Source organism: Pleurodeles waltl, chromosome 5 (assembly GCF_031143425.1).
Source record: "Pleurodeles waltl isolate 20211129_DDA chromosome 5, aPleWal1.hap1.20221129, whole genome shotgun sequence".
Lineage (NCBI taxonomy): Eukaryota > Metazoa > Chordata > Amphibia > Caudata > Salamandridae > Pleurodeles > Pleurodeles waltl.
The window spans coordinates 1,504,068,358-1,504,212,536 of NC_090444.1; positions in this window are offsets into that span (position 1 = coordinate 1,504,068,358).

Genomic DNA, 144,179 nt, shown 5'->3' on the forward strand with positions numbered 1-144,179 from the left:
TCCTAAGTTTTCAGCTAACTTATTATCCACAAAATTTCCTGTCGCGCCTGAGTCCAGTAGGACAGGGAGAGAATGCCTCACTTGGGTAGTAACAATTAAAACGACCTGAATTATGAAATGTCTAGGTATGTGCGGTACCATGAAGGCTGCAGCATTAGAGGTCTGATTAAAATGTTTTCTCGAACAAGTAATCTCTCCCCTTGTCGAGCTTAATCGTTTCCCGATTCAGTTGAGGAGGTGGAGGAAACAGCACCCTTTTGTGGAGTTTTAGGCTTTACTGGACATTCTCTGGCAAAGTGACCTGCAAATATAAACATAATTGAAGTTTTCTCCTTCTTTCTTTTTCCTCTGATGTGAGTGGACCTCTGAGTGTCCCTATTTGCATAGGCTCAGGTTCAGGGAGTTTATTATCTGTGTCTTTCTTCTCGTGTTTAATAAAAGTTAACCGTGATTCCAGTTTGTATTTATCTCCCTTTCTTTCTCCTAGTCTATGTTCTAATTTCACAACTAAATCTACAAAGTCCGAATAGTCTTCTGGCCAATCAACGATATGAGCCAGCGCGTCTTTTAACTCGTCTCTCAAACCTTTATAAAAAAGGGAGACACGCTTTCCTTCTGGCCACTGTGTCTCGGTGAGTAAACGATTAAAACTAGTGAGATAGGTCAATAAATCCTTGTTACCTTGTTTAAGATTTAAAAGCTCATTATCACTTGCCTGCATGAAAGTGTGTTTTGCAAAAAGGCTGGTCATGGTACGTTTAAATTGATTCCAATTATGGAGGATGGGATCATCTCTATCCACGAAAGGAATTGACCAATTGGCTGCTGTGCCACCCAAATAAGACAAGACGAATGCCACTTTCGTAGCATCAGTAGGGAACTGTTGTGGCTTACAAACGAAGTGTAATTGACATTGATGGATAAAAACATGGAATTTGTTACTATCTCCATGAAAACGTTCAGGTGCTGCTAAGGGCACAGCATTAGGAACATTAACAGTAACCTCAACTGGGGGAGGCAAAGTTGTATGTTTTGATGGCGCCCCTGTCTCTGAGGTGGTTTTAAACAAAGGCGTAAAAGCTGTGTTCCACTGAGATCCCCTAAATTTATACCTGCTTAAATCCTGTTTTAAAGAGGTATTCTCCATCTTTAATCTCTCTATTTCCTCTTGCATATGTTGTAAGATGCCAGACACTGATTCATTATGAGCCAAGTCCTCATTTAGGGCCTGCGCCATATCCGTGACGTCAATGCCCTCTATTTCTTCCCCGGTATTCATCGTCCACCAGAACTGAAATTTTTTAAGGCTTGTGCTTCTGTCAAGCCCAGCTCACCTGAGTTCTTGTTCAGTTCTGATGGAGGTTGAAGACAATCCGACCCCACCCTGAAACTGCTTGTTCCAGCACACTAGTTTTTAACACAGTGCACTAAGAACAGAAGCTCAAGGGTAGGGGGGAAGTGGATAAAATAAAAAAGAGAGACAACACCGTTCTTGCGTTTCCACTGTTGAAGTGCTGCACAAATCTGCGGCCCTTTCTGACTTCTGTAGAAACTGGTGCCTAATGAAACATAAACAAAGAACAGATAAGTGCAACCTATTCCTAAATGGGTTCCTGACTATCCCTTTATTTATTAGAAATTCTCTTCTAAAAGTACCTCTTGGATCCTGGTCTCGAGTTTCCAGGTTTGGAATGTGTTACTGCTCTGGGATGTGCTTTCTATTACTGTAAAGCTTCTAAAACATTAAACAAATACCGTTATCAGAATTACCAATATCAAACATTCATCTTAATATAACTAAAGCCTAAATTCCCAATAGCAGACTCACTTTTCCCATATCTCCAGAATCTTTTGGAAAACAAATACTGTACTTTTACATCAAAATACAGCATGTAATTTGTGCAAGTCCTTGATTTACTGTTTGCCTTGCTGTTAATGGTTTCCACTGTTCGATTCTTAAAAGTTCCATAAAAAAAAAACAATGTTTGTTTCACAAAGCTCCGCAAGGTATTCTTGCAACAAAGAGCCTGAATCACAATGTTCGTGGAAGGTATCTTGCTTCAAACCGTCCACACACGAATCCAGAAATTGTTGTCAAAGTTCCTTCAGGTAATAAAAAGTTTTGCACTTACTTGTTGCTGGCAAGAGATACTGATCAGTCTAACCTTGTCTTCTTTCTCTTTTGCAGGTTGTTTGTAGGAGAGAGGCTGAGGCAAGGAGGAACCGGAAACCAGAAGAAGGAAGAGCCAGCAGCTGCGCCCATTGAAGCCAATGAAAGTCTGTAGAGAGCAGGAGTGCCAGCGCCGAGGGATCTGTTCTCAGGTAAGCGGGAGGTAGACGAGCACAAGCACTGGGTGAGGCTCGGGGGCTGCCTTTTATAGACAGGGCTGGGTGTGGTTCGAAGAGCTGGGTGTGGTTTGAAGGGCTGGGTGTGGTCCTCACATGCTGCACATGTTCTTGAAAGGTGTGCAGAGTTTCAGTTATTATGCAAATGAGTTGAATTAGCACATGGCCTAGGGAGGAGTGTTTTAAAGAAGCCTTGGTAAAAGCAAGGCCCAATGTGTAAACAAAACAGCACATTAAACAACATACACAGAAGCCTAAGGGGGGGGGGAAGGTGAGATAACAAGAAAGGGTTTGAATAGTAAGTTTAAAAGGGAGCTATTACAGAACCCACTAGTGCAGTGAGAGGGGACATGCTCTTTGCTGTGCACAAACCCTAACAGTGTGTCTCCGGTGAGTGTTTCCTTTTATTTTGTTCCTTTCCACCACTTTCCCGCCCCGGAACTGCTGGTGGTCTTGTGCTTCATTATTTGGTGAGCGGGTAGGTCCTTTCCGCCGGCATGTGAGGGGCCTCCTCCGTCGGGACTACAAAGATGGCGGTTTGTGGATGGACCACTAATTGTTTCTCATGTGCTTCATTATTTGGCGGGCCAGAACACCAGCCTGTTTGCGGTAGTTACCGCAGACGAGGCGGCGTTTACGCCCATGTTCGTATTGACCACCTATGTGTGTAATGTGTGTAAGGCTCACTTTCTCAGGAGGATAACAATGGAGACACTGACTGGAGTAGAAGCTGCAACAATATTGTTAACTGACGAGCCGGCTGATGAGAACATTGCAGGAGAAACCAATCAGAGACATGTGAAAGAGTAGTGGTAGAATTCATAGATTTGGAGTCTTAGTTTTATTGGACAAAGTGTGAACATGCGATCCCTTGACCAATAGGGATATGGGAAGTAGTTTTAGTGAATTTAACTTAACAAGACTGCACTGAGACAAGACACCCCATGGCCCATTTTCTTGCTGGTGGAAAGGTCAATATTTTTTTGTGCATCTTGACAAGAGACTTTTAGTGCTTAAAGACTTTGCATTTTCTAAACTTTGATGCTGAATCCTGATGCCTTGCTGATTCAACTGATGTCCTGATGATGAAGACTATCTTAACTTGCCGATCCAATTGAGGAGAGGTATGATTGTACCCATGTGCATGTTATGCATATTTGCTTTTTCTTTCTAGGTACCAGCCCCACTGTTTGATAGAGCCATAGTTAGAAGTTTTCCAAATTTGTATTTGCTAAATTGTATTTCATAAAGCCCACATGCTGATGCTAATCTGATGTTAGTGAAGGACTCTCACTAATGAAAGCTGTCAATAGGAAATAACGTTTGATGTCTTTTCTCTGTTGAATCTAAATGTATGTGATCTTGTTTGCGCAATTGTTCTTGTTATTAATTTGCATCGTAACCTTAGAATGTAAAATAGTTCAAGATTTGATTAGATTACGTTTCTTCCGTCGCTTTGGACAGCCAGTGTTGTTTCTGTATGCGTATGATTTGATTTTGAGATTAATTTACATGACATTAGCATTGTTAATATAGGGAAATAAGTAGCCTAACTTTTACTAAAAGGTGTGTTTATTCATGACTGAAAGGTCGTGGTGAGTGACTGACTCTATTGATTATAAATGTTTTTAGCCCACAACCTCACACCCCTTAGACGCCTCCCAAGACAGACCAACACCAGGAAACCTCTTTGGTTCACAGACACCCTCGAGGAATCCGCGCCACCAAAAGAACTTCCTTCACAGACAGACTGGACAAGAACACTCACAACAGCAAAGAACTCTTCAACATTGTCAAAGAGCTCTCCAATCCTAACGACAATGCCAACCCCATCACGCCCTCACAAGACCTCTGCAACTCCCTCGCCACCTTCTTCCATCGTAAGATCACCGACCTACATGACAGCTTCGGACACCAGACCCAGCCAACCACCACAGAACCTACAACCCCAGCCATCACCCTCAACACCTGGACTCACATCAGCACGGAAGAGACCAAAGATACCATGAACTCCATCCACTCCGGTGCCCCCTCGGACCCCTGCCCACATTTCATCTTCAACAAAGCCGACGACATCATCGCCCCGCATATCCAGACCATCATCAACAGCTCGTTTGCTTCTGCCACCTTCCCCGAAAGCTGGAAACACGCAGAAGTCAACGTCCTACTGAAGAAACCTACGGCAGACCCCAGCGACCTGAAGAACTTCTGCCCCATCTCGCTCCTCCCCTTCCCTGCCAAAGTCATAGAGAAGACCGTCAGCAAGCTACTTACCAACTTCCTTGAAGACAACAACCTACTCGACCCCTCTCAGTCCGGATTCCGAGCCAATCACAGCACAGAAACCGCCCTCATCTCAGTCACAGACGACATCAGAACTCTGATGGACAATGGAGAAACAGTTGCCCTCATCCTCCTCGACCTCTCGGCTGCCTTCGACGCCGTCTGCCACTCAACCCTAATATCCCGCCTCCGCTCCACCGGTATCCAAGGACAGGCCCTGGACTGGATCACCTCTTTCCTCTCCAACCGCCTCAAAGAGTCTACCTCCCACTGTTCCGCTCAGACCCCACCGAGATCATCTGCGGCGTCCCACAAGGCTCCTTGCTCAGCCCGACTCTCTTCAATGTCTACATGAGCCCCCTCGCCGACATCGTACGCAAACACAACATCAACATCACCTCCTACGCCGACGACACTCAGCTGATAATCTCCCTCACCAAGGACCCCACCAGCGCCAAGACCAACCTGCAAGATGGAATGAAAGACGTCGCAGACTGGATGAAACTCAGCCGTCTGAAACTGAACTCAGACAAAACGGAAGTCCTCATCCTCGGAAACACCCCATCCGCCTGGGACGACTCTTGGTGGCCCACGGCCCTTGGCACTGCACCAAGCCCCTCAGACCACGCATGCAACCTCGGTTTCATCCTGGACCCACTTCTCACCATGACCAAACAAGTCAACGCCGTATCATCTTCCTGCTTCCTCACCCTCCGCATGCTCCGAAAGATCTTCCGTTGGATCCCCATCAGCACCAGAAAGACTGTGACCCACGCCCTCGTCACGAGCCGCCTGGACTACGGAAACACCCTATACGCAGGAACCACCGCTAAACTCCAGAAACGTCTGCAGCGAATACAAAAGGCCTCCGCCCACCTCGTCCTAGACATACCCCGCAACAGCCACATCTCCGCCCACCTGAGACACCTGCACTGGCTTCCCGTCAAGAAAAGGATCACCTTCTGGCTCCCCACCCATGCACGCAAAGCCCTCCACAACAAGTGACCCGAATACCTCAACCGTCGCCTCAGTTTCTACACGCCCACCCGTCAACTTCGCTCCGCCAACCTCGCACTCGCCGCCGTCCCTCGCATCCGCCGCACCACAGCAGGTGGGAAATCCTTCTCCTACCTGGCAGCCAAGACATGGAATTCCCTCCACACCAATCTCAGGACCACCCAGGACCACCTCGCATTCTGGAGGCAACTCAAGACCTGGCTCTTCGAGCAGCAGTAACCCACTCCCCCCCCAGCGGCTTGAGACCCTCACAGGTGAGTAGCGTGCTTTATAAATGTTTTTGATTTGATTTGATGATCTGAAATCAGAGTCGGTGAGGATATTGTGCAGCACCAGACAAGGATGTCTGCTCTCACCACTACTCTTTGCTCTTATAATAGAACCTCCGGCCTATCTTTTTTTGGAGCAACATTTACATTGTGGCATATCTATTAGTGGTAAACCCTTGATTATATCGCTTTTTGAAGTCAATATTGTTCATACAGAAATTGGCTTTAAACTTACATCCCATTTTAAGACAGATGGTAAACTTTGGGTGACTACTCAGTGTAGGAAAGTACCATCTTGCCTGGCATGTTACCCCCATTTTTACTTGTGTGTCAGTTTGTTTTTGCCTGTCTCACTGGGATCCTGCTAGCCAGGACCCCAGTGCTCATACTTTGTGGCATATAAGTGATCCCTGTGTGGTGCCTAACTGTGTCACTGAGGCTCTGCTAACCAGAACATCAGTGCTTATACTCTCTCTGCTTTTAAAATTGTCACTGCAGGCTAGTGACCATTTTCACCAATTCTGATTGGCACACTGGAACACCCTTATAATTCCCTAGTCTATGGTACCTAGGTACCCAGGGTATTGGGGTTCCAGAAGATCACTTGGGTGGCAGCGTTTCTTTTGCCACCCATAGGGAGCTCAGACAATTCTTACACAGGACTGCCACTGCAGCCTGAGTGAAATAACATCCACGTTATTTCACAGCCATTTTACACTGCACTTAAGTAACTTATAAGTCACATAATTATCTAACCCTCACTTGGTGAAGGTTAGGTGCAAAGTTACTAAGTGTGAGGGCACCCTGGCACTAGCCAAGGTGCCCCCACATTGTTCAGGGCAATTTCCCTGGATTTTGTGAGTGTGGGGACACCATCACACGCGTGCACTACATATAGGTCAATACCTATGTGTAGCTTCACAATGGTAACTCCGAATATGGCAATGTCACATGTCTAAGACCATGGAATTGTCCCCCCATGCCAAATCTGCTATTGGGGTGCCAATCTCATGCATCACCGGGGCTCCAGCGTGCACCCTGGGTACTGCCAAACTAGCTCTCTGGGGTTTTCACTGCAGCTACCGCAGCTGCCAACCCACAGACAGGTTTCTGCCCTCCTGGGGTCTGGACAGCCCAGTCCCAGGAAGGCAGAACAAAGGATTTCCTCTGAGAGAGGATGTTACACCGTCTCCCTTTGGAATTAGGTGTTAAGGGCCTGAGAGGAGTAGCCTCTCCTGGCTCTGGGAATGCTTTGAAGGGCACAGATGGTGCAGTCTACACCGGTTCAGGGATCCCCATGCCCCTGCTCTGGCGCTCTGGCGCGAAACTGGACAAAGGAAAGGGGAGTGACCACTCCCCTGTCCATCACCACCCCAGGGGTGGTGCCCAGAGCTCCTCCAGTATGCCCCAGACCTCTGCCATCTTGAATGCAGAGGTGTGAGGGCACAATGGAGGCCTCTGAGTGGCCAGCAGGTGACATCAGAGACCCCTCCCGATAGGTGCTTACCTGGTTAGGTGGCCATTCCTACTCTGAGGGCTATTTAGGGTCTCTCCTGTGGGTTTCTCTTCAGATAACGAATGCAAGAGCTCACTAGAGTTCCTCTGCATCTCCCTCTTCAACTTCTGCCAACGATCGACCGCTAACTGCTCCAGGACGCCTGCAAAACCACAACAAAGTAGCAAGACGACTACCAGCAACATTCTAGTGCCTAATCCTGCTGGTTTTCTCTAATGTTTCCTGGTGGTACATGCTCTGAGGGCTGTCTGCCTTCACCCTGCACTGGAAGCCAAGAAGAAATCTCCCGTGGCTCGGGCCTTTAACATGGGAGAGGGCCTTTAATAGCCGGTAGAGCCCGCTACGGCAGGTTCTAAGGCTCCGTGAGGCTTTGTTCACAGCTTTTGCTGTGAACAAAGAAGATTGCAATGTTGGCGCTCCAGGCTTTTACCGGTCAGTAAAAGCCCGGAGCACTCCATTGTTTTCAATGGAGCTGCCAACATTCCAATGTTCTAATACATGCTTTTTCATGTCTCCTAGTTCAGCCTAAGCTGCTCTGCTATAGCTACCTCTATCAGCCTAAGCTGCTAGAACACTACTAATCTACTAATAAGGGATAACTGGACCTGGCACAAGGTGTAAGAACCATCAGGTACCCACTATAAGCCAGTCCAGCCTCCTACACTCAGGATTATAGATTGCCTGGACCAAGTCCAAGTAGTTTCCACTGTCTAATACATATGAACGGACATACTTCGATCAATCATTAGTCTGGTGGCCAGATTTGATTAGGTATTTAGGAGTGTACATTTCTATAGTTAAGGATGAGCAAATTAAATTATAAGAAGTTGGTATGTATGCTTACTGGACAAGCAGATGCATTGATAAACCTCCCCTTGTCTATGACAGGCAGGGTTTCAAAAATCAAAATTGTAGTATTTATTACTTCACCAATATTCCTATAATGTTGACTTATCGTTCTTTACAAACACTCAAAGGGTATTGCGTATGTTGATATGGACAGGGCACTAAGGCAGGATAGACTGAGAAACCCTAGCCAACCCCATGATAAAAGGGGGCCTTGAGAATCCAGAATTTTGAGACCTATTACTGAGCGACACAGGCACAATATGCGGTGTGTTGGCTTAATCCAGATGACCAGAACAAGTTCCATTATCAGATAATCCAGATGTTCCTCTAAAGCTAGAGATAACTACCAAAAATATATTCAACAATCTTAATATGTCTCATTTGAGGGACATGCTCTCTAACGAACACTTCTTAACCTCAGAATAATTCAAACAAAAAAGCAGCTATGACTACCCTATCAGCCAAAGAAGTATGGGAGTCATTCCCTCAAACAGCTGTAGAGTGCACAGTGTTAACTATGATCACAGAAATAATTATAGGAAATGACTTACTTCTTTCATGTGCACAGAAGCTATCAATACTATGCTACCGGTGCTAACAAAAGTACTGACGCAGGTATCTTAACTAGAAATAATCAATTAATGTTTGTGTTTTGAATAATGAATTTTGTAAAAAACAAATAGAGAAAATAATGCACGCGTTTGAGAATGTGACCTCGAAGAATGGCCACCAATGTTCACGAAATGTACTAATTAATGATCAATACTTATGAAATATTGAAAATGTATTAGAATAATGTAGTAATATGTCATATTTAGGGTTATGAGTTATGCTATAGGTTTATTAATTGTAGGCCTTAAAATTAGCGAGTGTCTTGTCCTAGTTTTGCCAGGCCTCATGTAGAAGCTGTATTTCCTAACGTTTAATAAAATGCTGACAGAGTGAACTTAACTGTGAAAAGTCCATTGTCTTGTTAAAAGTGCATAGCAGAAGCTTTCTGTGAGAACCAACGGACAGTAGACGATATTCCTAGTAATGTAACATAATCTATGTAATGTGAGTGAGATGTACTTTCCTATACGCGAACAATAAAGACACTGACTGGCGATGAAGATGCAACAAATTTGTTACCTGACGAGCAGGATGATGAGGACATTGTGAAGTGAACCAATCAACTTCATGTGAAAAGCGAAATATTAGATTTCATAGATTTGGTATAGAAATATTATTGGGTATTGTATAAACATACGATTGACTGACCAATAGGGAATTAGGGGATAGTTTAGGTGACTTTGATATAACAACGCGACAGAGGAGAATTATTCAGATTTTAGGGAATTACTGCGATATTGAGAGAAGAGACTTTAGAAGAGATTCGAGATTCTGTCATGGGCTAATACTCTTTGACTGAGAGCCTGATACTTTGCTGATCGATTGATGACCTGAGGGCGAAGACTGATTCTGCTTGCTGGCCCATACCATGGATAGGTAGATATGACAATGTGATTGAATTGCATTTTTATGCCTTTTCTTTCTAGGTACCAGCTGTGTTGTCTTGATAGTTTCCCTAGCTAGAGGTTTTTCTAAATTTGTGTTCTAAATTGTTTTGCATGAAGCCCAACATGTTGATGCTAATCTGGGTTAGATGTGTGTATTCACATGATCACTGACGAATTACAAGGACTAATGTTTGACGAGTTATCTTGCTGAATTCTATGTATCACATATCTAAATTGCAGCTGACTCTGCTTTTGATTTGCACCATTGTCTAAGAATGTGTTGTGATTCAAGCTTTGATTAGATTGCTTTTCTTCTGTTGCTTTAATCAACCAGTATTGTTCTTATATGTGTTTCATTTGATTTTGAGATTAATCTACATGACTTTAGCATTGTTAATATAAGGGAAATAAAAGCACTAACCTTATGCTAAAGGTGTGGTTGTTGATGGCTGAAAGGTCATGGTGCGTGATATTTACTGACTCTATTGATTATTGATTTTGACTAATGATTATTCATTATTGCGTATTGATTATTGATTATTGTTAATGTTTGGGAGCTATGGCAAGAACATCTTAAACAAGTCAAAAGGTTCACTGACCTATTCGCGTCCCCTTGTAAGTTTATGTTGTGCTGGATGAACTGGAACACAACCAGTAAGTAATAGTATAACTTTATTCAGTATCAGTGCACAGGAGCCACCCTCCAACACGTCCAGTCACTTCAACAACCGCCGCACACCTCCCGTTGCCTAGACACCAAACCCTAGAACATCGCTATAACATACTATCTCTTCCGATTTTTTGTGAAATATCATAAAGATCCTTAATAAACTATAAAGAACACTGTAAATACTAAGCCAAAATATAAAACAACGAAAAAAAAAAAAGAATGTAAACAAAGAAACACATACAATTTTGGACTCAAACATCTAGCTTCAGCTTCCCAGATAAAAATATTTCCTGGTCACACATAAATTTTCAGCTTCCAAGGCAAAAATCTTACCCGGGTAGATCTGCGTACACACACCTTCCCCGATTCCATACGTAACCTGTGGATATTTGAACAACCCAAATCCTTATTCTGGAGGTGTACAGTTGGACCGCCACTATAACCACCCTCATATTCAACAACTGGTGGAATCTCATCAGATATCTTTACAATCTTGGACAAATTCCACCAATGACCCCCCTCAACCATTACCGCTTTGCCACATATTCTTTTTTTTACCCTGACAGGATCACTGAAACAGGCATCACCTTTTTTTTACAAACATACTTTTGTTTATATGTACTAAATCCCCAGGGCAAATCATACATTGTTTGGTGGCCTTGATAGAGTTGTATCTCTTCTTCATTAGTTCCTGTCCCAAACCAACATTCTCCAACTTGTTTACACACATCCCGTCTCTTGGACCGTTATCTTTTACCGAACTTGCTAGCCAAGACGTAAACAAAATGGAAGTTGGTTTGCAACCTTTTAATGCTTCAAATGAGACACTTTGGTCAAAGAATGAGGTGTAAAATTATAAAACCACAACATGGTCTTGACCGCTTCTTGAGTGTCAAAATTGTTATTCCAAGCCCATTTTATGCAATGCCAACCATTGGTTTGAGGATGGTAATTGGAACTTTTTAAGTGCTTAATACCAGACTGTTTCAAAAAATTCTCCATTTCAAAATTAATAGCTTCTGGAAGACCTTCCCACATGCAGATATCTTTCAGGAAACTCACTGCATTAGATGCGGATGGTGTGGCACAAAAACGAACTTCCAGGTATCTACTGTGATAATCCATGAGAACAAATGCATATTGCCAATTGTGAGGAAGAAAACTAAATGGGACGATCATGTCTGTACCTAGCTTCACCCAAGGTCTCTCTGGAAGGCTAATAGGATGTAAAGGTGGAACACAAACCCTTAACCTTTACTCAACACTTTTGCAAACCACACACTCTTTAACCACAGCATCCACATCCTTATCCATAGAAGGCCACCAATAGTGCTCTCTTAACCTTCGTTTAGTCATAGTTGCCCCAAAGTGATCCTCATGGGCAGAATTTATCAACCCAGAGCGAACACCATACAGTGGAATACACTTCTCACATCTCAAAAGTATCCCATCTTCAATAGAAATTTCCTCTGCAATTTTGCAAAACGGTTGCAATGACAAGAACACATTTCTCTCTTTCGGCCATCCGTTAGTCACAAATTCTCTCACCGTGGCTAAAATTTCATCTTCACTCTCCTCTTTCTTCCAGTCTGCTTCACTAAAGGCTTTACATGCAGGTAGACCCACACTAGCAGCAAAACAATCTTCTCTATCTTCTTCTGCATCCATTTCTTCCAACTCATCGATTGGTAATCTTGAAAGAAAATCAGCCCTTACATTAACTTTACCTGGTAAGTGTTTAACTTCTATATCATATTATAGAGGTTTCGTGGTCAACCGTGCAATGCGTGTAGTAGTGTAATTAATCTTGTCACCTCTCAAAATATACAGTAGCGGTTTGTTATCAGTTACAATTACAAATCTTCTACCCCAAACATAACTTCTAAATTTCTCACTTGCTCAGACACATTTAAGAAGCTCCTTTTCAATTATTGAATAGTTCAACTCTGCTTCTCTCAAAACCCTAGAAGCATAACTAATGGTTACTTCTCGCTGTGAAGATTCCTGGGTCAAAACTGAACCCAAACCATATTAGCTGGCATTCACCATGATAGTACACATCAATTGGGGATCATAAGAATGTAGCGCCTTAGCATTTGTCATTTCAGATTTCACCAATTCAAAGGTGTCCTGACAATCCTTGTCCCACTCAAATGCTACACTATTTTTCAGCATATTAGAAAAACTTCTCATCTTAGAAGCATAGTCAGTAATAAACCTAGCATAGAATTCGCACAAGCCTACAAAAGAGCGTAACTCATTATTCCTGGGAGGAGGTCAATCTCTAACCGTTTTGACTAAACCTGGTCTACGCTTGACGCCATCAGAGGAAATGGCATGTCCTAAAAACTCAATCTCCCTCTTCCAAAATTCACACCTTTCATTTTTAACAACCACAACATATCTCTAAAAAATCTGTAAAACCGAACTGAGGATTGTGTCATGTTCCACCTACTGTTTTGCAAAAATGTGTACATCATCTTGGAAAACCAGAACTCCATGGAGCTCTTACAACAGCTGAGACATAATCTGCTGGAAAACCGAAGCCGTCGAGGCAAGCCCAAAAGGCATCCTACAAAATTGGAAACTACCAAATGGCATGTGTAATGTCTAGGACTATCCTCAAGTACCACCTGGTGATACACTGATGCCAAATCAGTTTTTGAAAACCACTCTGCACCATTAAGTTCTTATAAAAGATCATTAATTCTGGGAAGGTGAAAGAAATCTATCCAGATCTCCTTATTTAAACTCAGAAATACTGTTAACTTTCAAATTTTTGCTCACATTACTCTGACACACTTTGGCAAAATGGCCCGGATGTCCACACCTGCGACATGCAACAGCCCTTGCCGGGTAACTCTTAGAGTCCCTTCCATGTGGAAGATTGTCACACCTAAAACAAACATTAGTACTTTTAAAGAACTGATTGTTCACACTTTTGTTTTCTGTACTTGTAGAGACATTACTGATGGTCCTGACTTTCTCTTCTTCTTTATACTGCGTAGCCAGTTCCTTGAGGGCCGCTTTTGCAAGTTCAACACTCTTAGCCATCTTAATGACTTCTTCCAGCGATGGGTCCCCCATTGTGAGCAACTTCTGCTGAATGCGCTTGTCAAAACAATGTCCAATTAACTGATCCCTGACCAGTTGATCATGAAACGCTCCAAAGGGCACTGTTAACACAACTTCCTATGTGCGCTAATAAAATCATCAACAGATTTGCAATGCATTTGGGACCTTTTGAAGAATTTGTGATGTAAAACCACAAGACTAGGTTGTTTGTCAAACCTCAGAGCAAGCTTCTTTACAGTTTCCTGGTATTCATCCAGCTCCTCACCCTCAGCAAAACCTACATCCGGGAGATGTTTCAAAATTTCTCGGCCTTCAAAGCCTAGTGAGTGCAGCAAAATATTTTATTGCTTTCAGGTCTGTAGAGTGAAGCACCTATAGCCCCCAAATACGTTACGAAGGCATCTAACCATTGTCTCCAAAAAACTGGAGGCTCTCCAAGAGATTCCAAAAAAGGGTGGTGGAGCAGACACAGATTGCATGGTGCAGACACAAAGATTACAAACATAATAACTAAGCACAGTATATATTTTTTTTTTAACTTGGATTTGTGTCTTTGAAATAATGCACAGTTAAAGCAAGTTGGTACAAACAGGCAAAGCTGTGCGCATCAGCGAAGAAACATGGAATGCGCTAACACCAGCAAAATTACACTAACACCCGCAAAATTGTATAAATATTTTCGAGAAAGCTGTGCGCATCAGCGAAAGCGAAGAAAACTGGACTGAATGTGCCTCAGTGGGCAAAGCTGTGCCCGTGAGTGAGTCAGCAAAACTACTTGCATTGCTTAGCAACTGTTCCAAACAATGACGTCAATGCGTGTAGAAGCTCCGTCTAACATGCGCGCGCATCCAGCTCACGCTGCCAATGTCCGAAGCAGCTCGCACGTCCCCCAAAATTAGTTCAAATGGGGCAACATGGACGCCAAAAGAAACTGAAAGTCTTCCGGGCACTCACCGGCCAAACTTCAGAAGCTGAGATGGATAAACTTCAGGAGCAGTGACTGACGAAATGCGTGGATGATTAGAACGAAGGTGCGGGTTCCTCAGGTGGCTCCAACTGCTCGTCGCCAAATCTATGTTGTGCTGGATGAACTGGAACACAACCAGTAAGTAATAGTACACCTTTATTCAGTATCAATGTACATGAGCCACCCTTGACATGTCCCGTCACTTTGCCAATCGCCGCACACCTCCTGTTGCCTAGACACCAAACCCCTGAGCATCTCTCTGTCCCACATTCCAAATGGAACATCGCTATAACAGTTTACTTATTAAGGTCAGACGCGCTAACAAAAGTGAGGCTGAAATGGGAACCATGCTTGACTTGACACTGGAGGACAAGCATGAGGTCTGTTGCTTTGCTCAGATGTGCCTCCACAATGGACATAGACAAATATATTTTAAATACATACCTCAGTATTAACACTCCTTCTAAAGTGACTAAATTTCATACTGAATCATTCTCAAAATGCGTCAAATGCCAGGAACCCAATGCAGACTTTATCCACTTGTCTTGTAGCTGCACAAAGCTACAGCGTTACTGAGCAGCAACACTGAACACTACTAGATGTATGAGGCTTATTTTTTGCAGTTTTGGATAGGATCTCACACTCCACTCTTCTTCATGGAGTGGAAGACCCTGGAATTAGAGGCAGTGCATTAAAATGGCTATTTTCGTTCTTAATGCACCTAAGTTTCCAAGTCAACGAAGGATCTTTCCACTCAAGAATTCATCAGCTAAAATGTAGAATGCCACAGGGCTCCTACCTTAGCCCCACTCTTTTATAATATTTATACTCAACCCTTATGTGATATGATATTCTCACTATTATTTACAATGTTATCATGTGCAGACAATACCCAGATTATTGTCTCCTGCTCTCCTAAAGTCAGTGCCACCTGTCAAAAGCTAAATATCTGCTTAAAGAAAGTTCAGAAATCGATCGCTGAAAGCTGCTTAAAGCTAAACAGCGACAAAACAGAGGTGCTGGTAGTTGGTAATCCTTCCCTTTGGAACCAACTCTCCTGGCCTCTGTCCCCAGGTGAATGTCCATTCCCCAAGATGGAAGTGAAAAGTTTGGGTGTGACTTTGGACAGTCAACTTACCGTGGCTTCACAACCAAAAAGGTTTGCAGGTAGATGTTTCCGCCTTCTTCGAACCCTGTGGAAAACTATTAAATAGTTCCCCAGGGATGTTTGAGTTGACTTCTCTGCACTGGCTACCAATTAATAAAAGAATTCAATTTAAGGCCCTTTGTATTGCCCATCGTGCTAAACATAAAGCATGTCCACAAATTCTTCAGAATCTGATCAACCCATAACAGGCAACTAGAGATTTAAGGTCAGTCAAATTAGATCTTCTTACTGACCCTAGAATCAAGAGAACCTGAGGGGTGGCCGATTGTGTTCCTATCTTGTCCCTAAAATGTGGAATTCTTTACCTGTTAGCCTTAGTCTTCATGATAATCTGTCCAGCTTCAGGAAACATCTGAAAACCTATCTTTATGCCTAAACCTATTTATATGATTATTTGGGCTAGCTCAGGAATCAGCTAAAACGTTTCTGTAGGCCTAAATGGTCTCTCTCAATTTTGACTGCTAGAGCTAGGAAGCCCGAATTGATTAGCCATGCCCTCAAGAAAAGCGTGATAATAATAATAATAATGATAATAATACACATACCAATTACCTCAGTGGTCACACTGATAGTATGCATTCCAGACATATTAAAATCAGATAGGAAATATGTGACCATTGCCCTGATGCTTGTGAAATGGAGGGTTGCAACAGCATGTATGAATTCCCAGGCTCCATTATGTACACACTGAAGTACAGGCATAATATATATTGTAATGAACGGATAGATGAGTACTCATTGACACTGACACCTCTGTACTGACCAAACGACGTCTAGACCCATTAAGGGATTATTTGATGCACCAAAATGCTGATAATGTCAACACAATCCGAAGGACCTCTTTCACAATCATGAGGTGATTTGTACCAACCTGTGTTCCTACTAACATTCACTAACTGTGCCTGAGGTAGTAAGTTTTGAAGGGAGACTGCGACTGCAGGTGGCAAATATGAAACTTAGCATGAAACTACCAATGCTGAGAATCTGGTTAATTTATCTCAAATAATGTACTATGAAGATAGGATGTAAAGAAACTAGGGGTTTGACTTAGACTTTGGCATCGGGGTTACTCTGTCACTAACATAAAAGAAATGCTGTCTTCCTTATTGCAAGTGGAATAAATACTACGGTGATTGTAATACATCAGCAGAATATCTGTCACATTTGTGACAGAGTAACATGCTGTCAAACTTTAAATCAGGCCACCTCCTGCTGGCACATTAGTAGCAAGAATATCCACATTTTTAAAAAGAAAAACAGCAAATGGCCTAAAAACAAACAAATGGCTGATCTCTATGTTGCGTGACAGGGAGGACTTTATGCTTTCAGCCAGGTTAAAAATGCATTTCCATCTGGGTAGCTAACTGCTTCATTTAGTAGGAAGATGCCAAAATTACTGTTGATGATTTGAAAACAGTTACTTCTATAATCTCTAGTTACTGAGATTTCAGATATGAAGAATCTAAACAAGTGTGTGCATCACATGACCAACATTACCATTTCAGCTGCGATATGCAGGATTTGTTTTTGAGAAACAAACTAGAAAAGGACACAACATTGAAGATTTGCCCTAATAAGCTGTATTGCCACTTACCTAATTAAGTAACAGGTGTTTAATTCTGAAAGTTCATGACTTTGGGCTTGATTTAGATGTTGGCGGATCGATTACTCCATCACAAACGTGGCGGATATCCCGTCCACCATATTACGACCTCCATAGGCTATCATGAGATCATAATAGGGGGAATGGGATTTCCGTCATGTTTGTGTGGAGTAAACCCATCCGCCAAACTCTAAATCAGGACCTTTGTTTTCCTGTGATGTCCAATACAAGCTTGCATATATTGAGTAAGCACTTATAATAAACCTTCACAATAATGATACAGCAAAAACACATTGCTCTTATAAGGCAAGTATGAGCATTCTTTAAAACAGAGTCATTTCGTTAAGTTATAGATGTCATGTTATGTTATGAAAATTTATACAGCGCATAGTTACCCAAAGGTCTCCCAGTGCTATACAGAAAAACCTTTGAATATATACGGCTTTGGGACACAAACTAAAATAACCAAGTTTTTAATAGCCGCCGGAACGACAGATTACGTCTTTTTTAGTTTTTAAATAGCTGTACCTGTTTTTGACAGGCGATATGTCATCTCCTGCTGAACAACGCAGCCTGGCAGGCGGCCAAGAGAAGGACACAGCTTGATAAGGGTTCTTTGGACTTTGTCCTATACTTGCATATAACATCATACGCAATTTAAATAAGAGTCTTTGTTAATTCTGGGTCCTAAATTAATTACTCTGTTCCTGAAATTAGCAAAATATCAGTAAAATTTAATATTTAAGTTCTTAGCATGTAATGGTTAAACTGAGGGAAATTAACAAAAATGTACAAGGAAGCAGTGAAAAATCATAAATATTTTACTTCACTATTTTTTCTGCAGCACCAGCCATTTGTTTCGCTTTGCTTTCTCTAACTCAGGAAGTGAAATGAGGTTTCTGAGGTGAAATAAATCTTAGTGTAAAATTGTCTAATTTACTCTGAGGCAGTGCTTTAAGTACTATGATATAGATGGGAGGTCTCAAAAGAGGCCTGGCCTAATAGAGGGGACTAACATTCTGCAAAGCACAAGTTATTAAACAACCAATTCTTTCACAAAACCATTAGCTGAAAATCACAAGCAACAGTACATTTAAGTTTATACAGAAATATTTTTCTGTGCATCAGAAAAAGTAAGTCACTAACTCAGTAACCTCATTAGAACAATTGCTGTGATGCCATAAAAAACCTCTTTGTATCCAATAAACACGTAGCCTGTAGGTGCTGTAGAGAATGGTGCTTTCACACTCTCCCAAACTGGGGTACTCAATGTCAGGTTTATCAGTTGTCCCATTACTGACTCCTTATTTCTGAAAGGGGGGTACTTCCTCTGCATTGCAATAGTAGATTTTGCAGGCGATGGTAAGCTAGTTATTTGCAAGGGTTTAATGCATTATTCAATGGCAATGTCCTGCATATGCATTGATGAATGAGACCCTTGCATGCACTATGTTTGAGGCACAGCTTGAATGCACTATTATTGAGGCAACTTCTTGCATGTGCTATGATTGAAGCATAAGTCTTGCATGCGCTATAAGTGAAGCAAAAGTCTTGCATGCATTACAACCCTTAAAAACATAAAGCATGCACTTTAATGAGTGAAGGTATTTTACATGCACTGTACTCAGTAATGCGTTCCTATGCGCAGCATCTGCGGGTAAAAAGATGTAAGCAGTATGAAGGTCAAGGAAAATCACCTGCACTGGCATCTCTTGGGAGCTCCCTATTGTAGTCTCAGCTTTGCTATTCATGAGGAATTAGGCATTGTCAGGGGTGGCTCCCCGCTAAGGCAAAAGTGCTACCCCGCTGGATTTTCAAAAAAGGACAAATAAAATCATAATAACGTATGCTACTTTCTTATCATTTTATTTTTCCTTCTACTAAGGGGGCATGACGAGGTTGGGCTGAAAGGAGGGGGCAGGCGGAGGACTATGCACCACAATGTGCGCATGTCTGTTTCGCCGGCAGTGTTGGGCCGGCCAAACAGACATGCACTATGAATGTTCTCTACCTGGCTGTGTTGAACAGCTGAGTGGAGAACATGTCCAGGCTCCGACTCCCAATATGACTGCAGCATCGTGATTGGCTGGGAGCCTGTGTTCACCCAGGAAGAGGACAGAGGGGAGACAAACATAAGTGTTTTTTTTTCATTTGTTTTTTTAAACACACCCCTGTCCTGTTGCGCCCCATCCCTCCCCGCCACCCGCATTCAGTGGCAGCCTTCACTGTGCACTGGCTATGTTGAAGTTAAAATAAGCCTAGCCCCTTTGTTATTATGGTGGCCTGATTGGGGTAATCAACATGCCAATTTGAACAAAGATATCATTCTTCCATGGTCTAGTGTGTGACCATGTTCAGGGGATTCATTGCCCTCTGTACATCAAGAACAACTTAGTTAGCCTTGTTAATGTACACCTATTTATATGTCCTATGACTATACAGAGCAAGGATATTCTGTGACTTAAACCACACATTCTGTGACTTAAACAGGCTTATACTGGAGAGAAGGCGAGGAAGAAACCTGCTGGCTACCTAAAAAAAATAATCTCTCATCATTTATGTGGAAATAACAATCTTTGTATGCCTGGAAACTTACTTAGACTGCCATTCAATTCCTTGGAGCGCTCTTTCCTTACTCGATTTAGTCTTGGAATTATTAGATCTGCCTTGAGCTTTCCTCAGTAACAATTTGCCCCAAATTGATCTGTCTGTGGCCTCTCTTGCACTTTATGTTTTTTTCGCAAATCTTATCTAGCTTGTTCTAAACCTTTTTTAATTTCAATTTCAAAGTCTGCCAGTATAAGAACAAACTTATATTGATATTTGTGCTGAAGCATGCATCCTTGGAGGTCTGTATAATGTATGCTCTTTTCAAAAATCATATATTCATCTTGATAATTCTTTGACGTTTTAACCAATTTCTAATAGTATCAATTTTTAAATCATGTATCAGTCTCTGTTTGGTCAATCGTTTTTTACTGTCAATGCTTTTATGTAGAATGGATCTCTAGTGTATTTTGTTCTGTGTGTTTTCTTTTTATAATTATTATTGACTAATCGAATAATGAAGATTTATTGATTTGTCTGCAGCTACCTGCTAGTAGCAGAAAATGTGGCTTCTGACTCCTTAAAGTAACCCTACATGTCAGTGGTGTAATGAAATTGGTGCCCCCCCTGCAAAGAACACAGAGGGCCCCTCCGCCTCACTCAGGCCAGGTGCTGTGCTAAATGGGCCCCCTGTACCAACCAGTAGCATTTTTTCAGCTACTTTGGACCCAGTCGCAGCATCTTTACCAGGTTGTCTGCGTGCAGTAGCAGCAGTTGATCAAAGACTCACACAGTGTGAAGGCATAGTGATGGGACATCCTTTAACAGTTATGGTCCCACACTCAGTCGAGATTTTGTTAACCCATACCAAAACGCAGCACATGACAAAAGCAAGACTGACGAAATATGAAACAATCATATTGGGGTCACTAAATGAAACTTTAAAAAGATGTACAGTGCTGAACCCGGCAACTTTGCTTCCCAATGAAAATACAGAAGTTGAGGATGCTGATGATGTAGAACATGATTGTCTTGAGGTAACAGAAACGTGCACCAAATCTAGACCTGATATTAAAGATACACAATTGGAAGAAAATGACCACATTATCTTTGTTGATGGCTCATGTTTGAGAGACTCAGTAGGAGTGCTGAGAGCCGGATACGCTGTGTGTACAATCACTGGTATCTTGGAAGCTTCCTGGCTTGAAAGAGTGTATTCTGCTCAAGTGGCAGAGTTGGTTGCTCTCACTAGAGCTTGCCATGCTGCTGCCCAATTGAAAGTGACTATCTATACTGAGAGCAGATACAGATTTGGAATTGTTCATGATTTCAGTCAGCTGTGGTCACAGAGGGGTTTCCTGACCTCTTCTGGCTCTCCAGTGAAGAATGGTGAAAGAATTAAGGAGTTGTTGCACGCGATTCAGTCCATGAAATTGCCATGGTGAAATGCAGCGCTCATGTGAAATCACAAGACTTTGTTTCAATGGGAAATGGATATGCAGATCTAGTCGCAAGGTTTTGCCCATTGAACTGTATATCGTTCAAGGATCAGTGAGAATTGTTACCTGGAACAGAAAATGAGACATGCACAGGTTACCCATTAAGGGGTGGTTGAGGAATTGAAATTGTTGCAGGGATGTGCCAGCAGAGATGAGAAACGCACTTTGGTTAAAATGTATACAAAGACCAGATGATTTGTGGGTTTCAGATGAGGGGAAAATGGTTTTGCCGAACAGCCTTCTGTCACAGTTTTCAAGGTTTTACCATGGGCAAGCACATATTGGGAGAGATGCCATGATTAGGCTGTTCAAGACTGATTGGTTTAACCCGAAGTTCAGACAAGCTGCAGAAGTGATTTGCCACAGGTGCATCATCTGTCAGCAGATGAATGCGGGGAAAGGGACAGTGGTGAATTTGAGCTACATTGGGAGAGCAGGAGGTCCATTTAGCAGAATGCAATTGGATTTTATTGAGATGCCTGTGTGTGGAAGTCTGAGATACGTGTTGATGATTGTGTGTATCTTTAGTCATTGGATTGAAGCTTACCCTACACGCAGAAATGACAGTCTCACATTAGCAAAGCTGCTGCTTACGGAATTGATTCCACGTTTCGGGTTTCCGATCTCTTCAGAATCAGATAGGGAAGTCACTTCAACAATGAGGTGGTTGGTGTGTGCAGCATTGAACATTGAACAGAAGTTGCAATATAGGTACCGCCCTGAAGCCTCAGGATTAGTGGAGCAGATGAATTGTACCCTGAAGTCAAGAATGGCAAAGATGTGTGCAGCCACGAATTTGAAATGGCCTGAAATGTTGCCCTTAGTGCTAATGTCAATGAGAAATACACCAACAAGAAAACAGGACTGTCTCCTCATGAAATTCTCATGGGCCGAGCTATGAGACTGACCAGAGTGCCTGCAAATGCTCTTGTGAATATCATGGATGATATGGTGCTGGACTACTGCAAGGGTCTGGCTGACGTGGTCCGCTCTTTCTCTCACTAGGTGGAAGCTACCACATTGCCACCGATAAATTATCCAGGTCAAAACCTGAAAGCTGGTGACTGGGTTGTCATCAAGAAACACGTGAGGAAGTCGTGTTTGGAGCCACGTTGGAAGGGGCCATATCAAGTAATACTGACAACTACTACTGCTGTGAAGTGTGTAGGAATTCCAAACTGGCTCCATGCCAGTCACACGAAAAAGGTGACGTGCCCAACTGATGAGGGATTTGAATTGTCGAAAGTAACAGCTGCTTAAAAGGAAGTCTCAGGCCCGGAGAGTAATCAAGGGGGAACTGAGACAGAAGGAGAGCCCGTTGAGGAAGGCTTGGTCACCTCAGTAAGAGACGAGACCCAGAGGGGTGACAGTGAGCCTATCTAAACTGAGGCGCCAGGAGGACTGACCTAGAGAGAGGTTCTCCCAGAAGCAGATGGATGCGGTATTGAGGTAGAGCCCCTGACAGACCCAGAATGCGAAGGAGCTGAGGCGGAAGAGAGTCCGAGTGTTCAAACTCCTCCTGAGCAAATTGCAGGTCCGTCAAGAGAAAACACCATAGAGTCAGAGGAGGGCAACGAGCTGCCACAAGGAAGATCAAAGACCAGAGAGACGCTGAAAGGAGATAAGTGGCCAGAATCGCAAGCGACAAAAGGAAAGGTAGTTGTCGATGATACAATAGAGGAAGAAGTTGATACCACAAAAAAGGAAGATCTGAGTGAAGGAAAATTGCAGGGCGATCGCAAGTTGAAAAGAAAGAGAGTAGCAAACAGAAGGTATGCAGGTCCTGAATGGGCATATGCAACGTCAGCCGAGTGGCAGAAAGAGTTCTTGGCGTTCTGTTTTGATCGAGAAGTTCCAGGTCAATACTATGGTACCTGAGTCTGGCTAAAAAGGGCAACTGTGTTGATGTGAAAAAAATGAGTAAAGAAAACTGAGAAAAGAGACTGATAAATTACCGGATGTGACCCTGTTAACCAGGATTGACTTTTGAGAACTGATTTTGACAAGCTGCTAATCGGAATTGACAAGGATCCTGGGAGTGAATGTGGCAGCTGTAAATAATTGCTGCAGAAAGACTTTCGCTTGCTTTAACTTGCTGAAAAAGGGGGAAAAAAAAAAGAGAAAAAAAGTCGTTAACCATCCTCAGTTGGTTGTTGTGTGCACTTATAGCACTTTTGCTTTCTGATTCTTGACAGATCATGCCTAGCACTAGAGACGACAATAGGGGAAGTAGGCATTGTAAATGTTTGGGTGTTTCTTTGGGTGTTGTTTGTGTGGTATTCAGTATAGTTCTGATTTTTGGGATGCCTTTAGTGGATAAAAGTGAAACTAACAATGCCACAATTTCTGAGACTGCTACACTAACACCTTGGGAGAGGTTCGAGCAGGATACAAAATATTTGCATGAGGTAACTAACGTAAAAGGGGAACTATCTACTAATGTTTTCTACCGCTTGCTGAGTGAGTATGTTGACACTATGGATGCGAAAACTTGTTATGTGTGTACACAAATTCCTGTTTCAGTACAAGAGGGAGTTACCTATCATAGTTTGCGTCTAACTTATGGGATAAGCTGTAGTTTGTTACTAACTCGATTCAACAACCAGGAAGAGATTCAGTACTTTTACTCCAATCATGATCTTGTGTTTTCTTATGTGCCTATCATAGAGGATCTGAATAGTGTAGCGAAATATTATAGCACAAAATTAGTTAGAGGGTTCTTTGAGGCGACATTAGCAATTAGTACATCTGATGCACACTGCAATAATCTAACATGTTTGCTTACACCTGTAGAGAAAAGCTTTCTAGATCACACGGAAGATAGAAGAAGGGCATTGAAGGGGAAACTGGAGAAAGGCTTGCAGCAGCGATCTTTAATTAGTAGTGAGGGCTATAGTGCAGTTAGAGAACAGGGGAAATTAGCCTTAGATTCACTACACGTAGGAAAGCTTTGCATAACGTGACCTAAGTCATATTATGATAATGTGTTTGTGGGAACGAGTGAATGTAAGCATGTGTTTTTGTTTCAGAGTAAGTGGACGTTCATGTTAAATGGACAGGATCCAGCAATCCCTGGGATCTATTATATATGTGGACTTAATGCTTATTACCGTCTTCCAAAGGGATGGAATGGGACATGTTATTTGGGGATAGTTTTCCCAAAGATATATCAGTTAGAGGATTTGAAAAGGTTTCCGAAATTGTCTGAATTACATCGTACTAGACAAAGGAGAGAGACTGCTGCTGGTGTAGTAGGAGACATATTTGGAGCAATAATTCCTTCAGTGGGAGTTGTCTTGAACTCCATAAAGATTCAAAAGTTGTCTACTATTGTGGATAACAAGCTGACAAATTTTACAGGAGCTATATTCCTGATGGATAATGAACTTGCTGCGGAGAGGGCTATGACTCTTCAAAACAGGCTTGCTTTAAACATTCTTTTAGCGAAAAATGGCAGAGTTTGTAAGATGCTTACTGAGCGACATTGTTGTGTATATATACACCGGACAATAGTAATGAGATTAGAAGTATGCTTACTAACCTAACAAAAGATAGTGCAGATTTGAAGGAACTGAAAGAACCAGGTGTTTGGGAAAAGGTTGGAAAGAGACTTGCTAAAGTGGGAAGCTGGTTTAGTAACATTTGGCATGGGATATTGGCAAAGATAATACAGGGAACATTAATTGTTTTGGCTTGCTTATTTGGATTATGGTTGTCATGCAAAATTAGTAAATGAATTACATTGAAAAGGGTGAAAAAGAACCAGAGGAGGGAAGAAAAGAAAAGGGAGAAATTGTTCCGAGAAAAATTAGACGTGACGAAAATGGGGGAAGAAATTGAAATGAAGGAATTCAGGAGATGAATAAATTGCAAAGGAAAGATTTGTGTGATGACAAGAGTCATCAGAGGAGGGATTGTTGGAGTGTGACTTTGATAATCAATATTAACGTGAAAAGCTTGCAAAATAATGTATAACGAAGCTGCATAGAAAACGTGATAGAATAGTATTAATGCACGCGTTTTAAATGTGCCCACGGGTGTGGCCACCAAAATATACAATGACTAATGAAACTGACTAATAATTAATTAATAATGTACTCATGTATGGTTTTGTATTAGCATTAAGAGTTATGTATTAAGGTTTTGCTAAATTACTCACTAAGCCTTAGTTAACAAGGGTCTAGGCCTAGCTGCCTGTTCTCATATTAACTGTGTTTTCTAACGTGCAATGTGCTGCTTTCCTGAAGGACACAACGCTGTACTTTTCCAGAAGCTAGAGATGTGTGTGTAGCCGTAGTAAATTCTTTCTCATGGGACCCGACTTGCTCAAGGAGACATTCTTGCCGAATGCAACAGTGTAATTAGCAACAGGTGCAAGGTCGTCTAAACTGGTAAAGACAATGGAACTACTGACTAGAGCGATAAGTGTAACTTTTCTTACCTTTCATTCTACCCGTTGAAGACATCAATCACAGGAGCTTATAAACTGCATGAGAACCGTCTTAGGTGAAAATTCTAGTAAGGTGTGTGATGGATTATTGGACAGAGATAACAATGCACCAAATATTGCCCAATGGGAAATTAGAGACTTGTTCAACAATTTTGATATAATGGCGTGACACAAGGAGAAATCAGCCATTACAGAGCCATTCTTACTCTGCCATTACTGAGTCATTTACTCTGCCGTTCTTAGCCATTCTTTGCCTTTCTGAGAGACTTTGTCTTATACTTTAAACCATCTTCACACTACCCCCTGCTTGATTGCACTTCTCCTCCTTCTGAGGGAAGATCCTTTTTGCTATGCCCTGCTGAGACTTACCAGTTCTATCCTGGCTGATGGAGAATCGACTGATGTCCTGAGGATGAAGAATGATCCTGCAGGCTGACACATTTGGATGGGTAACTATCTGCTGATGAATTGTAATTGTTTGTTTGCCTTTTCTTTCTAGGTACCATCTGCTCTTTTGATAGAGACCATAGTTAGATGTTTTCTAAATTCATGTTGCTAAATTGGTGTGCATGAAGCCCCACATGCTAATGCTAATTAGAGGATAGTTAAGGAATTCACTAAATCTTGTGCAAATAGACAAATGACTGAATCTTTGCTTTGTTGAATAATGTACTAATGATACTCTGCTAAAGTTGATTCATGTTGACGTAGTGCTTTGTCCTAATCTTTATGATATTTGCTTTGATAAAGTCTTATTCGAGTTGACATATTGTAGTTTTGTTGATGTGCTTATTGATATTGAGACTAATGAATATGCTAGTAAGTAAATTATCAAAGTTGGGACGTGTTAGCAGTTATCAGCATTACAAATTACCTAGACCACGTCCAAGTTGTTTCCACTGAATGATGCATATGATCAATGAGACTGTGATTAACCATTAGTCTGGTGGCCTGATTTGATTAGATATTTAGGACTATACATTAGTATAGATAAGGATGGCATTAGCCAACTAAATTGTAAGAAGGTGCTGCGTACGCCTTCTGGACAAGTAGATGCATGGATAAACCTCCCCTTGGCTATGATCAGCAGGTTTGCAATAACCAAAATGAAAGTGCTGTCTACATTTCTTTATTACTTCATCAATATTCCTAAAATGTAGAGCTGATCGTTCTTCACAAACACTCAATGGATATTGCTTATATTGACATGGACAGGGCACCAAGACAGGATCGGCTGTGAAACCGTTGTCAGCTCCATGATAAAAAGGGGCCTTGGAACTCTGGACTGTGAGGCCTATTACTTAGCTACCCATACACAATATGCTGCATGTTGCCTCCATCCAGGTGACTGGTACAACTCCAGTTATTAGATAATCCAGCTGTTCCTCTAAAGCTAGAGATAACTGCCAAGAATATATTGTACAATCTTGATACTTCTCCTTTGGGTGACCTGTTCTCAAACGAAATACTTCTTAACTTCAGAGCATTGCAAACAAAAAAGCAGCTATCACACCCCTATCGGCCAGAAAAGTATGGGGGGCAGTCCTTCAAGCAGCAGTAAAGGGCACAGTGTTAATATGACGTCTGAAAAATTGTAGGAAATGACTTACTTCTTTCATGTACATAGAAGTTATCAATAGTATTCTACCGGTGCTAACAAAAGCAAGGCAGAAATAGGAACAAAGCTTGACTTGGCACTGGAGGACAAGCACGAGGTCTTTTGCTTTGCTCAGATATGCATGGCCTGTTCAACAGTGGACATGGACTTATATATTTCATATTCATACCTCAGCATTAACACTCCTTCTAAAGTGACTACATTTCATACTGAAGCAATCTCAAAATGCGTCAAGTGTCAGGAACCCAATGCAGACTTTATCCTCTTGTCTTGGTGCTGCACAAAGCTACAGCATTACTGAGCTGCAGTACTGAATGCTGCCAGCTGTATGGCGCTAATACACATATCAGTTACCCCACTGGGCACCCTGATAGTATACATGGCAGACATACTAAAGTCATATAGGAACGATTTGACTATTGTCCTGATCCTTGTGAAATGGTGGGTTGCGATAACATGGATGAGTCCCAGGGCTCCGTTAATTACACAATTAAGTTAATGCATGACATATTGTGATGAACAGATAGATGAGTACTCGTTAACACTAACACCTCCGAACCGAACAGACGACTTATAGACCCATTGAGAGATTATTTGGTGCACCAAAATGCTGATAATAGCAACTCAACTGAAGGACCTCCTTCACAATCATGAGGTGATTTTTGCCAAGCTGTATTACTACTAATACACACTAACTGTGCCTGCAGTAGCAAGTTTTGAAAGGAGACTGAAACTGCTGGTGGCAAAAATGAAACACCATGAAACTACTAATGTTGAAAACATGGTTATTTTATTTCAAATAATGTACTACAAAGTATGATGCAAATAAACTAGGGGCTTGATTTAGACTTTGGCAGCCAGATGTTCCACCACAAAGGTAAAGGAAATGCTGTCTCTCTTATTGCAAGTGCAATACATCCTGTGTACTTGTAGGACATCGGGAGGGGTATTTCTCACATTTGGGACGGCTGCCTAACTTTAAATCGGGCCAGGTCTTGCTGGAACATTAGTGGCAAGTGTATATAAATGTAATGCTAAACTAAGATACAATTTAAACAACATTTACAAACAACAGCAAGTGTTTAAAAACAAAGAAAGGCTGATCTGTATCCTACGTGATAAAGAGGACTGTTTGCTTTCAGCCAGGTTAAAAAATGAAGAATCTCAACAAGGATTTTGTTTGAGAAACAAATTATAACGGAATGACCCAATATTGAAGATTTTCCCTAATGAGCTGTAATGCTCATCAGGGCCAGCTCTTCTGAGCCATTTTAGAGCTCAGGGGAAACCAATGTATTGTGAACTTTCTCTGTACTTTCCCCCTTTTCGACCTCAGCATGATTCTTCAGGTTGTTTTACAGAGGTTTCTGCTCCAAGTTAAGCTTTCTGTATGTACAAACTGCGGGGATCGTGAGTCATAATGACACTAATCTAATAGAAATAGTTGCTTAATCCTGAAAGTGCATGACTCTGTTTTCCTGTGAGATCCAATACAAGCTTACCTATATTGAGTAAGCACTTATAACAAGCTTACACAATGATGATAAAGCAAAAACATATTTCTCTTGCATAGCCTGTACAGTATGAGCATTCTTTAAAAACAGAGTCATGTTGCTAAGATATGCATTATTGTTTGTTTAGTTTTGAAACAGCCGTGCCTGTTTTGAATTGACAGGCGCTATGTCACCTCCTGCTGAGCAATACAGCCTGGCAGGTGGCCAAGAGAATGACACAGTGTTAAAGGTTCTTTGGACTTTGTCCTGCACTTGCATAAAACATTGCACACACTTTTAAATAAGAGTCTTTGTTAATTCATGGTTTTAAATTAATTAGTTCGTTTCTGAAGTTAGCGAAATATAAATAAAATCGAATTTTAAAGTTCTTAAACTGTAGTGATTAAACTGAGAGAAGTTAATAAAAATGCTTTAGAAGATGGCAGTAAGAAACCAGATATGTGTTACTATGTTTAATTTTTGCTGGACCAGCCTTTTGTTTTGCTTTGCTTTCTCTAACTCAGTAAATGAAAAAAGATTTCTGAGATTAAATTAGTTTTAGTGTAAAATTGTCTAACTTACATTCAGGCAGTGCTATAAGTGGTATGGAATAGGTGGGAGGTATCAAAAGAGGCGTGGCCTATGTAGCACAGGGTTTGGTCTAATAGAGGGGACTACAATACTGCACTACACAAGTTAATAAACAACCTTTTTTTTCACAGAACTATAAACTCAAAATCAGAAGTAACAGTACATTTAAGTTTACACAGAAGTATTTTTCTGTGCCTTTAGAAATAGTAAGTCACTAACTCAGTAACTCTTATACAGGGGCAAGATGGCAACCGTGTGAGGACAGTCGATCCGGCCCTCCTCTCTGCTTGCTCCATCTCAGCAGCATGCCTGCTCAGCGCCCCTCTCTCTTGCAGGAGATGAGCTCCGGATGCTCGGTGGTGTGCTGTTGTAGATTTCCTGGGTTCGGGACTGCCGACATTTTGCTGTCTGTAAAAGTGCTGCTTTGGCGCCACACCTCCTGTGCACCCGGGGTTATAAAGCTAGAAGCCTTTACCTTCGAGCTGCCGGAAGCGCTCCTAAACCGAAGGGACTACAAAGCCCCGGCCTTGAAACCTGGACGCAGGACGAGGAAAGCTTTTCCTGCATCGGAGTGCAAATGGCAAGGCGAACGCCGTGGAAAAGACTGACGTGAAAATCAGCGCAGCCTGCTTGGAGACCGATGGCTATGTGACAGATTTCTTCAAAAAATCTTGCTGGGCACATAAGCCCCAGAGTCTATTGGTAAAACCAGAGAGCCTCTCCTGGTCGATCATCACTTGTGCCCCTCGCCAGACTTGGCCTACATGACAGAGACTGGGTTAGTCCAGAGCACATCCGGAATCCGCAGCAGAGTAGCGACTGCAATTGTGAGTACCATGGTCCAAGATGACATGCTCCCCCTGCCTTATCACTCAAAGATACCTGAAGCTACTGAGTAAATCCACAAGCCAGGAAGCCCCACAGTAAAGTAACAACAAATAGTAGACGCAGCATCTAATTTGGGGGTCGACTCTGGTTCTTCTGTGAGGGAAAGAGACAATGGTCTGGATGTGGGTGCGCATAATGGGCCTATCGAGGAAAGTTTCCCTTGGTCTGTATATGCACATGTTTCAGCAGACAGCACTAATGGATACAAAAAAGGTGCAAAGCAAGGTCAAACGCTCCCTGGTCAATATGGGTGCACAAACTGACATTGTGGAGCACTTTTTTTCACTATCCGATTGGTCTGGGGAAGATCCGAAATCCCTTGAAGGGGGCTCAAAGGATAGCACTTTAAGCCACTTAAGCGATCTGAGCGGGAGAGGGGAAGCACCATCAGACGATCTGGGACAGAAATATCCCTGGCAGACTATCAAAAAATGAAGCCGCCAAAGGGGCAGGGGGTTATAGGCATAGTGCAGTCAGTGTAAATAATGGTCTAAAATATGACTATTCAGTGATGTCTAGGCTGGAATGGAGTCTGTCAAGTGCCCAGTCTCAACCCGACCCTGCAATTCTGGATGATATATAGCAAGTAATCATGTCCCACCGCTAACATACTAGAATGGACAGTTGTAAGAGTTGGATCACCAATAGGAAACTCCAAGACACCACAGGAAGAGTTGCAAAAATCTTACTCTGAGTTCTCGGATAAAATAACTGAGAATGAAAACAGGGTAGCCACCCCGAAGCTTAAATTCTATCGAAAAAAAAGGCGGAAGAAGCACATGAATCGCAATTGATTGAGTCCCAGTGGAATCTCGAGGAATTTCAAAACAGGCTGAGCTGTAACAACATAAGGGTGCTGGGGGCATCCGAAGAGATTGTGGGAGATGACACCAGAAAGTTAATAGTTGGTCTATTTAAGAGCACCTTTCCTGAGCTGGCAAATTGAAATTAGGATCTGGAGATCCATAGAGCACATAGGTTTCTGTTTATACAACATCAGCGTCATGCAAAGGATGGTTGAAACCAAGGGCTATCCAAGTATACTTTGGAAATGTCCTCCTCAGTCTGTACTTGAAAAAGCTCACCCAGACTTGAAGTTGACCGCTGGAGGTTGCACATTTTTTGTAAGGCCGGACTTCTGCCACATTATGGTGGAAAGGCGCTGGCGGCTCAGGCAGCTGAAACAGCCTATTCAGTCCAAGGTAGAACAGATATTTTTATTGAACCCAGCCAGGCTAAAAGTCGCTGTGCAGGGCAAAACCTACTTTTTTACATTAGAGATCAAGACAAAAAAATATCTTGAAAGTATGGGTTGATTCTGGGCTGTCAAGTTAAAAGCAGGCCTAGACATGACCATACACCGGTAGGAAATCATTGGCATTTGGAACAGTCCAATGGCTGGCAAAAGGCCACACGTTGATTGATGTTTAGGATAAATGGAAATCTCTAGAGCCTGGGTATATGTTTTTTTCTTTTCCGCATAACAAGCTGGTATGCCTGGAATATTTTTTGATATCTGCATCCCTTGGTGGACAGGTGGGAATCAAAAAATACCCTAGTGTGTTATCATAACCCATTGAAGCTCAAATTCCCAATTATGTTCCTAGCTACACCGAGGGGTAACTGGACTACTGATTTTAGATGCAGAATATGTTAAACATATGCACAAATGGGTAACTGATTTCTTGGCAATAAACAGAGGCACTCCCACTGACCATATGGTACGGGCCCATTAAAAGTCAGGTTTGTGGTCAAATTCCCAGCTATAGCCTTCACCAGCAGAAGCAGAGGCACAGTCAGCTTCAAGGGAAGTATCAGAACTCTCACTTCTACAGCCAGCACAAACTAAGCTGGAAATTACAGGATTTTACTGTAGTGAACCCAGCAGAAGATCGCGGTTCTCAAATCTAGAATCATCCAGCATTACAGTAAGGAGGTAGCCGCAAAATTTCTAAATCACAAATCAGAATGCTATGAATATGGGGAAAATGCACGGAGATATCTGGCACATTGCATTAGTCAAAACGTTACAGAGGGAAGGATCAATGCTATCATGTATAATCAGGGATTTAAGACCGAGAACCCAGAAGGGATTATAAGGGCATGTGAAGACTTTTGCGATCACCTATACCCAGAGGATATATCCTCACCTCCAGATGACTATGGGACTTTTTTACCACAATAAGTGGATAAGGGGGAACATATTGTACTACAAAGAACAGGCCTATCTGGAATTACGAGTCACTCCCAAAGAGGTAGCTGATGCTGTCAGATCTCTGACTCTGGGGAAAGCCACTGGACCAGACAGGAAACCCCTCTAATTTTATGCAACTTTTTCTGCGCTTGGGAAACATATGACCTCCATTTTCTGGGCACTACAGAGTGAGGATGAGGCCTCTCCCTCTTGGGAATCCATCTATATAGTTGTGTTCAAGAAAAAGAGCAAGCCCCCCTTAAACTCTCGATCTCATAGGCCTATATCATTAACGAATAGCGATGCTTAAGTGCACACCAACATATTCGCTGAACATTTAGGAAAGATAATTGCCAATCTGATTTCCCCATCAGCATGGCTTAATTCTGGGCCGTGGTACGACTGACCATACAAGAAGGTTAATTACCTTGTTTGATGTAGTCAATGGAACAAAGGCACCAAGGGGCTTAATACTGTTGGATGCCAAAAATGCCTTTGACGGAGTCTCTGTGGAAAACCTTAAAATGGAAGGGACACTATCCTGGCTTTAGCAAAGCCATTACGACAATATATCAGGCCATTAATGCCATGCTTCAAATAATGGGGGCAGAAACAGAAATAATTCTGATCACCAGGACATAGGTGTATTTGTTTGCCTTTGCTATTTTCATTATATATAGACCCCTTTATCTCACTATTGGAGAACAACATGGGGATTAAAGCAATCTCTGCAATGCTGACAGTATATAAAGTCTTGGCATACGCTGACAACATTGTGGTGGTTACCCCAGACCCTTTTAAAGCCTTGATGGCAATTGATAGTGAGGCTAAAAATTTCAGGGTAATAGTGGTGTATTGCATTAACAAGGAAAAAATCCAGGCAGTATGCCATGGAAGAATTAATATAAGGGACGATCGGCTTTTTGAAGATGCAATCTACTCGGGGTTAGAATAACACCTACCCTTGATAAGCTAGTGGAATTAAATTTAGCACCCCTGAGCTCCAAGGTAAGGCAGGAGTTAGTCAGAATTAACACCTGCACCTCTCATTGGTAGGGAGGTGCAACATTTTGAAAATGGTTATATTATCAGACGTGCTATATATGTTTAGAACCATTCACTTGGAGGTCAACATATGTTGGCTTTCTAAAATAGAACGCTTATGCTCAGTTTTTTCTGGCAGTTTAAGAAGCCAAGAAGGGCCTCTAAGTACCTGATACTCCATACTAGCTGAGGGGCGTGGGGTGGGCAATACTTAGCTTTATGCTTTATTAGTGGTCCTGCTTGCTGCAGCATATGGGGTTCTTGATCCTGGGTAGGACACACAGTTGAAATGTGGCCGAAGCACCCACCATATATGACCTCACATTGGGATCTGATGCTAATGGCTGCTTCCTGAGGAAAATGGGACCACGTTATTACAAGACAACTAGATTTAAGACTGTTAAAGGATCATATAGGGTTTGGAGACATGTGAAGAGGAGAACCAGCATAACTAGGTTTAATTGCTATACACTTCTGTTGGGCTTTCCTGCTTTACCGTCTATATTTCACAATAACATGGGCAGAAGATCTGAGATAAATGGTTCCTCAAGACTCGATTCTTTTTTTGATAAGGGACAGTTATACTCATTTAGGGGGTTACAAGAAAAGTATAGCTTGCCCAAAGAGAATTTTTTTAATTGTTGCTGATCAGAGATTTTATTAATAAGTTGGAAAAGAATCAGGTCTTGATTAGTAAAGCCCTCAGTATTGAGGCCATCGACGATGGAGTTAGAATTGAACATATCTATAATCTATTAAATCAAGCGCTGCCCGATGACTTAGAATCTCAGGTAGCTAAATGGGAAGAAAGATTAGGGGTGGACAGACCGATACTTCAAGGCTCTTTTAGAGGTTAGCAGTGAGACACTCTTAATGACGGCACTCAAGGGCCAGTATTTTAAAATGGCATTTGATCTTTATTATACCCCCACTGAGATTTTTAGATGGAGAAGGAAACCTGATTCTAAATGCCACTGGTGTAGAACCGGACAGGCAAAAATAATTAATATGTTTGCTCATGCACAGCTATCTCCAAGAAATCGGGACTGTCCTCTGGATGATTCTTAAGAAACAGGTCAAGATGACTCCCCAAGTGATGTTGCTAGGACTGATGGAAGGCTCGGGGCTCTCACATGGGAAATCTTATATGATATTTGTGGCCATGGTAGTAGCCCGTTTGTACATAGCCTCAGTGCGAATAAGCCCTGGGCTTCCAACTTTTTCAGAATACAGGGCACCATTTCTGGCAATGTACAACATGGAAAAGGGCTTATTTGAATGTAAGGGTCTGGAACGCACTGTAGACACATAACCATGATCTACTCCCCATTATCTGACTGGATCAAGAGATTTAATTAGGGAGCCTATTTGTAGGAAAGGGGCTAGAGTAAGCAATTCATGAGGTAAACACCTTTGAGTGCATTGAAGCACTTTATGACAATGTTTTAGGTATGATAAAAGCAATATTTGTGCTTTTTCCTCTATTTTATACTGTTCCACTCCCTCTAGTATTGTACATACTGGAATGTGCATGATATTGTTAAGGATAACCTGCAATATGTTACTCCTTTTTTATTACCAGCAGTGTTGAATACGACCAAAGTATGCAATTTATGACGAGGGCTAACCCCACTGTAGCAAAATTACTTTGTGCTATTTGACTTATTTTATGATCACCCACACTGGACCTGTAGCACTGTAATCTTTATTTCACTTTTGTACTTGATTCTATTAGATTTCTAACGTAAACACCTAGCCATCGCAATTTTGCACTTTAATATATTATGTGATTTTATTTACTCAGCTCTCATGCTTAATGGTAGACCCCACCTCCCAGCCGATTGGTAGAATATGTGGGTTTCACAGGGATGGTCATTTGACTTGAATAATAATTATGACTTTGGCGGTAACAGTCCCGCCACTTCAGTGATGGCAGTCGGACCACGGTGGTCAACCCACTGAAACAACGCCAGTTTGCCGACAGTACGGCCAGTGCAGCCAGACTGCCAATAATGGCGGTTGCCATCCCCAGGCTGGTGATAGTCACTGCACCGCCCACCCTATTACGACACTGCAAACTGCCACAATTTCCAGGACGGGATGCCCTCCACCCAAAGCCTGGCAGAAACAGCAAGTAGAAAAGGACCCACTCACCTCCAGGGACACAGACGAGTCCACAGAAGCCATGGAATGGCAACTTGAAATCTTTCCAGCACTCTTCCTCACCTTCTTCCTCTATGACCGCCAATGCTATCGGTGAGTACACCTGCAGATCACACAAGGGGGGAATGGGAGAATGAGACACCAACACACAACATACACACCATGCACGGGTTCCAACGCACACACATGCTCAAACACACAACACCTGTACCGAGGCACACATACACACACAAAATACAGCCACGCCAAACACACACGTCACATACATACACCCCGGATCACAACTACACAACCACACCAATAGCACCAACAAGCAGAGATACACAAACCAATACAAAGACACAACACTACATACAATGCCCAAATGCAAGAAAGAACAGTGAATCTGAATGAAAAAAATGCCTAGAAATGCACTTTGTACAGCACATGATAGATGGATAGCAACTCACCAGTAAACAAAAAGACTTGACAGGTGTATGGTAAGGAAAACAACAGGAATCCTGTTGTGTAAATATTATTAGAACAAATGCAATGTAAATGTGCTACAAAAAGCACCAGGGCCCATAAGCCATTGCAATGTCCAATTGGCACAACTGTGCCTGTCAAAGGCGCCAGCTTGACTCATAACAGCTTAATTGCCTCCACAAGGTAGGGGCATCAATGGGGCAGGCAGGCACCTCAAGCGTCTTGGGGTGGGGGTTTGGGTTTGGGAGTGGGGTCCTTGCGCTTTGGCTTGGGCGGGGGGCTCCTTTGGCTTTGGACTGGGAGGGGGTGGGTTTTCAGCTTTGCTCTAAATGGAGGGGCAGGGGCTTTGGATCCATGTTTTGGGGCGGGTTGTGTTTTGGGGACAGGAAAGGCTTTTTTTGTGGGTTGAGGTAGAAGGGGGGTCATGGGAGGACTTGGAGGTGGAGGGACTTGGCTTGGGGCGGCAACCCTGAAGGCAAGGGTCAACACGGGGTGGGACAGGCTCAGGGACAGGTCTAAGCAGTCAAGGAAAAGCTTCTTAGGAAAAAGGGGGATGGATTGGGAAACTGGTTTGGGAGTGGAGTTAGAGGGAGTGATAGTAGGACGTGTAGTTGTGCTGGATATGGGTGCAGATGTATGCAGAGTACGTATGTGTGAGGTGGAGGAATGTTGAGTGTCTGAGTGGGAGCATTTATGTGTTTTGGGAGGAGGGGGAAGAGAGGCTGGGAGAGGGCAGACAGCTCGTGTGGATGTATGTTAGGGTAGTATCTGCATGTAAGGTAGGTGTGATGCATGCGTCAGTGATGGTGGTTGTGGTGAGTGCAGATCTGGTGCATGGGGTGCATGTATGAGTGTCTGCTGTTGCAGTGACTGACGGAAAAATGGTGATAGGAACTAGGAGTGAGGGTGCAGTGCTGGCAGGTGTGAGTGGTGATGTGACTGTAAGGGAGGAGGTGCTGAGGAGACAGATGAGGTAGTGGCTGATGTTGTGTCTGCATTTGTGTGCATGCTTGTGATGTGATTTGTGGTGCCTGTGTTTGTCTTTGCATACATTGTCTGTTGATTTGGTTGAGTGCTTCTCTGGATGTGTGGCTTGGCTGGGAGAGGGGCGAGGGTTTTGGAATGGGGTACAGATAGCAGGAGGGAGGACGGAAGTACTAGGGACACTGGCTGCCGTCAATGAAGAAGCCAGAGCCTGAAATTATCTCTGTAGGTCAATCAAGGCACAGTGAATGCCCTCCAGGTAGGCATTAGTTTTCTGAAAATGGGATGCCAGGCCCTGGATGACATTCAGGATGATTGACTGCCCTACAGAGATGGACCTTAGGAGGTCCATAGCCTCAGCATTGAGGGCAGCAAGGCTTACTGGGGCAGGGGCAGAGGTGTCTGCGGTAAAGAAGACGCCCACCCTGGGGTCGGAGCTACTGGGAGGGATGTGCTGGTAAGGGGGGTGGCAGACGAGGATGGTGCTGGGATGGTCCCAGAAGGTGCTGCCACCGCCAGGGAGCTTCCATCAGAGGAGGAATCAGTATCAGTGGTATCTGTTCCAGTCTCTGCTGTGGTGCTCCCCTCGCCCTCCAACCCACTGGTCCCCTTGGCTTTGGTGGTCTCTTCCTTCTGAATCGCGTGGGCTGCAGCCTCCCCACTCGCCGTTGCTCCTACTCCATCTGATCCTAATACACACAAGGATAGAATAGTACAAATAGGAGGGGAGGGAGTGAAAAAGATGGGAGCATAGGAACAATTCCAATCCACATTGCACATTTGTACATTCTAACAACATGACTCATTGAACATTCCTGAATTCATGCTCCACAACGTCAATAGACATTTCCCCACACCCACTGTGCATACACTCTGATGTGCATACACAATCATGGAACCTCTACAATTACTCAGGTACTACTCTATACTATAAGGGCTTTTGTATACAGGATCATTACTGTGAGAAGTCAGTCCATGAGTGACATTTGTACATTGTCATACCTACCCGTGTCCCCCATAATGGACATGACTAGATATGTATTGTACCCAACTTAAGATCATGTATGTCCCTGTCCTATCCTACAATTTGGCACTGTACAAATGCCATGGCAACCTGTTACACAGATGCTCACCTATCACAGCTACTAATGTTCACAGCACAACAGTATCCCACCCACATTAACAGTCATAGCTACAGCAAACATCCTTTTTCTCATGGCTAACACACCCTTTACAGTCTGAAGCAAACTATACAGGAAATGTACTCTGTGACTCACCCCCTTGTGGCTGCTGTGTTGCCCTCAAGTGCCCATCCAACTCTGGGTAGGCCACCGCCAGTATGCGGCCCATCAGGGAGGGGCAGAGTCCAACAGGCACCCCTTCCTCATTGGGAGGCCGTCCCCAACTGGGCCTCTGTTGTCTTCCGGGCCCAGCATCTCAGGTCCTCCCACTGCTTCGTGTTGTGGGTGCGCCATCGAATATGAACCCCCAGAGCCTGCACTTCCTTGGTGATGGCTTTCCACAAGTATTTTTTTCTGATGGGTGCCAACCTGCATGGGAGACACAGAAGGAAAGGCACATTATTTTAGACCCAACAACTACGACATTCATAGGCCTACTAACACTACACATATCAGCATCATACATGACTTCACACTCCCTCAACGTTCCTAGCAGTCAAATCCGTAGGTACAGCCTCCACTGAAACATCCTGCATACACATAATGACACACTTACATACCGATGTAGCAACTAAAAAAATATAATGCAACCTACTTTCTATTCTGGAGCCCCATACAGCTTTGTGTACAGGGGTAGGACCCCATCCACAAGTTTCTCCTGTTCTTCCAATATGAAGGCAGGGGCCCCTGCATTCGTAGTTCTCAAGAACACAACACAGCAGCACACTCAGTGGAGGTCTTGATGGTTGGAGAGTCAGGAGTCAAGTGAGACACACTTTAGAAAATGGTGGTCACTGCCTCAGCAGTCTGCACCGTCACCGCCGGTGGTAATCGTCATTGGCCCCTGTTTGCCATAGACATCAATGTTAACTAATGAGGAGTTGCATGGCAGTTCCGACCGCCGACCACCATGACGGCATACACCAGCGGAATGAGCTCACTGATAACTGTCCCCTACATGCAGGACAGGCAGCAGTCATTTTGCACTGCAACTGTTACGAATACATAACTTTATAGCATCACTACTCATTTTCATCATGGACATGTGATGAGTTACGCTCTGGGACAGTGTAAATTACAATCAGGCAGTGTAAACTTGTAGTGTAAACAGACTCAAAAAATGACAGCATGACAGTCTGGAAATTAAGTTACATATTGATGATGACTGTACACTCGCAGTGACAGGCAAGCATCTTACTGATGTCATCCATTGAAAATCGCTGCTATATGTGCAACTAACGGGTATTTTTACAGCTCGGCACATTGAAATCTGCTTTGCATGCAACAAGTGGTAGCAGATATGATGTTGATTCTTCTGTGACCCTGCAGTAGGATGCATGATCTGTAATTGTTGACACAATTGTGTTGCATGCCATGTGTAGATGCTGAGTACTGTGGAGGGTGAGGCATGCACACGTGTACTGGCCCCTGGTTGACATGGCAACAATGGAGGAACGCCACTTCATCTCTCACTATCGACTGAACCGTGCACAATCAGGGAGCTGTGTACCCAAGTGGAGTCTGATCTGCTGCCAGCCATTCAACAACCTACAGCCATTCCTCCAACTTCGCAGGTGCTATCCGTCCTCCACTTCTTGGCCACTGGCTCATTCCAGGGGATAGTGGGAATGGCAACAGGCATGTCTCAACCTATGTTCAGCAATGTGTTGAAGAATGTCTTGTCCACCGTAGTCAAACATATGGACAGCTACATTCAGTTTTCCAATCCTGTAGATTTGGCCAGTGTGAAGTCTGGTTTCTATGCAATGGGACATATGCCTCATGTGACTGGGGCCATAGATAGCACCCACATTGCATTAATACCACCCAGGGCTGATGAGCAAGTGTACAGGAACCGTAAGAGCTTTCACTCCATTAATGTGCAGATGGTCTGCTCAGCAGACCAGTAAATCTCCCATGTGACTGCAAGGTTTCCAGGGTCTGTCCATGATTCGTACATACTCAGGAACAGCAGTGTCCCACGGTTGATGGCACCTCTACAAAGAGTGAGGGCCTACCTCATCAGTGAGTATGATGAGTGTATATGTAATTACTGTTAACCCAGCTTTCCTACTCAGTCTGTATGTGACATAGTGGAAGGGTAAATGTTAGTTTACCCTATCCACAGGTGATTCAGGTTATCCAAATCTCTCCTGGCTACTGACACTGGTGAGGAATCCAAGGACCAGGACTGAAGAACAGTACAATGAGGCTCATGGAAGGACAAGAAGTGTGATCAAAAGGACATTTGGTCTGTTAAAGGCAAGATTCAGATGTCTGCACATCTCTGGGGGTTACCTGCAGTACTCACCACAGAAGGTGTGCCAAATTGTGGTGGCCTGCTGAATGCTCCACAATCTGGCACTAAGGAGGAATATCCCATTGCTGGAGGAGGTATGAGTAGGGGACAATCTGGTGTCAGAGTGGGGAGGAAATATGAGTGACAAAGATGGGGTTGAGAAAGATGTAGGCTTAAGGACAGATCTCATCCAGCAGTACTTCAGCTAAGCTTCTGGGAGGTACTTCTCTACATTTAACATTGTTGCAGGATTGGCGTGAGAAATTACGCAAGACTCGTCTGTTACACAGGTAAGTGTTCTTTTATTGGTTGAATATAGTGATATGATGTGATGGGTGGCTTTCTTGTCTTGGTCTTGTGCTCTTCTAGGGTATTTCTCCAGGCCGTGTTTCACAGTCTCTTTCTCCTGTCTTTCACTTCTTGCAGGTCTCACGGGAAGCACATGTGGGAGGAAGAGAAACAGTCTTGGTAAGTATTTAGGTTTTCCCCCCTTTGGTTTTCCTATTTCTGGCTCTCCCTTCTCTGCTATTGTCTCTGTCTTTTAGGTTTATCTGCTCTTTTTCTGTGTTTCTGTCTGTCTTTCTCCTCTCCTTTCCCTCTCTGTGTAGGTGATTTTCTTTACGTTGTCTTTCCTGATTCTTCTTTTATCTTTATCTCTTAGTGTTCTTTCCTATGTCTTTTGGGTATACTCTTCTCATACTGCTGATATTTCTCGTTGCCCTTTTCTTTTAAGATCACAACTCTTTTACATGTTAGTACATACCCCTTCCCTGTATGCCACCTCCCTTTCCCTGTGCTTTTTACGTGCTCTCTCCTCCCCTCCGGTATACAATTTCCCTCCCCTTCTCCCCTATCCCTCCCCAGGCCACTTCCACGCACCTGGAGATGCCACCCTTCTCCAGAAGCGTGGCGGGTTGTTGCACTCCGCTTCCTGGAGTCGGCTCCTTCCGTCCCCGACTGGGACCTCCGATGCCCTGGACCCGGTACTTCTCCCTTCCCCCCCTGGGACGTACAGCTCCGGGTCTTCCGTGTTCCTTTCGTCCCCGATTGGGACGCTTTGCTCCGTGGTCGCTCCCAGTCTTCCGCTTGCGTCCTTCTCCGCTCCTCCTTCTGTCTTCACATTCGATTCCTTCCCCAGACAGCTCGATGTCGGGCTATATGAGCGTCCCATTTCCCGCTGTTCTTCCCGAAGGCCGCCCGGATTGGCGCGTTGGTTGACCTCTTCCGGAGCAACAGGGGTAGTGGCAGCACAAGTAGGGAATGTGTGCGGGCCGACCCTGTCCGGCCCGTCACAGACACTCCCCCTAGAGAGCGGCAGTAGATGACGCTCAGAAACCGGATAACGGGACAAGAAATCGGCGTTCGTCATTTGGCTGCCTGGTGAGTGAATGATCTGGAAGAAAAAAGGTTGTAATGAAAGAAACCATCGTAGGATACGGGAATAAGAGTCTTTGTTGCGAGCGAGCCAGTGAGAGGCGCGTTATCCGTGACAAGAGTAAATGTCTGTCCAGTGAGATAATACCTTAGTGATTCCACTGCCCATTTAATGGCTTGACATTCTTTCTCCATTGTGGGATAGTGGACATCTCTCGGAACTAGCTTTCGACTAATGTACAGAACAGGGTGAATGGACCCATCCCCATGGGTCTGGGATAAAACTGCCCCAAGCCCCACATCGGAGGCATCTGTTTGTAATATGAAAGGTCTCTGAAAATCAGGACAGCACAACACAGGATTCGTAGTCAAGGCGGTTTGTAGCTGTTCAAAACTGCGTCGTTCAGGTTCAGAGAGTGAGGTAAGTGTGTTGGGACAGGTCTTCTTGAGTAGATTAGTGAGTGGTTCTGCAACTGTGGAGAACTGAGGGATAAATCGTCTATAGTACCCCACTAAGCCAAGGAAGGCCCTTATATCTTTCTTTGTCCGTGGTGTGGGTATTTTTCTGATGGCATCTATTTTTTCTACCTGTGGATGGACATCTCCTGCACCTAATACATACCCAAGATGTTTGATATTGGTGAATCCCAACTTACATTTTTCAGGGTTTGCTGTTAGACGGGCTTCCCTTAATGCTTGGAAGACCTTCCCCAAATGTTCTAAGTGTTCATTCCAGGTGGTGCTATATATGACAATATCGTCTAGATATGCAGCTGCGTATTGGTGATGGGGCCGTAGTATCCTATCCATAAGCCGTTGGAATGTGGTGGGGCCCTGTGGAGCCCAAAAGGAAGGACCGTGAACTGATAGAGACCAGATGGGGCTGCGAATGCAGTCTTTTCCTTGTCCTCTTTTCTCAATGGGATTTGCCAATACCCTTTGGTGAGGTCTAAGGTTGACAGAAACTGGGCTTGGCCTAATCTCTCTAGGAGCTCGTCAATGCATGGCATTGGATAGGCATCAAAGTATGTTAACTCATTGACTCGTCTATAATCAACACAGAAACGAGTACTCCTGTCTGGTTTTGGAACCAAAACCACTGGAGAACACCAGGGGCTATTGGAGGGTTCAATAATACCAGCCTCAAGCATGGATTGGAGCTCTTGTTCTATAATTGCCTTTTTTACTTCTGGGATATGATATGGACGTTGTCTGGAGATTGCGTCTCTTTTTGTCCGTATCTGGTGGTCTGCTAACTGCGTTTGTCCAGGTTGCTTGGAAAAGACGCCATGATACTTCTCTATCACGCGGGTGAGTTGTCCCTGACATGGTTCTATGAGGGTAGGATTTGTTTGGGGAAAAGACTCTTCATAGGGTGATTTGTGGGAAAGGATAGATAGGGTATTTCATCTGTGGCTACATTGGTAATATAGCGTATCGGTTGTTCACTCGTCGGTTCCTGCCATTTTTTTAGGAGTTTTATGTGGTATATCTGTTCCCAACCTTGTCCCTGGGGAAGGGCCAGTTTGTACGTGGTGGGATTAATTTGCTCAAGAACCTCATATGGCCCTTGCCACCGGGCCAGTAGCTTGTTTTTGCAGCTGTGTAGCAGTATTAAGGCTTTGTCTCCTACTTCTAGAGTGTGAAGTACGCTTTTCGTATCATACCATCGTTTCTGTTTGCTTTGGGATTCTTGTAATGTGTTGTGGGCTTCTTCCCACACAGTATGAAGGGTGTCCCTCAGCTCCTGAGTATACGTCAAGAGGTCTTTTGTCTCATCTTCGGTTTCTTCCCATTGCTCGGCCAGCATTTTGAGAAGAGTCTGAGGGTGTCGTCCGAACAATAATTCGAAGGGACTATGCCCTAGGGATGTCTGAACGTGTGTGCGAATAGCGTAAAGTACTAGAGCCAATTTTCTTCCCCAGTCTTTTCCCCCTTCTGAAATACTTTTTCTGAGAAGGGATTTAATCGTCCTGTTATACCTCTCCACTAGACCGTCTATTTGTGGGTGGTATACCGATGTTCTGATTTGCTTTACCCCGAGCGTTTTGCTTACTTCTGCCATGAGTCTAGACATAAACGGGGTCCCCTGGTCGGTTAGTATTTCCTTGGGGAAACCCACTCTGGAAAATAAATCAATCATTGCTTGGGCAATGACTTTAGTATGCATGCTAGGAAGGGGAATGGCCCCTGGATAACAGGTGGCATAGTCCACTAGTACCAAGACGTATTGACGTCCTCTACTAGAGGGGGTGAGGGGTCCAAATATATCCATGCCCACACGTGAGAAAGGGGTCTCTATGACTGGCAGGGGCTGGAGCGGTGCGGGTCTGTGTGGTGATGGGTTGAATAATTTACATTTTGGACAGTCTGAACAATGTTTACGGATATCCTCAAAAACCTCTGGCCAAATAAACCGCCGGAGTATTGCCTTCTCAGTTTTTTCCCTTCCAAGATGTCCCTCTCCATTATCTCCAAGGGCTAGATGTAAGACCTGCTGTCTGTGACTTCTGGGAACTATCAATTGTTTCTGCCGCCCTTCCTCCGCTTTTGGTATACTGGTGGAGTATTGTGGGTTTGAATGTAGTGTTGCCGCTGGACCCTTTTTTGCTTTTTACTTAGGGTTACCTTTGGTGTACGACTGACTCCCTCGCCCGCCCTGAAGGGTACTTCCTCCCACCACGACTTAAGGGCGTGCTCCTGACCTGCTTTGGTAAGTAAGGTGGAAAAGTCCTTATAGTCAGTTCCGATAATGATATCTTCCTCCAGGTGAGGAAGCACTCCCACTTTTAGAGGCTCGTTCTCTTCTCTCCATTTCAATTGTATGATAGCGACCGGGTAATATTTTTGATCCCCATGTACACATGCAATCAAAACTTGTGCCTGGGGTATCTCTTGTTCATGTCCTACTAACCCCTGTCGTATCACACTCTGGCTACACATAGAATTGATCAAGGCTTTTCTTTCAACACCATTGAGGATGATAGGAAGAGTATATGTAGGTTTGTCTCCACCAGCCCAAAAGACTCTTCCTTTTGCTACTCCTATTTCCATGGGTTCCTCTGGGTCTTTTCTGTGAGGGCAATATCTGGCTATATGACCACACTCAGAACAGTGGTAACACTGAGGACCAGTGGTCGGATAGGGAGGGTTGGAGGGGGTGTTTGATAGGGTTTGTTCATGACCCTGTAATAACTTAGGTCTTTGAGAGGTTCCTCTCCCTACAGCCGGGCGCACAGAGGAAGGGGCAGGGGTGGGATGTCTACTTGAGGTGGTCCTGAAGTCCGGACCCCTGTGACACACACAAGCGAGGTCTATAGCTGTTTCATTAGTCAGGCCCGGGTGTTGTCTAACCCAGTTACGGGTGGTACTAGGTAACGCATCCAAATACTGCTCCAAAACGATAATTTAGAACATTTCTTCTCGTGTTTTCTCGGTCGGATGCAACCATCTCCCCGCCGCATGTTGAACCCTATAGTACAGGGTGCGTGGATTCTCGTGCTGTTGCCACTTGGTTTGGCGAAATATGGAACGATGGCTTTCGCTGTCCAGTCCTACCCTTTCCAATATTGTTTTCTTAATCTCTTCATAGGGAAGAGTACCACTGGGGTTGATAGCCTGATAGGTGGCCTGTAAATGCCCCGTAAATAATGGTGCAATATACTGTCCCCATTTCTCTTCCGGCCAGATCACAGTGCTCGCCACTCTCTCAACGTTGGTAAAAAAAGAGTCCGGGTCTTCGTGTTCCTGGTACTTTTGCAGTACGCTGCTGGGCACGTTGGGATGCACCTTCGTATGAGCAATGATGTCTGTAAGCTTTCCTAGGGCAGTTTCATGTACGAGTTGATTGTTCGCCATTATCGTGGCTTGACTCTTGAGAGCGGTCTGCAGGGCTTCTTGCTCCTCTCTGGCTTCTTTCATTTGCTGTTCCCACATTAGTTGAAGGTGACGCTGACCCTCTGTCAGCTGAGCAATTACGTCAGCCATGGTGGTTTTCTCCTCCATTTCGTTGTGTTTCCAAAATCCCACTTCTTACACCACTTGTTGCAGGATTGGCGCGAGAAATTACGCAAGACTCGTCTGTTACACAGGTAAGTGTTCTTTTATTGGTTGAATATAGTGATATTATGTGATGGATGGCTTTCTTGTCTTGGTCTTGTGCTCTTCTAGGGTATTTCTCTATGCCGTGTTTCACAGTCTCTTTCTCCTGTCTTTCTCTTCTTTCAGTTCTCACAGGAAGCACATGTGAGAAGAAGAGAAACAGTCTTGGTAAGTATTTAGGTTTTCCCCCCTTTGGTTTTCCTATTTTTGGCTCTCCCTTCTCTGCTATTGTCTCTGTCTTGTCTTTTGGGTTTATCTTCTCTTTTTCTGTCTTTCTGTCTGTCTTTCTCCTCTCCTTTCACTCTCTGTGCAGGTGATTTTCTTTACGTTGTTTGTCCTGTTTCTTCTTTTATCTTTATCTCTTAGTGTTCTTTCGTATGTCTTTTGGGTATACTCTTCTCATACTGCGGATATTTCTTGTTGCCCTTTTCTTTTAAGATCACCACTCTTTTACATGTTAGTGCATACCCCTTCCCTGTATGCCCCCTCCCTTTCCCTGTGCTTTTTACTTGCTCTCTCCTCCCCTCCGGTATACGATTTCCCTCCCCTTCTCCCCTATCCCTCCCCAGGCCACGTCCACGCACCTGGAGATGCCATGCTTCTCTAGAAGCGTGGCGGGTTGTTGCATTCCGCTTCCCGGAGTCTGCTCCTTCCGTCCCCAACTGGGACCTCCGATGCCCTGGACCCGGTACTTCTCCCGTCCCTGCCTGGGACGTATGGCTCCGGGTCATCCGTGTTCCTTTCGTCCCCGATTGGGACGCTTTGCTCCGTGGTCGCTCCCGGTCTTTCGCTTGCGTCCTTTTCCGCTCCTCCTTCTGTCTTCACATTCGACTCCTTCGCCAGACAGCTCGATGTTGGGCTATTTGAGCGTCCCATTTCCCGCTGTGCTTCCCGAAGGCCGCCCGGATTGGCGTGTTGGTTGACCTCTTCCGGTGCAACAGGGGTAGCGGCAGCACAAGTAGGAAATGTGTGCGGGCCGACCCAGTACGGCCCATCACAAACATGTTACATGTTGGCATATTGATTGGGTGTACTTCCTTATCCAGTCCTGATATGAGTAGGTGTTGATCCCATTTGGGTATCAGATGAGTGTGTACAAGAATGGTCTGACACGTAGGTCTACTGACCCAGTGTGATGTTATCTAGTTTATCGGTCTGTGTTGCATATACTTCAGACATCAAATTTACTTCTTCACACATTTGTGACTTCTACATTCTGGTATCACACATTTATTGGCATAGTTTGCTGCATCTTGTGACTTTAAGTGATGTAAATACTTGGCATCCAAGGGTGTGAGCTGTGTAGTACAACTACAATGAGTGTCAATTACTCAGGTCATTACTGTTAGATGCAATGATTGTCTTGTCTCATAGTACCTGAACCGGGTTGTGATCAAAAAGTGCATTGTATTGTCTATCAATGTGTAAACCTACAGTGTAAATCATTTAACCATCATGATGTGCAGGTACATACTGTTGCCAACATTGAAATTAGTATGTGATGTGCATTCTGTGCTTTCAATTGCAGATGTACTATGGATGATGTTTCAGTACTCTTTCCAGTCTGCTACCTGAGGACCCAGGGATGTGTGGACCCTGACTTTGCTGCAGGGATCTAGTTGACAGGATGATACATACACACCTTCACTGTGTTTTAAGACTCGATTTCTGTGACATGTCACACATTTGTTGTACTATTACAATGAGTAAACACATAATACCATAACTTGTGTGTAAGTGCATTTAGTGTGCATACCATAGGGGGATAGGGTGCAAAGCAGTGGGACCACGGTGTTCAAATCCATCAGTCTGTAAGACCAAGCAGTTGGTAGCACAGGTCCAGTATCCATGAGGCATTTGGAAATGGGGCTATGGCAGTAGGAAGTCAACAAGGTGTCTCAGTGGCACACAAGGGAGACAGTTCTGGAAAGGCTTATTTCCTGGCAGTGGGGTTGGTCTTAGCTTCGGTCCCTGCAGGATGTCTGGCTCTGCGACCACGTTAGCGTGGGGTTTCCTCAGCAACAGTGGGTAGCTCAGTAGTGGCTTATGAGTCCTCAGTCATGTCCACCATGCCACTAGTTGCAGCAGATGTAGAGGGCTGGTCAGTAGGTTCGCTAGTGGAAAGGGCCTGGTGGTGGGTGGAGGACTCACACAGGACTGTGATGAGCTCCTGCATCAAGCCCTTCATGGAGGCCATGGTGGCATTGAGGGCATGCCACTGCTACAAGGCCTCCTGGTGGTACTCCCTCTGCTGACTCAGGTTTTCCCCCAACAAGTCTAATATCTGACCCATCTTGTCCTGGGATAGGTTGTATGCTCCCAGGACTTGTGCTATTAGCCTCATGACCAGGTATCTTTCTGGGTTGCCCCACCCTGTGGCCCCTAGGTGCCCTCCCATCGGCCCTAGCCCCTGTTCCTGTGTCTCCGGCGCAGTGTACCCACTCCCGCTTACACCAGGTCCTTCATCGTCTTGTGCTGTGGATGCTGAATCAGGTCCCTCTACAGGTGGGCACACTATGGATTGACAGGGCCTGGAGACACTGGTGTGGGGGCGTTAGGTGACAGGTGTTGTGGTGGCAGAGGTAGTGGGGAGCTCCATGGTGTCCTGAGTGAGGCTGGTGGGGGTGGACTGCCCAGAGAGCCCGGAAGGGCCAGGTAGGTCATCACTAGGGTTTTCATCAGCTGGGGGACTGGCTGTACATGGCACTGGTTGTATGCAGACATTCTCAGTGACACCTGTGGATGACAGGGATTGTTATTCACATCTGCCTGATGTACTTTACAGGGACTGTGAGATGAGTGCTATGTGTCATGCCATATGCAAGAGGAATGTGCATTGTGAGGTTGCTGAAGGGTGATGTATTGTGGGAGTCGTTGTGCTTCATGCTGTACATGCATTGGGTGCATTTGGTAGTGTGGACTTTGGGATTGGGGTTAGTGGGGTACGGGGGCATGAAGGGGATGGGGATGCATGCATTACAGGTATACTTCATACAAGGGGATTATAGGTGACTTACCAGTTTCCAGTCCTCCGGGGATTCCACTGAGACTCAGGGTGCAGGATCGCCAAGACCCTCTCCTCCCATGATGTGATCTCCAGGGGAGGAGGTGGGAGCCTACCACCAGTCTTTATGAGGGTCATTTTGTGTCTGGACGCCATGGACTGGGCCTTCCCTCTCAGGTCATTCCACCTCTTCCGTATTTCCTCCTTTGTGCATGGGTGGCTTCCTACGGAGAACCCCTTGTTGATGATCCTTGCCATAACTCCATCTTATTTGACATGGACATTTGCTGGGCTCGTTCCCCAAACAGCTGTGGCTCAACCCTGATGATTTCATCCACCATGGTCCTTAATTCATCATCGGTGAAACAGGGGTGCTTTTGTTGGGACATGGTGAGTGTAATGTGAGTGTAAAATATTTTAAGTGATGCATGAGAGGTGTGCAGGTGTATATGATGTCTGTGTGCAGTGCAATCTTCAGCGTGGTTGTGCAATGTATGTTAGTTGTTTGTCAAAGCAAGGGGTTGTGGGTTGTGTGTGTGTTTTATAGGGAGGGGTTGTGGTGTGTGTATGGTGTGGGGTATTTGAATTGGCCCATGTGGTGCTCTGTTGTAGTGGAGGTTCCATTTCGGCTGCCGTGGTCTCAACCGCCAATGGATTACCACCACGCGATGACCGATGTGCTGATTTGTGGGACATATTGGGGGGGCACTGTCCTTTTCTGCCGTGGCGGTGGCTGTCCTTTTCTGCTGTGGCGGTGTAGGTGGTGGGACCACCTCTCTGCCGCCGTCATTTGGCCTAAGGGTGTCAGATCTGTGGTTGTGTTCTGGAGATATTATTTTTGTGTGTCGTAATGGGGCAGGCGGATTAACGCTGCCACTGCGGTCTTTTGGTGACCGTCAGCACGAAGAAGAAACACTGCCTATGTCATAATGAGGGCTATCATGTTTTTAGGCATTGTTATGACTTACTTGTTGTTAGTGAGACATTTAGTTGAAGTCTACTATATGCACTTAATCTCTAGTCCCAAATTTGATTCTGTTGGATAATTCTGGTTACCTGATTTACATTATGATATTCAGCACTGGCTTCGTAATACTGCACTCCCTATTTCATTTATATACTCGCCAGCTACCAACAAACTATGTAAATATCGACCTAGTGCACTCTTGCACTTTATCATTACATGAAATTTCATCTTGCTATGTTGTACTGTTTTAGTCACCTGCTGTTACTGCTATATGAAATTTGCTTTGTATCTGCACTTTCTGTCAAAAATCTAATAAAAACATTTAAAAAAAGAAATAGTACGTCTGTAAAGGACATTTTTGGGAAAATACTGGTATTTTCAAACAACTGAAACATTTTGGGAATAGTTACTACAGACTGCCCAATACTGAACAATTCCACGGGGGACAAGCAGCAATGACAATGAGTACCCAGGGTTCAGGGCAGCCAGATAAAAAGAGAAGATTGTGAGAGGCTCAAAATCTTTATGGATGTGGGATGACAAAGTATTGTTGCTCTGTGTTTCACTAAAACTGTAGAGCAAAGAGTTTATCACAATGAAAGTGCCATAAACTAGAAAAAAACACTCAACCGAATTTTGCATCAGTTGCAATGAATGCTCTATTCCTGCAACAGCGGAGAAGGGAGAGTGTAAAAAATATACTTTAGTCTATGTTTTAAAACCCCTTCTTTAGTCTGATCACCTAAAAATGTGCCGCTATTTGGTGCAACCTCTCTCTCTCCTCTGTCTGGACAATGTGATGTCAGTTGCATAAGGTGCATCACAGCACGTTGACAAAGGTGCATCAGGATTAGGCCACAGCAAGGAGCACATGGAAACCACGGTTAAAGTTAACTCAGTCACAGTACAGGTGATCTTCTTCTCTGATCTCGCCTGCCTGTCCTGAGACTAATATTTCAGTCCCATGTGACATGGGAGTGCACCACAATAGACTACTGCAGGGGGGTATATTGCCGCACACCCCTTACATAATGAGTGTCCCTCATTCAGTCCTACCAGTTATCTCACGTGTTAGACATTACACTCCTCCCTTTATTTTAACAAAAGCAACCAACCATCAATGACAAATGCAAAACTCCCCTTCCCCTCTGTTTCTTCATTCTTATCACTCTGTCAGATCAACTGGTGCTTCAAACAAAATGTGATCAATCAACAATGTAATGAGCCATATGCAAGTATCTCATCTAACTTACATTGCACAGACCTTTACCTGCAAGTCACATGAATCATACCACGTGGCCCCTCTCCGGGTAGAAAGGACCAGATTACTCCTCAGCCCATATCTATGGCAGGTGCTCAGATTCTCAGTTGGGTCATGTTGGGCAGGTTCATTGTCACACCTCCGGGTTCCCCCAGAGTGTTTTTTGCTAATGTTTCCACTTGCTGGCCTTGCATCATCCCCTGAAACCTTAATTCCTGATGTGTCATCTAAGTAATTGGGATGTTGTTTGTCTCATTCCTCATCACTGTTTTGGGAATCTTGCTAATAAAACTGCTTGAAGTGAGAAATTTTCCTTGAAATCACATCTTCTCCTCATAGTGCAGTCACCCTAGTACCAGATCTGTGAGTCATAGCATCATGGGTGACGCTCGAAGGGGAATCAAAACTTGCTTCTGGGAAAACGGTCCTTATCAAGTACTGTGTCGTCCACTTTTATGTCCGACCCTCTGGCTCTCCAGTTCAGACTGGCCCTGTTGTTAGTAGCATGCCACTTCTCCCACGTTTGTTGACCATCAGGAGGGTCAGAGATCCACTCGGGATGGTGCAGGATGGAGTCCTGAATGATCTGTCCCATAATGAGATGACCTGGTTCATGTTTTGTTGTTCAGTGTGAGGTTTGGCAGTGCTCTCACAGGAATGAGTATATGGCCCTTTTCAAAGGTTCTTGTTTGATGTGTGCAGTTCTGATAACCTTGTCCAGGGTCCTCATGAAACATTACATCTCCCTGTTGGCTTGTTCCCAGCGAGGTGTGACCTTCTTGTGTTGTATGTTTAGGGGTTTCAGATGCACTGCCATTTCTTGTCCTTGAAAAGTTGGGCCAGTGTTGGTTCTCAACTCTTTCAGTAGGTCATATGTGACCAGCATCTTCTCCAACTTGGGGAGCACCTTGTGTGCTCCTTGTTAGTTGAGGATTTCTACTTCTGGGTACTTGGAGTAATGGTCGATGAGGACCAATGCATGCCTTCCATCTGAGAGGCTCGCAAAGGCTAGGCTTGTGGACACCAATGGTTACTTCGGCCACAGCTTGTTTATCACTGGAGCAGGTAGGGGATGCCCTCCTTAGGTTTGGCACCACAGACATGAGTGTTCTATGGTCTGCACCAGCTGAAAACATACTTTGTGTGGAGGCGACTCTTGGTTTTGACCATCCCTTGATGGCCAGCGTATGCAAGTTGTACTACTTGGTTGGTGAAACTGCTTGGGATGACAAGTCAGTGGCCTCATACGATGCAGCCACTTGGATCGGCTGCAGATCATGGTTGGACATGGTGTAGGCTTTCTAGGATTTGTTGTGCTTCAGGCATGCGTTGCACCCCAGGAGTCTTGAGTTGATGCCTCTGGCCAGTCCGGACTGCTTCTAATGCTTTTTGTAGGCACTCATCTTGGGCAGCGGCTTGGACAATGGTGTGGAGGGACATGTGTCTACGGCGGTACCAGTCTTCAACATACCAGATGTATTCTTCAGTCTTGTCAGCTTCATCTTCTTCTTCTTGAGTCGCAGCTTATGAGTGGTGTGAGAAATAACCTGCTGGATTTGTAGTCCCCAGTTGATATTCCACCTCGCAGTTGTACATCTGCAACTGTAGCATCTACTTTTCCATACGTGGTGGTGGTTTAGACCCTGTTCTTTAAAAGAGGATGCTGAGAAGTTGTAGTTAGTGGTACCCACAAAAGGGCGACCATAAACGTACAAGTGGAAATGACAGCATCCCCAGTGTATGGGGATCGCCTCTTTCTTGATCAGTGAGTATCTCTGTTCAGTTGGGGCAAGATATCTACTGCTAAGGGTTCCCACTCTCCGCCCATGGCTCATTGCATTAGTACTGCTACCAATCCATTAGGACCTGCATCCACAGCAATGGTGGTGTCCTGCCTAGGATCAAAGGAGACTAACATGGTGTCTGACAACAGCGCATCTTTGTTGGCTTTAAAAAACTTTTCCTGTTTGTCACCCCAAACCCATGGGACAGAGGACTTAGTTCACAGAGTGGCTGGGTTAGTGAGGTCCGGTCTTTAATGAACCTTCCACAATCCCTTCACCATCCCATAGAAAACTGCAGACTTCAGATTCTGTCAATGGCAGGTAGCCTCTTTGATGTCCTCCACTTTGTCAGGGTCTGGTTTTACTCCCTCTGATGAGAATGTGTATCCCAAAAAGTATATTTTCTGCTTAAGGAACTTTCGCTTGCTCCATTGAAAGGTGAGTCCTGAGTCTTGTATTCTTCAGAGGACCCCTCTGAGCCTTATGTTGTGATCTGACACCGACAGCATACAGTAGGATATTGTTGCTGTCATTGATTACACGTGGTAGGCCTGCCAGCAGTTCTTGAATGGTGTTTTGGAACACTTTGGCAGTGCAAAAAATTCCGAAGTTGAGCCTTTTATACCGACACAGACCTACATGAGTGGGGAAGGTTGCAATATATCTTGATCTAATATGAACTGGTGGTAGCTGGATGGCAAGTCTACTTTCGAGAACCAGCTGCCTCTTCTTAGTTCTCCGATTAGGTCATCAATGGTGGGGGCCAAATGGCGTTCTTTCTCTATCACAATGTTGAGAAGCTGCATATTGACGCATATGCGTACTTCACCCAGGTGTTTTGACTTCTGAGTCACCCCAATGGGGGATACCCAGCAAGTGGGACCCAATACCGTTTCCATGATTATAGCAGCTTCTAGTTTCTCCAATTCCTTCTCTACTGAGGCCGCAGATGAAAAGCGATACGTCGGTGTTGTAGTGCCACAAGTTGAACCAAGCAGTCAATATGTAGTTTCAGTGTCTTCCCTTTCAGGCATTCAATGCCATCAAAAACCTTTGGGAATTCTGCCAATATTTGAGATACTCCTTCTAAGTAAACTCCAAAAGCAAAAGTAACAACTCACAGTATCTCAGCTTTGGGATGACCCAGTAGCATGCCATGGTCATCCTTGGCTAGATAGATGTAGGAGTCCATTGTGATCCATGAGTGATGGGTGCTTTGATTTTTCCCAATACAGACAAAGGGTTGTCTAGTCCATATGCGAACACTCGGAATGCTGCTACTTGCATGGGTGGAGCAGGCAGTATGGTTCTGAATGCTTCCAATGAATGTATCAACAATGGTGATGACTGGGTGTGCTCCTATTTGTATTTGGCATTGCAGTAGGTGACTTTGTGACTTGGCCGCGGTTCCCGCAGTGAATGCAGAATGTAGTGTTTATTCCACCTCATCATCATCCATGTCACTGGACCTCCTTGCGCCTCCAGTATTGTGCTGACGTTCATGCTTGGTGTTCAGCTCTTTCCAGAGTGAAGGACCTTGGTGAAATGATTGAACTTGCCACACCCGGCACACTATTGGCCTTTGATGGGGCATTCTGTAGGGCGATGTGTCGGTCCTTCACAATAACAATAATTTTGTGTAGGTGTCATGGGGTTCTTGGGTCTTTCAGGTCTTTTCGTGGACATAATTGTGTTGACTAGTTCATCTTTCACTGCTCCCTGTAAGGCTGCCTCCATGTGGGAGGTGCGGGATTTTGACAGTTCTTTTGAGTGTTCCATTGCCAGAATGTCTGCTAGCGATTTGCCCAACTCCTGTAGGATTTGCTCTCTTTAATTTCACTGAGACAAACCCCTGAATGATTTGACCTTGTATTTCCTCATTCTCATCCCTTAATCCACATGTACATGCTAGCTCCTTCAGTCAGGTGTTGAAAGAGTCAATGGATTCTTCAGGGAGTTGTCAAGTCTGGCAGAAGATGAAACGCTCATAGTCCTGATTTGCCATTGGCTCAAAGTACTTGTTGATCACAGTTATAAATGTGGCATGAGTTTTTGGGATAGCTTTGGTGAGTGTCTTTGATATTTTGTGTATTCATTTGCCCCCTATATGGAGAAGCATGGCTTGTTGCCTCTCATTAGCCAAGACTGCTTACATAATGAGTGTCCCTCAATCAGTCCTACCAGTTACATCCCTGGTCAGACATTACAGACAGGGATGCTATTTTACCCTTGCCATTTTGAAGATGGCTATACTGCAATTGTATTGAAGTCCTTTAGAAAATAGCCACTATTTCTTTGTTATGGGTATGAAAAAAATCCAGAGGCTTCTAATACTGGGTAGCAGAAGCCCAAGCACCAGCGTTTTCAGCCTTCATTGGCTAATATTGTCTACATGTTACATTTAGAACATCAGCTCTGCACACCATGGCCACCCCTTTTGCTCCCTGTGGATCCCCTGTTGTGCGCTTCCAGATCACTATCAGGTGATCATTTTTTGTAATTTGCTTCTGTTTGTGGTGGTGGCAGCAGATATTGCTGAAAATTCATAGCAGCAGAGCTTCCTAAGTGTGACATCATCTGCACAGGTTTTCTCATAAACTGCTGGCCCTTAAAGAAATTCTGAATTCTGCTAGTCATTGAGTCAGTGACACACTCCGAGGCACTTTCTCTCAACTCATACAAATTGTTTAAGGATTCATTGGAGTCTATGGGACCACTCTCAAGACCCATGCACCAGTTCAAAAGATGCTGAATGCTGAAGGGCCTAATTAAGAGGAGGGCAGTAAGGGAAACTCTGCCAAAAAATCATCAGATCCCATTTACCCATTTAACGTTCCAAATAGGACAAACATCATACATATGGAAACCTTTTTAGTAACCCTATCCGATCATTTAAGGTGTGGAGGTTATTGCATGTAAATGGTGGTGAATTATCACCAATTTAGAATGGCTGTTGTTGCTCCATGTCTTGGAAAGTTACTTTTGTAAAAACTACCATGAACAGGGTGGCAGACAAAATATGATGTGCCCCAGAAATGCTGAAAAACCCCCAGCAAATTATGGAGGTTAGATATGTGGACACTGGCAATGTACCCCATTATGCGAGTAGTTTTTTGGTTCCCAAATTTAATGCTAGAAAAGTTTCATCGTTTTCCATGGGCAATGGAGAATACTGGAGCAGAACTGGTCAAATTTATGTGGATGAGTGAATATTATAGCACATTAATTCCCAGATTTGCTAGTTGCACAAATAATTTAAGGAAGTTGTTAAAAAAGCAAATACAAATTGTGTGGATGTTAGGATGTTCCAGTGAATTCAGAGGTATACAAAACGCAATGTCAGTGGCCCGATCATTACAGTGTTTTGATACATCTAAAAATTCCATTTTAGTAACTATTGCTAGTTCAAAAGGTTTGGGGGCTGTTTTAAAGCAAGGGGGAGGTGACAAAGAAAGAACTACATTGTTTATTTCAAGGCAGCGAATGGGTCCAGAATATAGATATTCTGTAAAAGAAAGAGAGATGCTGTGCATATATTGGGCTAAACAGAAGCTGAAGGCATTTTTGTAAGGTACTAATTTTGTGGGTAAGATGGATCACAAACCTCTCAATGAAGTGTTTTTAAAAAAAGGATAGACTCTGTATCCAGTAGAATTTGCAGATGGGTCAAAGTAAAACAATAATTCATTTTCAATGTTGAGTCTATTCCAGGAACAGAAAACAGAGTTGCAGATTGTCTTTCACGCTTGGTAACCAATTCTCAAAATATAGAGGAAGAAGAGAAAGAGTGGGAGTTAGATGATCAATCAATCAATCAATCAAAAAAATTAAGCACTACTCAACCGGGAGGGTCTCAAGGCGCTGTTGGGGGGGTCGTATTACTGCTCAAAAAGCCATGTTTTTAGGAGCTTTCTGAAGGTCAGGAGGTCCTGGGTCTTGCATAGGTTGGTGGGGAGGGAGTTCCAGGTCTTGGAGGCGAGGTAGGAGAAGGACCTGCCTCCGGAGGTGGTACGTTGGATGGGTGGGACTGTGGCGAGGGCGAGGTCAGCAGAGCGGAGGCGACGAGTGGGTGTGTGGAAGTTCATTAGTTCGTTGAGGTAGGCTGGTCCAGTGTTGTGGAGGGTTTTGTGAGCGTGGATGAGGACTTTGAAGATGATCCTTTTTCTGATGTGCAGCCAGTGAAGGGATCTGAGGTGAGCGGAGATATGTTTGTGGCATGGGAGGGTGAGGATGAGACGTGCAGCTGCGTTCTGTATACGCTGGAGTTTCTGCTGAAGCTTGGCTGTAGTACCAGCGTAGATGGCATTTCCGTAGTCTAATCTGCTGCTGATGAGTGCCTGGGTGACGGTTTTTCTGGTTTCTATGGGAATGTATTTCAAGGTCTTCCGTAGCATGCAAAGGTTGTTGAAACAGGCGGATGATATTGTGTTGATTTGCTGGGCCATGGAGAGGGATGAGTCTAGGATGATGCTGAGGTTGCGTGCGTGGGTGGAGGGTGTTGGGGTTGATCCGAGGACGGTGGGCCACTAGGAGTCATCCCATTCCGTCTTATTGGGGCCGAAGATGATGATCTCTGTTTTGTTGGAGTTGAGTTTGAGGTGGCTTGCTGTCATCCATTTGGCGGCGTCAAGAAGTCCGGCATGGAGGCTTGTCTTGGCGGTGAAAGGGTTACTGGTGAGGGGGATGACGAGCTGGGTGTCGTCTGCGTACAAGATGATGGTGATTCCGTGGGGGAGGAGGATGTTGGCGAGCGGGGCCATGTAAATGTTGAAGAGGGTAGAGCTGAGGGAGGACCCTGCAGATGATCTTGGTTGCTGTGGACTGGAAGGGTGGGAGACGGACTTTCTGGGTTCTTTCGGCGAGGAAGGAGGTGAGCCAGCCTAGGGCCTTGTGCCAGATTCCTGTGTTGGAAAGACGTGTGCGTGGGATTTGGTGGCAAACAGTATCGAAGGCTGCGGAGAGGTCAAGAAGGATGAGAGTGACGGTCTTGCCCTTGTCGGCTCTGGTTCTGATGTTGTTGGTGCAGGCGATGAGGGCGGTTTCAGTGCTGTGGTTCTTGCGAAATCCAGACTGGGAGGCGTTGAGTGCGTTGTTTTCCTCTGGGAAGTGAGACAGTTGGGCGTTCACTATCTTCTTAGCGACCTTGGCAGGAAAGGGGAGAAGAGAGATGAGGCGGTAGTTGGTGAGGTCTTCCGGGTCTGCTTTGGGTTCTTTGAGGAGTGCAGTGACTTCGGCGTGCTTCCAGGTGTCTGGGAAGGTTGCGGCATCGAAGGAACTGTTGATTACAGCGTGGAGCTGGGGAGCGATGATTTGGCTGGCTTTGTTGAATATGTGGTGGGGGCAGGGGTCTGTGGGGGAGCCTGAGTGGATGGAGTTCATGTTTTTTTCGGTTTCTTCGTTGTTGGTAGGGGTCCAGATGAGGAGTAGGGTGGGGGGGTGTTGTGTTGTTGGTCATGTCTGTGGTGGTGATGGTGGGAGCGGATGGTGTGAAATTGTTGCGTATGTCTAAGATTTTGTGGTGGAAGTAGTTGGAGAGGGAGTTGCAGAGGTTTTGTGTGTGGGGGGGGTCGGTGGTGCAGGATTTGGGTTTGGTGAGCTCTTTGATGATGGTAAAGAGTTCCTTGCTGTTATGCGAGTTACTATCTATGCGTTCTTTGTTGTAAGCCCTTTTGGTGGTCCGGATGAGTTGATGGTGTTTGCGTATGGCAGTTTTGAGGGTGGAGAAGTTGTTCGTGGAGGGCTCTTGGTGCCATGCTTTCTCAGTTTTGCAGCATTCACGCTTGGAGGCTTGTAGTTCAGTGGTGAACCAGCAGCCAGTCTTGATGTTGCGGGTGTTGTTGTTACTTTTCAGTGGGGCGAGGGAGTCTGTGTAGTTTGTTAGCCAGTGCGTGAGGTTGTGAGCAGTGATGTTGGGGTCGTTTGTGAAGGGGGGTGGGTTTTGTGTGAGCTTGGCGTTCAGGTGTTCTATGGGGATCTTATCCCACATTCTGTACGGGGTGGTGTGTTGCCAGTAGTGGGTGGGGGATTTCGTGAGGGAAAAGTGGATGCAGTGGTGGTCCGTCCAGTGGAGTTCGGTGGTGTGTGTGACTGTGATGTGGTTGCTGGAGGTGAAGATTGCGTCCAGCGTGTGTCCTGCTGAGTGAGTGGGTGAGAGGACCAGTTGTTTGAGTCCTAGGTTCATGAGGTTGTCTAGCAGAGCTGTGGAGTTGTGGTCGTGGGTGTTTTCCAGGTGAAAGTTGAAGTCACCAAGGAGAATATAGTCTGTGGAGGTGAGGGCGTGGGAGCTGATAGTATCAGTGATGGTGTCGCAGAAGGGGGGCCGGGGGTCTGGTGGTCTGTAAATGAGGGTTCCTCTGAGGGTGGTGTTGGTGATTATGTGACTTAAGAAGTGTAGGTGTTCTGTGTTGTCTAGGGTGTCGAGGGTGTTGGTGGTGATCTTGATGGTGCTCTTGTGTATGATGGCAATGCCTCCTCCTAGTTTGTTTATACGGTCTCTGCAGGAGATTTTGTAGCCTTCTGGGATGGCAGTGGCTATGTCGGGTTCTGATGAGGGGTTTTATCCAAGTTTCAGTGAGAAAGGCGATGTCAGGGGAGTGTGTTGTGATCAAGTCCCAGAGCTCGATGACGTGCTTGTGGACGGAGCGGGTGTAAGGAGTATGCAGTTAAGGTGGTTGCGGGGGCTGTTGTAGTTGTGGTGCGTCTAGGTGTTGTTGGTGTTTGTGGGAGTGCAGGAGAAGCGGCATGCTTGACATGTGAAAGGTCCCTGTGTGTGCTTGGGGTTAGCCTGGGTGCAGGAGGGGTGTTGTCCTGTATTGATGGTGTGGAGTTTGGTGGAGGAGTAATGCTTCCATGGGGGATCGGGCAGCGAAGGCCAGGGGGACCGGCGCTGGGCGCGGTCCAGGCACGGACAGGGGCAGGAGGGCTTGCCTCTGGCGTGCCTCTGGCACGCCAGCGGCCACCATTAAGAAGGGGAGGTGGGAGGGAGGAGCAGCTGGGAGGTGGGAGGGGGTGGCCAATGGGAGCATGAGGGGGGCGGGGCCGCAGGGGACGCATCGGCAGGGATGGGGAGCCGGCAAGAGCCGAAGGGAGAAGAAAGGCAGCAAAAACAGCAGCAGAAACAAAGTGGGGCACAAGAAGGGCACAAATACACATAAAATCACAGGTCAGAACGAAATTTGAAATACAGGAAACGAAATACAGAGCAAGAGCAAACAATTATTACAATGCATGTGAAGTTACAGAACAGTGGAAGGCATGTGTTAAAGATGATAAAGTTTTAAAAGAAGTGATGGAAGGATTGAAATATTGGAATGTTAGGGATGAATTGTCAGTATGGCAAGATCTTTTGTGGAGAGGTGCACAACTCATTCCACCCACATGTATTAGAGATCATCTGGTTCAACTAGCACATCAAGGTAATGGAGGCATATGCAAAACCAAAGAGAGAATTAGGCAACATTTTTGATGTCCTGGCTTAGATATTCAAGTGGAAAGCAAAATCAGAGCATGTCAAGACTGTTTGTCTAGTGATAAAATATGTAATACGAGAGTGCAACCTATGGTGATGAGGGAGTATCCAGAGAAAGCATGGCAAGAAGTTACATTAGATATTTTAGGGCCAGTGCAAAGTGGTAATGGTCAAAACTATGCTCTCGTGCTGATTGATGTATACTCTAAGTGGTCAGAGATATCTACAGGGAGTGCAGAATTATTAGGCAAATGAGTATTTTGACCACATCATCCTCTTTATGCATGTTGTCTTACTCCAAGCTGTATAGGCTCGAAAGCCTACTACCAATTAAGCATATTAGGTGATGTGCATCTCTGTAATGAGAAGGGGTGTGGTCTAATGACATCAACACCCTATATCAGGTGTGCATAATTATTAGGCAACTTCCTTTCCTTTGGCAAAATGGGTCAAAAGAAGGACTTGACAGGCTCAGAAAAGTCAAAAATAGTGAGATATCTTGCAGAGGGATGCAGCACTCTTAAAATTGCAAAGCTTCTGAAGCGTGATCATCGAACAATCAAGCGTTTCATTCAAAATAGTCAACAGGGTCGCAAGAAGCGTGTGGAAAAACCAAGGCGCAAAATAACTGCCCATGAACTGAGAAAAGTCAAGCGTGCAGCTGCCACGATGCCACTTGCCACCAGTTTGGCCATATTTCAGAGCTGCAACATCACTGGAGTGCCCAAAAGCACAAGATGTGCAATACTCAGAGACATGGCCAAGGTAAGAAAGGCTGAAAGACGACCACCACTGAACAAGACACACAAGCTGAAACGTCAAGACTGGGCCAAGAAATATCTCAAGACTGATTTTTCTAAGGTTTTATGGACTGATGAAATGAGAGTGAGTCTTGATGGGCCAGATGGATGGGCCCGTGGCTGGATTGGTAAAGGGCAGAGAGCTCCAGTCCGACTCAGACGCCAGCAAGGTGGAGGTGGAGTACTGGTTTGGGCTGGTATCATCAAAGATGAGCTTGTGGGGCCTTTTCGGGTTGAGGATGGAGTCAAGCTCAACTCCCAGTCCTACTGCCAGTTCCTGGAAGACACCTTCTTCAAGCAGTGGTACAGGAAGAAGTCTGCATCCTTCAAGAAAAACATGATTTTCATGCAGGACAATGCTCCATCACACGCGTCCAAGTACTCCACAGCGTGGCTGGCAAGAAAGGGTATAAAAGAAGGAAATCTAATGACATGGCCTCCTTGTTCACCTGATCTGAACCCCATTGAGAACCTGTGGTCCATCATCAAATGTGAGATTTACAAGGAGGGAAAACAGTACACCTCTCTGAACAGTGTCTGGGAGGCTGTGGTTGCTGCTGCACGCAATGTTGATGGTGAACAGATCAAAACACTGACAGAATCCATGGATGGCAGGCTTTTGAGTGTCCTTGCAAAGAAAGGTGGCTATATTGGTCACTGATTTGTTTTTGTTTTGTTTTTGAATGTCAGAAATGTATATTTGTGAATGTTGAGATGTTATATTGGTTTCACTGGTAATAATTAATAATTGAAATGGGTATATATTTTTTTTTTGTTAAGTTGCCTAATAATTATGCACAGTAATAGTCACCTGCACACACAGATATCCCCCTAACATAGCTAAAACTAAAAACAAACTAAAAACTACTTCCAAAAATATTCAGCTTTGATATTAATGAGTTTTTTGGGTTCATTGAGAACATGGTTGTTGTTCAATAATAAAATTAATCCTCAAAAATACAACTTGCCTAATAATTCTGCACTCCCTGTATATCTCATTGTATAGAAACAAGTAACGTTTTTAAATTTTTAAATGACCTAATAGCCATTGAAGGAATTGTGGAATGCATTCTCACAAACAACGAGGTGCAACTGGTTTCCAAAGAGATGCAGGAATTGTTAACAAAAAGAGGAATACATCATAAAAAAGTTCACTTTATCACCCTGAATCAAATGGTATTGTAGAAAGATTTAACAGGGTGTTAAAGGAACAGTTCAGATGGCTAAACTTCAAGGTAACGATTGGGAAAAAATAACACAAGAAAGAGTGGAGGAGTAGCAGTTGACACCACATTCTGTTGCAGGCAAAATGCCTTTTGAATCATTCAGAGGCAGAAAACTGAATTCTTTGATGTGTACCTCATGGATTAATAATAATGTTGAAAATGATGAGTGGAAAGTGAAACAAAAAGAGAGAGTAAAAAGAAGAAAGGGAATTTTTGACTTAATACACTCAACACAGTCAACTTTAGTAAGTGCAGGAGATCTTGTGAGAGTGAAAAAAACTCAAGCGGGAGGAAAAGTAAAGGTGAACAAACTGTTTAAAAATGCAGTAAAATTGGAAGACAGTCCTATTTGGAATTTAGGTAGAATAGCAGTGTGTAGGAGATGTCAGAAATTCTCGGGATAGAAAGTTGAAAATAGAAAATGAAATAGAAACCAAAAAGGGAAATCTACATAGGAAGAGTTGTAGAGCACCACATAGTGCTAGTTTCTTGAAAGAACGTGTCATACATAAAATCTAGTTTCTTGAAAAAGTATGTGAAATATGTAAATGTGAGTCTCCACTGAACATTTAGTTTGATGTTCATTATTCTTAATTATTTTAGATGTTGGCTTTTTTTGCGGTAATGGGGAGAGATGTGTAGTATAGCTTCAAATATGTTAGAATATTGTAAAATTCTAAACTTTTGTCATAGAGTGCTGTTTGTAGGGATCTAGAATATGCATCCTCCGTGAGGTGCAGTTAGAAGTTACAGAGCTTGGTGGATGGGATATTTCTCTAAGCTACATTCAACTTAAGATAATAACCTAAACCCTAATTAACTAAGGGGCATATTTATAATGTCCTAGAGTCTCCTTGCGCCACATTAAAGTCATTATTTTTTACGTTAATGTGGTTCAATGAGGCTGAAATCCCCGGTCCATATTTACAGAGTGGCACAATGCATGCATTGCGCCACTCTGTAACCCTTTGCGCTACATTATGCCTGCGCCAGGCATAATGTATACTAAGTGGGGCATGCCCCTGTTAGGTGAGCAGGAAAAATGGCGTGAGGAAATCTATGAGATTTCCTTGCACCATTGTTTACAGCACTTTTAATGCCTGCTCAAGAACAGGTGTTAAAAGGGGGCTTCCATTCTTTAGAATGGGGCCCTGTGTACTCTGCAGGAGTAGCGCCAGTGTTTTGGCACTACTCCTCCCGAGAGTTTTTAAATTGACACTATTTGAATATTTGTTTTTGCAATTGTGAAGATGCTGAGCCTTTGAGGCATTTATAGATAGGGCATAGAGTTTTGAACCTGACACCAGGGCTGACAGGGAGCAAGGGGAGACTTCTGCATTGAGAGGAAGTGTTCTGTTTTGGTTCTTAAGTTTAAATGAGATGGTCTGTATCATTGTGCGGTCTTTGTAGGCTGCTTTAGAGTGTGTTTCTGTTGTCAAAGAATGGGTTAAAAATCACCCCAACTGCTGTGGGTGTCTTTTCTTATAGCATAAGTACTGCTGTCTTTTTCAGGAGCTTTTTTGGACAATGTTTGGCTACAACCCACTCCCCCAAGGGGGGGCAGAAACCACTAGGCACCAGGGATCTTTTTTTTGCGCCGTCACGCAAGGGGAGCGACCTTGTAGGCAAGGGTCGATCCCCGGGGGGGGGGTAAATTTATTTTAGGCCATTTCTGCCCCCCCCCGGGGCAGATCGGCCTATTGTTTTTAGGCCGATCTGCCACCAGGGGGGCAGAAACCTCTAGGCGCCAGGGATTTTTTTTTTGTTTGTTTTTTTTAGAGATGGGGAGCGACCCCTTGGGCAAGGGTCGCTCCCCTGGGGGGGCAAATTGTATTTAGACCATTTCTGCCCCCCTTGGGGGCAGATTGGCTGATTTCAGGTCAATCTGCCCCGAAGGGGGCAGAAACCACTAGGCACCAGGGATTTTTGTTTTGGCGCCAATGTCACGCAGGGGGAGCGACCCCGTAGGCAAGGGTCGCTCCCGGGGGGATTGGGGTTTGGGGGGGGTGGAATTCATTTTAGGCCATTTCTGCCCACCCTGGGGGCAGATCGGCCTATTGTTATTAGGCCGATCTGCCCCCAGGGGGGGCAGAAACCTTTGGGCGCCAGGGCAAATTTATTTTTTGTGTTTTTTTGTAGTTTTTTTTTTAGAGATGGGGAGCGACCCATTAGGCAAGGGTCGCTCCCCTGGGGGGCAAATTGTATTTAGACCATTTCTGCCCCCCTTGGGGGCAGATTGGCCGATTTTAGGTCAATCTGCCCCCACGGGGGCAGAAACCACTAGGAACTGGTGATTATTTGTTTGGTGCCAATGTCACGCAGGGGGAGTGACACCGTAGGCAAGGGTCGCTCCCGGGAGGGTCGGGGGAGTGGGGGGGCAAATTTATTTTAGGCCATTTCTGCCCCCGGGGGGCAGAAACCTCTAGGCCCAGGGCAAATTGTTTTTTTGTGTTTTTTGTGTTTGTTTTTTTTTTTAGAGATGGGGAGCGACCCATTAGGCAAGGGTCGCTCCCCTGGGGGGCAAATTGTATTTAGACCATTTCTGCCCCCCCTTGGGGGCAGATTGGCCGATTTTAGGTCAATCTGCCCCCAAGGGGGCAGAAACCACTAGGCACCGGGGATTTCTTTTTTGGTGCCAATGTCAGGCAAGGGTCGCTCCTGGGGCGGGAATTGGGGGTGTGGGGGACAAATTTATTTTAGGCCATTTCTGCCCCCCCTGGGGCCGGCTGAGCTAGAGGCCAAAATCCACAGGTAGGCACTGTTTTCTATGAAAAAGATTTATGTGTTCATGTTGTGTTTTGGGCCATTTCCTGTCGCGGGCGCTAGGCCTACCCACACAAGTGAGGTATCATTTTTATCGGGAGACTTGGAGGAACGCTGGGTGGAAGGAAATTTGTGGCTCCTCTCAGATTCCAGAACTTTCTGTCACCGAAATGTGAGGAAAACGTGTTTTTTTAGCCACATTTTGAGGTTTGCAAAGGATTCTGGGTAACAGAACCTGGTCAGAGCCCCACAAGTCACCCCATCTTGAATTCCCCTGGGTTTCTAGTTTTCAATAATGTGCTGGTTTTCTAGGTTTCCCCAGGTGCCGGCTGAGCTAGAGGCCAAAATCCACAGGTGGGCACTGTTCTCTATGAAAAAATGTGATGTGTCCACGTTGTGTTTTGGGCCATTTCCTGTTGCGGGCGCTAGGCCTACCCACACAAGTGAGGTATAATTTTTATTGGGAGACTTGGAGGAACGCTGGGTGGAAGGAAATTTGTGGCTCCTCTCAGATTCCAGAACTTTCTGTCACCGAAATGTGAGGAAAACGTCTTTTGTTAGCCAGATTTTGAGGTTTGCAAAGGATTCTGGGTAACAGAACCTGGTCAGAGCCCCACAAGTCACCCCATCTTGGATTCCCCTAGGTCTCTAGTTTTATAAAATGCACAGGTTTGGTAGGTTTCCCTAGGTGCCGGCTGAGCTAGAGGCCAAAATCTACAGGTAGGCACTTTGCAAAAAACACCTCTGTTTTCTTTAAAAAAATGTGATGTGTCCACGTTGCGTTTTGGGGCATTTCCTGTCGCGGACGCTAGGCCTACCCACACAAGTGAGGTATCATTTTTATCGGGAGACTTGGGGGAACGCTGGGTGGAAGGAAATTTGTGGCTTCTCTCTGATTCCAGAACTTTCTGTCACCAAAATGTGAGGAAAATTTGTTTTTTTATCCACATTTTGAGGTGTGCAAAGGATTCTGGGTAACAGAACCTGGTCAGAGCACCACAAGTCACCCCATCCTGGATTCACCTAGGTCTCTAGTTTTAAAAAATGCACAGGTTTGGTAGGTTTCCCTAATTGCCGGCTGAGCTAGAGGCCAAAATCTACAGGTAGGCACTTTGCAAAAAGCACCTCTGTTTTCTTTAAAAAAATGTGATGTGTCCACGTTGCGTTTTGGGGCATTTCCTGTCGCGGGTGCTAGGCCTACCCACACAAGTGAGGTATAATTTTTATCAGGAGACTTGGGGGAACGCTGGGTGGAAGGAAATTTGTGGCTCCTCTCTGATTCCAGAACTATCTGTCACCAAAATATGAGGAAAACGTGTTCTTTTAGCCAAATTTTGAGGTTTGCAAAGGATTCTGGGTAACAGAACCTGGTCAGAGCCCCACAAGTCACCCCATCTTGGATTCCCCTAGGCCTCTAGTTTTCAAAAATGCACAGGTTTGGTAGGTTTCCCTAGGTGCAGGCTGAGCTAGAGGCCAAAATCTACAGGTAGGCACTTTGCAAAAAACACCTCTGTTTTCTTTCAAAGAATGTGATGTGTCCACGTTGCGTTTTGGGGCGTTTCCTGTCGCGGGCGCTAGGCCTACCCACACAAGTGAGGTATCATTTTTATCGGGAGACTTGGGGGAACATAGATTAGCAAAACAAGTATTATTGCCCCTTGTCTTTCTCTACATTTTTTCCTTCCAAATATACGAGAGTGTGTAAAAGACAATCTATTTGAGAAATGCCCTGTAATTCACATGCTAGTATGGTCTCCCCGGAATTCAGAGTTGTGCAAATAACTACTGCTCCTCAACACCTTATCTTGTGCCCTTTTTGGAAATACAAAGGTTTTCTTGATAGATATTCTTCACTCTTTATATTTCAGCAAATGAATTGCTGTATACCCGGTAAACGCACTGCAGGGTGCAGCTCATTCATTGGCTCTGGGTACCTAGGGATCTTGATGAACCTACAAGACCTATATATCCCCGCAACCAAAGGAGTCCAGCAGACGTAACGGTATATTGCTTTTGAAAATCTGACATTGCAGGAAAAAGTTACAGAGTAAAACGTAGAGAAAAATTGATATTTTTTCACCTCAATTTCAATATTTTTCTTTTTCAGTTGTTATTTTCTATAGGAAACCCTTGCAGGATCTACACAAATTACCCCTTGCTGAATTCAGAATTTTGTCTACTTTTCAGAAATGTTGAGGTTTCTGGGATCCAGGATTGGTTTCATGCCCATTTCTGTCACTGACTGGAAGGAGGCTGAAAGCACAAAAAATCGTAAAAATGGGGTATGTCCCAGTAAAATGCCTGCCTGTTCCTGAAAGCTGGGAAGCTGGTGATTTTAGCACCGCAAACCCTTTGTTGATGCCATTTTCAGGGAAAAAACCACAAGCCTTCTTCTGCAGCCCCTTTTTCCCATTTTTTTAAAAAAAACTAAATTTTCACTGTATTTTGGCTAATTTCTTGGCCTCCTTCTGGGGAACCCACAAAGTCTGGGTACCTCTAGAATCCCTAGGATGTTGGAAAAAAAGGGTGCAAATTTGGCGTGGGTAGCTTATGTGAACAAGAAGTTATGAGGGCCTAAGCGCGAACTGCCCCAAATAGCCAAAAAAAGGCTCGGCACAGGAGGGGGAAAAGGCCTGGCAGCGAAGGGGTTAAGAAATTTTGCTACAGTCTTAGATAGTTTATATATTGTTTATGATTTTAATATTGGACTAACTAGGGTAAATGTCCATGAGTACAATGATGTTTTGGGGTACTGTTTTAAAAATAATCAACCTTATTATGCCTACCAAGACATCTTCCCAAGGGTTTCTTTTGTAGCCTCCTGAAAACCATTGGCTGTTATGTAAGTTTACATAATTTGTTGCTATTACTATACTCTATACATTCCCAAACTAACCTTTAAGTTTGTAGGTAGGTTTGCACATCAAAAACAAGCTTGTATTCTGCCCTTGGTTTTAAAAATTCTGAGATGACGTTTGTGTGCCCCTTCAATCAAAACCAAACTGAAATATGTAGAAGGTAGTAACAGGTTCAGACAGAAGAGACACTGCTCAGTACTCAAAATATTCCATTCCTGGGCTTTATTTTCAAGTTTCGTTTGTGAAGTTCTGCTCAACGTGTCTAACATATATGTGTGAAATTAATTTAAAATTCCTCACAAGAGTTCCTTCAGTCTTCTTCTGGCATTGGAAGTTCGCTCGCTCTCCGGTTTCCTTTCTTTTCATCTGTTTCTCTTCACTCGCCAGGCAGACCTTCTGTAAAATAAAAGAGGTCCTGAGATACTGACTTTTAATATTATTATGAAATCCTTCACCAGCAGTGCTCCAAAGTATGGGCATGAGTTCCACTTTTCACTGGTTTCTATGCTGTTTTGGTGCTTCCTGGCCAAACAACACCCAAAAACATCACATCAGATGAGCCCAATGAAACACAAATGTCCCCTTGCAATCCCCACTTTTTTAACATGCAAATCAGCACTTGCCTGCTGCTACAGCCCTAGCCTCTGGCAGTAGCCCTAGGGACCTTGGCACCTCTCTCTCTCTGGCTGCTGGATATGAATGTGGTGTCTCTGTCTTTCTACATGGGTCGGCAGCCATAGACACTCTTCTGTTGGTGACCATGCCTTTCTCAACCTCGGTAGGTCGTGTTGGACTGCTGGTCCCGCTCTTGCACTCCTCCACTGTTCCGTTCTTACAATCAGGATGTCTCCTGTCCCTCTGCACTCCTTCTGAAATGGGAGTTCTCCACACACCGCCCGCCTGCTTCCCGGCATCATCATCTTTCGTTTCACCTGCTCAAGCCGGCTCATTGGGCGACGTCATGCTCATGTGATTTTCCTATAGGGGCAATGCTAGAGGTGTAACCTCCCAATAAAATTGTCCCATTATGGTGGCCATATTGGAAAGGTCACAAACCCCTCTTTTCCAACATCTCACAACCAGGGATAGCTAATCAGGCTGTACAGAACACACTGCACTGGACAGGAAGCCCACATTAGTCCATAAGTAAACGGCTCAAGATGTGTTTGCAAAGAAAAAGGCTGAAGAGATAAAAACCATCTCAGAATCTGTGGATTAGAGTCCTTGTTGTGAGGAATCCAAACAAGGGGTGCATGATCAGGCAAGATAACTAAAGAGCGGCCAAGTAAATAATACTGCAGGAACTCCACAGCCCATTTAATCACCAATCATTCTTTTTGGATGGTGGCACAATTAGTTGGCACAATTAAGTTCCTGGCGTAATAGCTTACAACAGATGTAGACAACAGGGTGCAGGACATCTTCAGAGTCAGGTTGGGACAATGCCAAACCGATGCCACAGCCTGAAGCATCGATTTGCAAAACAAATCATTTCTGAAAGTCTGGGCAAACTATGACTGGGTCACTGCATAATAGATCCTTCACTTGGTTGAAATTAAACTGCAGAGTAGGAGTCCACTTCTTGATTTTGGATGGACAATGATTTTTCAACAAGTCATTAAGTGGACTTGAAATTTCTGAAAAGTGAGGTATAAAACGTCAGTAATACCTGACAAGACCCAAAAATGATCGGACCTCCTGTTTGGTCCAGGAAGGGGGTATATTCTTGATAGCTGGTGTTTGTATCTGACCAGACTGTATCTGGTAACCTAGATATTTAATAGAGTCTGTAGCTAGGGTAGATTTGTCAACATTGACAGCCAGACCGGCCTCTTTTAAAGTGATGAAAACAGCTGCCAAATGTTGCAGATGTGTTTCCCAATGTGGACTAAATGTACCAATATCATCAAGATAAGCCAGCAAATTGTCTGTGGGGCCTGAGTATCTTGTCCATTAATCTTTGGAAAGTAGCTTGAGCACCATGCAGAGTGAGGGGTAACACTTTGAAGTGGTATAAACCTAAGGGTGTAACAAAAGCAGTTTTTTCTTTAGTGGATTCAGTGAGGATGATTTGCCAATAACTTTTAGAGAGGTCTAGAGTGGAGAAGTATTTTGCCTTCCCCAGTTGTTCAGTCATCTCATCCACTCTAGGCATGTGATAGGTTTCAAATTTTGATACATTGTTGAGTTGGCGAAAGTCAATGCAGAATAAAGGACTACCATTGGGTTTTGGCAGCAGCACAATGGGGGAATACCAGGCATTGTTGGAGGGGTCTATGATATTATCTTTCAGATAGTCTACATGCTTCTGGGATTCTATAGAGGTGTACAGTAATTTGACTATCTGATTCCCCTCTATCACAATGTCATGTTGTATGAGCCTGGTTCTTCCAGGATTTCAATAAAATACATCCTTGAGTTTGTATAAAAGGGTTTTAACTGTTCACCGGCGGTGGGTGTGAGAACTGGCATCACTGGCGTGGTTTCCCCAACCTTTTTGTCCTCCAAACTATTGTTTTTCGGACTTCATTTTTGCTGGTTTTAGGATGAGGATTCTGGACACATAACCACTGCTGACCAGTGCTAAAGTGCAGTTGCTTTGTACTGTAAAACATGGTGACATTGACTTATCCACAATTCCCATATTTATTTCTTGTATGTACCTAGTAAAGTGCACTATATGTGCCCAGGGCCTGTAAATTAAATGCTACTAGTGGGCCTGCAGTACTGATTGTGCCACCCACTACAGTAGTCTTTCCAACATATTTCAGGGCTGTGACTGCAGAGCCTGTGTGTGCATCTTTAACCCCTTCTCTGCCAGGCCTTTTCCCCCTCCTGTGCAGAGCCTTTTTTTGGCTATTTGGAGCAGTTCGCGCTTAGGCCCTAATAACTTTTTGTTCACATAAGCTACCCACGCCAAATTTGCGTCCTTTTTTTCCAACATCCTAGGGATTCTAGAGGTACCCAGAATTTGTGGTTCTCCAGAAGGAGGCCAAGAAATTAGCCAAAATACATTGAAAATTTCGTTTTTTTCAAAAAAATGGGAAAAGGGGGCTGCAGAAGAAGGCTTGTGGTTTTTTCCCTGAAAAGGGCATCAACAAAAGGTTTGCGGTGCTAAAATCACCAGCTTCCCAGCTTTCAGGAACAGGCAGACTTGAATCAGAAAACCCAATTGTTCAACACAATTTGGGCATTTTACTGGGACATACCCCATTTTTACGATTTTTTTGTGCTTTCAGCCTCCTTCCAGTCAGTGACAGAAATGGGCATGAAACCAACGCTGGATCCCAGAAACCGCAACATTTCTGAAAAGTAGACAAAATTCTGAATTCAGCAAGGGGTAATTTGTGTAGATCCTACAAGGGTTTCCTACAGAAAATAACAACTGAAAAAGAAAAATATTGAAATTGAGGTGAAAATAACATAAATTTTTCTCTACGTTTTACTCTGTAACTTTTTCCTGCAATGTCAGATTTTCGAAATCAATATACCGTTACGTCTGCTGGACTCTTCTGGTTGCGAGGATATATAGGGCTTGTAGGTTGATCAAGAACTCTAGGTACCCAGAGCCAATAAATGACCTGCACCCTGCAGTGGGTTTTCATTCTATGCCGGGTATACAGCAATTCATTTTCTGAAATATAAAGAGTAAAAAATATCTATCAAGAAAACCTTTGTATTTCCAAAATGGGCACAAGATAAGGTGTTGAGAAGCAGTGGTTATTTGCACATCTCTGAATTCCGGGGTGCCCATACTAGCATGTGAATTACAGGGCATTTCTCAAATAGACGTCTTTTTTACACACTGTCTTACATTTGGAAGGGAAAAATGTAGAGAAAGACAAGGAGCAATAACACTTGTTTTGCTATTCTATGTTCCCCCAAGTCTCCCGATAAAAATGATACCTCACTTGTGTGGGTAGGCCTAGCGCCCGCGACAGGATATGCCCCAAAACACAACGTGGACACATCACAGAAAACAGAGCTGTTTTTAGCAAAGTGCCTACCTGTAGATTTTGGCCTCTAGCTCAGCCGCCACCTAGGGAAACCTACCAAACCTGTGCATTTCTGAAAACTAGAGACCTAGGGGAATCCAAGATGGGGTGACTTGTGTGGCTCGGACCAGGTTCTGTTACCCAGAATCCTTTGCAAACCTCAAAATTTGGCTAAAAAAACACATGTTCCTCACATTTCTGTGGCAGAAAGTTCTGGAATCTGAGAGGAGCCACAAATTTCCTTCCACCCAGCGTTCCCCCACGTCTCCCGATAAAAATGATACCTCACTTGTGTGGGTAGGCCTAGCGCCCGCGTCAGGAAACGCCCCAAAGCGCAACGTGGACACATCCAAATTTTTGAAGGAAAACAGAGGTGTTTTTTGCAAAGTGCCTGCCTGTAGATTTTGGCCTCTAGCTCAGCCGGCACTTGGGGAAACCTACCAAACCTGTGCATTTCTGAAAACTAGAGACCTAGGGGAATCCAAGATGGGGTGACTTGTGTGGCTCGGACCAGGTTCTGTTACCCAGAATCCTTTGCAAACCTCAAAATTTGGCTAAAAAAACACATGTTCCTCACATTTCTGTGGCAGAAAGTTCTGGAATCTGAGAGGAGCCACAAATTTCTTTCCACCCAGCGTTCCCCCACGTCTCCCGATAAAAATGATACCTCACTTGTATGGGTAGGCCTATCGCCCGCGACAGGAAACGCCTCAAAGCGCAACGTGGACACATCCAAATTTTTGAAGGAAAACAGAGGTGTTTTTTGCAAAGTGCCTACCTGTAGATTTTAGCCTGTAGCTCAGCCGCCACCTAGGGAAACCTACCAAACCTGTGCATTTCTGAAAACTAGAGACCTAGGGGAATCCAAGATGGGGTGACTTGTGTGCCTTGGACCAGGTTCTGTTACCCAGACTCCTTTGCAAACCTCAAAATTTGGCTAAAAAAACACATGTTCCTCACATTTCTGTGGCAGAAAGTTCTGGAATCTGAGAGGAGCCACAAATTTCCTTCCACCCAGCGTTCCCCCACGTCTCCTGATAAAAATGATACCTCACTTGTGTGGGTAGGCCTAGCGCCCGCGACAGGAAACGCCCCAAAGCGCAACATGGACACATCCAAATTTTTGAAGGAAAACAGAGGTGTTTTTTGCAAAGTGCCTACTTGTAGATTTTGGCCTGTAGCTCAGCCGCCACCTAGGGAAACCTACCAAACCTGTGCATTTCTGAAAACTAGAGACCTAGGGGAATCCAAGATGGGGTGACTTGTGTGGCTCGGACCAGGTTCTGTTACCCAGAATCCTTTACAAACCTCAAAATTTGGCTAAAAAAAAAAAACACATGTTCCTCACACTTCTGTGGCAGAAAGTTCTGGAATCTGAGAGGAGCCACAAATTTCCTTCCACTGAGCGTTCCCCCACGTCTCCCGATAAAAATGATACCTCACTTGTGTGGGTAGGCCTAGCGCCCGCGACAGGAAACGCCCCAAAGCGCAACGTGGACACATCCAAATTTTTGAAGGAAAACAGAGGTGTTTTTTTCAGAGTGCCTACCTGTAGATTTTGGCCTGTAGCTCAGCCGCCACCTAGGGAAACCTACCAAACCTGTGCATTTCTGAAAACTAGAGACCTAGGGGAATCCAAGATGGGGTGACTTGTGTGGCTCGGACCAGGTTCTGTTACCCAGAATCCTTTGCAAACCTCAAAATTTGGCTAAAAAAACACATGTTCCTCATATTTCTGTGGCAGAAAGTTCTGGAATCTGAGAGGAGCCACAAATTTCCTTCCACCCAGCGTTCCCCCACGTATCCCGATAAAAATGATACCTCACTTGTGTGGGCAGGCCTAGCGCCCGCGACAGGAAACGCCCCAAAGCGCAACGTGGAAACATCCACATTTTTGAAGGAAAACAGAGGTGTTTTTTGCAAAGTGCCTACCTGTAGATTTTGGCCTATAGCTCAGCCGCCACCTAGGGAAACCTACCAAACCTGTGCATTTCTGAAAATTAGAGTCCTAGGGGAATCCAAGATGGGGTGACTTGTGTGGCTCGGACCAGGTTCTGTTACCCAGAATCCTTTGCAAACCTCAAAATTTGGCTAAAAAAACACATGTTCCTCACATTTCTGTGGCAGAAAGTTGTGGAATCTGAGAGGAGCCACAAATTTCCTTCCACCCAGCGTTCCCCCACGTCTCCCGATATAAATGATACCTAACTTGTGTGCGTAGGCCTAGCGACTGCGACAGGAAACGCCCCAAAGCACAACGTGGACACATCCAAATTTTTGAAAGAAAACAGAGGTGTTTTTTGCAAAGTGCCTACCTGTAGATTTTGGCCTGTAGCTCAGCCGCCACCTAGGGAAACCTACCAAACCTGTGCATTTCTGAAAACTAGAGGCCTAGGGGAATCCAAGATGGGGTGACTTGTGTGGCTCGGACCAGGTTCTGTTACCCAGAATCCTTTGCAAACCTCAAAATTTGGCTAAAAAAACACATGTTCCTCACATTTCTGTGGCAGAAAGTTCTGGAATCTGAGAGGAGCCACAAATTTCCTTCCACCCAGCGTTCCCCCACGTCTCCCGATAAAAATGATACCTCACTTGTGTGGGTGGGCCAGGTGCCTGCAACAGAATAAGGCCCAAAACTTGTAGAGATAGAGGGGATAGCACAGCAAGTTTATAAGGACATATTCTTTTATACATCTTTAGACTGACTCTGCTTTGGGGACCCACATAAGTGAGGTGTCATTTTACTTGGGAGACTGAGGGGAACACTGGGGAGTAGGAATTTTGTGCTGGAGTGGTGATCCTACAAGGAAAAGTCAGGAAAATATGCTTTTTTAAGCAAATTTTGAGGTTTACAGAGGAGTCTGGGTAAGAAAATGTTGGTGGCTCCACGCAAGCCACACCTCTTTGGACTCCTTGGGGTGTCTAGTTTAAAAAAAATTCTTGGTTTGATAGGTTTCCCTAGATGAAGGCCGCACACAGGACCAAAAACATAGGTGCCCTCTCCCCCCCAAACACAGGTAGTTTTGTAATATATCGTCTTGATGTGCCCACATACGTCCGTGATGTGCCAAACACTAAAATTTTGAAAAGAAACACACTTAGGTTATGTGAAAAAGACCCCTCACCCACCAACCAAGTTGGTGGCATGCTTCATCATCGGGGTCCCACCTGAGGCACCTAGCGTGTCACAGGTGTGCTGCGACGCCTGATAACAGCGGAGCAGGTTTTGTCATTTTTACCACACATACTGGTTGGATTTGGCACGAGGGTGAGTGATGGTTCAGTGGATCAAATTTTACTAACAAGAGCTTTCACAAAAATGAAATGCACTGTTAGTAACTGAAAGGCAAAAAACTGAACCAATGACTCACAGCTCGTGAGCTGTAAAGCCGCGACAAGGCACCAACCGCTTTACAGTCCATTCACACAACTTTCATACATGACACACACAAGGCCATTCACACCGCCAGCCACGGGCCCAGCACATTACAACACTCACATCGACAGACAGCGCCACTCAAGGGCCCATCACTTACATACGCCCACATGCCTGATACAACAATCACACCAGCTGATGGGAGTGTGTGGACTGGTGTTTGGCTGGCAGTGTGTTGCAGGAGCCAACAGCAAGTCAATGTGTACACTCTCAGCCAAGCCCCACTCCACACACAATGGCATCATTTTTTTTTTAAACAGAGGAACCCCTAACTAAGTAGAAAGAATTACAAAACTACGAACACAAAAGCTCTAACTAAGAACATGACAGAAATGCTAACCATGAAACTAAACACATGAAAATACAAAACAGACATGAGTTTACACTCATGGTTGTTCCCAGAAATTCTTCTGGGTGTGGTAATTATTAAAACAAGCACCGACACACAGCCCAGGCTTTGAAGGACAATCTGGGCAGTACATTCGAGTCTCCCTCCGGATACCTCTTCGAAAACACACTCTACATTTCTTAGCTGGAAAGTCTTTTTTGGGTGTGGGAGGAATGTGCTCAGCAAAGTGGCGATCTTTCAATCTAGCCACATCCTCCACCACTGCTTCTCTAGGAACTCTGGCCTGTTCCACCACAATAAGGCTCTCTATCACTGACTCCTGAAATTTCACAAATGACATCTTTGACTCTGGAGACCTATCCCTAAACACAATAAAAGCATTGAAGGTTGCTAAGTGGAAGAGGTGAAGTGCTAACTTCTTATACCAAATGTAAGACTTACGAATAGCAGTATAAGGTTCCAACCTCTGGTCAACTCTATCTACACCTCCCATGTGCTTATTATAATCTAAAATGCACACAGGTTTGCGCACTTCAGCAACCTGGCCCCAAACAGTCACAGGGAAAGTACTCTCATCATGGATGGTACTTAGCATGTAGACATCCCTCTAGTCTGAAAATTTCAAAGCTAGCAGCTCATCATTCCGCAAGGCACAGCACTGTCCCCTCTCAAGTTTTTTACAGACAAGCTCCCTTGGATAGCCTTTCTGGTTAGAACGGATTGTGCCACAAGCAACTGTGTCCACTCTAAACAATTCCTTGAACAACTGCACACCAGTGTAGAAGTTATCTACATACAAATGGTGACCTTTGTTGAACAGTCGTCTACCAAGATCCCACACAATTTTCTCAGTAACTCCAAAAGTGGGAGGACAACCAGGGGGGTCAATATTGGAATCCCTACCAGTGTACACACGGAAACTATACACATATCCTGTCCTACTTTCAGACAGCTTATACAATTTAATTCCATATCGTGCCCTTTTGCTAGGAATGTACTGCCTAAAAACCAAACGACCCTTGAAGAGGACCAAAGACTCGTCCACACTTAACTCTTTGCCTGGAACATAGACCTCCAAAAACCGATCTACAAAATGATCAAGGACAGGCCTAATCTTAAAAAGACGGTCAGAATCTGGGTGATCTCGTGGCAAGGCTAATGCATTGTCAACAAAATGCAGCATCCTAAGAAGAAGTAAATACCGATTACGACTCATGGTCGCTGGAAATATAGCTGTTGCCATCAAGGGACTAGTAGACCAATAAGAAGCCAGTGACGGCTTCCTTATCAACCCCATCAAAAAAGTCAAACCCAAAAACTTTTTTATCTCCTCCAAATTTGTGGGAATCCACTGGGCAGCTCTAGAGTGTGGCCTAAGTCTAGCAGCGTTGTCCCTCAAATGCAGCTCCGCATACAAATTAGTCTGCTCAACAATCTCTTCCAAAAGCATATCATCCATGAATAACTCAAAGAAATTGATAGGCAAAAAGTTCTCTGTATTGGCGTTACACCCAGGGAGACCAGTAAAGGCAGGCAACTCTGGCTGCTCCATGTTTGGGGCAACCCAGACATCAGGTCTTATAACGGGAAACCTTTCAGCCCCAGGTTGCTGCACTATTGGCACATCAATATCCTCCTCTAAAACAGGCCCTTCATCTGCACTGAGTGTGGCTTCATCATCAGAAGATTCCCCTCCAACAGAAACATCACTGCCAGAATCTCTGACTTCCTCCTCTGCCTCAGATGCAGAGTCCGTCTCATAGTCATGATCAGACTGTGACTCAAAAAGCATACCAACCACCTGCTGAGCGGTCATCCTGCGGCTAGCCATGATCTCTCCTGCTAAAATTAACTGGACAAATTCACCACCAACAACCAGCACTGTGTAAGACAAGTAACAAAGTGTAGCTTTGTTAGTAAGAGTTATAAACTCAAAAACTATACCGCTCACTTGCCTGAAAAAGCTTGATTCACCAGCAACTACACAGCAATCACCAATGATATCCCACTAAAAATAAAGAAAGAAAGGCAAATTAGAAATAAGACAAAACAAATATCATTGTGCACAAACCTAAGGACAATTTCACACACAATCCTGCATTTAGTACACCCCCTACAAACATGTCATTCATGCATGGCAACAATACTCCTTTGGAGTAAATTGTTTTTACTTACCTAAAACATGCAACTGTGCAAACTGCAGGTCAACCACCACCAAAACCGCAAGGAGCCACAGCAAATAAAGCAAAAGCTTTGAACTAGAACAAAAAGGAGGAAAACATTTATTACCACAAATGCAAAGACTTCTTCAGTTGACAAACACCCCACCATCAAACATTTAGAAATTGGTGCCTAAGTGGATTCTGCCATAGGGGCAGATGGGCCTACTAAAATAATAGGCCTGTCTGCCCCAAGGAAGCCAGAAAATACCTTTAGTATTGTGTCCCCATGGAGAGCGACCCTTGCCAAAGAGGACAGCCCTCAAACAAAACAAAACCAAAAAAACACACACAACACTATCCCTGGTGCCTAAGTGGCTTCTGCCCCCCTTGGGGGCAGGTGGGCCTAAGAAAATAGGCCCATCTGCCCCCAGGGGGTGCAGAAATGGCCAACAGGTCAATGCCCCCCTTGGGGGGGGTGCCCCGTGACCAAGGGGACCCCCCCCCCACAAAAATAAACAAATAAAAAAAAATGTGGTTTCAGCCTAAAAATAATCGGCTGATCTGTCTCCAAGGGGTGCAGAAATGGCCTGGGTACATGTGCCCCCAAAGTGGGGGGCGACCCTTGCCCAAGGCCCCCCCCATCCACTAACACACACACACACACACACTATCCCTGGTGTCTAAGTGGCTTCTGCCCCCCTTGGGGGCAGGTGGGCCTAAACAAATAGGCCCATCTGCCCCTAGGGGGTGCAGAAATGGCCAACAGGTAAATGCCCCCCTTGGGGGGGCGCCCCGTGACCAAGGGGACGCCCCCCCCACAAAAATAAACAAATAAAAAAAATCCCTGGCGTTCTAGTGGTTTCTGCCCCCCTTGGGGGCAGATCAGCCTAAAAATAATAGGCTGATCTGTCTCCAAGGGGTGCAGAAACGGCCTGGGTACATGTGCCCCCAAAGTGGGGGGCGACCCTTGCCCAAGGCCCCCCCCATCCACTAACACACACACACACTATCCCTGGTGTCTAAGTGGCTTCTGCCCCCCTTGGGGGCAGGTGGGCCTAACAAAAATAGGCCCATCTGCCCCCAGGGGGAGCAGAAATGGCCAACAGGTCAATGCCCCCCTTGGGGGGGTGCCCCGTGACCAAGGGGACGCCCCCCCACAAAAATAAACAAAAAAAATCCCTGGCGTTCTAGTGGTTTCTGCCCCCCTTGGGGGCAGATCAGCCTAAAAATAATAGGCTGATCTGTCTCCAAGGGGTGCAGAAATGGGCTGGGTACATGTGCCCCCAAAGTGGGGGGCGACCCTTGCCCAAGGCCCCCCCCATCCACTAACACACACACACACACACACTATCCCTGGTGTCTAAGTGGCTTCTGCCCCCCTTGGGGGCAGGTGGGCCTAAATAAATAGGCCCATCTGCCCCCGGGGGGGCAGAAATGGCCAACAGGTCAATGCCCCCCTTGGGGGGGCACCCCATGCCCAAGGGGACGCCCCCACACAAAAATAAACACATAAAAAAAATCCCTGGCGTTCTAGTGGTTTCTGCCCCCCTTGGGGCAGATCAGCCTAAAAATAATAGGCTGATCTGCCCTCAAGGGGGGCAGAAATGGCCCTAAAAGACATGCCCCCCAAAGGGGAGCGACCCTTGCCCAAGGGGGCGCCCCCCCATCCACTACACACACAATCCCTGGTGCCTAAGTGGCTTCTGCCCCCCTTGGGGGCAGATGGACCTAAAAAAAATAGGCCGATCCGCCCCCAAGGGGGGCAGAAAAGGCCAACAGTTCTCTGCCCCCTTGGGGGGGGCGCCCCTTGCCCAAGGGGGCACCCCCCCACATAAATACACATAAAAATAAAAAACCCTGGTGATCTAGTGTTTTCTGCCCCCCTTGGGGGCAGATCTGGCTAAAAAGTAGGCCAATCTGCCCCCAAGGGGGGCAGAAATAACCGTAAATGATTGCTCCCTAAAGGGGAGCGACCCTTGCTCAAGGGGCCGCTCCCAGCGTGCCAGAGTACATAAATACAGAAAAATAAAATCCCTGGTGTTTAGTGGGCATTCCTGCTGCCCGATCGCAATGCGATCGGGCAGCAGGAATGCTCAAAGAGACACCGGGGGAAAGGAAAAGCCTTTCCTTTCCCCCGGTGCCTCTTTAGCCCAAACCCCCCACCCACCGGGAAGAGGAACTCACCTCTTCTCTCAACATCGCACAGGAAGCAAATGGCTTCCTGTGCGTTGATATCCCCATAATGAAGTCAGCGCGCGATCGCGCGCTGACGTCATTATGGGGGGGTGGGGGTGTCGGGGGTGGAAGGGGAAGGGCTTCCCCTTCCATCCCTGACTTTGGGGGCTGGGGGGAAGCACACAGAGGGAGCAAGAGCGCTCCCTCTGGACTGTGTGCCGAGGACGTAGTGGTTACGTCCTCGGCACAGCAGCACTGTGCCAAAGGACGTAACCACTACGTCCTCGGCACAGAAGGGGTTAAACTTTAAACTGCAGTTGTTGACCTGGCAAATGCACCCACTTGCCAAGCCCAAACCTTTGTTTTTATTACAAATACGTCACTCCTAAGGTAGGCCCCGGTTAGCCCCAAGGGCAGGGTGCAGTTTGTTTAAGAGGTTGGACATGTACTTTTAGGTTTAACATGCCCAGGTAGTGAAAACTGCTAAATTTGTTTTTCAATATTTCAAATCCTATCTCTCCCATAGGCTAACATTGTAGTTACCTTCAAGTATCCTTTAGGTGTTAATTCCAATTCAGAAAAGATAGATATTTAGAGTTTGGTGTCTCTTGAATCATAATTTAAAATCACAACTTATGGTGAAGTCGATTTTAAATAGTAAGTCTGAAAATGCCACTTTTAGAAAGTTGGCATTGTTTTCCTTTAACCATTCTGTGCCTCTGCCTGTATTTGAATACACATCTGGGGTGAATGACACCTGGCTTTGTGCATTCCCACTAGACAGTCGTACACAAAGGGAGCGTGGGTGTGACATTTGCATTTTGCTATCACCAGTCTGATGAGTCCTCCTGGGCTAGATGCGTGGGAGGAGCTAACACACCTAAACAGGGTTGTGCCTCTTCTCACACAAAATAGCTGCATACTCCCGTGAAGAGTGTCTAGAGCCAGGGAAGGAAGAGCAGGGACCTTGTGATCTTCAAAGGTCTCTTTGAAGTTTCCCCAACTTCAAGGCCCATTTGGGTATAAGTATTAGACCCCAAACCCCACGAAATCAGAACTCTAAGACATTCTGGCAGGAGAAATCTGTTGCGCTGCCAGGAGAGACTGCCACTTTGCTAACTGCATTGCTGTGTTGGCCTGCTATCTGCTGATTGTTGTTTTGTAGGAGAAACTGCTACTTTGCTACTTGCTTTGCTGTGTTGGACTGCTGCTTCTTGTCTGGAAGTGAGCAGGACTGAACCTCCAAGGGCTTTTTGGCTTGCACCCTGTTCATGAAGTATCGGGCCATCAAAGACTTTGGCCAATAAGGGTGTCAAAGGATCAAAATCCCATAAAAAAGCAGCTGTGATCCTGACCACCTGCGATTAATGATTGTTATAAATTATGGCCCTCATTATGATATTGGCGGTAAATCCTACTTACTGCCATGCTGACTGCCGCCAATGTACCGCAGCCGCAGCAGATATCCGTTCACCATATTATGACATACACACACCAATCCGTCACTATACAGCCACACACACAAATCTGCCAGCCTAAAGGTCAGTGATAAACTTGCTGCATCAAAACCCACACCATTACACCAACAGAACTACACATTATGATCCAAGAATCACCACGGCGGATATTCAATGGCGGTAAACCATTGGCGGTGCATACCGCTGCGCTCAAAATACACACACACATACAAAACAACACCACATTGGACAATTCAAACTACACACACCTGACACACATACACGCACTACACCCACACACCTACACCACTATAAAACACACACACATTACCCACAACCCTTTACTAATACCAATAATTGCCAGCAGAGAGAGACAGCAAGAGCACCCACACAACCGGAGCCACATACCACCATCCACCACCCATGGACCTTACATCACATACCCCAACACATCACCCTACATGCCCTCACCCACACCACTCACACTACACCCATAGCACCACAACAACACCCCAGATTCTCTGAGGAGGAGCTAAGGGTCATGGTGGAGGAAATCATCTGGGTAGAGCCCATCTATTTGGAGCACAGGTGCAGCAGATATCCATTGCTAGGAAGATGGAGCTATGGCAGAGAATCGTGGACAGGGTCAACACCGTGGGACAGCATCCCAGAACAAGGGATGACATCAGGAAGAGGTGGACCAACCTACGGGGAAAGGTGCGTTCCATTGCAGCAAGGCATCAACTCACTGTACAGAGGACTGGCGGTGGACCCCCACCTCCTCCCCCACAACTAACAACATGGGAGGAGCAATTCTTGGCAATCATGCATCCTGAGGGCCTGGCAAGAGTAGGAGGAGAACTGGACTCTGGTATTTCAACTCTGTATTACTATCACCCTCCCTACTTGCATGCCATCACATACCCCTACCCTCACCCACACTTCCATCACTCCGCCACCTCCCTCACACCCCACCATCACAACCCACTCATCCCAATGCCAAGCACTGCATGCCATACCAATGCATGGACACCACTCACAGCCCTGCATGGGCACCTATCACTACAGCATGCACACTAGAGAGAATCAGCTAGCCCACCAAATAACAACTCATATAAGACAAAGCTGCCAAGGCAATAACAACCATAGAGGGCAACCCACCCACGCACAATATGTCACACACAGAAACAATAGCACTGCATTTACATCCTCACAGGTATCCCAGCCAATGTCACCGGAGAAGAGGTGCCAGCAACATCCAGTACCCCCCCAGAAGAGGCCCACAGTGATAACAGCAGCTCTGGCTGCCTGGATCTGAATGACCAACCTGGCCCATCAGGGACCTCCGGACAGTCGGTTACCCGTCCACAGTCTCACACCACCACAGAGCCTCCCCCTCAGGAAACATCACAACAGCACCCAACCAGCGGGTCCATACCTCTGTCCCAAGGACACGCCAGTCATCAGTGTGTCCTCCACTACAGGGACCCCAGGGCACACCACAAACCTAGGACAATCAGGGGCCTGGGGTCAGTGGCAGTGGGCACACCATTCAGGGGACAGAGGCACAGGACAACAGGGAAGCTGGGAGGACTGCTGTGCGCCGGGGGGAGGACAGGCCCAGGGAAGCGACTCTCCAGGAGGCACTCACCACATTCCTGGGAGCATACCAACATTCCCAGGATACGCTGGGCCAGATCCTGCACAAGATGAAGGAGAACATGTGGCTGCAGGAGGGACAGTACCTGGGGATCAAGGAGGATTTGAAGTCCATTAACACCACCCTGGCCTCTTTTGCAGGGGTGCTGGCAGACAAGGCCAATAGTATGAGGGAGGCAGTGGCACAACAGCAGGCCCCTTACACTAGCCAGACTGCTGAACAGCCCTCCCCCTCCGCTGCCGCTAGTGGACAGGAGGCCCCACCACATGACCAACAGGCTACCAGCAGCCCTCCGCCCTCCCACTGCACAAGGAGAACCACCTCACAAACATTCCCTGCAATCCAGGCAGAAGCCAGAGACTATTTCCAAAACCCCTGCCAGGAAATAAGATTCTCCTGATTGTCACCCTGTCCACCTTGAGCTGCAATTGCTCCCCTTCCTATGCCCCCTTGGAAAATGCATCCTGTGCTACATATAGATTGGACTCTAACCTGGACTTTCCTCCATCATCACCCCAGCCCATAGCACTTCCCCCTTTTCGTCAGAGCACTGCAATAAACACCCGTTGAAAAAATACAAGTATGGACTATGTCAAATGATTTAAGAGTGTATTCATTGAACAATGTTTAAACATTGCAATTTAAATGTACAGTAATGTTTACATAGGAAAGACCTGTAGTTGGCTGCAGTGAACACACCAGGCGCAATAGTGGTGCACCAACATCTGCAAAACAGAGATGCCAATGGGTACAATAAGTGGGCACAGAAATAGGAATTCACAGCCTGCCAGTGACAATGTCACACATCAAATTGTCAATGAAATGTGAAATAACACTGTCTTACCTGTGTGTCATTGGAAGTATTGATGAATGACTGCACTTCTGTTGTCCTCATCCTCATTCTCTGCCTCCTAATCCTCACTGTCCACAGGGTCCACTGCTGCCACACAGCCACCTCCAGCCTCCTCCTCCTGCAGAAAAGCCACATGGCGCCTCAAGGCAAGGTTGTGCAACATACAGCATGCCACGATGATCTGGCAGACCTTCTTGGGTGAGTAGCACAGGGATCCACCTGTTAGATGGAGGCACCGAAACCTGGCCTTCAGGAGGCCGAAGATATGTTCAATAATCCTTCTTGTTCGACCATGTGCCTCATTGTAACGTTCCTCAGCCCTTGTCCTGGGATTCTTCATGGGGTCATTAGCCATGAGAGGTTGGGGTAACCTGAGTCACCTGCAAATATCGAGGGACAACTGTTAGCCACACACTAACCCTTATGGCCCACACCATACCCATACACCAACATCCACTGAGTGGGAACTATGGTCACAAATTAGCCAAGCCACGTGCCTCTGGAGTTGGGCCATCACATTTGGGATGCTGGTATTCCTCCGGATAAAAGCGTCATGCACCGAGCATGTATACTTAGCATTGACATGGGAGATGTACTGGTCTGCCAAACACACCACCTGCACATTCATTGAGTGATAACTTTTTCGAATTCTGAAGACCTGTTCATTTTGACGGGGGGGGCAAATGCAATATGTGTTCCTTCAATCGCACCAATGATGTTGAGGATATGTTCCATTGCATAGAAGTCAGCCTTCACTGTGGCCAAATCCTCCACCTGGGGGAAAATGATGTAGCTGCACATGTGTTTAATTAGGGCAGACAACACTCTGGTCAGCACTATTGAGAACATTGGCTGTGACATTCCTGCTGCCAAGCCCACTGTCACTTGGAAAGAACCAGTTGCCAAAAAATGGGGCACTAATAGCACTTGCACAAGAATGGGGATCCCAGTGGGGTGACGTATTACAGATATCAGGTCAGTTTCCAATTGGGCACACAGCTCTGTGATTGTGGCCCTGTCAAGTCTGTAGGTGAGGATTATGTGCCTGTCCTACATTGTTGCCAAGTCCACAAGGGGTCTGTACACGGGGGATGTCTCCATAACCTATTCATCTGCAGCGGTTGCAATCTATTGGGCAAAAGAGTGAGCAGCTGATCATTATCTGTAGATTGTAACCACTACAGCTCGATGCATATTATGATTCTTACAATATTTTGGTGGCATATGTCCAGATTGTGAACTTGCGAACTGTGATACAGTTAGGATCCATGGCCCGCCCCCCTCTGAAATGGCATCTACCTGTCCAGTATGGAGGGATAGGTGGAAATGAGGTAATTCCGCTTTCATTGTGCGCCGTTGCGGGAGGCAGTCAGGAACTGCACTGCAACTCCTCATTGGTTATTATTGGGGCCTATGGGGTACAGTGGACAATGGTGATGTACGCTGGCGGTCACGGTATGCACCGCCACGGACGTCACTGCCATTTTGTATCTGTTCACTCACTTGCTACCTGACATTCAACAGGAGAGGATCTACACTGCATGTGCTGTTGTGACCTGTGTCTGGAACCTACCATGGTTCGTATGACTGGGGAAAGAGACTGTGCAATCACCTCGGCGATGTTGGAGAGACTGGTGGATGGGGTCCTACCCCAGTACCGACTGCTGTATGGGCCTCCAGACCAACAGGTGAGTACACTGTGAGCACTATGCCTGGGGCATGAATGCATGGAGTGGTATGTGTGAAGGCCTTGTGTGGGTGGGTTGGTGGAAGTCCTGGGTGGCGTGCAGCTTGTGTGCTTGGGCATGTCTGTGCTAATGGTGATGGGAAGGGGCATGGTGGGCCATGAGTGTAACAGGCAGGACGGTCTGACTAATAACTTTCCCTGTGTCTATTTCCTCTGCAGGTCAGCGCCCATCAAAAGAAGGGTATATGACGTGCCATCGCCAAGGACGTGCGGACCCTGGGGGTCTACGGCAGGCAAGCACCCACTGTCGCAAACGGTAGGATGACCTAAGACAATGGGCACGAAAGACGGCGGAGGCCCAACTGGGGATGGCCTCCCAATGAGGAAGGGGTGCACATCGAACCCTGACCCCCCTGATGGCCTGAATACTGGCCTATCTGGAGGTGGATGGGCGCTTGGGGGCATCACAGCAGCAACAAAGGGGTGAGTACAGTGCCCTTCATTACTATTCGCTCCTGGTGGGGTGGTATCCGGGTGGGGGATGTGGGCCTGTGGGTGCCCCTATGCCAGGCCTGACATTGCAGAGTAGGTCCCATGTTGGGCAGGGTTCTGATGTGAAATTCCTCCAACCAAGCTAGTAGTCATCCACTACTGGGCAGGGCTGTGTGGGTCCCAGGTATGCTGCAATTGGCGGTATCTGTCCCTACCCATGGCCTGGTGACTAGCATTGTAACTGGTAGTGCATTGCCTAGTGTATAGGGCTGTTCCTTGTGTGTAAGGGTGGTGTGTATGCCAACGGTGGTGTTGGTGCTGCCATTGACCAAGTGTATCATTTGTCTCTCCCCCCCTTTTTGTTTTGTCACCCTGTCCTTATGTGCATTAGCATTATCTGGTGGAGGAGCAGAGTCACCGGCGACGGAGGAAGCTACATCCCACAGGACCCAGGAGGCCGACTCCACTGACGGTGCGGGCACAAGTGGGACGGAGGGTGAGGGGAGCACCACAGCAGAGACTGGAGGGGACAGTTCGGACATGGATACCTCCTCCGATGGGAGCTCCCTGGTGGTGGTGGACACCTCTGTGCCCACCCCAGCTACAGCCGCCACCCCCTGTACCAGCACCGCCCTCCCAGCAGCCCCTCAGTGAGCTGCCTGTGCCCGCTCACCCAGGAAGGTGGGCATCTCCTTCGCCCCAGGCACCTCAGGCCCTGCCCCAGTTAGCCCTGCTGCCCTGAGTGAGGAGACTATTGACCTCCTGAGATCCATCTCTGTTGGGCAGTCAGCCCCAATGCAACAGTCCAATGCATTTCTGGAGGGCATTCACACTAGCTTGGCAGCCCAACAGAGATCATTCCAGGCTCTGGCCTCCTCTCTGATGCAGCCATTGTCCCTGTTTCCACCCTTCCCCCTCCAACTTCCTCTTCACAGTCCCATTCCCCTCAACGCCAACCAATCCAAAGCACACAGACAGACGAGCATGCACACAGGACAACACACAAGAGTGCACATGGCAAACACAAGCACCACACTTCATCCCACAAGCACTCACAGAAACACCATCCAGATGCAGACATACCAACATCCACTGCCTCCTCCTCCACCTTCCTCCCAGTGCGTCTCCACTCACACCTACATGCACTACATCCTCATCCACTACCACCATCACCAGCACACCTATCAGAACACACTCCTCACTGGTAGTCACCACACCCACATCCATGCACACGTCCCCTGTGTCCTCTCCCACTGGGTCTGTGCCCCCTTCCTCCACTACCACACCTTCTCCCTCTTCCCGCCCCAATGTCCCTAAGAAGGTTTTCCTCTCCACCCTTGACCTCTTCCCTACCCCACCTCCCCATCCTTCATGTCATGCTGGGGTGGTCAAAACCCAGGCAAGCACCTCAGCCACCCAGTCCACGGGCACAGTAGTGTCCCCAGCAACTCCAGGTGGGAAAGGATAACAGCCACCAGCCAGCCAGACGGAAAGGGTGCCTGTCCCAAGTGCTTCAAGGAATGGAAAGGAGCCACCCTCAGCTGCAGGAAGGAAGGGCAAGGAGCCACCCCCAGCTGCAGGAAGGAGGGGCAAGGAGCCAACCCCCGCTGCAGGAAGGAAGGGCAAGGAGCCACCCCCAGCTGCAGGAAGGAAGGGCAAGGAGCCACCCCCAGCTGCAGGGAGGAAGGGCAAGGGGCCTGCACCAGCAAGCAGTAAAGACCAGGGGCCTGGTGCTGGGATTCTGTCAGAGACCACACCACCAACCATGGTGGTGCAGCTGTCCGAGGCTGCAGGGGATGGGCTGGAGCCTCCCCAATCACTACCAGCAGCTCCGCCAGCAGCACCGCCACAAGCACCACCACCACAAGCACCACCACAAGCACCACCACCAGCAGCAGCACCAGCAGTGGGTAGCCGTCCAAGGCTGCAGGGGATGGGCTGGAGCCTCCCCCCACCATTACCAGCAGCTCCGCCAGCAGCACCACCACAAGCACCACCACCAGCAGCAGCACTAGCAGCGGGCACCCATCCAAGGCTGTAGGGGATGGGCTGGGGCCTCCCCCTACCCCTACCAGCAGCACAACTGCCACCAATGAACAGCTGTCACCGCCAGCGGACATTCTGTAGACCTGCCTCCATGGGCTGTTGGGTGGCCTGCCCCCTGCAAATCCTGTGGGTATGACACCCACCTGAGAGACTGTGACCTTGCACTCCCCAAGATCTGCATCACAGGGCACAATGCCCCCACCAGAACCAGTGGAGATGCCATCCACTCACCCCATCCTCCCCAGGATGAAGATCAAAGGGCACAATGCCCCCTCCAGAACCAGTGGAGGTGGCATCCACTCACCCCATCCTTCCCAGGATGAAGATCACAGGGCACTATGTCCACTCCAGAACCAGTGGAGAAGCCATCCACTTGAGAGAGTGTGGCCCTGCATTCCCCAGGACCAAGCAGTGGGCAAGTCACCCACTTGAGAGGCTGTGTCCTTGCACTCCCCAGGACCAAGCAGTGGGCAAGTCACCCACTTGAGAGACTGTGGCCTTGCACTCCCCAGGACAAAGCACAGGGCATGTTGCCCCTTCCAGGACCAGTGGTATTGTACCATCTGCTGGCTGAGGTGCCCGCCCCCATTCCCCGTACCCCTGAGGTGCCTGCCTATTTTTGACCTGATGCCCCTGCAGTGTTTTCTCCATGTTGTTGCAGGAGTAAAGTGGGGCCTTGAACTTTGTAATGTGGCCCTGTGGCCCACGAACATTGAGGACTGGGCAGTGTCCCTTCATTTGTTAATATGTATATACTTTTTGATTTGGATACACATATTGCTACTATTTTATCTTATTACACTCACTTTTATCTATTGGAGTTGTCCATGCATTATTCCTGATGGGTACGGGGTAAATATGTTATGTTGCGTCATCTGCTTGTGTGTATGGTGTTGGGGGTGGGGGTGTTGCGTGTGTGTGTCACTCTCTTCCCCCCCTCCCCTGTGTGCTAGGCAGCTGTACTCACCGTGGTCGTCTTCGCCTTCGATGGTGTTCGTAGTGGAGCAGGACGTAAATCAACATTGGGAATATGTGCAGCTCGGGCTCCATGGTGTTGTGGTTCTTCCCTGAGTCTCCACAGGTGAGTCCTTTGACTTCTGAGATCTGTTTCCGCCAGGCTTTTGATGTCGTTGGTACCACCCCTGAAAAGGTGGTGGTTTTCTGTGTCTTAATACAATGGGTGGAACATTGACTTCCGCCTGGCTGTAGGCGGTTACCGCCATGGTGACTGTTGATTCCACCCTGGCGGTCAGTGTGTTAAAGTGGCTGTCTGTCTGAGTTTTTTCCGCCATGGTCATAATTTGGTGGTATTTATCGGCAGCTTGTTGATGGTATTATCGACACTTTATCACCAACCACCAGGGTTGTAATAAAGGCCTTTGTTTCCACAACAACTGTGAGACTCTGCAATCCGTGAGTCCTCCTACCTCTCAGAGGTGCCTTATCCAGGTTTGGACCTCTAAACAGGGCCCTGCAGTTAAAGCCTCCACTGATCCGCTCTTTGTGGCTGCGGGTTAATTGAGATTGCTGCATCTGCAGCTGACTGTCTACAAACGCAGGCATCTTTACTGGGTGCCGACTGAACTTGCTGTGCCTGCAGCTGTCTGTCTACAACCGCACAAGTCTCTGCCAGGTGAAAACAGAGTTTGCTGTGTTTGCAGCTTCTTTTCCCCTACACTCTAATCAGCACTGGGCACCCACCTAGAATCACTGCATTTGTATTTCCGATCTGCAGCCCTGCTATGATCAAGAGCAACGTGGCGCATGCACTCACCTCATTCCTGGCCCCAAGCATTGCCTGGGCAACGACGAGCACTGCCTACACCCCGGGGGAGGAGACTGCAGCATCGTGAGCCCCCCGCCCCAAGGCTGTCAACCTTGCAGCGTCTCCCACAAAGAAGGTACTGTGAGTCACAAGGGCTGTGAGGTCTCTGTAGCTGACCCGAGTGTACTTATGAGCAGCGAGAATTGCCTAAATCTACCTCTCTCAAGGGACCTGTTGAGTTCCGTCACTTTGGTGACTGTTGAACATTGTTTTAGTCAAAAACTGTGAAAATACATAACTGCTGATTTCCCTACTGGGACCTTTGTTGGTTTATCCTGGTCTAGTGTGATCACAACTTGCTACTAGAAGCAAGTGCTCTTTGAGCACTATATTTACCTCCATACTTTAAGTATTCATAACTTGAGAACTAATTACTGGATTTTTGTCAATTTGGTCTCATTTTGATCACATAAATATTCTCTATATTCCTAAACTAGCGTTGAGTCTTTTTGTGATGTCTTTCACTGTGTTACTATAAGTAGGTTTCGCACTAATACCTTACACATTGCCTCTTAAGACAGGCCTGACTGCTCTTTGCCACGCTACCAGAGGGTGAGCATGGGTTAATTTAATGTGTGTATCTGACTTACCCTGACTAGAATTGTGGTCCCTACTTGGACAGCTTACATACCACTGCCAACTAGAGACCCAATTTCTAACAATAGAGCTAATTTGTTCCCCTGTTTTTATGTTTTCACTATTGTTTCAGTTAGCCCTGGGGCAAAAACTGATTGTCTAAAAGTTGGGAATTAGTTATAAACATGTTTACACTTTCAGGAAGGTCTGCCTGAAGGGGTTCCTCCCATTTATTTAGAAGATTAACATGGTATATCTGCTCCACCTGCTTTTTATGTGGGATGGCTATCTGGGAGGTGACCGGAGTAACTTTGAAAAGTACTGGATAAAGGCCCTGCCACTTGTCCAGCAGTGTGTTGTCTAGGGATGGTAACAATTGTAGTACCTTTTCCCCTTGACTAAACTCCAGAAAATTTGCAGTCTGCCTTGGCTTACTGTTTGTTTTACTTGTGCTTTTTCTAGGTCGTCCTTATTTTTTTCCCAAATGGTCTGGACATCATCTTGCAGTTGGACTGCATAGACTAAAATGGTTTTCCCTTCATCCTCCTCTTCCTCCCCCGTTCAGCTGTCAAATTAACAAAGATGCAGGGTTGCCTACCAAGCACCAATTGCCCTTCCATGCAGAATTTGTTATTAATTTCTCTGCACAACATTTCATCCTGTGCTCACTCCAAAGCTGCACATAGTACTTTACCGGGTATTGCTTGTCCAGAAAGTACAATGTCTACCTGACACAGAAGAGACACATTATCATGTCATGGCAGTTCTAAGAACAAGAGCATGTTTTTTTTTTATAAAACAGCATGCTGCCCAAACTAAGTCAGAGGGGATATTCCAACGAGCTTGCCATCTTATGCTGCATGTCGTCGTAGTTTCTGCTGAAACTTCGCTCTTCCTTTTTGTCTACTTAGGAGGACTCCTAGCAGACTAACAGACCTCTTCTATACCCGTGAACGCAGGTATGGGCATTGGGCTTTTTTTTCCGATACTATATGGGCGTATTAGGGATAACACTGCTATTTTCTCTCATGTACAAACTTAGTAGTGTAGGTAGGGGTATTAGGTACACTGTTGTTACAATATGGTGGGACTCTTCTTGTGTTTCACTTTCCTGGTCACTGCTGTAATAGTGCTGTGGTTCATTATCCTCTTAATCACAATGCATTCCTTTTTACAAAGATCACAGTTGCTTCAATAAAATCTACTAAACCAAGATCTTGCTTCTGTTTCTCTTTGCATGTATGAGACTTGTATAACTGAGAGAAAGGGGTACGATCTGTGGTACCACAACTTTCCTGAGGAGTTTGAGTGTCATGGAAAAGGCTGCAACAAATCACTTTTACCTCTGATACTAATAAGATGCAGATAGCTAGCCAGGAGGGTTAGGCCGACAGCTGTCACATGGTGTGGGATCAGACTCAGTCCCCCATGCTTGGTGGTGCTGCCGCCCAAAATCCAGCAGAATTGTTACTACAACAATGACACCTGATTGCAAAAAAAAACCATAGGTAACTTCTTGTCCCAATCCTTCCCTGAGTCGCATGCCACCTTCTTAAGGAGGGACTTGATTGTGTGACATTCGACCAAGCCATCCATTTGAGGGTGGTACACAGAGGTTCTTATTTGCTTAATGCCTAAGATTTTGCAAACCCTGGACATAAGTTAAGACATACAGGATGTTCCCTGTTCAGTCAGCAACTGTCAGGGAAACCCTTCACGAGAAAATAATTCTACCATTGCTCGAGCTACCACCATGGTTGTAATGCTGGTAAGAGCGATAGCTTTGGGATATTGTGGGGCATAATTGACTAACACCAATGTTTACTGATATCCTTTTGAGCAATGGATTAGAGGACCTACCAGTTCTACATGCCCTCCGGTGAAAGTTAAGTCAATAATAGGGAGTGACCTTAAAGGTGCTTCGACGTGTGAGGAGGAGTTCACCAGTTGGTACCGTTCACAAGAAGCAAAGTACATACTAATATCCGAATACACTTCTTTCCAATAAAAGCACCTCAATAGAGATTCTTCAGTTTTCTCACAACCACTCCTACCTAGTTATGTGCTAACTGTAGCACTTGTTGTCTAAAGGACAAGGGAGCCAGGAGTTGTACCTTCATCTTATCCCCCTGTTTAACTGAGAGATATAACAACCTGTTCTCAGTAAAAAGAAATATAGTCCTACCTTTTCCTAGCCTTCCACACCAGCGCGAGGGCAGGCTTGACTGAGATTACTATTGTCTCATTGGGCTGCCCTGAAACTAGGTTGCAAATCTCCATAAGGAACTGTGGAAAAAGACAACAGAATTGGGTTTCAATTATGTTATGCAGAAAACAACTGTTTATCAAGGCATTGTTCTGTCCGAGGTTTCCTCTGCTTCATATTACCTTACCCTATGTTTTCAGTCTGATAGGGAGCCTCTTTTAACCATTCTAACTCTGCATTGTCCTCTTCATCCTTAAACAACATCTCTGAGAACTGGGAAAGATAATTTCTAATTGTTACATGTTCTACCATATTGGGAATGACCCCAGCTTTGACGACTTTAGCTTAATTTCTCCATTCCTCTATTCCTCCATCCCCCCTTTCCCCATCTTAGGTCCTGACCTGCTCCCCTCTGCTCTCCAGGCTCTACCACTGGTACGTGGTCAGCCCTCTTGCTGCTGCCTAACCTTGGTCTTGCTGCCCGGTGGCCATTGCTGCCAAAGGCCCTGCTTGTCCTTGTCTGACTTTCCCTGGTCTTGCAGGCCGTCTCCTCCCAGGTGTCTGACCCTGCCTGGCCTGTCCTCCATGCATCAGCCAGGCTCCAGCTAAGCCTCACCCTGCTCCCTCACCATTGTTTTCCTGCCTCCACCCTGCCATCTCCCAGCTTCCCAGCCCTCCCTCCCCACAGCCCACCCACCCCAGGACCTACCCAATGGTGGTTGCTGCCTGACTGCACAGCGGACTCACTCAGCGGGCACAGCACCAGTGTGCTGAACACGAGCCAAAGGCAAGTCCGTCTGTGCCCGTCCGTGTCTGGACTGTGCCCAGCACCAGGACCCCTAGATTTCCAGCCCTCCACCTGTACTCCTCCAACGAGCTCCAAGGCCTCAAAACCAGGAGCAGCAACAACTACTGCTGCACCACATCACTGCATTCCACAGAAAGACCCTTCAGCTGCCCTTTCTTCTGCAACGTAATCATACACCTGACCAGACACCAGTTCCACTGCTCAGTGCTCAGCGTCCGATCCCCCAGCAGGCAAGCCATGGACATATGAGACACCATAACTACCCTCGCCCCCAACTTAATGTTCATCACCGAAACTTGGGTCACCCCCATGCCTGCACCCAACATCACCATCGCAACACCCCCCGGGTACAAGCAGATCCAGTGCGACCGCCTCAACAGACATGGCATAGGCATCAGAATCATGCACGAAGACTCCCTCAACTGCACCACCTGAGATGACGACACATCACCAATCATGGAACACCTAAACTTCCAGATCAAACCCAATGCCAAAGCCACCATCAGAGGAACCCCTCGTCTACAGACCCCCAGGTCCCTGCAACCGCTTCTGCAACTCTATCCTGGACTTCATTGCCCCCTGGCAAATCGACTCCAACCACCTCATCTTCCTGGGGGACCTGAACTTCCACGTAGAATACCATACGGACACCAGCTCCACCATGCTTCTGGAAAACATGAGCATCATGGACCTCTCACAACAAGTCCATCTTCCCCACCAACAATAGAATCAAATTCTTCCACACCACAGAGCTGACCTGGGCAGACCACTGCATCATCCATTTCACAATTGACGGCCAACCAGAAGCCCAGGCAGCACCCCCCAGCCACACCTTTTGGGTCACAGAACCCATCTTGACTGCTGCTCTCAAACAAGCTGTCCCCACCCATGCAAGTATCTTTGAAAATAGCGTACACAACTTTGCCAACTGGATCTCCTCCGCCGCCACCAGTATTGCGCCCTGAAAACACCACCACCAGCAAGCATACCAAGCAGGCTAAGTGTTTCACCCCAAGACGTCAGCCAACCTCGAATCCTACAGGTCCGCCCTCAACAGTTACCACCACCATCTTGGAGAGACCAAGAAAAAAGCCCTTACCTCCTGCATAGAGGCAAGCACCAACCACACTAAGGAACTGTTCAGCATAGTCAGAGAATTGTCCTGCCCTCCACCACAGAGAACACAATCTGCCCCTTCCAAGCCCTCTGTGACACTCTAGCAGACTACTTTCACCACAAGATCTCTGACATCAACTGCAACTTCAATCCCCAACCCACTGACCTCAACCACCTCTTCTTCCAAACCAACAACTCCTACCCCCACCAGATCATGGACTGAAAGCTGCTCTCCACCGAAGACACCATCTCTATCATGAGCTCTATACACTCTGGATCCCCCATGGACTCCTGCCCACACCAATCTACAACCTATAAAAAGAGTTAAGTGGAAGCTCCCTCACAGACATCTTCAACACCTTCATCACCACAGACACCGTCCCCATCGCTTGGAAGCATGCCAAAGTCAAGCCCCTCCTGAATAAAACCTCAGCAAAACCCAATGAATACAAAAACTACCACCCCATCTCACTTCTCCCTTTCTCTGCCAAAGTCTTAGAAAAAGCAATCAACAGCCAGCTCACAACTACTACAAAGGAAATAACCTGCTTGACCCTTCCCAATCTGGATTCAGACAGAATCACAGCACCAAGACCACCCTGATCGCAGCTACAGATGGCATCAGATTCATCCTCAACCTAAGAGGATCAGCTGCCTTGATCCTCCTTAACCTGTCTGCAGCTTTCAACACCGTCTCCCACCACACTCTCATCACCAGACTTGATCATATCGGCATCCAAGGCAACCACTAAACTCGATCACCTCCTTCCTCACGGGACAAACTCAAAGAATCTACCTTCCTCCCTTCACTTCTGCACCCATGGACATCATCTTTCAACATCCCCAGAGCTCCTCCCTCATCCCCACCCTCTTCAACACCTACAAGACTCCACTAGCAGATATTGCTCACCCCTATGTATTCCACATAATTTCCTACCCTGATGACACTCGGCTCATCCTATCTCTCACAGATGATGCCATCACCACCAATGCCAACGTCCAAAGCACAATGACCAACATCACCAGGTGGATGAGAGCCAACTTCCTCAAGCTCACCTCTGACAAAACAGAGGTCCTCATCTTCGGGAACAAACCCTTACCCTGGATCAACAGCTGGTGGCCTCTAGCTCTCTGTCCCTCATGCGCCCTAACCAGCCACACATGCAACCTCTGAATCATCCTGGACACGCAACTAACCATGAAGCAACAGATCAATGCAGTCTCCTCAGACTCCTTCCACACTGCTGAATGCTCCGCAAGATCTTCAGATGGATCTATATCTCAACCAGGAAAACAGTCACCCAGGCCCTCATCTCCAGTCATCTCAACTACGGCAACGCACTCTTCACTGGAACCACAAAACAGCTCCTGAATTGACTCCACTCCACTCCATCCAGAAGTCAGCAGCAAGACTCATCCTCATCCTCCCCAGAAGAACCAGCATCAGCCCTCACCTCAGGGACCTCCACTGGGTCCTCGTCCAGGAAAGATGCCTCTTCAAGCTCGTCATTCACACCTACAAAGCCCTCTACAAAATTCGGACAGCCTACTTGAACAACCGCCTGACATTCCACTAACCAACGAGAGAGCTCAGTTCGTCCACCGGCCCCCTGGTCCACGTCCCCTGCATCTGCTGTGACCGCTGTGGAGGGTGTGCCTTCTCCTACCTTCCTGTCAGATCCTGGAACGACTGCCCCTTCCTCCTGAGCACCTCCTCCTTCCTGAAGGATTTCAGGAAGCAGCTCAAAAACTGGCTCTTCAACTCCTATTACCTGCTGACCAAGGCCCGCAGATCCCCACCAATGCCTGGATACCCCCCAGGGGTGACAAGCACGCTCTACAAGACCCCAGTAATTTAATTAAATTGAATTTAATGTCTAATGGGTAACATTTTGTGTCTCCATTGAGGTTAGTAATAGCCATCTTTTTACCTGACACTTTTTTTCCATGGGGAACCCATTTCATGTTCACCACTGTTTGACAGCAGCCTGAGTATTAGAGCATAAAGTGGATTACCATTTGCCAAGAGTTTTCTTTTACAGGACTTGTTGTTTCCTACCATATATAAAACCTGACAGTGTAGTAAACCCACTCCCATTGGTTCTGGGGTTGGTGTTTTCTGAAGACAAAACCTTGCTATGTGACCCCACCCTGCACAATAAAAACACTGTGGGCCTGACCCTCCTTCCTTCCTGAGCAGCATAACTGGTGCTTTGTGTTCAGCTGGGGTTTTTACTAGAGACTCTGGTGGAACCCTCCAGGAGGGAGCTGAGAGCCACTGTGACGAACCTAAAATCGGGACACCTATAGTAGGCACAAGGTAGTTCTATAGCCCCATTAATAGTTATATTAGGGTGTTGTCATACCTAAGCCCTTGTGGATGCAGCAAGGCATCTTAGAATTGCTCTTAGTATATCTTGTTAATGATTTCTTCAGTAGTTGATGTGATGGGTGTCAACCACCTATTCCCTAAATTCTGTATCCAGTAATACAATGCCTGAGAGTTATCATTGGGACCCCCTTGTTCTTTGTAAAACATGGCTCTATAGTATTCACTGCCATACCCTAATCTTTCCAATATAGTTTTCTGTATTTCTGGAGTTGTTCTGGAATGGTTTGCAGGTTGGTAGGCTGTCTGTAACTCCCCCGATAGTAAGGGAGCTACCTACTGACTCCACGTTCAGGTGGCCTTGAAGCAATTGTTGCAATTCTTTCAAAATTAGTAAAGAAAAAGTCTGTGTCTTCTCCAGTCTGGTATTTTTGTAGTACATAGCTGGGGATGTTGGGCTGAATCTTGGAGTTGGTTAAAGCATTGATCAATTTCAGAAATGCCAAGTCATGATCCTGATGATTACCGGATATTAACATAGTATGTGTTTTCAGAGTGGTATCAACATTTTCCCTGTCTTGTTGCACAGTCTGAGTATGCTGTTCCAAGACCAAATGGCATTGTCCTTCAGCTAGTTGTTGAATCATCTGTTTTATGGTTATTGGTTGTGCATGTCTGCAGCCTGTTAATGGAACCTAAGATTCCACTTCTGACACCACGTGTAACCGGTTCAGACAGAAGAGACACTCCTCAGCACTCAAGATATATAAGTTCATTGTTATTCAAGGACCTTCTTTTCAGGTTTCTTTAGTGAAGTTTTGATAAACGCTTGTAATATATATGAATGAAATGATTTTCATTACAGAGGTATTAACCTGGCTACCCCACTGCTGGTTCCTGGCTCTTTTTTTAAGCGCTTTGAGGATGCCATTGGAAGCTTTCTTTGGGGCTATAGACAGGCCAGGCGGGCCATTCATCTACTGAAACTGCTGTATACTCAGTGTGGGCTTTACTTTTGGCCCGCTTTCGGTGGCCGGCTACAAAATCTGCTCATGGGGCGTGAACCGGATCCATCTCTTTTGGGATCTGAAATGGCGTTAGGGCTGGATGCTAGGTTTCCTCTCTTAAGACTCTCCAATCCTAATGACCATAAACAAGTCCGGTTCAAGGTTATTAATGACATAATTTGTATTTTTAGAGACATTTGCTTCAACTATTCTCTTTCTCGCTTATATAGATAAACATCACTATGGGAAACACAGTGTTCCCTGCTATATTTCAGGACGCAGTTGGTACAGCTTGGGCAAGAGCTGGGATTACTGTGATTGAACTTCTGCATGACAACAATGGGTTCTGCTTCTTTGCTTTTGTACAACCCTCTCATGATCTTCCTCACATTTTAGTTGAATACTTACAACTGAGGGATTACTTTCTTTGCTGGGGTGGTGATTTGAGAGTACACAACGATTCTCATATCCTTACATATAAAGGTCACCCGGCAAGGCATCTGTTAGTACACATTACCAGATATTATGGGGGTCATTCTGAACCCCACCGGCGGCGGAAGCCGCCGGCCTGGCGGGAACCGCCAGAAGACCGTACCGCAGTCAAAAGACCGCCGCGGTCATTCTGACTTTCCCGCTGGGCTGGCGGGTGACCGCCAAAAGGCCGCCCGCCCGCCCAGCGGGAAAGCACCAGCAACGAGGAAGCCGGCTCCGAATGGAGCCGGCGGAGATGCTGGTGTGCGACGGGTGCAGTTGCACCCGTCGCGATTTTCAGTGTCTGCCACGCAGACACTGAAAATCAATGTGGGGCCCTGTTAGGGGGCCCCTGCAGTGCCCATGCCAGTGGCATGGGCACTGCAGGGGCCCCCAGGGGCCCCACGACACCCGTTCCCGCCAGCCAGGTTCTGGCGGTGAGAACCGCCAGAACCAGGCTGGCGGGAAGGGGGTCGGACTCCGTGGAGGATTCCCTGGGGCAGCGGGAAGCCGGCGGGAAACCGCTGGCTTCCCTTTTCTGACCGCGGCTTTACCGCCGCGGTCAGAATGCCCCCGGAAGCACCGCCAGCCTGTTGGCGGTGCTTCCGCGGTCGTTGGCCCTGGCGGTCCATGACCGCGCCACTGGATTCAAGCTAGCCTAGCTGATGAAGGGTGATACCCTGAAACCGGTCTTAGGATGCTTGTTTCCAGTCAAGGGAGGACCTGGCTTGGCTGTTCGGGCTGGACTGTTCCCACGAGGAACAGGGTCAAGACTGATTTGCATATGGCTGGGTCCAACCTGGGGTGGCGTGGTGAGCAAAAAAAAGATGGATTGAACCCAGATCTTTGTGACTGGGGGTGAATGTTTGATTTGCTCTGCATTCCGTCCATCGTCTAGGTCTCAATTTACGACCCATTGGGAATAGCCGGCACTCACAGGGATGGTGGCCTGCTGGGGCCAGCAGACCACCATGTCTGTGACTGCTTTTTAAATAAAGCAGATTTTATTTTTTTAAATGCAGTCTGTTTTCCTTAAAGGACAACAGGATGCATTAAAAAAAAAATCTTTTTTTAGAATGGGCAATAGTCTGTGGAACTACTGCCTGCTCTGAAAAAATGTTGGCTTCCCCATTCACAAAGGGGAAGGGGTCCCTTGGACACCCCTTCCCATGTGCAAATGAGTTACCGCCTCTTTCATGGAGTCCGTAAAGTATGAATGTTTTGCAACCACATTCTCCGCCGCAAAACATTCCCACATACCCGTGAGGCTTGCTTTCAGAAAGCGGTGCCCTTTACACGCCCTTTCCAAATACCGAATTGCAAACCGGTAACAAGTTACCAACTCACATTTTGCCTTTTGTACATTGCAAAACCCATTTTACCAGTCGCAAACGGGCCAATGGACCTTTTGTGACCGGTAAAATGCATCTTACAATTGTCCCCTAGTCTTTTAGACAACCCAAATTATCAGTAAACACTTCAGGATACCCCATGGCCACTTTCTGAGAAAATTCACTCACGCTGTCACCTGTTTTGAAACCATTCAACTTGCCAAACCCTCGATCACATTGATATAACCAGCTTCTTATGCTGTCCATTCCGATTGAAACATAAACCTTCCCTGAAATAAGTGTCCCTTCTTAATCAGTCATACCTGAGAAATAATAACCCAACTATTTCAAGGGCTTACCATCATATGATAAGAGCTTTATTTCTAATTTCAACAGCTTTGGTAAAATTAATGTATTACCATTGATTAAACATCATCAATCGAATAATAGTTGCCATTTTTATCTACTTGTAACATAATCTCTCCACAGTCTGTAGAGTTATTCACATGATGCTGTTACACAGATATTTAATTTATTTTGTGTTTCCCCTTTAGATTGCAGTTCTTTGAATAGTAGTCTCTTCTCCCAGACACTTCACACTCTGCCTTAGGTCAGGGCAATCCTTGTAATTAGCAAGGTGCTCTAGTTTACCACATCTAAAAGAACACCCTTTGACATCAAAATACGTATGTTTTCCCATTTCTTTTTTGTCAGCCTTATTTACACCTTTACTGCCAGTTTCTGCAAATTGTTAACAGAAGACTCTACATTCTCACCTTTCTACAGCCAGTTCCCAAACATACCTTTCTCGTATAATGTTCATCTTGGGAAGCTAGTGTATATCCAATTTCTTTAAACAAATGTTATACTCATTTAACCCATCACCAGGTAGATCAGGAAGGTGATCATGACTCTCTTGATCTTCAGGGTCAAGGCAATTAATCAAAGCAGAGAGCTTCCCCTCTGTGCTTAGAGAAGTTCCACAAACCCAAGCATGGTGTTTGAGAACTTTCTTCAACTTTGCCCATTGTATGATTGGAACACCAGGGATTTCTACAAAAATGGTGGTGCTGTGACATTCAACAATTGAATTAGAGCTCCCGGTTTTATTGTATATATTTTTTTTAGATTTCCATTTGTATTTATCCATATTTAGTTTTGGTTTGGTGACACAATGAGGCTAAAACTGGTTTATTTCAACATTTATTTAACTGATAAAAAGTTTTGATGATATTAACACCTATATATGTTAAATCAATACATTTATATGTAAACAGGCAAACTGTAATATCTACTGCTGTTTAAGCTCCGTTACTAAAATTTCATACTTTTTTAATCTTCTTAACTGTCACTCTACACAGTTATTGGCCTGGCAGTCATGACTGACATCACTCAACATTTAAAGACACACATACAGACAGAAAAATAAATGTGTTTCTGTTTGTATTTATCTGTAAAATTCAGTAAAAACAGAAACAACTGCTCCGTAGTTGTATTATTATATAAATGCTCAAATCCAATCTAATGTCGCAGGTGCAAAACCCCCAGATTAACTAACTGCCCTTTCTTAAAGATTTTCTTTTACATAATTCCAAAATGAACCAATGTTTGTTGACATTGTCATATACCCAGTATTACACACCGCCCTTTCGATAATGGAAAACTACCTGTGTGAACTAATAATAGTGCAACACACTGCCCACAGGAAGTTCATAAAGGAGTTGTACTCAGCCTTGTCACCATGAGGAATATGAGAACTAGCTCAGAGACACAATGACAAACACCATCATGTAGGAGAGCATTACTAGTGGCCTAATATCATGGCCCTAATTTCTCCTATCCATCCTAAAATTACTGTTACCAGGAGCCCAAGAGTTTAGGTAGTGACATGTAGGAACTGGACTTACTGTGCAGGTTCCTAGATGTGTTTTATGAGTATGTAATCTGAAGACGTGATCTGCTAGCTGTAAATTAAATATCACAGAGCTGTTGTGTTCTTGCTAAATGTGTAATACAGAGCTGGTAACACTCCTTGCAGGCCCCATCAGACTTGTCGGATCACTCATACTGAGGAATGCAGTGGTGAAAAATTGTTGTATGACTACACCTTTTCATGTTTAAAATATAAGGAGGAGTAAGAAGTGCATAAGTTCACTCCACTTCCAAACTAACTCATGCTCAGTATCACGAGAGAACTTGTAAATAAGTTAATCATGAGTTATCTCCCTGATCAAGAAGGGGTTCCTCTCCTTTTGTAAAAGCATCTTCACCACCTAGTTGTGCAAGTGGCCTGTTTCATCATTGGGTTCCCACCCAGTATACATAGTGTGTCTAGCTCTAGTGGGTCGAGTTGTTATCAAGGGATCAAGTGTTTTGAAATTGCCTGTAGGTATTCCTTCTTTATTTAAAATGTACTAGTTGGAGCCTTTCATAAGGTTAAAAAGAAAAAATCTTGACGTAGGAGGAAAAAGGACATTCCCGCAACAGATGACAATTTGGGAGACCGAAACAACATAAGCTATTCCGGCTCACATTGCATCTGAGGTCCCCCTGTCCCTCTGGGCATTACACATATGCACCTCTTTCGCTACTCCCCATTCAAGGAGATCCCTCTGCCACAAGGACACTAGAGGAACCCGGGGGCTCATCCAACAAAAGGCCACTTTTCTCTTGGCCAGCATCAATGCCAGTTGGCCAGTTGGGCCATCCTATGATGTAGCTGTCATCCCCGGGTCTAGACACCACTCCCAGAAGGCAGGCCAGCGGGGTCAAGGGTATCACAATGCCAGTTGCTTCTGCTATCTTTGGAATCCCAGTATCCCTGAACCCCCGCAGAGGTCCAGGCCAGATGCAAAAAACTAGCACCTAGCTCCCCACACGTCATACGCTGCGCATCCCTGCCTGAAGTTATTCTATTAAGCCTTCTAGGGGTCACATATGTATGATGCAAGAAATTAAAATGGAGCAATTTAAATCCATAATTACAGGACACTTTCTTCACCAGCATACACGCTTGTGCCCTGTCAGCGTCTGTTACTGGCTCCCCAAACTCCCTTGCCCATGCGTCTCGTGCAACACATTGAGGTAACACCTTATCACCTCTGAGAGCCTTATAGAATAATTAAATGAGGTGCCCACCTTCCCCCCATCAGAATGGCTGCAGGGCAACCAGAAACCCAACCCAAACCTCCCTCGCCACACTTTCCAGTTTGGCATACTGTAGGAACTGGTCTGGCCCCAGCTTGAAGGTTTCCTGAGCCTCTAGTAACTGGATAAACTCCTCCCCGGGGTACAGGTCCCCACTGGTCTGACATCCCCCAGCTCTCCAATGATCCATAGACATGTCTGCATCAATAGCCCTGAATGGGGCGAGGTCCCAAATGCGCAGCTCCCAGTCGAATGGTGCCCTTCATAACACTTTACCCACAAATGCCTCCCAGACTGCAGGGGTCTTCTTCGCCTAATTGGGAATTTTTTCCTTAGATCGCCCTCCCTGCATCAATAGTTACGCTAATGTATCACTACCCAATGTACCTAGGAACAACCTCTTCTCCCAGTTGTCTGACACTGTCAGCCATCGCACAGCATTTTGTAAATTGGCCACATAATAGTAGTGTTGTACATCGGGAAGGGCAATACCACCATCTTCCAAACCGTGTTTAAGAACCGACAAGGACACTCTACTTTGGCGTCCGGCCCAGACCAGGGAGATAAGCAGACTGTCTAACTTACGAAAAAAGGGGGAGCGGAGTAGAAACATGGCATTCTGAACCAGATAAGGGCAACGTGGGAGAAAAAACATCTTTACCAGAGCCGCCCTTCCTATCATAGACAATGGGAGTCTACTCCAAAATGCCTTGGACCCTTCAAGGTTTGTCATAACTCTGTCTTCATTGAAGCATTTATTTGTGTCCTCTGTATGGGCCACCCATGAACCCAGATACCTGAAGCCTTCTGTGTCCTAGCAGAGGCCAAGCATAGGCAATTGATCAATAGGAACCCCACCAGCCTGCCCAACAGAAACAGGAGTGACTTCTCAACTTTGACTCGGAGGCCCGAAACCATGCCAAAGGTCTCTAGGTGTCCCATCAAGACTGGCACTGCCCTAACAGGTGTATGGATGTATACCAATGCATCATCCGCATGCAGAGAGAGAACATGTGTGGAGTCACCAATCCTAATCACCCGCTGATCCATCTCCGTACGCAGGAGGCTTGCCAAGGGCTCAATTGCAAGGGCGATCACCAGCAGCGAATTGTGGCAGCCCTGCCTGGTACCCTTCCCCACTCCTCCGAAAGGTCTCTTTCGATTCGAACATAAACCAAAGGGCTGGTATACAAGAGGCGCACCCGGCCACAAAAGACAGGACCAAATCCTATTCCTCTCAACATAGCCATAAGGTACGGCCACCCAACTGTATCAAACGGCTTTTCGAAGTTGAGTGATACTTAAGCCAATTCAGAGGCATTGGCCATTGTCCATTGTTTCGTGCAGTACATGTGTGAGTCTCCAGGTATTAAGAGTGGTGCTGCATGCCGGCATAAACCCACACTGGTCTTCATGTACTAGTGTGTGGACCACTGTCGACAACCGTGATGCCAATACTTTGCATAGTATTTTAATATTAAGTATTAAGCATTGTCAGAGGCCTGTATGATGACAGGTCGGTAGCATCTCTCCCAGGTTTGGGCAACAGGCAAATAATACCTTCCTTCACCGAGCCTCACAAAGGACTTCTAATAATTTCCCTCCAAGAGTGACAGAACAGGCTTGATAAAGGTCAGCAGGAAAGTCATCTCCGCCCGGAGCTTTAGATCTGCTGAGGGCCTGGATAGCTACTTCCAACTCCTCCATGTCTAACTCACTCTCCAGTTCCTGCATAAGCCCCGGGGGTAGTCAGGACACCCCTTCTCCATCCAGATATTCCTCAATCCACCCTGGTGGGCCCACGGCTCCGGCCCTATATACTCCGAGGAGATGCTCCACGAATGCCCGCAGGACATCTTGACGGTTAATTATAAGATCCCATCAGATGTGCAGACCTACAAAATGGGAGGGAGTTCCTGCTCCCGTCGTAGTTTCCATGCCAGGAGTTTCCCCAATTTGTCGCCCTCTCTATGGTGTCGCTGGTGATACGCTCTTAGCGTGCACCTATCAAGTGAGTCCCATGTCGACTGCACTTCCCTCTGCACCTGAAGCACCTCCTGTCGCACCTCCTGTGATCTCTCCCTGGAGCCCTGCAGAATGGCCAATCTGCGTTCCTTTTCCCCCAAAGTAGCCTCCAGTTGGCACTGCACTCCATATGTTGCACTCATACATGCCTCACGCATGACAGCCTTTAGGGCCTCCCAGCCTAACGCTTTGGTGGTAGCAGAGCTCCAATTAGCCTCTAGATAATTTGTAAGGGTACTCGCCAAAGCATCGCAGCACGCTCGGTCCATTAAAAAATCCAGGGGCATGCGCCAGCTGCAAACACGTTGCATAGGCAGACCCTATTGCAACCCCATTAACACTGGCACATGATCAAAGAGGGACCGCCCCAAATGTGTCACCTCCACCAAGAACTGGAGATCGATGCCACTCACTAATATGCGATCCAAACGACAATAAGTGTTATGTGTCAATGAATGGCAAGTATATTCGTGACCGTCCGGATGCCGATCCCGCCAGCTATCCCTGCCCTCCAGATTACGCATAACTACCATGAGTGAGGATGACATTAGTGGTTTGGTGCCCTGTCGGGGTGGGTGCTGGTCCAACTGCCCATCCATGATGCAATTCTAAGCCTCGGCCCATATTTTCAGTGTCCTGATACAGCGCTCCAATAAAGAATCATTTATCATCCACATTGGGTGCATAGATATTAAGCAGTATAACCTCCCTGCTGTCTAACATCCCCTGGACCAGTACATAGAGTCCGTCTATATCTGTCTCACTGTATATGTGTCTGAAGTGTACTCCAGGTGCGTTCCAGATGGCAACCCCTTATGCATAAGAGGAGTAAGCGGCAAAGAACAATTGTCCCCTCCACTTCTTCCCCAACCACTGAACCTCCTCTCCCACAAGATGGGTCTCCTGCAAGGAACAAATGTACCCTGTAATGTTTGGAGTGGCCCTTTAAACCCTGGACATTCCAGGTTAAGATATTCGTATGTTCAGCCATGACGACCTGCTCCCTTCTCCCAGCCCTAGTAGGCAGTACTGCCCTCTAACCAGCTGCCCTCCTGTACCCTTCAGATATCTTGTACATGTGGTATGAGTTCACGTATGCACTGCATGAATACAACCCCCTTTTAAAACAAGGAGCAATATTGAACAGTTCAAAATCCCCAACACCCCCGCCCTGGACAGGAAGTATAACAATTGAAACAACAACCACTGATCATCCGTAAAGTACCATGCTGCCAGGACCCACAGCCTAACCCCAACCCTCTGAAACATAGCCTACCACTTATAGTGGATAGAGGCATTCCCACCCCCATAGCAGATAACGTCCTAATCTGCGACCAATTATATCTCAAATCAAAGCGCCCATGTCTCTTCGAACCCCTCCCTCCAGTATGATCAGTACCCCACCTTTGCAAAGAAAGAGCAGGCAGAGAGAGAGAGGACAGAGAAGAACATCAGAAATAAGGTGTACTCAGCACATCTAGCAAGAATACAGTCAAGTGGCAGTGTCGTCGGTGTTTGCCTCTTCTGCAACAGCTGTCCCCGTCCCTATTGGACCAAGTGTCACATCTCGATGCATCGTGCCGCCTTCCTGGATTTCGATCCTGGTTGGGCTCGGTCCTCCTCCCGGCAACAATGCCTGCAGTCCGGCTGTCTCTCGAGACCTCCAATTTGAGTCCAGAGTGCCCCAGGTAGTTCCCGCCTCCTTCCTCCGGGATCTCGCTCCTTCCCGAGGTACCTTGTGCCATACCTTCAGCCATTTCCACACATCTTCCAGGATATCGAAAAAATGTGACTTGCCGCCATGGATGACCTTCAACCGGGCGGGATACAGCAGCATGTATTGAATGTTCAGTGAGCGTAATTTAACCTTGACCTCCAAGAATCCCTTCCAAGACCCTTGTACTTTATTGGTGTAATCTGGGTATATTGAGATCCTATGATTGTCCATTTCTCTACTGGCCTGAACAATGCAGTCTCTGTCTTTATAGTTGAGTATACGGACTATGATGGCTCTTGGCAGCGCTCCGGGTCGAGGAGGAAGCCACCAGTGTATGGTGCGCCCTCTCAATCGCAAAAAATGGGGACAGTCCAACGGGCTTCAACACCTCTCAAATCCAACACACCACAAATGCCTCCGTGGCAGACTCCTTGGCACGCTCTGGGAACCCGATGAAACAGACATTGTTGCGACGGGACCTGCCCTCCTCATCCTCCACTCTGGCCTCGAGGGTCCTGGCTTTGGAGGTGGCCTCAGCCATCTGTTTCCGCAGTGTGGTAACCTCCGCCTGGAGCTTGGAGATCGAGCCCTCCGTGATTTGCACCCTTTTGGATACTTTCCGATGGTCCGCCCTGAGGAGATTGACCACAATTGCCACTGACTCGATCTTCCCCTCGAGGGCCTCTCTGGATCAACCCCCGCTAGCCAAATATTGCCAGGTGACCACTTACTGTCTCTGGTCACTCAGTTCCACACCCCTGGCCCCAGTCCAATAGTGGGGACCCCTCGCGTCCAAGGGGGCCCAGCGGATAACCAGAAACCACACACAGCTTCAGATCCCAGCATCACCGCACTGTAGCCAGTCTCAACGTGCCTCCGAAATTCCCTCCAAGACAACTGCGCACACAACGGGCTACCGCACTTGAAAGCGTTGTGCACTCCGGGCCTGCGGGCCAGTGCAACACCGGGTTAGGGCCTCCTATCATTCCTCAGGCTGCGCCGTTGGAGCCCACCTCACTGCGCACATTCCAGGCCCTCAGTAACTCCTCACCGCATTCTCTTCCTCAGGGCCCTGGCAGCTCTGTAAGGCACAGCCCAGCACGCATGCAGCAATATGTCCTCGCGTCAGGCTTCACGTCAACGGGCCGAAGTGCTGGTCACGGCCAACTCACGGCCTGACCGCACCGGCTGCGCCGGGTAGAGGAGGATGTCTTCCTCCAACGGCTGCCTCGCTCGCCTCTGCTCCCTCTCCCCTACTCTGCACTCTCCCATTTTTCTGGCGCCAGCTGCAACCAGCCCGACCAGGCCCGGCATCCGAGGCCCCGGTCGCCACTTCCAATCTATGCTGCAGTCCCCCCAGCTCACTTGTGTCGCTCAGGGGCCGGTACGCGGACTCACTAGACCCCAGGCACCCAGGGGGCCTCAGAAGTCGGTGGGCCCGTCTGTTGATCCCAGTTGGGCAGGTTTATGAAGGATTTTGCCGAGGATGCAAGGAGCCTCTCAGAGGCGCATCCTATGGGCCATCTTGCTTGGCACCACCCCCACCCCCGAAGTCTGTGTTTAATGGTGTTTCCTATTGAATCTCTGAACTCATTCTGGTGCCAGTAATGCAGGTATTCATTAAAGGACTGGAGACAATAATACGAATCACAGACAATCAGTGTCAGCTGTTCAGGATCCATGTGCTCCAGTGCCTTCACCATAGCCTTCAGCTAAACCTAGTTGTGCAGTGCAGTCCCCTAAGGTTTGCAGGTAGGCATTTTCTGGATGGAATTTACTATCCTTCATGTAGCCTCTTACGACTGCGCAAGTGGCAGATTATTGGTGTTTTGTGCCTATTGCTGGTTGGGCTGAACGATCAGTGTACATAATTGTTTGATATTGTTCAATAGGCAATGTGTTTTATGGAACTGGGTATTCTTGTTCGTATTGCAAAAATTCTTTAATTTGTAATTTTGAGTCAAAAACGTACTCTACATCAGTGGCTGTCAGAGACCTTGCCCATTGGATCCAACATGGATGTAATGGTTAAGCGTTAGGAAGGCTAGGTTACAGCCTCAAGGGCCGGGATGGGGGATACGACAATGATACGTTTCCCCTGGACCAGAGGTCTCTCTTTAATGACAGCCATCTGAACAGCAGTGAGGATTTTCTCAGTGGCAGCAAAGTGTTGTTCTGCTGTAGAGAACACATGTGATTTGTATGCTCTTGAGACGGTCTCACCCTCATTGAACGTTACATAGGTGAAACCAGTGGCACCAGCAATTACTCTGATGACCAGGTGTTTTTTGTTGTCCCTTGTATGTAGGTGTTTTGCTGCAGGCATGTCTTGTTGTAATGCTCTGTGAATGCATGTGTGTTCGACTGTCCAGTATTTGCTGGAAAAGTCCGGACGTATCAAGTCACATAAGGGTTTAATGCATTGTACATAGTCTGGAATATAAATTCTGTCAAAATTAAAAAAAACAATAAAGACTAGAGCTTTTCGATGGTGTTTGGAGGTTGTAGTTGTGCGCATTTTTCCAATAATTGGGGCGCAAGGCTCTTGCCTTCATCCGACAAGTTGTATCCCAGAAACAGGACATTAAAGAACGCTATTTTGGTTTTCTTGAAATTAAATCTGAAGCCTGTTTCGGCAAATCCCACAGCAGTGCGGGCTACCCGTCTTACATGTTGCATGAGGTCATCGTCCGTAAGGTAGATATTATCCACGTAGGACAATGCCTTAGGGTCAATGTCGTGTAAAATAGATGTGGCACAAGCTGAAAACAGTCCTGGACTGTTCTTGTACCCTTGTGGGAGTTGGCAGAACATTTTTCTTAGAGCCTAAATCACTGAAACTTCTTCAGACCCTACTTTCAGGTGCTATATTTTGGCAGAAAAAACTGTTGGAAATATCCAAGGTCGTTTTGTATTTTTTCTGCACTATATTGTTCATAAGTGCTGTGCCATGTGTGTTTTGTATGGCAAATGTGCGTGTATGACTGTTTAAATGTCTGTAGTGTAATTCTATTTCGGTTGAAACTGTAGGATTTAGCTACGGGGAACAATGGATTGTTCATTGGTGAAACACAGGGTTCAATTAAGTCCAGGTATTCTAACTGTGTGAGGATTTCCTTCCTGGGTGCTTTTGCTTCATGCTTTATTGGTTATTGGAGTTGAGGTTGAGGTTGGGATTTAATTGGTATTACATGATAGGGGGAATCTTTTTCCCACCCTACGTGGTTGCGATATAACGCAGGTGCATGTGCCACTGCCAAATCAATGCTGTTTGTTTCTACAAGCTTTCTGGGGACAAGGGGTGAGAAGGATTTTTCAATGATCTGGTCTCCATAAGGGAGGTCACGGACAAATTCTGTGGGCCAATCCTTTTCGGCCAGTATAATATCATAACTGGTGACGACGCAGTCCCAAAAGATAGCGTTGTTTGTGAGCTCAATGTCTACTTCCAATTATATAGTTGCTTTATACACCCTGTCGGGTGTGGAGACACGCATGTCTGCAGTCTCAACCTGTAAGAAGTCATCAGTTGCTTTCACCTCCAGATGCTCTTGAAGATCCTGGTGAATAAATGTGACCTCTGCTGCACTGTCTAGCAGTGCCAGTGCCCACTTCCTGTTCTTCAGTAAAACCCTCTTCCTGAGTGGCATGTTGTATTGCAACTGCTGCCACTTTTTTCTTTTTGAACAAGGGTTTTTGTTGGGGACATTTCTCCTCTTTCTTAACAGAAACTTTGGATGAGTGTTGTGAGTCCTTTCTCGGTTTCACGTACTCTGTTCGCTGCTCTGACCACCCACCTCTCTCCCTGCGTTTTTCCAGTGAGTCCTGAAAGGATCAATGTTGGCATATATCAGTATATTGGTATCTGTCAGGCGTTTTTAAATTATCTCTATTACTAAGATTGTATCAGTTTTGAGGGATCTCCGAATGCAGAGATTCTCCCCTTTCTTTGTTAGGTGTTTGCTTTGCAGAGTATTTATTGGATCTACCCTGTAATTGTGGTTTAATAGATCTGACCCCCAGACTATCTGGACCAATACTAGAGTAGGTCTCAGAGATAATCTTTGGCAGTTCACGTTCTTGATCCTGCACAGGAACGTCCCGGAGCTGCGCTTCCTCTTTAAGGTTACTTAATATGATTGAAGACACAGTGGCAAAATTGTCCATTAATTACATCGCCAAGTCTAGGGTCAGGGCATTCCCATATTCTTCTTGAATTTGTTTTTACACCTCCAGAAGATTGGCAAGTGTTGGTGTACCATGTGCAGGAGTATAGAGCATGGAAAATACCGTGCCCCAAGTGTTGCAGTTATCTACTGTGGGTACCAACACAAATGGAAAGCACATAGGGAGTATTCTGTGTTTATCCTGAGGACCCAGATTGGTAAAGACTGCTACCAGTGCATTTATTTTTTTAGCTAATTAAAACTGAATTTCCTCCCGTCTGGCTGGTAGTTTACCCATGATCCAATGTACATTTGCAGGGTTAATGCCTGGCGTAACTGTGTGTGGTTGTGCTGGGGCAGCATGTGCTGGTTTAGTATTTAATGTTTGCATTACAAACTGTACCAACAGTCTGTATATTGCTGTGAGCTCTCCATATAAGCAGCAAACCTCAGCTGCTGCTAAGGTTGCTGCATCAGGGTGCGGTGTATATGTGGCCAATAAAGGCCAGGTCAGTCCTTCATTGCTCAAAGGACCTAACCTAACGTGTAATATTGTATGTGGTAGGGCGCCATCAAGACAATTATTATGGTCTTGATAAGATGAAGGCATTTCTAAATATGCATATGTTCTGTACTGAGAAGGTGTGTTTGCATGTGTGTAGCGATGAACTGTATTTGTGTTCCCATCAACTGCTGGAAAAGTGACCCAAGAATAAAATGTTTCTGTTCTGTAGACCGGCTGAGCCTCAACAACAAATATAACTTGTCGCATGTTTACTGCACTTGCTACCTGTTGCGGGTTCACCATGGTAATGGTAAAGGTGGTTGTTCAGAGATAAGGACACCAGGTGGAGATTGATCTTTTTAAGGTTCAAGCTAGAACAACCTACAGCATTGGATAGGTATTACCTACTTATCTGAGGAGGAAATCCTCAATACCACAGACGTCTTCGTATATAGTATTGAGGTACCTTTAGCCTTTAGTGAGACAGAGATACTTGGGAGGATCCAAGAATGAGTTCCTGACCAAACGTTGGCAGTTCTCATTATCCTAATGAGGCTACTTAATTTGGGCAGTATCATCTGAATTGTGGGGTACTGAGTACAATTTCACACCATGTAACGCCTGTCGGCCTAATCCGAATTTTCCAGCTAACTAGCAGCGCCTCATCTCTGCCCAGGAATGATTGTGGCAACCGAGTGCATGACAGAAAGACTCCTCAGGGGAATCGTGGTTGATCAGATCTCATCCCTATCTCCCAGTTACATTAGTATCATACAGAAAAAGACATACAGAGGCAGAGTATAGTTCACTAAGGATTTATTGAATGACTGTTGTGGTTTCTTGTGTGCTAATGGTGGCCCATGTTGTGTTTTCTTTGTTCGTCACCAGGAGACTTATAGATAGGGCCATGGGGTCTGATTGTGGAGCAAAGTTGCTGTATATCAGTGATACTCAAAGTACAGCCCAGGGGATGCAAGTGGTCATCCTGACCTTTACATGCGACCTGCTGGTCAACAACAGCACTCGGCTGCTGTTTACCCGAATCAACACAAGCTTTAAAAAGATGTTAAATAAGCAGGCAAGCCTTATTTAGAGGTTAATTGAAGTTAAAGAAAGGAAGATTGTAGGTTGTCCTGCACCGCTTAACTTATGGAACACCTTCATTTTTTAAAACATCTTGATGCAAATATGAAAATATAATACCGTCTCCTCAAAATTCAATAACTGCATTGCATTAACTTGCAGACCCATTTCACCTTAATACATCCGGTTATATCAGTGCATTTAAAAGTTTTTATTTTTTAAAATGACAGTTTCAAACATGAATTTAGAAGCATTCATTCTTCTCCTTCATCCTGACAATAATGGCAACAGTAAACTAAGAGGCAAGTCATTTGTTATTTGCACTCTTTGCACTCCTTGGGTGGCCCAGGACCCTAATATACATGAACAGCATCATAGTTTCTTTAATCAAACATATGAAGTATAGTGTGCATCATAAAGTCATGTATTTTGAGATCCTCTTAAATGTGATAATGAAGAAAACGGAGGAAAACGTAAAATAAACCAATTGCCTAAGATCACACATTTTGGTGAAGTAGGGAAGCTGGGATTATTCTCAGGTTTTTTGGTTTGACCTTGCAATTCACCTACTAGATGAATAATCTTTGCTTCCACTACAACTACCTTAACATTCTCCCCATCTAAACCCTTTCCCCTTCTGACCACCAGACTGCTGGCATCAATGCAGGCCTCAGTCACATAACATACCAACTGTTTTGGTCCCTAAGAAAATGTTTGCGAGTACCCATGCTGTATATGGTTGTTATCTTTCCACAAAAGAAGTTTGAGAGTTTGGTACACAGGTCTTGTGATGGGTGGATGTTGTCGGTGGCAGCTCTGGGTGTCGTGAAGTCATGGAGGATTGTGAAGATTTCTTTGCTGCTGTTAGTCCTGGTGTCTATTCATTCAACTAGGGTCTTCCTTTTAATTCCTCAGATTAGCTGGTGGTACCTTCTCTGGGTGGCTTTAAAAACGTCTTTTCCCACTTCCACTTTGCTGGTTCTTCATTTCCGTTCCAGTTAGTCACAGTGTCGCTTGGTCATTTTGAGGACTGTGTACCAGCTGGCTTATGTTATTTGCTGTGTGGCTTTGCTTCTTGGGGACCAAAGTGACAGTGCAGTTGGTGATCCACTGATTGAAGTTTCCAATGTTCTGCGCCAGGGGGCCTCCGGGTTCTGGTTTGCTCTTGTGAAAGGTGGTTGTCCAAACTGCCTCAGTTAGGTAGTTCTCATATGGTCCAGTGTCTCCTGGCTTCTACAGGGGTGTTTTTATGGGGAGCTGGATTTTCTGGCCCCCTGCGTCAGACCTGTCCTTTTCCTGGTTGGTGGTGATCTTCCCCAGCCTCAAAAGGCGTATTGTGCAGACCCTCCACAACCAGCCACCAAAACACCTTCCCTGCTGCACTCCCCAAGTTCCAGAGCCTCCTGGCTTCTTGAAGGACTCCAGGCCACCTATGTGTTAGTGTAGTCAGTAGCCATTACACAGTAGTCCCAGAGGAACCATCCACGGACCCACAGTAGGTTCATTCTCCCAACTATTCTTCAGAGGGGAGTAAGGGGACCAACAGTACTGGCCCATCCTAGTGCCAAGGTTCATTTGGAGTCAAAGTCCCAAAGTGCATCCTTGAAGAGCATCAGGTGTCTTCTCTTTTCAAATGGGCATTTTTTCACCATTGTCACTCCCAGGTCCAGTGTCTTCTCAAAGGTCTCTCTTTTGCACTGGGGTCTTTTAAGTGAGGGTAGAAAGTTCTTGAAGCTAGGCACCGTTTGTCAATCCTAGAATGCCACATCATCACTCCAGACCAGTGCCACCCGTTCTGCACAGCATTTTCAGACAATCCAATATGGTGAATTCAAGTTGCCTGTGGAAAGAACTATTTTGAGAGCCTCGGTTCTGGCCCTAGCTGGTACTGTCACCTGATCCATTCCCACCAAATCATCAAAGGCAAACCCCTTCTATGTTGGCTCCAGAGGTCTTTCCCTCCTCCTTTGTTCCAGTGGCTTGGGCTGCCCCAGCCCAGGTGCAGTGAGACAAGCTAATTAAAAGGTTCCGATACCCTCCCTATCCCTTTGTTTCCCAATAACTGTTTCAAACACTGTAAGCTGCTCTATTGCGTGGGGAAGTTCTTGATTCATCTGAAGGGGAGAAGAGTAATCAAATTGGCCAAGTAGGGGCATAAAAGCCTAGGATATGATTATGAGCTGAAGCAGGGAAATAGGATAGCTCTTAAAGTGCCATAATAAGTGTAAATAGATTGTTAGGGACTGTAAATCTACTCTACCTCACTAGACCCTGGAGGCTTACATGGACTGAAACTGTACTTTAGTGCAGATTTCATCTATTATGTGTAATAAACTGTAAGCAGTGCAGACCTTCAGTAAGCTTTGCAGATCTAAGCTATGAGTGCTGACCCATATTATAAGGCCTATCCGAGGTCAGTACCAATCCCGAGAGAGGCTGTTCTGTGACAGGTTACCTGTGTGCAGATACCAGGCTGCAGAAGATGGTAAAAAATGCCAACTGAAATCTACTCTCCAATTCATAAATTTCCAAAGAATTTCAAGAGTATGTGGAAAGCAATAATCTGTTCTTAGACCGGAAGATATGTTTTAACTTTGTCAGAGAAGATACACTGACAATGAGCATGGCCTTTCCAAACGGATATGTTATTTGTAAGCAGCTGAAATAATACATGGGATCCCAACCACTATATGGGATGAATCTAATACCCTTTTCACAATCACAACAGAAAACAGAATCCAAATGGGTAAAACAGTCCTTCCAGTAAAGGATATCTTGTTGAAGTCCTTCAGTCATGTTATTTATCACAATTGCTGTGTGCCATCTGTATGCATTTCATAGTATAGATCATCAACCTAAATCATCTTTGTAGGAAATCTGCCTTTGCTGCATAATCACTTCAGATTTTTCACCTTTTCTGGATCCTATTTTTGCTGTACATGGACATCTGTTCACTTTTACTACTACTAAACAGGAGTAAAGTGTCTGTGCTCCTCCTTTAAAGATGGTTAAATTTGCTTATCCCTCATTGATTTATTTAACTTGCACATAAGTCCCTAGTATAGTCTATAGAAAATGTACCTACAGCCTGGATGTTTAATGCCACCTGTGGACTGCAGAACCTAACGTGCCATTCATAGTGTGGGCCCGGAAAAAATGGTTTCAGGCCCACCTTGTTTATCCAAACAGAAGCATTTTGAACCCTGCTGCATCAACCTTTCAAGATCACTCCTATCGTAGGTAGGAAAACCTGATTTTAAATATTAAATGTAACCCCTAAGTCCACCTTGCTGCCCACAAGGTATGGTGCATAATATTTAAGAGTGAAAAATGTCTGGCATTAGAAAACGCATGTTCCCCAGTGACTAAGCCTAAAGTATCACTGTCACTGGTCAGGCTGTAGCTGGCACCGAGGAAATGTCAAAGTATTGATAATAAAATTAAATCTGTAACTTCTGACCTTTAACAGCTATAGACTCCAATCGAAGATATGTTTATTTTTATATTTAATAAAAATCCAACCTAATGATTGAGCAGGATTTTCATTACATATATTGGAAATGTAACATTTTACCTGCCTGAAGCTGCTGAAGGCTAATATAGCCTTAGAACCCCCCATAGTGGGCTCTACCTCCTATTAAAGGCCCGCTCCTGTGTTAAATGCCTGAGCCGAAGGCGAGGGCATTTAACAAGGGAAAGGGCCTTTAATATCCGGTAGAGCCCGCTACGGTGGGTTCTAAGGCTATTAGAACATTCTGCCACTCAGGGCAGAATGTTCTATTAAAAAAATGAAATTGCTCACGGAGCCCGAGGGGATTAAAATCCCCTTGGGCTCCGTGAGGCTTTGTTCACAGCTGTTGCTGTGAACAAAGTGAACATTGGAATGTTGGCGCTGCGGGCTTTTACTGGCCAGTAAAAGCCTGCAGCACTCCATTGTTTTCAATGGAGCTGCCAACGTTCGAATGTTCTAATTTGTATTAGTTCCACAGCCACTTCCCAGCCTGTATTTGGCCAGAATGAGGTGTGAAAAGGGCGAGAAAACTGCACCTAAAGCTGGGACGAAGGCCTTGGAGTATGAAGGTGTTTTGCTCCCTTGGTAGGAAGACCAGTTGTGGTGGGCTCATGAACTTAATTAACTTTAAAGAGACCTTTCATGTCACAAGCAAATGTAAGTTGACACCTGGAAAGGTCCAGCCTTTGTATCCCAAGTCTGACTAACACTAAACCCAGTGGGAGGATAGCTACCCCCAGACCTGGTTTTGAGTGAACAGAAGACATCATCCTGTCAACACCTCAGGGAGGCAACACAGGCTCTGCACAAGGGGATAATGGTTTCCTCCATCTTGGATTTTAGGAATTATGTGCACTGTGGGATGGTTTGAAGTGGGGCAAAGAGGAACTGTTGCAAACCTGGGAAGGGTTGCCCTGGGAACATATACCCCATTGGTTGGGGAACAGCAAGGAGTCACCCACCAGCTGGTAGGAGGTATATACATGGTACCCTCAAGACACCATTTTCAGAACTCTTTCTGGACCTGCGGAAGATAGGAAGAGGATTGTACTAGCTGTGTGTGACCTGAAAGAAGCCCTGAACTTCTGGCCTGCTCCCTCGTGTACCCAGGGCAAAAAAGTATATTTCAACGGGCAGTGAGATGGCCTCTTGTGTGGCTACACAGACACAGCAATGTCCAAGAGGCCTTTCTCTGAAGTACCCTGCTAACCAGTGGCAACTAGACCTGGACTGGCCTTTGTTGTTAGGCTCTGCTGGACATTTTGAAAGTTTCCCAGTACCTTACCGTTAGATCCTGGGGTCCTTAGAAGTGCACCCTTGTGCTTGTTTAGGCGCTAGATTAAAGTTTGGAAACCTTTGAAAATGTTTCCTCCAGAGCTTCAGCAGACCTGCAGGAAAAGGTATCCGATAAGCATTTCCATGGTGTCAGATTGACTCCCAGATTCGTCCTGCCCAAATACTCAAAGGTCCCCACACCACTGGAAATTAGTCCAATTCTGCTAATTTTGCGTATAAATAGTATGAACTAATCACTGGTTTGCATCTTTCTATAGTTTATGTGAGAGACTGATAACAAAGGAAAAATTTTCTGGATGCACAGAATACACTTCTTCCTGTGCACCAGTTCCACATGGAGAAGCACTACTCCAAATCTCTTAAACATGTGTGTCTCCAGGGACAAAAGAGGATGGCAGGATGCACAGAGTGTAGGTGCCACATGGAAACAGCCTTTGTGGTTGAGAATGACGCACTATACTAAACACCTGAGCGAAGACAAAAAGGGCTACTTCTTTATTGAGCCACTCGACCCCCATGAGACTTGCAAATGATGGTGGCCATTTTGAATGCTTAGAGCCTGATTCAGAAAGACACACTTATATTTGTAAACTTATTCATATATATATATATATATATATAATAAATCAAAAACGCGGTGCTGTCTAATGGTGCACCAACAAGCCGCACAATATCCAAAATCTCTGAAAAAATGAACACAATTGCAAAATAAGTGCAATATTATTTATTGCACTTATTTTGCAATTGTGTTATTTTCGTTGGCTCTATTTATTTAAAAAAAGTTCATGAATGCAACAGCACTTTAGAAAATCATATACAAAAACGAGTAAAGCAATAAAGTGCCAAAAACAAACAACTCACACACGCTATCCCGGCCAAATGTCAACGCGTTTCGGCGAAAGCCTTCAACTGGACATTGGCAGACATTTTTAGATCCATCTATTTAAATGTTCTAGTCCTTCTTCAGTCTTTAACAACCTAACTAACCAAATGTGCAAAATGTGCAAAACAGCGGCCATCTTGTAACATCACAATGTTCAAAGTGAACTTATCTGTTCAAGTCCAAAAACTTAGGTCTAAAACCTACCTATTACATTTTATATATCACCTATGATCCCTTATATAAGCCAATTCCTTTAAAAAGTCTTATTTATGCATTTTTAAGCATTTTTAAGCATTTTGTAAAACATTTTTTTAAACATTTTTCAAAAGAGACCTTTGAACATTATTGAACATCCCACATTGAAATTGTTAACAATGATATACAAAAAGGTATATTGTGTTTGTTCTTCTCTTTTTCTCTTTCTTTTCTTCCTTTCTTTTACAAAACTATACATATTTTCAAACATCACTCTTAAATATATGTATAAATAAATTGATCAATCAAATATTTCTCAATCAAATCTTTAAATATTTAAATGCAATCAATATAAATATATGATTATATAAATATATAAATAGTAAATGATTCCCACTTTTATATTGAAAGGGGCTGATAAGAGAAACAATAAAACGGATCAATTTCAATAAATAGATAAATATAAATATTATCATGATTGATATCGATAAAATGTCTCAATTTATCGCAACAATGTGTTAGTTTCATGTATGAAATAGAATTTATGAATAATCTGAAAAAGGAATTATAACCTTATCCAATGTTGATAATGTATCAATGATGGAAAATCCAACTGTAAGTGAGGCCCTATAATTCACACAGATCTCTGTATATATGGGCAAAAGGAGAAGGAAAAAGGGACCAAAAAATAGAAATGGACATATAATAGACCGCTTTTCAATCTCCCAAAGTGCTAATAGAAAATAATTTCATTCTAGTGTATAAAATAGTGAGAAAGGTGAAAAGGACATGTAAAAGATATACATAATCCTAAAAGTGTCTGTATCATAATCCAGTATCCATAATCATCATCACAGAATCAGAGAAATTTATCCTAATGGTAAATGCCCCTGAATATACCTAAGAATTCCATTGTATAAATGAATAGAGACTGTAAGCATTAGATTGATCACAAATGTACATGGAGTTCTGCATCCAAATTGTGTCCCCACGGGTTTTCGGAACCTAATAATAAAATCATTTTTGATTCAGTTTGTCTTAACAGTGAAGTTCTATTGCCCCCTCGAGGGTTACCAGCAATGGTTTTTATGCCACAGAAGGTCAGAGAACTACAATTGCCTTCATGAACATCCCAAAAATGTTTGGCTAAGAGGTAAGATGGATCACAATTTTTTATGGCTCTGAGATGTTTTAGAAACCTCACTTTGAGTTTGTGAATGGTGCTGCCTACATATTTTTTGTGTCAGCCACATTCAATCACATATACAACGTACTCAGTGTCACACATAATGCGATCAGTTATTTTACAAGCTCTTCCCTCAAATGTTGTGTATGAGTGTGTATTCTTAGCATATGCACAAGATTTGCAATGCCAACATTTCCAAAAGCCTAAACTTTTCTGGGATAACCATGATCGATTAGCTCTGGGACAGAACAAACTTCTAGTGAGGAGATCACCTAATGATTGGGTTTTACGATAAGTGATCTGAGGATGTAAACCTATACTCTCTTTTATCGAAGGGTCATGTTTCAAAACATGGCAATTTTTTTGTATAATGTTGTTCAATTGAGAATGTTGAGAGTTAAATTCAAAAAACAACCTAGGCGGCGATCTACCATCTTGTTGATCAACATTTGTACATCCCGATTTGAAAAGCAATTTTTCTCTAGACATATTTAATACTCTCAAATGTGCATCATGCAAGATCTTCCGGGGATAACCTCTATCTACGAATCTTTGTGTCATGGTAACAATCTCATCATTAAAAGATTGATCATTGGAACAGATTCTACGAGCCCGTAGAAACTGGCTGTATGGAATGCTCCATTTAAGAGCTTTCGGATGACCGCTATTCCCATGTAAGATGGAATTACATGCAGTTGGTTTGCGAAATATGGTAGTTTGTAAGGTTTCATTATGGACTGTTATCAGAACATCCAAAAATTATATGGTGTGGGAACTGTATTTCAAATCCAAATGAATGTTAAACTCGTTGTTATTGAGTATGTTGACATATTGTATTAGAGAATGTTCATCACCATCCCAAATGAGAAAGAGATCATCAATATATCTGACCCATAGCACAACTTGTTCCATATGTTTACTATTGGAGTCAGACCAAGCTATTTCCTTCTCCCACCAACCCATATAAAGGTTTGCATATGTTGGAGCAAATGAAGCTCCCATTGCTGTACCCTGTATAAAGAGCGGTCACGTCCATGGTGACCAGTAAAAAACTAGATTGCCAAGGGATATCGTGTATTTTAGTTAAAAAATCATTTGTGTCTCGCAAATAAGAGGGCAGTTCGGTTACATAGGGACAGAAGAAGAGATCCAAATACCGAGAAGTATTCTCTAAAAGGGAGGAGTTCATACTGACAATGGGACGACAGGGAGGATGATTCTTGTTCTTATGAATCTTTGGTAGGAAATAAATACAGGGAATTTTTGGAAATTATATATGAACAAGGCTACGGCTGAAACGCATTGGGAGGAACATTCTGTGCGACAGTAAACTTTGTTACAACTGGCTGGAAGTGTCCTGACCTTTTCTTTGACTACAAGGAAATGCTTGGTGTGTATATATATATATATATATATATATATATATATATATATATATATATATATACTAAAACACCTAAAGGTAAACCTTCACTCTATTGCTTTTTACTATTACTAAGAGTAAATGTAAATATCTTCACTCTCTAGTGGAGCCTCCCACAACAGGTTCATAAATGTATGGTTACTGCCAGTAACACAACTTTTCATATGTAGGTGTGGATCACTGGCAATGTGGTGAAAATCCTCTTATGGGAAGGTATGAAGAAAAATAATAAAGTTTATTATTGTAAGACTGTAGATTATTCAATGACATAGATGGTAGTCATATTCAAATAATAATGTCACTCATCGAATTAGGTCTCTGTAATTTAAGTCTGAGCTCAACCATTGTTAGCTGCAGCACTGATCAGGTAGGCTTAGCTTAAGAGAAATGTGCAAACTATTTTTCAGTACCAAAAACAAAGTTCAATAAAAATCCCACTCCAGTTTATTAAAACAGAGTAAATGTTAATGAGCAAATAGACACCAAAATAACAAAAAATCAGATGAAGGGAACAAGAGTTATAATGTTTAACATTTTTAGATCTTTTTAGATCTACAAAAACACAAATTGGGGGTAGACTGGGTCAAAGTCAAAAGTTATAACAAGCCTCAATGAAATGACCAGGTTTGTTATGGTGGAAAGTTAACTTCTGACTTGTTTTTATAGAGAAACGTACTTTTTGACATGGCAGGGTGCAAGCTGAAACCAAAGAAGGGATCTTTGACCGCAGTCGACTGAAGTGCAGGACCCGGGTGTGAGCCCTGGCTCCTGCTGTCACTTCGAGGCTCTCAGCATCAAAGGCAGGAAAACTCCTAGCAGACGAAGTCCGAACTCCGGGCCCAGGAGGGCTTCATTGTTGTTGGGCTGCTGCTCAGCGCTGGCCCCTGAGGAGACCTCTATGTTTGAACTTAAAAACGTTTCTGTAAGTCAGCATCCTTTCAGCTGGGTAAAACAGCAAGTTGAGTCAGACCTTGCAGTACGACCTCAGTGGCTGTGACTCAACTGTGGTCCATTGGCTGCCTCTCGTTCTTTAGGCAAAAAGTTCAGAAAGTGTTTCTAAGTGTCAAGTCTTGCAATTTGAAAGGGGAAGTATACACTCTAACACCAGCTGAGGTCCCAGGACCTTTTGGACACCACATGGGAATTAGGACTCAATCTCCAAGAAGCCACTAGGAGGGTCCAGGGCAAATCCAGTTGGAACTGGTCAGCTTGGCTCAACAGAGATTTGGGCTTCTTCCTGCTTTTGTGTTCTTGGAGCTAAACAGGAGGCCAACCAACTAGCCCTTGGAATCTACTCTTTAATCCTGGGTACACGTGGGGAGCATGCCCAGACCTTGGGGTTTCTCTCATCAGATTCAACAGCTGTTGCAGGAACAAATACAGAAAATGTACTGGCTTAATTTTCAGTTTAGAACACTGTAATACACATCCTAGTTTGTTATTTCTGGAAAAGGCTGAATGGAAATGATTACTGGCATCTATGCTCTCTGTGATCATTTGCAAATTGCTCCCCAATCCAAGATAACTGAAACAATTTGGAATTACATCACATCTGATTTTGGACTAATACAAGAGAGTTCAATTGCACTACTATTCTTCTTTTGTGACTGCTCGCCCACTGAATTTGTAGAATCACTGTTTTCTATAGTTTCTACTTGATTTGTCCTTGCTCTTTACCTCTCTGTTTGGCCTGCACACCTGGAAGGTTCTTCTAATCTCCGGTTTGTTTCTCTTGGGGTTGGATAGTATTTCTGGAGCAATGCTAGGCTTTCAGTTACATTCTGGTATATGGGGTATCGCTCTGGAGATAGTAAGCCATTTCTCCGCACCAAGAAGCCCTTACACTCATTGCCAAAAAGTTCTGCTCTTGACATGGGATCCCATTGGGTCTGGAATTAGAAGGTCAACTACTCTTGACATTTTTAGACACAAGAGTGCTTTTTGTGCTAAATTTGGAGAGGCAATCCACAGCACAAATTGTGATTGAGCTAGGATTTACTCACTAACTTTGATCCTGATGTTGAAATATTGATTAAAATATATTAGAGAGAGAAGACCTGGTATTATTGTCACCGGCATCCGCCTTCTGAAATATTTTATACTTTGTCTGTGAATTTATGAAATTACCAGCAGAAACCTGTATCTCCTGGTTTGTAGCACAAATCTATATTTGAAGTAAAGGGTGTTGGAGATACGGAATTGCTTCTGGGAGTTAATGGGCCATTTTTTTTGCCTTTTGAGTCTTTTCAGAAATATTTTATTTGGTTCTCAATTAGTGAAGCTGACACATTTGATATAAAGCTGGATTGAATTATAAGCTGTCAAGATTTGCAACTTCACATAGTCCTGTCCTTGTAATGCTATCTGTATTTTATCTCCAGTTCCATCTTGACCACTGACTCAATTTTGTGCTTAGCTTAGCCTCAAATATTGTCATATTGGTGGTGCAGATATTTTTCTGTGCACAACTTATGTATCATGTTTTTCGCTCCTCCTGCTCTCTTTCTCACCAAGGCAGGGACATAACAGGAGCAGAGGAGTGAGGGAGAGATAAAGATGTACCAGGGAATGTTTATAGTACGGCAAGGAACAGTTCGGTCTTCGGAGCGCACCTTGGGATGTGGGCAATCTCTAAGCGTGCTCTTTCAACACGGACCTGTTACAGCCAGCTTTTGAACAACAACTTACAGTAAGATAGGGGGAATTTTTTAATTCTCTTCAACTTTTTTAAGGTATTTAAGAGGGAAGCTTGGCGACCGGGGAGATAGACAGAACTAATTCCAGGAAGGGAACGCCTTTGCCCAGATTCCCATTGAGGGTAGTTCTCTCTCTCTTTGTGCAGTTGTCTGGGTTCTCGAGCTGGCAAAGAGATGATGTCATTGTCAAGCCCCATGATGATGCATTTTTAATTCTTATTTTTAGCTTTGCATTGTGCATGAATATATAATCACTGTAAATAGATATTTTATCAATTACTGAAGTAGTGTATTTTCATTGTTTGTTGCTATGATCATTATTACTCTACTGCTGTGATTATTTTCAGAAGTGTTCTTGTGTTGTGGCATTTGACCTACATGCCTTCCCTGAACAAACCTTGAGAAATGCCTCAGACTGAGAGTGCTGCATTGTTGGCATTGCTTTCATTTTGTCTGTTCTCAGCCTGAAGTATAGCAAACAGTGCTACACCTGATTTCAATTGTGCAAGTTTTCTGTAGAGATTGGAGGGGAAAGGTATGTCTTGTAGCTTCGGGGGGCATGTTGGGGTGTTACATTCCGCTAATAAGTGTATTTTCTGGTAAATAGTTGCGTGCTTTCAGTCAGGTATGATGACGTGTCTGTCAGATTTCACCAGGGCTTTTTATATACACAAAGACAAAAAAGCATGCACACTCTCTCTCTGTCCCGGTTTTGAAAGGGATAAACCATTTTGGTTATTTTACAAAATATTGTGATTTCTGTAACTTAATACTCGTACCAATCCACATTCCTCTTTTTTTTCACTGACCCTTACCCCCCTTTCACATGCCCTGCTTGTGGTGTAATGTACTTTCACATTGTATTGTAGGAAAATCTGAAGCTCACCAACCCCCCCAATCTTACTGACCCAGCTATGCCCCCGTGTCTTGTACAATGTTTAAGGTTGAGATGCGATATGTGTTTAAGAATGTCATCAGAGCAACAGGTAAGGACACCATCCCCTACTAAAAGAAGGAGGCTCTGCTTCCTTGGGAAAGAGATTCCCCCTTCCACTTACCGGGAAGAGTCATAGCACTATGTGAGCTCAGTCCCCTAGAACATCTGTATGCCAGTGATGCGCCCAGAATTGTGGGGATTGGGGATGGTGTTAACCTCAAAGTCTATGAGGTAATGCGTCCCAGAGACAAGATTCAACACAGCATTTCAAAGTAAAGTCAATAAAAAGGACTGACTCAAAAGAGAGTCCAAGATCAAAAATTTAGAAAAATCATGAAGGTTTATTACAAATTTGAAGGCTCAATACAGAAGATTGAAGAACGCAGTTCCAGCAGTAATCGCATTGAAATGTATAGAAGTCTTTTGCTTGAAGGTTCTCAAATGTAGAATAATGACCATGCAAAAATCTGGGAAATAAACTAAATGTCAAGTGTGCAACAAATCACTAGAAAATCAGGCATCATCCATAGTAACAATTGAAAAGATAATTGCCTCACCCCCAATTTTAAGGGTTTTTGTAGGCATTTTCAGCATAGGAAACCATTGAAACTGCAAAGCCACCAGTGTGCGAGCAGCACTATAACAAATCATAGTTCAGATTAACATAACCCTACCTTTTAAGCACACTACACGCATGTTGATTCGTCCCCTCAGACCTAATATCATCTAGAGGTGTTAAAAATACACTAGTTACTTAAACAACAGGAAACAATTGTGAAAGAACGCATTAATTACAGTGTGGGAGCAGGAAGATCCTTGAATGTAATGAAAGGCTTTCCCCAACGAGTTCTTCCAGAACGATATATCATACAAAATTAACAGTGCACATTATGCTGCTGACGTGTCAAGTGGGTACATAGAGAATGAACATCATAATGCGGCATGCATCTTAAACAAAGACGGCTCTGAGGACAAATTTTGAGCTAAGCCAGAAAACATATTTAAACACATTTGAGTGATTTAGTTTCAATTGCAAAAGCTTTAGGGCTACTCGCATTGGTAAATACATTAGGTTTCGCCTATGTGATTATTATTTTTTTATTTTTTTATTGAAAGTTTTAGTAGGTGAGCCCAACATCAATGTATTTAGGCTCACTGAGACCAAATGAACTGTCCCGAAGGCAGTTCCATATAGCGCAAACTTGACCTGAAGTTATTGGAGCTCTTTACAAGGGCACCAGTTACATCATGTAAGGACACATTCAATTTAGGTTTATTTTTAGGTGTGGGGCAAATAAGGTCTGCACGTACTCAAAACAACATAGCATATGCAAGGGAATTTATACACCCACCCACGGTACACTAAAGATGTACCTCTGTTGTTCTTTGGCATCCTACCACCTCGGATTAGCTGTACAGGACATGCCTAGGTCACCGATACCGTTGCTTCACATATAACGTAAACGGTGAGAGTGTCCAATGATAAAAGACAAGAGGTAAATTGCCACAAGTGACATGAGCGGTCTCCAGCCATATTTACAACTGGCTGCGAGCACTGCGCAGTTTGCTAATACCATGCCAAGCCCCATAATACACATCACAGAGAAACGGGATGACAGAATCCAACCAAACAAATTTTAAGACTTTAGTGAAAAAAACATGTGTTCTGCTGGGAAATATTAGGGATTTAAGTGATATGGGGCCAGACGAAGGTAAGTACGGGTGTGCGAGTCGCAAATTGCGAGTCGGAGCAACTCGCAATTTGCGAGTCGCAAACCCATATGCAGGATGGCGTCTCTGACACCATCTGCGAATCGCAAGGGGGTCGCAAAGACCCACCTCATTAATATTAATGAGGTGGATCGCATTTTGCCATCCGCTTGCGATTTCCTGCACTCACAGGGATGGTGGCCTGCTGGAGACAGCAGACCACCATGTCTGTGACTGCTTTTTTACTAAAGCAGTTTCTTTTTTTGTATTGCAGCCCGTTTTCCTTAGAGGAAAACGAGTTGCAATACACTAGAGAAAATGAAACCATTTGGTTTCATTTGTTCAGAGTAGGCAGTGGGGCAGTGGTCCAAAGGACCACTGCCTGCTCTGAAAAAATATTTTCAGAGCCATTCACAAAGGGGAAGGGTTCCCTTTTGCGAATGGGTTAGCGTGCACTTCACATGGGTGCTAACTGCGAATTGCTTTGCGACCGCGCTCACGGTCACAAAGCAATTCTGCATCGCAATGCAAATCACAAATAGCAAGGGGAACACCCCTTCCTATTTGCGAGTCGCATTCCCATTTTGCGAGTTGGTAACCAAGTTACCGACTCGCAAAATGGGAATGAGCATCGAGAGTGCGCGTTTTGCATTGCGCAAACAGCAAATTTTGCTGTTTGTGCCATGCAAAATGTTTTGTACATCTGGCCCATGAAGTGGTCTAATAGCAACTAGTTTGAGCTGTACAAAACAAGCAAGGAGGGGGTGTGGCAAAGGGGACAGCACACAAAACAAGCATTTGCAATGCAACAGGTCTCGCATTTCTCCGAGTTAGAGCTATTAGCAGTTGTAACCAACCAGACTTTTCTTGCCACATTAAATGGAAAAAAAAGAGCGCAATCGCACCACTACAGTTCACTCGTAGTGAAACCTATCAGTAAAAGTGCAATTATCTACCTAACCGGCAAAAGTACAATTAACTATGTAACAGGGTCGATGTCAATCTGCCAAGCGAGATCGTGCTGCGAACAAAGATAAAAAGTAGTCCATAAACCGGATGGAAAACAGCAAGCCTCGGATGTTTTCAGTACTTGGTCGCTGTACTTGAGGAGGGGTAACCACCGGAAAAGGCATGACGTATGCATGCCTTCCACTAATGAAAGCAAGCAGATTTTAACAGGCAAGCCCACGAACCAATGAAAGACAGACGTGACATGGACGGGGCTCCGAGCCCTTTTCTAACTCCTAAAGCATCTCGCAAGCGAAACCCATGCGCAACCACATGCGACGCAGGCTCGACCCTAAAAAGCAGATGTCGAGATGGGTCCCTATTGGGCTTTCCATTTTTGCCCTCACCCTCAAACCAAAAACAAAAAAATCATAACTCGGCAGCGGTACCGGCATGGCTGCCTTTGATGCAACTTCAAGGAGACTCATTCCTCTTACTTCACAGTCTCGTCATTTCAAAACAGAAGCATTTTCAATATTTTCTGCAGCGAAGCCATTGTTGTGGCTTATTTAATCTATGCAAGTAAAGACCAGTGAGAAAGCCAATAGTCCTGGCTTGTTGTAGGTGTAATGTTACTCACTGTTTTATATATCTGGAAGCAATGCCAGAAAGATGCAGCAAAATACCAGTTTATGCACAGATTTTTTTAAACATGTTATTAAGCCACACTCTTAATTACATCAGCCACGCCCCCTTGAGAGGCCTCCCAGTTTATTCAACCAACTTAAAGTGCTGCTCGCAATCATTAGGTGAAGAGGCCGTAGTGCCGTCATGACGTCCACTGGGCCTGCATGTAATCCCAACTTTCCGGTGTGCAAAAGAATTGTGTGCTCCTGGGCACATATTTGTCTACCTGCACCACGGTTGTTCTATCTACTAGTTTTGGAAGCCCTTAGAAATGGGACGCGTTTACACAAAACAATACTTGACATTTGCCTCAGGAAAGCAGAACGGTTGTTAACCAGGTGCATTGCTCTTAAAAAGTAGATGAAACACTTTTTCTCTGTGATGGTTTTAGCTAGACATTCATTTAGTTAACAATTTGCAGACTATAGCATCAAGAGATAGGGGTTCTAATCCTGAACAGCCGAATTGAAAATACTGTGTGGCTCTGCTCCGATCACCATGGCACAGTGTGCATCTGTGTACTGATTGGTACAGTTTGAGTGCGTTTAGAAACATATTAGTACCCAGCACCAAGCACCATTTAAACTGCACAATTTGTTCAAGAAAGCATCCAGGGCCCGGAACACATACGATTAAGACCGCGAGGCTTGTGTTGCCTGCTCATTGTTACCACTGAGAGGGAATGTTTAGATATGAAAAACATACAGGGCCTAAATGATGTCTAGTGTTTAAAATGTCAGACTTGGGAACAGAAGTCCAGAAATTCCAGCTTCTTTTCCAAGTACGAAAGATGTGATCCTGAGCAAATCACTATGGCCCTCATTACAACCCTGGCGGTCAGTGTTAAAGCAGTGGTAACTCTGCCAACAGGCCGGCGGTAAAAAAAATGGAATCACAACCACGGCGGAAACCGCCAACATAGACAGCCACTTTAACACTGTGACTGCCACGGCGATAGCAACAAACACCCCGGCGGTCACCGCCACCAGACAGGCAGACGACAATGTACCGCCCACACTATTATGAGAGGCCAATCCGCTAGCTTTTCCGGGGTGGCAGCAACGCCATCAAAAGCACGGCAAAAACAGAACAACGAAGGGGAACCACTCACCTTCCGACACTCCACGAAGAACCAGGACACCATGGTGCCCGAATGGCAGATCCTAACCACATTGGTGTATCTTCTAATACACACGAAGTAGAAAGAAGGCAGTGACGACGGTGAGTACTGCACCTAGCACACAGGGGAGGGGAGGAGGGAAAAGAGAGTGACACATACACGCAACACGCAACCCCCTCAACCCCCACCCTCACCCTCAACAACATACACACTAACACATCCAACAACATTACTGATCCACCCCGTCACCCCCTGGAAGAACGCAAGGACAAAAGGAAATTAGTTTAAACAGTGTTATGTTCGAACATTCAGATATAGCAATAGATTTTAAACATTCAGTATATACAGATATTTACATTATGTACACAAGGCCGTACACTGTCCCTTGTAAATGTCCGTGGACCAGTGGTCCCAAAAAAGCATGGGCGAAGCCCACACATGACACCTGCCTCAAAACGGAGAGAACACTGCAGGGGCATCAGGTCGAAAAAAACACAGGCACCTCAGGGGAGAAAGGGGAGAGGGTCACCTCAGCCGGATGATGGTACAACGCCACTACCCCTCGAGGGGACTCCATGCCCACTGCTTGGTCCTGGGGAGTGCAAAGCCACAGTCTCTCAAGTCTCTATAGTGGGTGGTCTGCCCACTGCTTGGTCCTGGGGAGTGCAAAGCCACAGTCTCTCAAGTCTCTCAAGTGGGTGGTGTGCCCACTGCTTGGTCCTGGGGAGTGCAAAGCCACTGTCTCTCAAGTCTTTCAAATGGGTGGTTTGCCCACTGCTTGGTCCTGGGGAGTGCAAAGCCACAGTCTCTCAAGTCTCTCAAGTGGGTGGTTTGCCCACTCCTTGGACCTAGGGAGTGCAAAGGCACAGTCTCTCAAGTAGGTGACATGTTCCACTGGTTCTGGAAGGGGCTTTGTGTCCAGAGTGCTTCATCCTGCCAAGGATTGGGGGAGTGGATGCCTTTCTCCACTGGTTCTGGAGGGGGCTTTGTGTCCAGAGTGCTTCATCCTGCTAAGGATTGGGGGAGTGAATGCCTTTCTTCACTGGTTCTGGAGGGGGTTTTGTGCCCTGAGTGCTTCATCCTGCTGTGGTGTAGCCATTTTAGTTATAGCTCCATGCACGTTATTTTAACACACTAGGCCGCTGTGCACCTTAACCTAGATATATTTTATTCGGCTCTGCATTGTTATTCTTACAATAACCATTTTTATACTCTTGTTCTATTTTTGTCTATCTAACTGTTTTTGCTTAGCCTAGCACTGTGTTCTCAAACAAGACATTCTTGATCACTCTGTGCTTCATTCAAAGCTACAGTTTGGTACATTGCTGGTAAACGTGGTAGAAGTTTAGTCTCCAACATTCATAGAAAACACACATTCTTACATAGGGACATTTTCTCAGAACATCAGCTGTGTTATTATAAAAACACTTCCTAGTCCCATTACACGTTAAGAGGGAGATTCCAGCCAGAGAACCACAACTGTATGCTGATTGCTGAATGCTTCGCTACAGGTGCTAACACAGACTACAGGCCTTTGTTCACGTATGAGGGTTGATGTCTCCCCGGGGGAACCTGAAAGACAGAATTAGAGCTTAACATGCTGTGCTCAGATTTTGACTTAGATAGGAAATAATCCATCAATCATAGTGACAATATGATAGCGTTATTCTTATGCTTCACTCTTCTTTCCACCATTTTAATACTGTCATGTTGTGTCATCCTGGTTATTGCAACTCACGCTTTGCTATCTAAGATGCAGTCGTTTTATTAAACCAATCATTGAAACATATACTGCTTCTGTTTGTCATTTATATATGAGACTGAATTGTGAATGAGAGAACCGGATGCGACCTGAGTGACCACGACTTCCCTGAGAAACCTAATATGTCATGCGCTCGGTCTCCCAATCATCACTTTCCCCTGGTAGAGATGAGGCACTGCTAGTTAGCTGGAGTAAAACCCAGATTTAGAGCGACAGGTGTCACCTACAGTGGGTCAGACTCAGTCTCCCACATTGTGGACGATCTTGCTGCTCAAAATCCAGTAGTCTCATTAGAATAATGAGAGCCTATTCGACACTGCCAGGGATTGGGGGAGTGGATGCCTTTCTCCACTGGTTCTGGAGGGGGCTTTGTGCCCAGTGATGCTGCACCTGGGGTGTGGCAGTTAACATCCTCTCACCTGGGTGTCTAAGCCACGAGATGCACATGGAACAGGTAGCATGATACTCCATTGAGGCAGAGCCGCACTCCGTTATGCGGCGACTTAGGCTGCCAACTGCTGGTCGTGCCAGTGCTGGTGCCTCAAGTGACATGTCCAGGGTCCAGGACCTCACCTGCAGCCTTGGATGGCTGCCCACTGGTGATGCTGCTGACGTCCGATATACTGGTAGTGGCTGGGCACGTGGCGGGGTAGATGGTGGTGCAGTTGGCGGTGGCTGCGGCGGAGATGCTGCAGGTGCTGGCCATGGTGCAGGTGTCTCGTGTGGTGGAGGGAGACACCATACCATCTTGGCAGCCTCGGATGGCTGATCCTTGGGGAGGATGCTGCTGACTGATGTTGTTGCAGCGGCGGTGCAGGTGGCGGTCGTTGCGGCGGTGCAGGTGGCAGTCGTTGCAGCGGTACAGGTGGCGGTCGTAGCAGCGGTGCAGATGCCTTTTGTCTTGTGTCCCTTCCCCACCTTGGCAGTCGCTGCTGGGACCTTGGCACTGTCCGCTCTGTGTTTGGGTGAGGTCTTGCTGGGTGGGTGGTGCGTCCTTCCCCTGCTGGAAGCCGGCCCCTTTTTTACCTTGGCAGGTGGAGTAATCGGGTGATCCTTCACATCTGTAGGTGGCACACTGGCAGCTCTGACGGGTGCCCTGTTCGATCCACCCCGACTTGCACGGATCACACCACATGTGGTAGCTGAGGTGCTGGGCTGGGATCTAGACATCCTGGGACGGACGGGGGAGGTATAGGGAAGAGGTTCAAGTTAGCTAGGAAAAGTTGCTTAGACACACTGGGATGGTAAGATGGAGGGGGTGTGGGAGTGGAGGAAGAGGTAGTGGTTGTAGGAGGTGTACGTCTGCTGAGTTTGGGTGAAGGTGCATGGGCTGGAGTATGTTGTGAGGTGGATGGCTGTTGGGCGGGTGTGTGCCTGCATTTGTGTACTTTGGGAGGAGGGCTCAAAGACACACTGGGAGAGTACACAGGGGACATGTGAATGGTAGTGGGGGTTGTGATTGCACATGAGCGGTGTGTTGTGATGGGTGTGCTGGTGATTGAGGCATTGGCTGATGATGTAGTGCATGCAGGTGTGAGTGGAGACAAGACTGGGAGGGAGGTGGAGGACGTGGAGGAGAGGGACACAGTGGAGGAAGTGGATGTTGGAATGTGTGCATGGGGAAGGTGCTTGTGTGAGACCCTGTGTGATGTGTGGTGCTTATGTTTTCCTGAGCCACTTTTGTCTGTTGATGTGTGTGCATGCTGGTCCGAAGGTGTGCTTGGGATAGGCTGAGGTAGAGGGGATTGGGTCTGGGTAGTGGAATTTGAAGGGGGGGAGGCTGGACACAGGGACAATGGCTGCCATCAGTGCTGAGGCCAGAGCCTGAAATGCTCTCTGTTGGGCCGCTATGCCAGAATGAATGCCCTCCAGGTATGCATTTGTTTGTTGCAAATGCCTCTCGACACCCTGGATGGCATTCAGAATGGTTGACTGCCCAACAGTGAGGGCTCTCAGGAGGTCAATAGCATCCTCACTGAGGGCAGCAGGGCTGACTGGGGCAGTGCCTGCGGTGCCTGGGGCGAAGGAGATGCCCACCCTCCTGGGTGAGTGGGCACTGGTAACACAGTGAGGGGCTGCTGGGAGGGCGGTGCTGGTAGGGGGGTGGCGGCTGTACCTGTAGTTGGGGTGGGCACAGATGTGGCCAATTCCGCCAGGGAGCTTCCATCAGAGGAGGAGTCGATGTTGCTGGTATCCCCTCCTGTCCCCGTCGTGGAGCTCCCCTCACCCTCCGTCCCACTGGTGCCTTCACCCTCTTTGGATTCACCCTCCTGGGCCATGTGGGATGCAGCTCCCTCCGTCGCCAGTGCCTCTGCTCCTCCGCCAGATGATGCTAATGCACACAAGGACAGGGTGACAAAACAAGAAGTGGGGGAAGACAGAGGACACACAAGGTCAATGCCAACAACACCACTACCATTGGTGGACACAACACAAACTGGGCTGCCCTGTACACTAGGCCTTGCCCAACCAGTCACTATGCTAGTCACCACCCCATGGGGTACAATGCCTAACGCCAACACATGCACACCTGACACCCACAGGACCCTGCACACTAGTAGCTGCCCAATTGTACCATTGAGGTAGGGGTGCTTCTGAGCCTGCAAACAAGGGACCTACCCTGGCATGACCGCCCTGGCCTACGGGCACCCACAGCCCCCACCCCCCACCCAGATCCCTCCTAAACCGTGGAGAGTCAGCTTTATGAAACTGTACTCACCCCCTTGTGGCTGCTGTAATGCCCTCAAGCGCCCATCCAACTCCAGATTGGCCACTGCCATGATGCGGAACATCAGGGGGGGTCATGGTGCGACGGGCACCCCTTCAAACGTTGGGAGGCCAGCCCCAGCTGGGCCTCCGCTGTCTTCTTGATCCAGCGGCTCAGGCCTCCCATCTCTTGCGGCAGTGGGTGCTCCGTCTGTGATAGATACCCAGGGTCCGCACTTCCTTGGCGAAGGCACGCCAAATACCCTTCTTCTGGTGGGCGCTGACCTTGAGGGAAAGGACAGGAGGAAAGGAAATTACTCACCCATCTGGACCGTCAGAATCATTGCCCACCTGTTCACACCCATGCCCTGACGCACATACACTGACCATCCTCACATACAGCACTCAGCCCCCCCCCAAAATGTGGCTTCTATCCACACCACTCCAAACAGGCATTGCCCACGCATCATGCTCACAGTGTACTCACCTGTTTGTCTGGAGGACGGTAAAGTAGCGTGTACTGGGGAGGACCCCATCCACCAGTATGTCCAACTCCTCCACAGTGAAGGCAGGGGCCCTTCCCCCAGACACTGTAGCCATTGTCGCTTCCATACTCATATCACAGCAGCACTTGCAGTGTAGGCCCTCTCCTGTTGAAGGTCAGGTATCAAGTGAGTGAACAGATAGAAAATGGCGGTCACGTCCACGGCGGTGCGTACCGTCACCGCCAGCATACATGGCCATTGGCTCCTGGAACCCATAGGGCCCAATGATAACCAATGCTGAGTTGAGCGGTTGCCTTTCACCGCCTACCGCGATGCTGCACAACGCCAGCGCAGTTACCTCATTTCCCCTTGTCCCACCTCACAAGTCAGGCAGCCACCATTTCCGGGGTGCACATGGCATGGCACCTAACGGCATCACACCACATATTGGCACATTTAAGGACTATGGGCCAGATGTAGGTAGGGAAAAATTAGCGACACGTAAAATGCGACTCTTTGAGACTCGCAATTTCCGACTCGCTAACTGCAATGCAGGAAGAAAACGCGAGGACAATTTGCGTCTCGCAAATGGAGTTGCACCGCAGATAGCGAGTGGGTGTCGCTAATTGCGACTATGCTGAAAATTTAATGCAGGTGCTGCAGAACACTCTGGAAGACACTTCCTGGCACATGATGATGACATCACAGCCAGGAAGTTTACAAATACACCTGGGAGGAGGGAGGACCACACCCATTTCAACTGCAGCACTGCAAAGACACAGAGCTCCAGCAACCATGGCAGAGACCCCAAGAAAGAGGAAACTGAAGTTTGCTGAAAAAGAGTTGGAGGTGTTGACTGAGGAGTGTTGTCAGCACCATGACCAGTTATTTGGCAGGGCAGCCCTCACCGTGCCAGAGACAGAAAAAAGGAGACTGTGTAATGGAGATCCAGGAGAAAGTCAACTCCCTGGGAGTCAGCCACCGGAGTATTGAGGAACTCAAAAAAAGGTGGTACGACCTGCACTCCCGGACCAAGGAGAGGGTGGCAGAGCAGCTCCGGGAGATGAGAGGCACAAGAGGGGGACCATCAACAGTACCACCACCCACACCCCTGGAGGAAAGGGTAGAGGAGACCCTTGAGCCTGAGGCTGTATGTGGGATGGGAGATCTGGACACATCTGAGCCAGGACCATCAACCGGTGAGTGCCAGGTGACATGCATGTACCCTCATTAATGCCATACCCCCACCCACCTTGTACACAGGAGCATGCACAACCAACATAGTTCCATTTCAGAGTAGCAAACGCCAGAATGGTGCATTATGGGCAATGTAGTCAAGTAGGCAGTTCATAGGCAACAGTTTATTAGGAAGTAGATAACAGATAGTACATACTGACAGTGTGTTCCCTATGTCCCACAGGTCTCCCACAAGACACCCCCATCAGCCCAAGCAGCCAGGGGCCACTGGTCAGCCAGCAGACACAGGAGAGAACAGGACCAGCCATCACTGCGACCTCACCACCGACACCATGTCCCCTCACGAAACACCTGTTGCAGTAGTGGTGTGTGAGCCAGCACCAAGTACCAGCCAAAGTGCCACAGGAGACGTCCAAGGGCCTCCACCGCGTCACAGGCGACGGGGAACTCCATCCTCACAGCGGCAGGCAGAGTCAGGGGATGCCTCCATGTCACAAACTGAGGCCGCACTCCTACGGGGTCAGCGCCTGCAGACACAGGAAATCAGGAGGATTACCGGGGCATTGCGGCGCATGGAGTGCAATCATGGTAATAGCATGCAGCAAGTACATTCAGAGCTGCAACTGATCAGTTCCCACATGGGCGACCTTGCACTCTCCATGCTTCAACTAGTGGCAGGACTGCTAACGCATACAGAGAGTGCACCGCGTCGGGACCGCCAGCTGCTGAACCGCCTAGACAGGATGTCATCCTCAATTGTAAGGCTGGCCGTGAACACAACAGGTCTTTCTAGGCGCACTGTCAGCCTCCAAGTGGACATGGGCCACTTTGCCAGTGACGTGGCACGTGGACTGGGCCGTCTCAGCCACGCAGTAGACATAATGGAGGCACGGCAGGTGGCCAGGGGCACAGGTGACACGCCACAGGATAGTGAGGAGGGCTCCACTGTCAGCAGTGTCTCTGCCGGTCGACACCAGGGTGCTTCGCAGTGGAAGCACAAGGCAGGGCACTGCTGAAACCCCTAGTACCAGCCATGCTGGCCGAGCCCGGCGTAGGGTTTGAGTTCCACACAGTCCTGGGGTTGGGGCACATGACGTCAATGTGTCCCATGCCAGGTGGACTATTAAAGCCCCTGAACTGTTCCAATTGTATATAGTTTTTTTGTTTGCACTTATTAAACCACTTGTTCTTTCCACTTAACACCTGGACTCTTTGTGTGTGACATTGGTGAGTATGGTAAAAGTTAGCACGTACCTTCCAAAGTATTGGTTTGCAATGTGTTCCCGTCTCAGTCTGCCTTGATTTGCGATGCTCCTATCCCCATGATAGCGATGTGGTAGCTCTTGCTCTTCATCCTCAGAATCAGGGTCTTCAGGTGTGAGAGGTAGCCCACGTTTGGTGGCAATGTTGTGCAGTATAGCGCATGCGACAACGATTTTGAAAGCTGTTATTGGGGTATACTGGAGGACACCTCCACTTCTGTGGAGGCATCTGAACCTTGCTTTCAGCAGTCCAAAGGTACGTTCGATGATGGTCCTGGTCCTCTTATGTGCACTGTTGTATCGCCTCTCTGACTCATTGCTGGGTGTAAAGTACGGGGTAAGGATCCATGGTCGTAGTGCATATGCACTGTCACCTGTTTGGCATAAAAAGTACAATGTTAGCTGGGCATGGGTGGGTTCCACATTGACCTGTGTGTATGTCTGCAAGGTGTTTTTAGCTCTACCTAGGAGGTATCCGTCTCCAAACTCCCCACGTTCTAGGCGTTGGTGTATCCCACTGTGCCTACAAATGTAGGAGTCATGAGTACTGCCTGGAAATTTAGCTACCATGTCAGTGATGACATAATGGACGTCACATACCACCTGAATATTGAGTGAGTGGCTACCCTTCCGATTGCGGAACAGATATTCCAGGTTTGCAGGAGGGCATATTTCTATATGTGTCCCGTCTACACACCCTATGACATGGGGGAAGTTGGCAATCCGATAGAATTCCAACTTGGTGCTGTTGATTTCTGCCTCATTCCTGGGTAAGTATATATATCTGGACATGTGTGTGAGTAAGGCGTCTAGGAATGCCCTAAAGAACCGTGAGAGTGCACTTTGGGATACCCCACCTGCCACAGCAATGATCCCCTGATAGCTACCCGAGGCCAAGAGGTGCAGTGAGCATAGCACTTGCACATGTGTAGGGATGGCGCAGCCACGCACAGTCTGGCGTTGTAGCTGTGGTTTGAGTAATTCTATTAAATCTAGTATAGCTGTGCTGCTGAGTCTATATTTATCATAAATCTCCTCCTCTGTTTGTTAGAAAAGTGTCTGCCTTGTTCTGTATATCTTCTCCAGTCTCTGGCTCCTCCTCCTCCTCTGCTGTGCGGCATGGGCTCTCCTCCTCACTGCTATCAGGTATATCTCCACCATCTTGAGTAACCCTTCTGGGTCTCCTTTTATACTTTGGCAATGGTTACCACCTGCTCTGAGTTAGTGGTAAATTGGAAGTTCAAAATGCTCTTTTTGCGACTAGTCGCAATTTGCGAGTTGCTATTGCATATGGTTTGCGACTCGCAAATTGCGACTTCCTATTTGTGGGTCGCAAATTTTGCGAGTCGGTAATGGCTCGTGTCGCATTTTGCGAGTCGGAAATGGGATTTTTGCATCCCATTTCTGATTTTGCGGGGTCGCAAATTGTGAATCTGCCCATTTGCGACTCGCAAACATTTGCTACATGTCACCCTAACTCTTTCACACACGGATTCACTAACATTCATGCAGACACAGTTGTGCCACCTATGTGGTAAATGACCCTCTGCTCACCGTTCTCCTCCATAGGCTACAACCGCTGGGTCAAATGATGAGATGGCGGCATCGTCCGGTGTACAGAGCCCTGGTGGGCCTGTCGACAATGGAAGGCAGACACATCATAATCACATACAGATTTGATTGTGCCACAATCCAAGAACTGTGTGTCCAATTGGAGCCAGACCTGATGTCAGCAATCCGCCAGCCCACAGGTATCCCCCATCTAGTGCAGGTCCTGTCAGTGCTCCATTTTCTGGCGATTGGCTCCTTTCAAACGACAGTGGCCGTGGCATTTGGGATGTCTCAGCCAATATTTTCTAATGTGTTGACCAGAGTTTTGTCTGCCCTGCTGAAACACATGCGCAGCTACATCGTGTTCCCCAGGTGGAGGATTTGGCCACTGTGAAAGCTGACTTTTATACCCTGGGAAATATCCCCAACATCATTGGTGCCATTGATGGCACACATGTGGCATTTGTCCCCCCTCGCAGAAATTAACAGGTGTACAGAAATAGAAAAAGCTACCATTTAATGAATGTGCAAATGGTGTGTTTGGTGGACCAGTACATCTCCCATGTGAATGCCAAGTATACTGGCTCTGGGCATTACGCCTATATCTTGCAGAATAGCAGTATCCCTTATGTGATGGGCCAACTCCAGAGGCACCGGGTGTGGCTAATAGGTGAGCCCAAGGTCCGCACACAGTGCATGTAGGTGTCTGGGTATGGGGTAGTCCCTAAGGGTGAGTGTGTGTCTAACAGGTATCCTTCGTAATTTGCAAGTGACTCTGGTTACCCCAACCTCTCATGGCTACTGACCCCAGTGATGAATGCGGGAACAAGGGCAGAGGACCGCTACAATGAGGCACATGGCCGAACTAGGCGTATTATTGAGAGAACGTTCAGCCTCCTGAAGGCCAGATTCCGGTGCCTCCATCTAACAGGTTGCTCCCTATACTACTCACCGAAGAAGGTGTGCCAGATAATCATGGCATGATTTATGTTGCACAACCTGGCATTGAGACGCCAGGTGCCTTTTCTGCTGGAGGATGAGCCAGGTGATGGTCTTGTGGCAGCGGAGGTGCCTGTGGAGAGTGAGGAAGAGAAGGCAGAGTAAGAAGATATTAACAACAGAACGAACATCGTCATCATCATGCAGTACTTTCAGTGACACACAGGTAAGAGACTGTAACTCCTCCTCACATTTCAGTATACTTTGCTTTCAGTGACACACAGGTAAGAGACTGTAACTCCTCCTCACATTTCAGTATACTTTGGGACATTGTACATGTCAGCCTCTTAACCTCTGTCTATTGACACTGACTGTTCCCTTTGCATTTCCTTTTTCCAGATCTGTGTACCCCATTCTGCCTTCTGCTATATGTACTGCTGCCCAACAACTGTCATACATTGGTATGAGTAAATGAACATTTACAGTGCTATTTGTTGTTAATTTTGTAATTATACATTTGTGAAAGATCAGACTGACTCCAGATTGGTTTTTGATTAGAAGGTGTTTATTTAGGTGCTAATGGGTATAGGGGTATGTGCAAGGGGCTGGGGTGATGGTGAAGGAAGGTCCATGGTAGAGTCCAGTCTATTTGTATCACAGGTGCATTGTCCAGTGGGGCATAGGAAGGGGAGTAATGGCAGTTCAAGTTCGACAGGGTGACATAGTGGGACAGAAGGGTGACAGTCAGGGGAGTCTTATTTCCTGGCGGGGGTCTTGGCAATGTTCTCTGTCTTCTGCCTGGATCGCAGGGACCGTTTGCCGAGTGGTTCTCCTTCTGCAGGGGGTGGCGTGCTGGTGGCCTGTTGGTCCTGTGGCAGGGCCTCCTGTCCACTAGCGCTGGCGGAGGTGGAAGGCTGTTCCTCAGTTTGGCTAGTGTCAGGGGCCCTTTGCTGAGCCACTACCTCCCTTATGGTCTTGCCCATATCAGCCAGCACCCCTGCTATGGTGACCAGGATTGTGTAAATTTTGGTGAGGTCATCCCTGATCCCCATGTATTGTCCCTCCTGCAGCCGCTGGGTCTCCTGAAACTTGGCCAGTACCGTGCCCATGGTCTCCTGGGAATGGTGGTATGCTCCCATGATGTTGGAGAGTGCCTTGCAGAGAGTGGGTTCCCTGGGCCTGACCTCCCACTGTCGCACTCCCTGCTTCCCTGTTGTCCTGCGCTACTGTCCCCTGAACTGTGTGCCCACTGCTCAATTTTGTGCTTAGCTTAGCCTCGAATATCGTCATATTGGTGGTTCAGATATTTTTCTGTGCACAACTTATGTATCATGTTTTTCTCTCCTCCTGCTCTCTTTCTCACCAAGGCAGGGACATAATAGGAGCAGAGGAGTGAGGGAGAGATAATGATGTACTAGGGAATGTTTATAGTACGGCAAGGAACAGTTCGGTCTTCGGAGCGCACCTTGGGATGTGGCCAAATTTCTAAGCGTGCTTTTTCAACACAGACCTGGTATAGCCAGCATTTGAACAACAACTTACAGTAAGATAGGGGGAATTTCTAAAATTCTCTTAAACTTTTTAAAGGTATTTAAGAGGGAAGCTTGGCGACCGGGGAGAAAGACAGAACTAATTCCAGGAAGGGGACGCCTTTGCCCAGATTCCCATTGAGAGTAGTTCTCTCTCTCTTTTTGCAGTTGTCTGGGTTCTCGAGCTGGCAAAGAGATGATGTCACTGCCAAGCCCCATGATGATGCATTTTTAATTCTTATTTTTAGCTTTGCATTGTGCATGAATATATAATCACTGTAAATAGATATTTTATCAATGTTTGAAGCAGTGTATTTTCATTGTTTGTTTCCATGATCATTATTAGTCTACTGCTGTGATTATTTTCAGACGTGTTCTTGTGTTGCAGCATTTGACCTACATGCCTTCCCTGGACAAACCTTGAGAAATGCCTCAGACTGAGAGTGCTGCATTGTTGGCATTCCTTTCATTTTGTCTGTTCTCAGCCTGAAGTATAGCAAACAGTGCTACACCTGATTTCAATTGTGCAAGTTTTCTGTAGAGATTGGAGGGGAAAGGTATGTCTTGTAGCTTCGGGGGGCACGTTGGGGTGTTACATTCCGCTAATAAGTGTATTTTCTGGTAAATAGTTGCATGCTTTCAGTCAAGTATGATGACGTGTCTGTCAGATTCTACCAGGGCTTTTTATATACACAAAGACAAAAAAGCATGCACACTCTCTTTCTGTCCCGGTTTTGAAAGTGATAAACCATTTTGGTTATTTTACAAAATATTGTGATTTCTGTAACTTAATACTCGTACCAATCCACATTCCTCTTCTTTTTCACTGACCCTTACCCTCCTTTCACATGCCCTGCTTGTGGTGTAATGTACTTTCACATTGTATTGTAGGAAAATCTGAAGCTCACCCACCCCCCCAATCTTACTGACCAAGCTATGCCCCCGTGTCTTGTACAATGTTTAAGGTTGAGATGCGATATGTGTTTAAGAATGTCATCAGAGCAACATGTAAGGACACCATCCCCTACTAAAAGAAGGAGGCTCTGCTTCCTTGGTAAAGAGATTCCCCCTTCCACTTACCGGGAAGAGTCATAGCACTATGTGAGCTCAGTCCCCTAGAACATCTGTATGACAGTGATGCGCCCAGAATTGTGGGGATTGGGAAAGGTGTTAACCTCAAAGTCTATGAGGTAATGCGTCCCAGAGACAAGATTCAACACAGCATTTTAAAAAAAAGTCAATAAAAAGGACTGACTCAAAAGAGAGTCCAAGATCAAAAATTTCGAAAAATCATGAAGGTTTATTACAAATTTGAAGGCTCAATACAGAAGATTGAAGAACGCAGTTCCAGCAGTAACCGCATTGAAATGTATAGAAGTCTTTTGCTTGAAGGTTCTCAAATGTAGAATAATGACCATGCAAAAATCTGGGAAATAAACTAAATGTCAAGTGTGCAACAAATCACTAGAAAATCAGGCATCATCCATAGTAACAATTTAAAAGATAATTGCCTCACCCCCAATTTTAAGGGGTTTTGTAGGCATTTTCAGCATAGGAAACCATTGAAACTGCAAAGCCACCAATGTGCGAACAGCACTATAACAAATCATAGTTCAGATTAACATAACCCTACCTTTTAAGCACTAGCACACTACATGCATGTTGATTCGTCCCCTCAGACCTAATATCATCTAGAGGTGTTAAAAAGACACTAGTTACTTAAACAACAGGCAACAATTGTGAAAGAACGCATTAATTACAGTGTGGGAGCAGGAAGATCCTTGAATGTACTGTAAGGCTTTCCCCAACGAGTTCTTCCAGGACGATATATCATACAAAATGAACAGTGCACATTATGCTGCTGACGTGTCAAGTGGGTACATAGAGAATGAACATCATAATGCGGCATGCATCTTAAACAAAGACGGCTCTGAGGACAAATTTTAAGCTAAGCCAGAAAACATATTTAAACACATTTGAGTGATTTAGTTTCAATTGCAAAAGCCTTAGGGCTACTCGCATTGGTAAATACATTAGGTTTCGCCTATGTGATTATTAATTTGTTTTTTTTAATTGAAAGTTTTAGTAGGTGAGCCCAACATAAATGTATTTAGGCTCACTGAGACCAAATGAACTGTCCCGAAGGCAGTTCCATATAGCGCAAACTTGACCTGAAGTTATTGGAGCTCTTTACAAGGGCACCAGTTACATCATGTAAGGACACACGCAATTTATGTTTATTTTTAGGGGTGGGGCAAATAAGGTCTGCAAGTACTCAAAACAACATAGCATATGCAAAGGAATTTATACACCCACCCACGGTACACCAAAGATGTACCTCTGGCGTCCTTTGGCATCCCACCACCTCGGATTAGCTGTACAGGGCATGCCTAGGTCACCGATACCGTTGCTTCACATATAACGTAAACGGTGAGAGTGTCCAATGATAAAAGACAAGAGGTAAATTGCCACAAGTAACATGAGCAGTCTCCAGCCATATTTACAACTGGCTGCGAGCACTGCGCAGTTTGCTAATACCATGCCAAGCCCCATAATACACATCAGAGAGAAACGGGATGACAGAATCCAACCAAACAAATGTTAAGACTTTAGTGAAAAAAACATGTGTTCTGCTGGGAAATATTAGGGATTTAAGTGATATGGGGCCAGACGAAGGTAAGTACGGGTGTGCGAGTCGCAAATTGCGAGGCGGAAACCCATATGCAGGATGGCGTCTCTGACACCATCTGCGAATCGCAAGGGGGTCGCAAAGACCCACCTCATTAATATTAATGAGGTGGATAGCATATTAAGCCACACTCTTAATTACATCAGCCACACCCCCTTGAGAGGCCTCCCAGTTTATTCAACCAACTTAAAGCGCTGCTCGCAATCATTAGGTGAAGAGGCCGTAGTGCCGTTATGACGTCCACTGTACAACTTGGCCTGCATGTAATCCCAACTTTCCGGTGTGCAAAAGAATTGTGTGCTCCTGGGCACATATTTGTCTACCTGCACCACCGTTGTTCTATCTACTAGTATTGGAAGCCCTTAGAAATGGGACGCGTTTACACAAAACAATACTTGTCATTTGTCTCAGGAAAGCAGAACAGTTGTTAACCAGGTGGATTGTTATTAAAAAGTAGATTAAACACTTTTTCCCTCTGTTGGTTTTAGCTAGATATTCACTTAGTTAACCATTTGCAGACTACAGCATCAAGAGATAGGGGTTCTAATCCCGAACTACC